At 45.0% G+C, this 144,179-nt stretch overlaps 2 protein-coding genes across 5 annotated transcripts; one reads left to right on the top strand and one right to left on the bottom strand.

Annotated features, from left to right (window-relative positions):
- Positions 1-23,756: 23,756 nt before the first annotated feature.
- Positions 23,757-95,491, bottom strand: MBOAT7 (membrane bound O-acyltransferase domain containing 7). 4 transcript variants are annotated; one of them, XM_056541935.1, is made up of 9 exons: positions 95,339-95,465; positions 83,494-83,527; positions 44,439-44,524; positions 43,228-43,357; positions 42,087-42,213; positions 37,344-37,500; positions 29,380-29,740; positions 29,111-29,293; positions 23,757-24,459 (listed from the first exon to the last, which is right to left on the bottom strand). In XM_056541935.1, the coding sequence occupies exons 3-9, from the start codon at positions 44,512-44,514 to the stop codon at positions 24,081-24,083; spliced, it is 1,413 nt and encodes a 470-aa protein (XP_056397910.1). In that variant the 5' UTR covers positions 44,515-44,524; positions 83,494-83,527; positions 95,339-95,465; the 3' UTR covers positions 23,757-24,080. The 4 variants fall into 4 exon arrangements, with proteins under 4 accessions (XP_056397910.1, XP_056397911.1, XP_056397909.1 ...); XM_056541936.1 differs by lacking the exon at positions 83,494-83,527 and having other exon boundaries at positions 95,339-95,491; XM_056541934.1 differs by lacking the exons at positions 83,494-83,527; positions 95,339-95,465 and adding an exon at positions 57,891-58,049.
- A 2,799-nt stretch (positions 95,492-98,290) lies between these two features.
- Positions 98,291-103,409, top strand: RPS9 (ribosomal protein S9). Its single transcript, XM_056541938.1, has 4 exons — positions 98,291-98,407; positions 98,489-98,611; positions 100,271-100,457; positions 103,156-103,409. The coding sequence occupies exons 1-4, from the start codon at positions 98,311-98,313 to the stop codon at positions 103,331-103,333; spliced, it is 585 nt and encodes a 194-aa protein (XP_056397913.1). The 5' UTR covers positions 98,291-98,310; the 3' UTR covers positions 103,334-103,409.
- Positions 103,410-144,179: the final 40,770 nt, after the last annotated feature.

Here is a 144,179-nt window from a genome sequence, read left to right as displayed (position 1 = left end):
GAAAGAAGGTCATGGCCTAAAGTTTGATTCTGGCCTAAAGTAAGCAATCTAAAATTGGTCTATGCTTAGACTTGACAGTGTATAAATACACCAAATTTATCAAACAACCTAAGCCACTGTGATAGATCTGGAGCAATTGTAGACTGTCTAATCAGTAAGATCGTTCTAAGAATTACAGGAAATCTGTCACCAGTGTCACCTGCACTAACCTGTTGGTACCGACAGGTAGTGCAGGTGACACTGATGACAACGGTACTTACCTTGTCCTGTTCCGTGGCGGGGATGTTCGGTAATCTCCTCCATTAGCTCCGCCCTGGGCACCCGGCTTGGGGCACGGGCGGAGCTTAGTGACATCACAGCTGCTGCTCCCTGCTGGGTCCCGCTGTGAGAGAACAGCAGCGGTGACATCACTGAGCTCCACCCATGCCCCAAGCCGGGTGCCCGGAGCGAAGCTAACGTAGGAGATTACCGAAAATCCCCGCCACAGAACGGGACAATGTAAGTACTGTTGTCATAAGTGTCACCTGTATCATCTGTCGGTACCAACAGGTTAGTGCAGGTGACACTGGTGACAGATTTCCTTTAAATATCATTAATAGGTTTCCCCACACTGTGTAGGCCAAGGCTCTGAGCACCTAGGTCCTTTACATGTTCCTCACAGTGATATCTGCTGGAAGCACTCTTCCCTCACGCATACCTTGTGTTAGGCTTAGTAAACAATGGTGCAGGCCAGGTACGTCTCTCCATGAATTGTCCATATGGCAGAGATACCTGAGGATCCTACAAGGTGTCTCAGCAATCAGATTCAGATGGCTTGTGAGCCCAATGAGCTGGGACCGAGTGTGGCTCACACCTTCCTCTTTACTACATCGTTGTATTAAACCTCTGTATATACATTTCACCTGTATTATACCCCCTGTAAAGATGGAAGAATGAGATAAAAGATAATCTATGTGCTGCATATGTTATCACAGTGTGGCTCTCCAGCTGCTGTAAAACTACAGTTCTGATTGGATGTAAGGCATAATGGGAGTTGTATTTTTGCAGCAGTTAGAGAGCCACAGGATGGAGAACATGTTGTTAATGGATGCATTCAGCTTTTCTTTAAGGGGTTATCCATCATAAGGTGATTTTAGTACATACTTGCTAGGCTATCTTTGTGTGAACTGGATATTTCCTGTTGGAGTTCGGTCTCTTAACCCTTTAAGGACCAGGGGCATACAGGTACGCCCTGATGTCCTGGTACTTAAGGACTAAGGGAATACCTGTACGCCTGTGGGAATTCCGGTCCCTGCCGCTTTCTGCTTCCGGCTGAAAACAGGCACTCTGTGCAAACTCCTGGGGGGTCCTGAGACCCATCAATTCAGATCGGTGATTTGCGGAGATTCCGGGTCAATCGGGTCCCCGGTGACCCAGAAAAAAAGGGTGATAGATGCCGTCCGAGACGTCACCTATCACCCTTTAGCAGGAGTGAGGTGGCGCTGGTGCCACCTCACGATCGCCACGATCAGGGCTCCTGCTGTGGGGGTGTCCCTAATGGCACCTGCTCCACCCCTATTCTGTAGGGCGAGAGCAGGTGTCGGGAGTTGGTACCTGTAGTGGGGGGCCACCGCAATGGGATCGGTGCCCCAGGAGCAGAGGCAGCAGAGGCAGCGGCGGCAGCCAGGAGGATCCTGGAGCAGCAACAGGAGGTAAGGCTGGCCTCCTGCTGTTGCTTAGCAACAACTCCCAGCATGCACAAAAGGGCATGCTGGTTGTTGTTACAACTACAACTCCCAGCATACCCTTTGGTAGTTTGTGCATGCTGGGGGTTGTAGTTATGCAACAGCTGGAGGCACATTTTTTCTATGAAAAAGTGTGCCCCCAGCAGTTACTTAACTATAATTCCCAGCATGCACGGATAGCCAAAGGGCATGCTGGTGTTAAGTGTGCCTCCAGCTGTTGCATAACTACAAGTCCCAGCATGCCCTTCGACAGTCAGTGCATGCTGAGAGTTGTAGTTTTGCAACAGCTGAAGGCACACCGGTTGCGAAACACAGAGTTTGTTACCTAACTCAGTGTTCCGCAACCAGTGTGCCTCTAGCTGTTGCAAACTACAACTCCCAGCACGCACTACAAGACCGTACATGCTGGAAGTTGTAGTTTTGCAACAGCTGGAGGCACACTGGTTGCGAAACAGAGTTAAGTAACAAACTGTCAACGTTTTGCAACTAGTGTGCCTGCATCTGTTGCATAACTACAACACCCCAGCATGCACGGACAGCCAAAGGGCATGCTGGGAGTTGTCGTTTTGCAGCTGGAGCTGGAGGGTACATTCACACGGGTGGGGGTTTCCCGCTACAAGTTTGAGAAGCAGCAAACTTTCTGCTGCAGCTCAAACTCCCAACGGGAAATTCGCTGTGAACCCCCGCCCATGTGAATGTACCCTAAAAACATTACACTACAGTACACCTACACAAAATAAAAAGTAGAACACTACATATACCCTTACACAGTTACACAGTTACCCCCTTCCCCCTCTATTGCAAAACTACAACTCCCAGTATTGCCAGACAGCCATTGACTGTCCAGGCATGCTGGGAGTTTTGCAACAGCTGGAGGCACCCTGTTTGGGAAACACTGCCGTAGGGTAATTTTGGTATCGGAGGCAAGTGTAATTCTTGCATCCGGGTACATCCCTATGCAAATCCCTAATTTAGGCCTCAAATTCGCATGGCGCTCTCTCACTTCGGAGCCCTGTTGTATTTCAAGGCAACAGTTTAGGGTCACATATGGGGTATTTCCGTACTCGGGAGAAATTGCCTAACAAATTTTGGGGGGCTTTTCTCCTTTTACCCCTTATGAAAAGGTAAAGTTGGGGTCTACTCCAGCATGTTATTGTCAAAAAAATTTCATTTTTTTTAATTGCCCTATACTTTTCATTTTCATAACAGGTAAAAGGGAAAAAAAGACCCCCAAAATTTCTAACGCAATTTCGTAAAATGCTCTACGGGCGCACAACAAGGCTTAGGAGTGAGAGCGCCATGTACATTTGAGGTGATTTGCACAGGGGTGGCTGATCGTTACAGCGGTTCTGACATAAATGCAAAAAAACCCCACCCACACGTGACCCCATTTTGGAAACCACTCCCCTCATGGAACATAACAAGGGGTATAGTGAGCCTTAACCCCCCACAGGTGATCGAAGAAGTTGGACATGAAAATGGTGGTGTTATCCCAAATTTTTCATTTTTACAAGGGGTAATTGGTAAAAAGCCCCCCAAAATTTGTAACACCCTTTCTGCTGAGTATATAAATACCCCATATGTGGATATAAAGTGCTCTGCGGGTGCACGACAGGGCTCAGAAGAGAAGGAGCACCATTGGGCTTTTGGAGAGAGAATTTGACTGGAATTGAAGGCCATGTGCGTTTTCAAAGCCCCCATGGTGCCAGAAGAGTGGACCCCCCCACATGTGACCCCATTTTGAAGATTACACACCTCAAGGAATTTAACAAGGGGTGCAGTGAGCATTTACACGCCACTGGTGTCTGATAGATTTTTTGAACAGTGGTCCATGAAAATGAAAAATAAAATTTTTCATTTGCGCAGCCCACTGTTCTAAAGATCTGTCAAAAGCAGGTGGGGTTTAAATGCTCACTGCACTTATTAAATTCTGTGAGGGGTGTAGTTTCCAAATTAGGGTCACATGTGGGGAGTCCATTGTTCTGGTAGCGCGGGCGCTTTGTAAACATACATGGCTCCTGACTTACATTTCAAACAAATTCTCTCGCCAAAAGCCCAATGGCGCTCCTTCTCTTCTGAGCATTGTAGTTCGCCCGTAGAGCACTTTGCATCCACATATGGGGTATTTCCATACTCAGAAGAAATGGGGTTCAAACTTTTGGGAGGATTTTTCTCCTAATACCCCTTGTGAAAATGAAAAATTTGTGGTGAAAAAAACAAAAAAAAAATTTTCATTTTCACGTCCAACTGACGAAGCCATCTGTTGCGAAAACACGTTTGGGGTAGGAGGTGAGAGGTGCTCCAGTAGTGCACTGGTCATGTATTGTACATTGTTTGCATGATGCCCTGAATATTTTCTTTACAGTGTGTGTTCCTGCATTCTATCACTTTGGTTAATACTGCTAGTACTGTCTGCTGTTAGAGATAGCATCATATGTCTCTTGTGATTTTCGCTCAGCATGATATTCGCCCATGCGATTTTTTAATCCATCCCTTTATATAGAGCATGGTTTATGCCCTTCCAGGCATTTTCTGTCTTGTGCTTCAATGGAGCCCTAATTTATCGGGATCTTCTACAGTGCCCTCATTCTCCTTTCTTCTACCTGAGTTTTTGTGGTACCCCTACATGATATTTGTTTTTTAAGTGTTTTTAACATTTGTTATATTTCAATAAAATTTTACCTTATCTATAATAACAGTGTTGTTAAATGGTCCTTTTATTGGTGTTAGTATCTTATACTGACCATATGATATTGGTTATTTGATAGCCACTATTTTTTTTGTAACAAAGCTTGAAATTTGGGGATTGATGAAGGGATTGACGAAAATTTACCACTATGTTAAAGTAGAATATGTCGTGAAAAAACTATCTCAGAACCAAATTCAAGTATAAGCATCACAGTTATTAATGCTTATGTGACAGCTGTGGCGTCGCTAGGGGGGGGCCAGAGGGGACCATGGCCCCCCCTAGATCAGGCCGTGCCCCCCCCTTGGGCCCCCCCAATTTAAAATAAATAGGGATGTCCCGATACATTAATGGCTCCGCCCCCAGCACAGGAGAGGAAGGGGGCTGAGAGCTGACAGGTCACACAGCAGAGCGGCCCTTCATGTGAGGTGAGTGATGTCCCGTGTCCTCCCTCTCTCCCCCCTGATCAGCAGTCTATCCCGGGGCTGGGTCATGTGTATAGTAGCAGTCAAGAGGGGTCACTTTCCCTCCTCCAGTGTCCACAGGTCACCAACAGGCCACATTATCACAACAATTTTTAGGAAAAATCGCGGCAAAAATTGCGCGATTTTACCGCGATTTTTCGTAAATCGCGGTAAAACCGCAATTTTTGCCGCGATTTTTCCATAAATTGTTCTGGTAATGTGACCTGTTGGAGACCTGTGGACACTGGAGGAGGGAAAGTGACCCCTCTGGAAGGACAACATGTGAACACATTAACCCCTCAAGGATACATTCACATGTACAGGATCTGCTGCATATTTTTGCTGCATATTTTGTGCAGCTGATTTTGCAACCCATTAGCTTCAATAGGTAGCAAAATCAGCAGCAACAAATATGCAGCAGATCCTGTACGTGTGAACGTACCCTAAGGGCTCATTCAGGGATGGATCCACAGTGTATTTTACGCTGCAGATCCCCCGACAATGGACCCTACAGTGCTGCCTCTATCTGTGCCTGCTCATAATGGCAATCCTCCGCTACGAGCAGACACGCTGTGATGTGTATACTCGTGCACATCATGGCCGCTCCTCCTGCTCTATGATCTAGGCCGAGAGCAGCCGAGTATAAACATCAAAGCGTGTCTGCTCGTAGCGGAGGATTGCCGTTATGATCAGCACAGATGGAGGCAGCACTGTAGGGTCCATTGTCGGTGGATCCGCAGTGTAAAATATGCTGAGGATCCGTCCGTGTAAATGAGCCCTAAGGACACAAGGCGTATGTGTACGCACAGTGCCTACTCCCACTGTGTTGTATGAATCATTAGCTAGAACCCTCAGCTAATGCCAGACATCACCAATCAGGCTGATGTCCGACATTAACACTTTAGATGCCGCTATCAAAGTTGATGGTAGTGTCCAAAAGTTTTAACGCCTTAAGGACCGAGCTTTTTTCCATTTTTGCACTTTTGTTTTTTCCTCCTCACCTTTTAAAAATCATAACATTTTGTAAATATGTTATTATCTTTATTAATTATCTTTTTTTATGTAACAACACTGAACAAATGACCCTCTGCTACAATGTAAAGTAGTGAGTGCTCAGCCTGTATAACAGTGTTTAATGTTGTGTCCCCTCAAAATAACTCAGCACAGCCATTAATGTCTAAACATTGGCAATAAAAATAAGTACACCCTTAAGTGGAAATGTCCAAATTGGGCCCAAAGTGTGGTTGTGTGGTCACCATTATTTTCCAGTACTGCCTTAAGGATCTTGGGTAAGGATTTCTGGAACCATGTCCTGTTGTCTGGTGAGACCAAAGTAAGCTTATTTGGTTCAGACGGTGTAAAAAGTATGTGGCTGCAACCAGGTGAAGATTACAAAGACAAATGTGCCTTGGTTACAGTCAAGCATGGTGGTGGGAATGTCATGGTCTGGGCCTGCATGAGTGCTGCAGCACTGGGGAGCCACAGTTTATTCAGGGAACTATGAATCCCAACATATACTGTGACATAAACATTAGCATTATCCCCCTCCATTCAGAGATTGGGCCGCAAACAATCCACCAAGATGATCACTGTCTTGCTAAAAAGCTGAGGGTAAAGGTTATAGACTGACCAAGCATATCTTCAGACCTAATGCCCATTGAGCATCTGGGGGGCAACCTCAAACAGAAGGTGGGGATGCTCAGTGATGTCATGGAAGAGTGGAAGAGGACTCTAGTGACAACCTCTGAAGCTATGGTGTTTCTGTTAAGCTGGCCAGGCCGGGCCTCCCACCCAGGGGTGGCTGCTGCCAGCGGCTGGTCACCTGCTGGGAATCTGTACCCTCGTCGCAGATGGGATCCTCCTAGGCCACTTGATTGTACTGTTGTACAATGTTGTACTTGTTTATATCTACCTTTTTGTTTTCCTCTGTTTGCAGGATGGATCCAGATTGGGAAGGCTTTCTGTTGAATATTGTTCTTCACGCTTTTCTTGTTTGTTGTCTGTGCTTTTCCTATCCCTTGCTCTCTTCTGTACACTTATACTTGCATGATGTCGATTTCCCCTTTCTCATTGCTGCCCTCTCTTTCATGACAGCCTACCAGTTTGCCAGGTGTAACTCTTCATCTGTTCCTTCACATGATAGGCGGTGTCTGGACCGGGGACCCACCTTATGACTCTGTGCCTTCCACATTCGCACAATAGGTTGGAGACTCCATTGAGTATATTGCTCGGTGTCTTGTTCTGTGGTTCTTATTGTGTTAAGTAAGGGCATCAACACAAAGGGCATCAACATGCCTGCGAAGTGGACACAAATTCTACATCACCTCCACAAACACATTGCATGTTTTCAGGAGACACATTTTAAGATGGTTGAAAAAAGAAGAGAAAGACTGGCAACCACAAAAGATGCACACCACCATATGTACAAATGAATATAAATATTACTTTATTAGAAAAACCACAAAGGGAGAGACCGTCTTAAAAACACTTAAAAACACAAAATTTCATATACAGAGAGAAGGGATGTAACCCTACCTCAACCCCCTAACCGACGCTGAATAGCGTATCGGTGGAAAACTGTCCACAAAATCAATGCAAATGAACCCAACCAAGTCCACAAAGAATAAATACAGCAATATGCATAGAAAATAGATATAATATAAGCAATGCCCTCACACAGAAAAATACCAAAAATGTGACACAAGGGAAATGTATGTATATATAATATATAAATAATAATCCTGGACAATAATTAATACAGTGCCACTATATACTTAACAATATAACACCAAAGTGCAGAAGGCACCAAAAAATATGTGTGTATGACAAGCCTATACTCCTAACCAAAAAATGAATGTGTAGTATTAAATAAAGAAAATAACTGAGGAAATATATACTCAAAGACTTGGACCCATAGAAAAAATATAAGGGTGCACAGACATAGGACAGTTTCCACCGCAAGATAGGGGGACAGCTTGCTCCACGCGTTCCGCCACCCACTACGGTGGCTTCCTCAGGAGTAATCACCTGCTCCCCCTCAATGCTTTTTATATCCAATCTCAATTAAATATCACCTATAATTATGCTTGAGTTAAATGTACATACCCCGCATGGTGTGTGTTTGTTCCTCCCCACATCGTGTACCGGTCTTCCGCCGGAAATGGGGCGGATCAAAGAGAGTGAGAGCTGCCGGAAGTGTGGCAGACCTCAGTCGTAATCACGTGTGCGCACAAAATAGCCTACTGCGCATGTGCAAGGAATAAAGCAAAGCGCATCAGGCGTGGCCGCATCATACCTAATGTCTGCGCCGGCGCAGTCAGTAGACTGCGCGGACGTAGACTACAAGAGAGAAAAAAAAGTTATCTCATTCGCAGCACCGAGCGTGTGTGCCAGGTCTCAGCACCACGCTTCAATGCTAGGTGCCCTGCTGGTCACGAGTTCAAGTCAGATGAGTGACATATAGGAGGACAACAGTCAGAGTACAGAAAAATAGCCGAACAGTAGCCCGTATATTTTAGGGAGAAAACAAACCCCCCACTCCACAGCACAAACAAAATATATTTACCAAATAATAATAGTAATACGAATAGAGGATGCATCCCCCAGGTGCGTCAATAAGTCGCACCTATAACATGAACCATATTCAATGATATTACCCAATTACTTATGTTGATATATAAGGTTCCTTTATGGGAATTAGCCCTCACGATCCAGGGGACTAGCATCCAACCCTAAACGGGTAGAATACAAGCCCCAAATAAAAAGATGATCCATAGACCAGGTAAGTATCAAAAGAGTCCCATGGTCCAAATAGGTCCCAATGGCGTCCCCTGTTCCAGGTGAGTGTCGATGGCTTGTCCCTCCAATTAAGGTCAAAGTCCAGCATATGCCATTGAATATGGTTCATGTTATAGGTGCGACTTATTGACGCACCTGGGGGATGCATCCTCTATTCGTATTACTATTATTATTTGGTAAATATATTTTGTTTGTGCTGTGGAGTGGGGGGTTTGTTTTCTCCCTAAAATATACGGGCTACTGTTCGGACTTTGTGGTTGGGTTCATTTGCATTGATTTTGTGGACAGTTTTCCACCGATACGCTATTCAGCGTCGGTTAGCGGGTTGAGGTAGGGTTACATCCCTTCTCTCTGTATATGAAATTTTGTGTTTTTAAGTGTTTTTAAGACGGTCTCTCCCTTTGTGGTTTTTCTAATAAAGTAATATTTATATTCATTTGTACATATGGTGGTGTGCATCTTTTGTGGTTGCCAGTCTTTTTCTTCTTTTTTCAATTGTGTTATGTTTGGGCAACCTCTTTGCACCCACGTTTATTATTTCAGCGGTGCCCATTGCTTTATTTAGTACATTTTAAGATGGGGCACGCCCTTGAGAACTGTTACTATCCCGTATGGTTCTGCGCCAACCATCCTGATTCCAGATATAAGGGGGTTGCTATTGCCATCCATAAAAGCCTGGTCCATCAGACTCTTGATGTGCTTCTTGATGCTCGGGCTAGATACATCATCCTTACCCTGTTGATGGGTTGTATCATCAATATTCCTGCCCCTAATCAAGGACAAGCTGAATTTATTGTTGGTCTTGTTAACCTAGCACTTCTGGTGGTTCAGGGGACTGTGGTCCTGTGCGGGGACCTGCATCTAACTCCGGACCCAATCCTGATCAATTCCACAGGTCGTTCCAGCCTCTCATATGCAGCCATTAAGCATGTGAAACATTCCCTTGCCCAGCTACAGCTTTGTGACACTTGGCGGTTGCAATATCCCTGTTTCAGAAATTATAGATTATAGATTTTGCCTTGATTACGTAATAGTCCAACATAGTGACCTCTCCTGGCTGTCCTCCTCCTCAATTGGAAACATCTTGTGGTCTGATCATGCCACGGTTTTCTGTTCCCTCCAACTTCCATTCTTGACGAAGTTTGCCTGGTCGTGGAGGCTGAACAAATCCTTACCCTTAGTCACAGTTTGTATGGCTGACTTGGTTTCCAATTTTGTGACTTACCATGCATTGGACTGCATTGCCTCCTTTCTTCAATGGGTGTCACTTAAGTGCATCCTCTGCGGGGTCCTCATTAAACATGGCTCCAGATTGAAATGGGAGAACGCCCAGGCCATAGTTGTGCTTTATCTAAAATCTCTTCGCTCGAACTGGCACACAAGTGCTCGCTCTCGCAACCAGTTCAACGTGATTTGCACTTAGCTAGGCTTGAGGTGAAGCGCCTCCTGGAGGCCTCTTGGGGTCGATGGCTCCAACTAGATCGAAGTAAATTTTACGAATATTGGAACAAAAGCAGTCCCATGCTTGCCAGAGCACTGTGAAGTAGACTGATTCAGACACACATTCCCAATAACCACTGAGGATATTTTGCCCACTTTTAACTCTTTTTTTCTCTGATTTATATAACCTCCCTAGTCCACCCTCGCCCTTTCCAACATTCCTTCCGATATGATAGAGATGCTGGATGCCCCCTCCTCTCTGGAGGAGTTGTCCCATGTAATTAAAGAGCTCCCTGGCGGGAAGAGTCCAGGCTCAGATGATTATACGGCTAAAGTTTATAAATCCATTTTGGACTCCTTGTCTCCCATTATGCTAAAGGCCTATAACTCAGTCTCTCCCACTAACCCTATACCATCTGTAACCACTTTAGCGCACATGGTGGTCATCACCAAACCAGGCAGGGACCAAAGTTCTTGTACTAGTTATCGGCCCATCTCTTTATTAAACATAGACCTTAAGATCTATTCAAGGAGCTGGCCACCAAAATGAATTAGATTCTCCTACTCTTGTCCATCCCGACCAGGTGGGGTTTGCTCCAGAGAGGGAAGCCAGGCATAATACCATCAAAACGTTGGTCCTTATGCATTATACTCGATCTCATAAGATACCCCTGATCCTTTCTCTCGATGCTGAAAAGGCCTTCGATAGGATCTCCAAGTCTTCCTTGGCATGGACCCTCCAACTTGTTGGTTTGGGCCCTACTTTCATTGCTAAAATCCTAGCACTCTATCAATCCCTGTATGCCCGCTTGAAGATTAATGAGTCCCTCTCGGACCATTTCCCTATCCACAATGAAACTAGGCAGGGCTGTCTCCCCCTGCTGTATGTCCTGGTGATGGAACATTTGCAGTACTGGCGTCAGTTTCAGAAATGTTTCGGAAGGTTTGTCTAATCCTTTGCCCACACCTGGCTCAATCACCTGGTCATGACTCGTCCTACGCTGTTAAGTGGAGTGGGTCTCCTGGATTGCCACATGTACTAACAGGCCTGTGTTCATGTCTTGTCGAGTCTTGGACCTGTTCCATAGCGCTAAATCCAGACTATGGGTCCACCTGGTGCAGGACATCAGAAGCCATCTCCAATCTCCCATGGACCTAGTGAGGGAGTCAGCCTCATTTACCGTACATGTCCCCTCCTTTCCATAATTGATCACCCAAAGTTCTCACTGGGGGCATCCTCGAATGGTAGCTTCTTTATCTCACCTCTATGCTTCTCTCATGTCTTCACTGGTGGTGTTCTTAGACCCCTGGATGCCCTGTTGAGCGTCTGCCCGTCATCCAAGCGCGCTCCTTTTGCATACCTCCAGCTACATCACTGCTATTCCACGCTTTCTAGCCATCTCAATTTACACTGCAGTTTAACACCATTTGAGCGTCTTTGCATGACCTCCTCGTGTGCTTGGCATTCCGTCTCCATCATATATGGCCTACTACTGTCCTCCCGTTCCTCCTGGGACTGGGGAGTGCGAGCTGGGTAACACCTTCTCCCCTGATCAATGTTTCTTCTTGACCCACAAGGCACTGATTTCCACAAAAGTTCAAGAGACGAGCTACAAAATTCTGTTGAGGTGGTATAGGGTGCCTGTTGCCCTTCACTGTTGGTATCCTTCTGTACCGAGCCTGTGTTGGAGATGTGGATTGACTGAGGGCACGATAACGCATGTCTGGTGGGGTTGCCCTAGACTCACTTCTTTTTGGCGCACAGTGCTGCAAGTTATTTTAGAAGTGATGGCACATTAAACACTGTTATTCAGGCTGTGTACCCACTACTTTGCATTGTAGTAGTGTGTAATTTCTTTAGTATTGTCACATAAAAAGATATAATAAAATATTTACAAAAATGTGAGGGGGGGGGGGACTTACTTATGTAAGATAAGTAAGATGTCTGATTATATGGTGCAGTGAATGGCATAGTCTACTAAGAAATCTCCTCCAGTATGTGTATAGCTTTCTATAGATGGATCTTAGCAGGAAATGAGAATTTACTAAGTACCAACAGTAGTGGGAGAGGAGGGCGCAAGCATTAGCCGTTTAGTTATATCCTTGCCTATAGAAAACCTGCTTACAAAAATAAATACAAGCAGATTACAAACAGCAGCTAGAATGGGTATATGTAGTTATAGACCAGGGTTTCTCAACCAGGGTGCCTTCAGCTTCTTCCTAGTGCCCTGGCCTGTTAAATCACCTTGCACCTAAGCCTATCACCATCCAAGGACTAATCTCTGTGGACGGCGATTAGCTGCTCCGCAGTGTTACATGCCGGGCCTCAAAACCATGAAGAAAACCAGGACAGGGGACCAATATCGGATTCATAGGGGGAGCGGCGGAAAGTTAAAGTTTATTTTTTAAATGGTGGCAGCCCAGGCATTTTTGGCCGGAGTACCCCGTTAAGTGTGGATTGGGACTTGCAGCTGTTATAAAGACAAAAATGTGGTTGTACTATACTCATATGAAAATGGTATGATGCCTAGTGTAGGTCTTAAAGGGAATGTGTCACCTAAATATTGTTTTTCCAGATAAGTGACAGAAACTAAGACATGTTTTTTTCTAATATGTTTCTATTTTTTGATTGAAATTTTTTTATTTAATTTTTTGTGCATTATTAAAAGGGAGCCATCTTGCCTGAACTGTTTTAACAGCATTTAGTGATGTGCTTTACAGCAGGACCCATGGAGCTCAAACAACTACAGTATAAACAGGATCTGTCCAATTCAGATGAATTGCAGATATTACTGGGCATTCTCTGTGACCTTTTGAGAGATCATTCTACAGGGATGGTCTCTGAGCTGATCTCTGAGCAACAGCTATTGTGTCCATTTATTTACTGGTGTCACCTTTCACTGTACTCCTTGTCTGTACTGAGAACAAAGGCATTACTATAAGATGATCTGTACAGAACACGAAGTCTCAGTTTAGGCCGAGTGGGCGGAATAAAAAATTGCAAGATTTTAGGATTAAAATGGAAAATTAGAAAAAAAATTAAAATCACCAAAAATTCTAAATATGGTTAACATGAAAACCTGATTTAAACAACAGGTCATTTTCTTATGACACATTCCTATTAAGAGTATGTAGGATGCATGGCCCTTTTCTAGATACTCAGAGACACCTACTATTTTAAATCACATTTGGGAAGGAATGTTTCAGATCATATATTAACATACAAAAGAAAAAAAAAAAGGAGAAAATGGATGGGTTTCACTCCTACCTATATCTTAGTGCAGGGGCATTCAAGTTTTTTCTGCAGATGTCTACTTCATCAAATGTATGTGTGCTTGGGAAGCAATCATTTGAAAAAACATACAAATAATAATCTTACCCCCTATACAGGACATATATAAGTGATTACAGTGCAGTTAATCTTCCATATAGTAATAATGCCCCCATATCATTAGAGTACCCACATATAGTAACAATGCCCATGTACCCCTGCACTAATAATGCTCCATTGTGGCTAAATAGAAAAATAAACAACGTAAATAAATTAGTAGACATAGGATAAAAACAGCATTAGGGTACGTTTACACGAGCGTATTTTCGCAGCGCATTTTGCTGCGGATTCGCTGGTGAAGGCCCGCTCTATGCTGTCTTTACATGAGCCTGCTCGTTGCGGCAATACCCGCTATACACTGCGATGCGCGAGTCGCAGTATACTCGCACATCGCGGGAGCTCTCTGCCTAGCTCAGAGCAGGGAGAGTGGCCGCTATGTGCGAGTACGCCGCGCACGTCGCTGCAGTGTGTCTGCTCGTCGCGGCGTATTGCCACTACAAGCAGGCATATGTAAAGCCAGCATAGAGCGGGCCTTCACCAGCGGATCCGCAGCGTAAAATACGCTGTAAATTCGCTCGTGTGAACCTACCCTTAGGATTCAGACCTCAAGGTATAGGGTGAACTGAGAATGTAAGTAAGACAGGAGATGTAGCTGGTTGTACAAAATGAATTATGCTTTAGATAAAATATGACTGGCTATTATCTGAGCAGGGCCCTTGCTACAGATATAGTACATACACTATATAATAAAATGTGGTAAAATTAAATATGGTAAAATATAGTTGTATAAAATTATGATATGATACATAAACGGATAATGCCACCTAGTTTTGTGCCAATTTAAATGTCCAGTGTAATGCGCATATTTATGTTTTCAAAGTCTTGTTAAATCCGTAAGTTGGAATACACAGTGTGAATCAAGTTGTGAGCGTTGCAGGTATGACACAAGTATTATTCACCCGGCCTAATAGAAGGATATTACCTGCGAGTCAGATAAATACCGCGATGTGAAGGGGATATAGCTGGGACTTGCCGTCTGCATGGAAGGTTGCGGTGAGATGCCGACTCCCTTAGCTGTCGGATGGCACCTACTGAGCTGGACGCACGTCCATGCCATCTGACAGCTAAGGGAGTTGGCATCTCACCTCACCCTTCCATGAAGACAGCAAGTCCCAGCAATGTCATCTTCACATCGCAGTATTCATCTGACTGACAGGTAATATCCTTCTACTAGGCCGGGTGAATAATACCCGTGCCATACCTGCAACGCTCACAACTTGATTCACACTGTGTATTCCAACTTATGGATTTAACAAGACTTCGAAACCCTATATATGCGCATTACACTGGACATTTAAATTGGCACAAAACTAGGTGGCATTATCTGCGTATGTATCATATCATAATTTTATACAAGTATATTTTACCATATTTGATTTTACCACATTATATAGTGTATGTACGATATCTGTAGCAAGGGCCCTGCTCAGATAATAGGCAGTCATATTTTATCTAAATAAAGCATAATTCATTTTGTACAACCAGCTACATCTCCTGTCTTACTTACATTCCCAGTTCACCCTTATACCTTGAGGTCTGAATCCGAATACTGTTTTTATCCTTTGATTTTTGGCACTACGGGTATAGTGCAACTCAGTACCTCGGTATAAGGCATACCATCAATTATAGCATGCAGCCACCCGAACTCTCCGCTTTTTCTTATATTAGTAAACGTATTTACCTAGTCCTGGTTCTTATGGTGAACAAAGTCTCCTTTCTGGTCTGCAGCGTGTAGGACAGGACAGGATCCTGGGAAGGCCTTATGATGTCATATGATCGCACCAGTCAGTGTGGGAATTGTGTCCTGGTGGCTCCTAGGCTGCAGGCATGAATCTTATGAGATAATAGGGGAGCAAGCAGCTATCAGCTCCCACTCACTCTTCACTCTGGCCAGAGGAGATTCCTATTGGGCTTTACTACAGCAAGATGTGGTAGGTGGCGTACAGCCTGATGTGTTGTTGATGGGCAAATCGACTTGAATGGGCCAAATGTTGTCGAATTGAGACTATGTTGGGTCCATTTCTCTAGCCTGTGCACTGTCTGTGGTTGACATCTTTGAGGCCCAGGGAAATATGTTTGGGAAATAGATGGAATAAAGTCACATTTAGACTACATAAGGCCCATTCAAGTTTATGGGTTTCTCAACAACACAGTGTGTACGCTGGTATCCCTTTTTGAAATGTTGCCGAAGGTCGAGCCGAAGCCCCTAAACATGATGTGAATGGGTAATAAACAAAGCAAAAGGACAAACAGGCGTCCTGCACTCACCGCATAAGATCTGGCTATTCAGCTCCCATCTCGGGCTGCTTCTCTGGCAGGGACTTCAAAGACCATGTGCAGCGCCGGAGAAGCAGCCCGAGATGGGAGCTGAATAGCCAGATCTTATGTGGTGAGTGCAGGACGCCTGTTCGTCCTTTTGCTTTGTTTATTACTGATTGCTACATTACATTGTACTAGCACCGCCACCGCTGGATTTATCTGGTTGTCCGACCAGGTTTGGCTGTAGTCCATCTCACAGAGCTGCTTATTTAAAGATGTACTCCGGTGAAAACCTTTTTTCTTTTAAATCATCTGGTGGCAGAAAGTTAAACATATTTGTAAATTACTTCTATTAAAAAATCTTAATCCTTCCAGTACTTATTAGCTGCTGAATGCTACAGAGGAAATTCCTTTCTTTTTGGAACACTGATGACATCACGAGCACAGTGCTCTCTGCTGACATCTCTGTCCATTTTAGCAACCATGCATAGCAGATGTATGCTAAGGGCAGCATGGCTGCCTTGCAGTGCTGGGGACTTGGGTTCAAATCTCACTAAGGACAACAATAAATAAAGCATTATTATTATTATAATACCGTCAGCAGAGAGAACTGTGCTCGTGAGGTCATCAGAGAGCATTCCAAAGAAAAGAATTTCCTCTGTAGTATTCAGCAGCTAATAAGTACAGGAAGGATTAAGATTTTTTAATAGAAGTAATTTACAAATATGTTTAACTTTCTCCCACAAGATGATTTAAAAGAAAAAAGGTTTTTACCGGAGTACCCCTTTAAGGTACGGGTGCCACTTCATGCTCTTATATATTTGATGATGTAAATGGGGCTCATGAAGGGACTGAAACAATGTAAAATAGAAACCCTCTTTATTATAATAAGATAATAGCCTCTCCATGAATGATGACAGCCATTGTATAATGGTAGAATGCAGAAGAAACCACTCAACCAGCAAGTTATAAAGACAAAAAGGGAGGAAAACACGACTTCTTTCTTCTCCTCAGCAGAACTAATAAAATAAAGTACATACATATAATGGCACTTACAGCTCACAACACTGTATGGTCCTATACTACAGACAACAATTACCATGATACTGAAGGAAAAAAGAATACAAGTAATTCTACCAATAAAAAACTAAAAAGAATACTAAAAAGATTGTAAACACAGACTGTGTTACAGTGCACAAGTAAAAACCTTTTTGCTCAGGTTGTCCCAATATTTTACTTACCAATGTTCCATTTAGGATCTTCCAGGACATTTAATGATGACTCCAATTATACAGTACAGTGTACAATACAAGCAGAAACTACTGGTGTATTTAAAGGCGGAAATGGAAATGTTTCAGAAATGCAGGTGATTTATACAAGAATTTAACAGGGGTTTTATACATGTATTTTACAGGTTTTTTTTCATTTGCAAGCGTTTTTACGTTCAAGTGCATTTGAAGCACATTTCACAAGTATTGGGAGCATGAGACTATGGAACTCTTTGCCAAAGGAAGTGGTCAAGGTGAATGCAAAGAGTGTACAGGGGCCTGGAGAGTAATAACATTACAGGTTATGGATACTAGATCTACAGACAGAACTTTGATCTAGGGATTTATTCAGATTTTTTCTATGTCATAAGGCAACTGGCAGCAGCCTCATAAGTTTTTTTTTTTTTTTGCCTTCTTCTGGATCAACACAGTAGGGTTATAGGTTGAACTTGAATGACTTTTTTCAAACTTATGAACTATGTAACCTAATGCAATGCTTCATTTGATCCATGCCATCATACAGGCATTAAAGGGGTACTCCGCCGCTCAGCGCTTGGAACAAAATGTTCCACACCTTAGAGCCGACGCCAGGAGATCATGACGTCATAGCCCTGCCCCCCTTCCATGACGTCACGCCCCGCCCCCTCAATGCAAGTCTACGGGAGGGGGTGTGACGGCTGTCACACCCCCTCCCATAGACTTGCATTGAGGGGGTGGGGCATGATGTCAGGAGGGGGCAGGGCTATGACGTCACAAGCTCCCGGCGCCGGCCTTAAACTTTCGGAACAGTTTGTTCCAAACGTTCAGCAGCGAAGTACCCCTTTAAGGGGTACTCCGTTGCTGTATTTGGAACTGTTCCGAACGATGGAGCCGGCACTAGCAGCTCGTGATGTCACAGCTTCGCCCCCTCAATGCAAGTCTATGGGAGGGGGCGTGACGGCTGTCACGCCCCCTCCCATAGACTTGCATTGAGTGGGCGGGGCGTGACTTTATGAGGGGGTGGGACTATGACGTCATGAGCTCCCGGCGCCGGCTCCAGCGTTCGGAACAGTTTGTTCCAAACGCTGAGCAGCAGAGTACCCCTTTAAGGGACCTGAAGATTTTGTGGGTTGACAGACAGGACTAGATATCCCCTAGAAAACTGGTCCACATTTATTTTGCCTCATACGCCAGAATTTTGGTTCCAGATGTGCCAAAAAATGATGCTTTAACTACCCAGCACATTTATTATAAAGTCTGTACCAGAAAGAATAGTAAAATACACCACACTCTTTTTCATTTTCACATACCAAAAGGGGCATGGCTAAGGATTTTCTGTTTACAAAGCCGACTACACACTGTTTGGCGCATTATAAGCCAAGATGGAATTGGTGTAAAAACGATGAGACTTTTTTGGTGCATAAATTACATGCACTAAAAATTGTAGCTCCCGTGCATAAAGCACCAAAAATCAGCCAATCTGTACTTTCATGTTTTTTGCACCATGCTTTTAAGCAATTCATTATTTTATTTGTAAAAGAAGGGTGATTTGGAATTTTATTAGGAAGGCTTTATAAACTGACTGAAGATCTGAGGCATGGGGGTAAGAGGAAGCCCTCCGGCTGCTGTTTTAACCCATTGAACACAGTCTCATGTATGTGTGCTGGCCTGCAATGGCACATGTGGGGGAAGTAGGTATACAGTGATCCCTCAACATACAATAGTTTCAACATACGATGTTTTTTTCTGGACCATTGGAACTTGAAACCAGACTCAACATACAATGTACAGACAGTCCAGATCTGTGAAACGTGTAAATGACTGGAAGAACTGACCAATCAGAATGGGCATTTTACTGGTAAATCACCTGTAGTACTGAAGTACAAGCACTGACTGATGTCTGGTAGCGCCCCCTACAGTACAGGGAGGAACTACAAATTCTGTACTACTCCTTACCTGTGCCAGGGTTAGCTGCTCCTTTTGGACACAAGGTAAGGGTGGCTCAATTTGGGACACTGTGTATACTGTATAGGACCCTGAAGAAGCTCCTGTCCTCTACATAAACCATTGTTTCCCAACCAGGGTGCCTCCAGCTGTTGCAAAACTACAACTCCCAGCATGCTGGGAGTTGTAGTTTTGCAAAAGCTGGAGGCACCCTGGTTGGGAAACACTGACAGACAGTGATTTACAGCTCCCAGCAGATCTTTCTTACTTTTATATGTAAGGATTTGCTTTATCTATATTAGTTATATACTTATTTTTCTTTAATCCTCACTTTTTTCCCTATTTTTGATGACATTTTGGTGGCTTCAGAACCAATTACCAGGTTTCCATAGAGTTATGGTCTCAACATACAATGGTTTCAACATACAACATAGTGTAACTTGAGGGACCACTGTATTAGATGTCATAATGGCCAATCCATTTCCTCTGCTGGGAGATAAGGTACTTTCAATGATGTCTAGCATTTTTTTTTGTCTCAGAGAAGCACACTATATAATATATATATATATATATATATATATATATATATATATATATATATATATATATATATAGCAATATTAGGAAGATTTTTGGGTTCATATTGCAGATATTTACAAATATATAGCATGTGTAAAATGAGCCAAACTTATAAATGGACATGTACAAGAATAGTAAATCCATAGTCTAAAACTATGCTAGAGTAAATCCAGACAGTTTTAATAAATATCCCGCATAAGACTATGTTCCCACATTTCAATGGGATTTTGCTGTGCACGTTTCCAGTGTGGAAATTCAAATTCTGATGTTCGCAGAAAGAATGGACATGTCCATTCTTTCTGTGGACTCTGCAAGGAATGCGTTGCCGTCTATGAGATGGCGCATTCCCAAGTTGTCTGTAGAACGTCCGCACAAAGCTTTTCTGTGCGGACATTCTAACAAGTGAACATAGCCTTATAAGAGTACGGGGAAATCCTGCAGAATTCTGAAGGAAACTCTGCTGAAAATTCTGCATGGATTCAGCAAATGCCAAAAGAATATGGAATTCTGCACATATGAATGCAGACTGAATTAATTCTGCCGTGTGACTATAGCCTTATTCTTCTAACTGTACCTCTGTAGATGTTGCATCCCCCTGTGTGTGGCCAACATCTGATCTATTTAATACAATAGTGGCCACTAGAGATGAGCGAACTTACAGTAAATTCGATTCGTCACGAACTTCTCGGCTCGGCAGTTGATGACTTTTCCTGCATAAATGAGTTCAGCTTTCCGGTGCTCCGGTGGGCTGGAAAAGGTGGATACAGTCCTAGGAGACTCTTTCCTAGGACTGTATCCACCTTTTCCAGCCCACCGGAGCACCTGAAAGCTGAACTCATTTATACAGCATAAGTAATCAACTGCCGAGCCGAGAAGTTCGTGACGAATCAAATTTATTGTAAGTTCGCTCATCTCTAGTTGCCACACTTGAAACAAAAACATTTTGGAACTTGGGAAATGGAGACAGTTGCAGAAAAAGATTTAGGTAATTGCATCCAAGTTAGCATTACTGTATATACTCGAGTATAAGCCGAGGCCCCTATTTTCACCCCAAAAACCCAGGAAAAGTTATTGACTCGACCTTAAGCCTAGGGTGGGACTAGGCCCCCCATGTCATCACCCCCCCCCCCCGTCATCATCCAGACCCCCGTCATCATCCAGACCCCCGTCATTAACACCCCCATCATCATCCACCCCTCTTCATCATGACCGCCTGTCAATCCCTTCATCAGTGGTCTTCAACCTGAGGACCTCCAGATGTTGCAAAACTACAACTACACAGCATGCCTGGACAGCCATCGACTCTCCGGGCATGCTGGGAGTTTTAGTTTTGAAACATCTGGAGGTCCGCAGGTTGAAGACCACTGTGGCCTTCGTCATCATCCAGACCCCCTTTAGTTTTCTACTCACCTCCCCTCGGTGGGAAGGAAGGGTGAGCTGGTCCGGGCCATCTATGCTGCAGGGACCATCCGGTTGGGAGGGTTAGTCGTTCCGGGCTGTACATTTTCACCGGGAGGCCCTCTTCTCCACTCCGGGCCGGCCCTGGACTAGTGACGTTGCCTTGACGACGACGCACAGGGACGTCCATGCGCAGGGACTTCTGCTGCGCACGACGTCCCTGTGCGTCGTCGTCAAGGCAATGTCACAAGGCCGGGGCCAGCCTGGAGCGGAGAAGAGGGCCTCCCGGTGAAAATGGACAGCCCGAAACGACTAACCCTCCCAACCGGACGGTCCCTGCAGCATAGATGGCCCGGACCAGCTCACCCTTCCTTCCCACCGAGGGGAGGTAAGTAGAAAACTAAAGGGGAGTCTGGATGATGATGAAGGCCGCAGTAGTCTTCAACCTGCGGACCTCCAGATGTTACAAAACTACAACTCCCAGCATGCCCGAACAGCCGATGGCTGTCCGGGCATTCTGTGAGTTGTGGTTTTGCAACATCTGGAGGTCCACAGGTTTGAAGACCATTGAGAAGGGATTGACAGGCTGAAAGTTCACTCGAGTATAAGCCGAGGGGGGCGTTTTCAGCACCAAAAATTGTGCTGAAAAACTCGGCTTATACTCGAGTATATTCGGTATTTTGATTTGTGTAGGTGCTGGCAGGATCTCCCAGTGATTGGCATATGTTTCAGCAGCCATACCCCTAAAGCAGGTAATCCAAAGTGAAAAATGATTTGGCTTGAACACTTGTGTGGAGCCCTTTAAGAAGCCTTGTGCAGCTTTGCTATGTGCATTAATATATATCGATTACAGATCTGTGCCCAAAGCCAGACTACAGAAGACATGGTGAATAGTTGCATGAATGTTTCACAGCTGGTACAGCATGCAGACTGGACTATTTTCTCCAGTGTCAACATTAGGGATCCTAAGAAGAAATGGTTGGAACCTAAATACTAATTACAAACTTAGTGTAACTCTTAAATGGGAATGTCAAAGAAACAAAATGGTTTTAAGATCAACTGGTGACAAAAGTATAAAAATTAGCAAATTACATCTATTTAAAAAATCTCAAGATTTCCAGCTTATCAGCTGTGGTATGAGCTGGAGGAAGTTGTGTAGTCTTTCCTGACAGACACAGTCCTCTCTACTGCCACCTTTGTCCATGTCAGGGACTGTCCAGAGCAGGAGACGTTTTCTATGGGGATTTGCTCCTACTCTGCTGACATCTCTGTCTGTGTCAGAAACTGTGCAGAGAGCACTGTGTGTGACAGCAAAGAACTATACAACTTCCTCTGGAGCATACAAAGTAGGAGTAAAAATGGGCGTTATTTTGAGAGCGCTACTGTCAGATGGCGATAGTCAAAGTCAAGAAACGGTATGAGCCAGCACTTATGCAGGACTAACTTTTATTGAAAAAAGAAGTCAAGAAGTAAAAACAGGACAACGCGTTTCGGCGCTCGCTGGCGCCTTCCTCAGGTCCACAATCATAAATTTGTGTCGTCCTAGCCGGAGTTCCTGCGGGCGAGCCCGCCCGCAGGAACTCCAGCTAGGACTACACAGATTTATGATTGTGGACCTGAGGAAGGCGCCAGCGAGCGCCGAAACGCGTTGTCCTGTTTTTACTTCTTGACTTCTTTTTTCAATAAAAGTTAGTCCTGCATAAGTGCTGGCTCATACCGTTTCTTGACTTTGACTATCGCCATCTGACAGTAGCGCTCTCAAAATAACCCCCATTTTTACTCCTCCCACTTTGCATTCTTGTCCGTCCCCCTCGGGAAGACGGAATAATAAGGGGTGAGAGCAGCAGACTGTCGCCATTCCTTCTAACCACCATTGTGTACAATCGACTCAAGGTCAGTACGCCACCTTGGGTGTTGGTGGCGGGTATTTTCATTTTCACTTTTCCAAAAAATACCACACAGGGAGCACCCCGTTGTTTTTTTCTCCTCCTTTCCACTCTGGAGCATACCTCAGCTGATAAATACTGGAAGGATTAAAATTTTTAAATTGAAGATCTGAATAACTTTGTCACCAGTTGATAAAAAAAAAAAAAAAGAAAACAAACAAACATTCTCTAGAGTAACCCTTCAAGGCCCTGGTGACATGGCTTCTGGATTTTAACCGTCAAGACAGACCCCACTGACATACAGTGGGATCCAATAAGAATTCTGGCAATTTGACAGCAAGAATTACATAGTAACCAAGGTTTTCCACACTGATGGTCACAGAAATTGTCTGACCCTATATTCACAAAAATGTTCTCTTATAAAATACAATTATTTATGAAAAAAAAATGAACACATTTTGAGTAAATGGCAATTTACAAAAACAAAGAAGGTGACAAAAAGTAATTGCTACCTGTGACACAACACACTCTATCACAACTTATGTGACTGAAACTTAAAGGGGTATTCCAGGAAAAAAACTTTTTAATATATATCAACTGGCTCCAGAAAGTTAAACAGATTTGTAAATTACTTCTATTAAAAAATCTTAATCCTTTCAGTACTTATGAGCTTCTGAAGTTAAGGTTGTTCTTTTTCGTCTAAGTCCTCTCTGATGACACCTGTCTCGGGAACCGCCCAGTTTAGAAGAGGTTTACTATGGGGATTTGCTTCTAAACTGGGCGTATCCCGAGACAGGTGTCATCAGAGAGGATTTAGACAGAAAAGAACAACCTTAACTTCAGAAGCTCATAAGTACTGAAAGGATTAAGATTTTTTAATAGAAGTAATTTACAAATCTGTTTAACTTTCTGGAGACAGTTAATATATATATATATATATATATATATATATATAAAAAAAAAGTTTTTTTCCTGGAATACCCCTTTAAAGCAGTAAATAAATCATAGATGTGAAGTGTAAGAACTATTCTGAGGTCCTTTAAGGAAGCACAGAGGTCCGGGGATGACTAGGACGCTCACATAATACTGAGAGACCAGAACCCCCAGTCCAGTTATATATAGAAAATAAAAAGTCTTTCACAGTCTGGTAACTGTAGCATAGAATTTGTTCCGTTAGAACATCCAGTTTAGCACAAGCACAGATATTCTATGGCTTGCAGAGACATCCAGGCACAAGACAAACTGGACAAGGATTTGTACTGACTCATTTTTCCTTTTTAATCTCTTCCTTTCCTTCTTTGCTGTTCCTTGGAGCCCGAGGAGCAGTCATGGCCAGCACCTTGCCAAGAATCAAAAAGAAAACAGCCACCACATGGATGGCAAAATAAATGGAGCGCCAGTAGTGGACGGTGTCGGAGAAGGTGAGAAGGACGAAACCCATGCACATGTAGTCATAGGCCCTCATTTTGAGGAACCAGTGCACCCAGTCGAACACTAGCTTGCCAGAATCAGACAGGCGACGTCTCAGGCCCACGTCCATGGAGACCTCTGATGCCAGACACAAGGGTATGGTTAGGAAACTCAAGTAATACCCAGGATGAATTCCGTGCCAGTAAGCGCTGATTAACATGGTCCAGGCACTCCTGTCAAAGGAAGTAATGATAACATATAAGACAGTGGTCTTCAACCTGCAGACCTCCAGATGTTGCAAAACTACAACTCCCAGCATGCGCCGGGCATGCTGGGAGTTGTAGTTTTGCAACATCTGGAGGTCCGCAGGTTGAAGACCACTGATAAGACATAGGAATAAAGTACTTTTCAGTAGTTAAAGGGGTTATCCAGGAAAAAACTTTTTTATATATATATATATATATATATATATATATATATATATATATATATCAACTGTCTCCAGAAAGTTAAACAGATTTGTAAATTACTTCTATTAAAAAATCTTAATCCTTTCAGTACTTATGAGCTTCCGAAGTAAAGGTTGTTCTTTTCTGTCTAAGTGCTCTCTGATGACACCTGTCTCGGGAACCGCCCAGAGTAGAAGTAGAGGTTTGCTATGGGGATTTGCTTCTAAACTGGGCGTTTCCCGAGACACGTGTCATCAGAGAGCACTTAGACAGAAAAGAACAACTCAACTTCAGCAGCTCTCAAGTACTGAAAGGATTAAGATTTTTTTTAATAGAAGTCATTTACAAATCTGTTTAACTTTCTGGAGCCAGCCAGCCGGGCAGCTTTCACTTTCGGTTTAGACGTCTAAAGGGTTAATAGCGCATGGCAGCGATCGCGGTCAGCGATCAGCCCCGGGTCCCGGCATCAGATACATGCCGGGACTGACCCGATATGACGCGGGGTCACCGCGTGATCCCGCGTTATATATCGCGGGAGCCGGCCAAGAACGTAAATATACGTCCTTGGTCGTTAAGGGGTTAAAGACTGTTACCGCTAACAATACTTATCTCCTATCCACAGGATAGAAGAAGAGTGTCTGATCAGTGAAGGTCTGACTGCTGGGACCACACGGTCACAAGGAGAGACGTCCTTGTTCGGATGTGCTCTCTGCCGCTTCATTTAGCTCAATAGCAGTGTAGAAGAAAAAGTATTACAGCAGCACACTGCTAGCGCTAAGACATGTGTAATGTAACACTTTTTACATTGCAATACTGCTATAGAGAAAAATTTGAAGTGATCAGCTTCTCATTTGGCCAAATAGTGTGTACCATCCCACCATGATAAGGTGACCTCATTTGGGACGGACCCTACACTACAGATGTGCCTCTCTTGGGCTAGCACTAAGACTACAGTTTCTAGGCATGTAAGATCCAGCTATTCCCTACGTAAAAACACCTAGTGGAATGGGTGGAGTTTATAGCGGTATTGCAATGTAAAAAGTGCTTATATTACACATATAACGCTAGTAGTGTGCTGCTGTAATTCTTTTGTTTGTACTTGTAGTTCAGCTGCAGCAGCTTACACCTGTGTACTTGTTCTCTAAAATAGTTGTGTAGGATGTGCTGACCAATTTTTGCTTTTTATTTTCCATACAAACAGTGTGCCTCCAGCTGTTGCAAAACTACAACTCCCAGCATGCCTTTGGCTGCCTGGGCATGCTGAGAATTGTAGTTTTGCAACATCTAGAGAAGTGGTCTTCAACCTGTGGACCTCCAAATGTTGCAAAACTACAACTCCCAGCATACCCGGACAGCCAACGTTGTAGTTTTGCAACATCTGGAGGTCCGCAGGTTGAACCACTTCTCTAGATGTTGCAAAATTACAATTCTCAGCATGATCTAGAGGCACACTGTTCAGAAAACACAGCTCTATAGGTCAGATAAAGATCGCCAAGTACAGGGCTCTTGTGGCTTGACGATAAGTGCTGTTGGTGGCAAAGCCTTTAACCCCTTAAGGACCGTTTTTGCACTTTCGTTTTTATTTTAGCTCCTTGCCTTTAAAAAATCATAACTCTCAATTTTGCACCTCAAAATCCATATGATTGCTTATTTTTTGTGCCACCAATTCTACTTTGTAATGACTTCAGTCATTTTGCCCAAAAATCTACGGTGAAATGGAAAAAAAAATAATTGTGCGACAAAATTGAAAAAAAAAACCCCTCTGTTTTGTAACTTTTGGGGGCTTCCGTTTCTACGTAGTACATTTTTCGGTAAAAATGACACCTTATCTTTATTCTGTAGGTCCATATGATTAAAATGATACCCTACTTATATAGGTTTGATTTTGTCGTACTTCTGGAAAAAATCCTAACTTCATGCAGGAAAATGTATACGTTTAAAATTGTCATTTCTGACCCATATAACTTTTTCCACGTATGGGGCGGTATGAGGGCTCATTTTTTGCGCCGTGATCTGAAGTTTTTAATGGTACAATTTTTGCATTGATAGGACTTATTGATCGAATTTTTTGGCGCGCACGCCATTGACCGTGCGGTATAATTAACGATATATTTTTATAATTCGGACATTTCCGCATGCGGCAATACCACATATGTTTATTTTTATTTACACTGTTTTTTTTATGGGAAAAGGGGGGTGATTCAAACTTTTATTAGGGAAGGGGTTAAATGATCTTTATTCACTTCTTTTTTTTCACTTTTGTTTTGCAGTGTTATAGCTCCCATAGGGACCTATAACACTGCACACACTGATCTTTTACATTGATCACTGGTTTCTCATAGGAAACCAGTGATCGATGATTCTGCCGCTTGACTGCTCATGTCTGGATCTCAGGCACTGAGCAGTCATTCGGCGATCGGACAGCGAGGAGGCAGGTAGGGGCCCTCCCGTTGTCCTGTAAGCTGTTTGGGATGCCGTGATTTCGCCGTGGCTATCCCGAACAGCCCACTGAGCTAACCAGCAGTTTTTACTTTCACTTTCAAAGCTGAGCCACGCGGCTAAAGGGTTAATAGCGCGCGGCACCGCGTTCAGTGCAGCGCGCTATTAGCGGCGGGTCTCGGCTTCACTATGACGCTGGGCCCGCCGTGATATGATGCGGGGTCACCGTGGGACCCCGCGTTATATCACAGGAGCAGGACCAAGGACGTACTCATACGTAATATCCATTGGTTAAAAAATATGTATATTTTTGTCCCTGCAGATATTGTCTGTGTGTCTTTGTGAGGAGTCAAAATACAGGAAGTGAGGGTGGACAAGCAGGGCTCTGTACACCGAGGACAAGCAGGGCTCTGTACACCGAGGACAAGCAGGGCTCTGTACACCGAGGACAAGCAGGGCTCCTCATAGTGACACACAGGCAATAGCTGCAGGGACAGCATTTTTCACCCAAAAAAAAAAAAAAATCACCCATTTTTTTTTATGAATGTATATTACAAATATACATATAATGGTATTATCTACATCATATAAAAAGTTTTTGTTAACAACAGGTACACTTTAAGTGTATATGCATTTATTAGACAGACCTTAAAAAAGCTAAACAACAAAAAATGATACTCCATTGACTTGCTTGCTCTATGCCCTTTCTACAAAACTAGACTAGACAAACAACGAAAAGCTAAATGGAAGTCCTTAAGCTATCTACTTTTGGCTCATTGGAACATGCAGGCTTCAAATACCAGAATATACAATTGTAAGTTAATAAATCCCTTTATTATCACCTGTATATTCTGCACTAATAAAATGTGGTCTAAATGTTATCGAAGAAGCCACAATTATAGAGAAACACAATCTAAACTAACAAACTAACACCACACAAACCGTTGTACTGTTAATGACTTAAGGAACACAGTAAAGGGGCTCTCTAGAATTATAAAAGACTGGGTGCTTACCTGCACAAACAGTAATACCCATCATACGGTAGCTTCAACTTAAAGGGTATCTCTCATCAAAAAAACGTTTGATACATTATAGATTAATGAATGCAGAATAACTTTACAATTGCATGTTATTAAAAATTATGCTTCTTTCTATTTAATTTTCCACTTTGAAGAAATGACCACTAGGGGTCTCCCTACCAGTCCTGGCAGCAAGCATTTCAGACTCATGCTGGAGTCCTAAACACTACGAGCTGCCAGTCTGCTTTGTTCACAAAGGAGAACACTCAGAGCTGCCAGCCTGCTTTGTTCACAGCCTGTTTGGCTGTGAACAAAGCAGGCTGGCAGCTCTGAGTGTTTAGGACTCCAGCATGAGTCAGAAATGCTTGCTGACAGGACTGATCGGGAAAAATACAATAGAAAGAAGCATATTTTTCATTAACATGCTATTGGAAAGTTATTCAACATTCAATAATCTAAAATATATCAAAAGTTTATTTGATGAGAGGTACCCTTTAAACAAACTTACAGTGGCCTATTATGTACGTTGAATACATCATTAAGCGGCTATGCTTCCAGCATGTGGCAATTTTGGTAAAATAGTGGCACTGGTTGGCTGTTATCTTTCAGATGAAACATGCACCCAGATTGGTTAGATATACCTGCCAACATACTGTTGGCAGGTATATCTAACCAATCTGGGTGCATGTTTCATCTGAAAGATAACAGCCAACCAGTGCCACTATTTTACCAAAATGTGAACACATTTGTTCAATAAATCTATAAACCTGAATAGCTGCCGCCAACTGCAGTACATTGAATGTATTACAGTACAACTGTACCACTAAGGGCTAAAGTGGAAAAAAAAAAAAAAGAGAGTGCCTTCTTATCATTAAGCATACATACCTGAACAATTTACTGTAATGTAGAAGCAGACCCCAAAGAGAAGTCAGCCTACTAAAGGTGAAAGCAGGACATTCCACACTACAATAACTTACCCAAACACAAAGGACTTAACAGGAGAATTCTTGTATATGTACTGTGCCAGCCACCACTGCACGCTCATGTTCCAGCAGCGCATGCCATCTTTCACCTTCACACAGAAATCTGCTCCATAGCAGTCAATGTTCTTGATGGTCTCATAGTCATATTCAATGTTCACCTTTGACCCATCAGTATCTCTACAAGAACAAATATATAGTTGTATATTCAATAACCCACATTTAGAGGTATACAAAGATTCCTATGAATACAATAGGAAGCTTACCTCTCTAAAAGGGCATACTCCACAGTTGGTCCCCCACCAGAGCGAGATTTGGCTGCAAGAGGATAGGCACCAAAGGCAGCAGAGATACAACCACACTCTGCAAATATCCAGGCCACATAAAAGCGCATGCGGAACACGAAGAAGATGGGGACCATGTAGAAGAGGCGATACAGGAAGGAACACTCATAGAACTCTTCTTTCTTCACATATTCCAGTGGAAAGTAGTGGGAAACAATGAGAAACAGAACACCAAAAACAGGGGCCGGCTTCAACCGAGTCAACATGGGCTTCCAGCTTGGAATATCTGGAGAACCGATTTGATGCACCCAGTCGTGGTACGTTTTAAATCGGTAAAAAGGGCCTAGAAACAACACATAACACTGCAACTCACAATGTAAACATCAAAGGGCTTCTCTAGTATCTAATAACTTCAAAAGGCCCCATAGTTGCTTAGTGGTTAAAACTACTGCTTTGCAGCACTCGGGTCCTGGCTTTGAATTTGACCAAGGGCACCAATTATTTGGAGTCTGTGGGGATGAACTTATCATTCCCCGCACCACTGCAGAAAGGCAAAATGGAGCAAAATGCTCCATTCTGCCACTCTGCGCTGACACAGGGAATGATAAATCCCACCCCCCCCCTCCGTATACCTATTGGGTACCTCTTACACACCTCCAATAAATCACACTGATTGGTCATTTTGCTGAACAAAAAATCCACTTTAATATGCTTAATTCAGAGATATTCTCAATAATTCAAGCTACAGTCATAGAGTTTTAAAGGAGTACTCCGGCACACACTTTTTTCCTTTTAGCCCGTCCGGGCTGCAAAATAAAAGAAAACACACTTTCTCTTACCTGCCAACGAGCCCCCGGAGCTCCGGTACACTCCGGTACAGGTGTTCGGTCCCCGGGCTGTATTCTTCTTACTTCCTGTTAGCCCGCCACGTCACACGGAGCTTCAGCCTATCACCGGCCGAGGCGGGACATCGCTGCGGCCGGTGATAGGCTGAAGCTCCGTGTGACGTGCCGGGCTAACAGGAAGTAAGAAGAATACAGCCCGGGGACCGAACACCTGTACCGGAGCTCCGGGGGAGCGTATGCAGGTAAGGAATAGTGTGTTTTCTTTTATTTTGCAGCCCGGACCGGATAAAAGGAAAAAAGTGCGCGCCGGAGTACTACATTAAGGATGGTTTAACATGTATTTTTCTAAAATTATATTTGCTGTAGGTCATAAAAGAGTTATAAAGCACGTTACAAGCCGCATGTTCCTGCTCTAGGCACTTCACCTGGAAGCTACTTTGTTTTACCATGGAGAGCAGTGGTCACACAGGATTTCCCCTGCAGTTAAAATGTAGTGTTATATGACAGCCAGTCAAGTGATCAGCCATCCATGTAATGCAAGGGAGGTTAATATCCAGTAGTACTGAAGCTCCTAAAGCAGCTTTGTTCTAGTGCTCTGACATCCATATTGTAGGTATCAACCACTTATACAATATACACAGTCACTGTACAAATAAATGAATCAATAAATCAAAGAACAAAGCTTTTCTACTGTAGCATTTAACAGGATATAAAGAAAAAAGAGTAATACTGTACTGACACTATGTGACAGGGTGTGGAATTGCTGTAACTACATCTCATCTTTTCACTACATCTTTAACCCCTTAACAACAAAGGACGTAAACGTACATCCTGGTGCGGCGGTACTTTGCGCACCAGGACGTACATTTATGTCCTGTACATGATCGCGAGCATCGGAGCGATGATCGGGTCATAAGCGGCAGCCAGGGACCCGCCGGTAATGGCAGACGTCCACGATTAACCCCTCAGATGCCGTGTTCAATACAGATCACTGCATCTGCGGCAGCGCGGCTACATTTTATGCTGATCTGATCCCCCGCGGCACGGCTGTGGGGATCAGATCAGCTAACATGGCGGTCCCCTCATCTGCCTCCGTCACCTTCCCGATTTCTTCTGCTCTGGTCTGATATCGAGCAGACCAGAGCAGAAGATCGCCGATAATACTAATCAGTGATATGCCCTATGCATAGCACTGAACAGTATTAGCAATCAAATGATTGTTATAAATAGTCCCCTATGGGGACATAAAAAGTGTAATAAAAAGAAGTACTCCGTCTCTCCCCCTTTCCCATATGTCAACCCCCTCCTTTTCCCCATTTGGAAGGTTTGTTTGTCTTAAATGCTTATTGTTTGCATTACAGCGGTCCCTCAAGTTACAATATTAATTGGTTCCAGGACGACCATTGTATGTTGAAACCATCATATGTTGAGACCAGAACTCTATGGAAACCTGCTAATTGGTTCTGAAGCCACCAAAATGTCATCCAAAAATAGGAAAAAATTTGAATTCAACAAAAATAAGTGGATAACTAATAGAGATAAAGCAAATCCTTACATATAAAAAGTAAGAAAGATCTGCTGGGAGCTGTAAATCACTGTCTATTTCAGTGTTTCCCAACCAGAGTGCCTCCAGATGTTGCAAAACTACAACTCCCAGCATGCTGGGAGTTGTAGTTTTGCAACAGCTGGAGTCACCCTCTTTGGGAAACACTGTACAGTACACGCAATGTCCTAAAAATAGTAAAATGGAGCCACCCTCACCTGATGCCCAAAGGAGCAACTAACCCTGGCACAGGTAAAGAGTACAGAACATGTAATACCTCCCTGTACTGTAGGGGGTGCTACCAGACACCGTTCAGTGCATGCACTTTATGCACAGGGGTTTTACCAGTAAATGTCCATTCTGATTGGTTCCTCCAGCCATTGACACGTTTCGCAGATTCTATAGCATTGTATGTGGAGTCTGGTTTCAAGTTACAATGGTCCAGTAAAGACCATTGTATGTTGAAACTATTGTATGTTGAGGCCATTGTAAGTTGAGGGATCACTGTATTTCACTCTCGAGTTATGGCAGTTGCGACTGCCTCTGTTTGATTTTTTGTTTGCTATGAAAAACATATTTGAGAAAAATAAAAAGTAGTAAAAAATGTGAAAAATCCCCTCCACCTATAAAAATGTAAATTGTCCCTTTTTCCCATTTTACCCCCAAAAAGTGTAAAAAAAATAATTTAAACATATTTGGTATTGCCACGTGCGTAAATTTCTGAACTATTAAAAAAATAATACGGTTCCCATACGGTGAACATGCTTTTTTGTCGTATTTTATTTTTAAAAAAAAATTATTTAAAAAATTGATAAAGTTTTATATACACAAATGTGGTATCAAAAAGTACAGTTCATGGCGCAAAAAATTAGCCCTCATACCGCCGCTGATACGAAAAAATGAAAAAAAAAAGTTATAGGTCGTCAAAATAGAGGGATTTTAAACGTATTAATTTGGTTGAAAAGTTTTTGATTTTTTTTTAAGCGAAACAATAAAAGAAAAGTGTGTAATCATGGGTATCATTTTAATCGTATTGACCCCCAGAATAAAGAACACATGTCATTTTTACCGTAAATTGTACGGCGTGAAAACTAAACCTTTCAAAATTTGCTAAATTGCGGTTTTCTTTTTAATTTCTCCACGCAAATAGTATTTTTTTGGTTGCGCCATACATTTTATGGTAAAATGAGTGATGTCATTACAAAGGACAACTGGTCACGCAAAAAAACAAGCCCTCATACTAGTCTATTAGTCTATTCCCCTCATTAGGTGAGGAGGAAAACACGAAAATGAAAAAAATAAAATTGGCCTGGTCCTTAACTTGTTGGGGATGAAGGGCGTATGCATACACCCTTGCGTCCTGGTACTTAGGACGAAGGGCGTATCCATATGCCCGTGGGAATTTCGGTCCCCACCGCGTGCCGGGCGGGGACCGGTTCGGGGTGACTGCTGATGTCAATCAGCAGGCACCCCGTGCAAATGCCCAGGGAGGCCATTCACACGGCGATTCGCGCCGATTCCGCGTCATACAGGTATATGGTGACCCGATATATAAGGGGGGGTCGCGGTTGTCCATGACACCTACGATCCCCCTGAAGGGATAGAAGTGAGGTGGCAGGGGTGCCACCCCTCCTATCCCTGCTATTGGTGGTCTAGACGCGACCACCAATAGCAGATCGGGGGCGGGGGGGGTTAACTTTCGTTTTCCCCGTCCTGCCCACCCACAATAGGGCGGGGCAGAACGGGGAACCGAAGGGGACCGAGCGCCGAAGGTCCCCTTACCCCTCCGGAGGCTGCGGGCGACGGTGATGGGCGGGCGGTGACGTTGTGCGGCAGAAGAGGACGGCTCCCTGGATCCTACGGAAGCCGGCAAGTTGCCTAACAACATCTGGAGGGCTACAGTCTGAGACCATTATACAGTGGTCTCTAACCTGTAGCCCTCCAGATGTTGCAAAACTACAACTCCCAACATGCCCAGACAGCTGTTTAGGCATGCTGGAATATGTAGTTTTGCAAAAGCTGGAGGGCTGCAGTTTGAGACCACTATACAGTGGTTTCTAACTGTATCCCTCCAGATCCTGCAAAACTACAACTCCTAGCATGCCCAAACAGCTCTTTGCTGTCTGGGCATGCTGGGATTTGTAGTTTTGCAACATCTGGAGGGTTACAGTTTGGAGATCACTGTGAAGTGGTCTATAATCTGTAGCCCTCCAGATGTTGCAAAACTGAAAATCCCAGCATGCCCAAACAGCTGTCTCGGCATGCTGGGAGTTGTAGTTGCGTACCTCCAGCTGTTGCATAACTACATCTCCCAGCATGCCCTTCGGCGATCAGTACATGCTGGGAGTTGTAGTTTTGCAACAGCTGGAGGCACACTGGTTGGAAAATACTGAGTTCGGTAACAGAACCTAACTGAAGGTTTTTCAAACAGTGTGCCTCCTGCTGTTGCAAAAGTACAACTCCCAGCATACACTGTCTGTCAATACATGCTGGGAGTTGTAGTTTTGAAACAGCTGGAGGTTTGCCACCCCCCCCCATGTGAACGTACAGGGTACATTCACACAGGCAGGTTTACAGTAAGTTTCCTGCTTCAAGTTTGGGCTGCAGCAAATTTTTCGCCGCAGCGCAAACTCCTAGCGGGAAACTCACCTTAACACGCTAGTGCGAATGTACCCTAAAAACACTACACTACACTAACACAAAATAAAGTGTAAAACACTACATATACACCCCCTTACACTGTCCCCCCCCCAATAAAAATGAAAAACGTATCGTACGACAGTGTTTCCAAAACAGAGCCTCCAGCTGTTGCAAAACAACAACTCCCAGCATTTCTGGACAGCCACTGACTGTCCAGGCATGTTGGGAGTTTAGCAACAGCTGGAGGCACCCTGTTTGGGAATCACTAGCGTAGAATACCCCTATGTCAACCCCTATGCAATCCCTATGTAGTTCTCAAATGCGCATGGCGCTCTCTCATATCGGAGCCCTGTCGTATTTCAAGGAAACAGTTTTAGGGCCACATATGGGGTATCTCCGTACTCGGGAGAAATTGCACTACAAATTTTGGGGGGCTTTTTCTCCTTTTACCCCTTATGAAAAGGAAAAGTTGGGGGCTACACCAGCCTGTTAGTGTAAAAAAAAAAAAATGTTTACACTAACATGCTGGTGTTGCCCCATACTTTTTATTTTCACAAACAGTAAAAGGAAAAAAATACGGAAATACCCCATATGTGGGCGTAAAATGCTCTGCGGGTGCACAACAAGGCTCAGGAGTGAGAGCGCACCATGTACATTTGAGGCCTAAATTAGTGATTTGCACAGGGGTGGCTGATTTTACAGCGGTTCTGACATAAACGCAAAAACATAAATACCCACATGTGACCCCATTTTGGAAACTACACCCCTCATGGAACGTGACAAGGGGTATAGTGAGCCTTAACACCCCACAGGTGTTTGACGAATTTTCATTAAATTTGGATGGGAAAATGAAAAAAAGTGAGAGAAGGAGCGCCATTGGGATTTTGAAGAGAAAATTTGTCCGGAATTGAAGGCCACGTGTGTTTACAAAGCCCCCATAGTGCCAGAACAATGGACCCCCCCACATGTGACCCCATTTTGGAAACTACACCCCTCGTGTAATGTATTAAGGGGTGCAGTGAGCATTTACGCCCCACAGGTGTCTGACCGATTTTTGGAACAGTGGTCCGTGAAAATGAAAAATTTTATTTTTCATTTGCACAGTCCACTGTTCCAAAGATCTGTCAAACACCAGTGGGGTGTAAATGCTCACTGCACCCTTTATTACATTCTGTGAGGGGAGTAGTTTGCAAAATGGGGTCACATGTGGGGGTCCACTGTTCTGGCACCACGGAAGGCTTTGTAAACGCACATGGCCCCTGACTACCATTCCAAACGAATTCTCTTTCCAAAAGCTCAATGCCGCTCCTTCTCTTCTGAGCATTGTAGTTCACCCGCAGAGCATTTTACGTCCTAACATGGGGTATTTCCATACTCAGAAGAGATGGGGTTACAAATTATGGGGGGCATTTTCTCCCATTACCGTTTGTAAAAATGGTAAATTTGGGGGGAAAAATGCCCTTTAGTGAAAAAAGAAATATTTTTTTCATTTATACATCCGATTTTAACGAAAAGTCGTCAAACACCTGTGGGGTGTTAAGGCTCACTGGACCCCTTGTTACGTGCCTTGAGGGGTGTAGTTTCCAAAATGGTATGCCATGTGGGGTTTTCTGCTGTTATGGCACCATAGGGGCTTTCTAAATGTGACATGCCCCCAAAAAAACTTTTCAGCAAAATTCACTCTTCAAAATCCCATTGTTGCTCCTTCCCTTCTGAGCCCTCTACGGCGCCCGCCGAACACTTGACATACACATATGAGGTATTTCCTTACTCGAGAGAAATTGGGTTACAAATTTTGGGGGGCTTTTTCTCCTATTACCACTGGGTCTACAAGAACATGCGAGTGTAAAAAATGAAGATTTAGAATTTTCTTCTTCACTTTGCTGCTATTCCTGTGAAACACCTAAAGGGTTAACAAACTTACTGAATGTCATTTTGGATACTTTGAGGGGTGCAGTTTTTATAATTGGGTCATTTGTGGGGTATTTTTAATTTGAAGGCCCTTCAAATCCACTTCAAAACGGAACTAGTCCCTGAAAAATTCCGATTTAGAAAATTTTTTGAAAAATTGGAAAATTGCTGCTGAACTTTGAAGCCCTCTGATGTCTTCCAAAAGTAAAAACATGTCAACTTTATGATGCAAATATAAAGTAGACATATTGTATATGTGAATCAAAATATAATTTATTTGGAATGTCTATTTTCCTTACAAGCAGAGAGCTTCAAAGTTAGAAAATGCTAAATTTTCAAATTTTTCATCAAATTTTTACATTTTTCACCAAGAAATGATGCAAGTATAGACGAAAATTTAGCACTACCATAAAGTAGAATATGTCACGAAAAAAACAATCTCGGAATCAAATTTATAAGTAAAAGCATCCCAGAGTTATTAATGCTTAAAGTGACAGTGTCAGATTTGCAAAAAAATGCTCCCGTCCTTAGGGTCATAATGGGCTCTGTCCCCAAGGGGTTAAAGGGGTATTCCAGGAAAATATATATATATATTTTTTTAATATCAACTTGCTCCAGAAAATTTAACATATTTGTAAATTACTTCTACTAAAAAATCTTAATCCTTTCAATAATTATCAGCTGAAGTTGAGTTGTTGTTTTCTGTCTGGCAACAGTGCTCTCTGCTGACATCTCTGCTTGTCTGGGGAACTGCACAGAGTAAAAGAGGTTTGCTATGGGGATTTGCTTCTAAACTGGGCGGATCCCGAGACAAGTGTCATCAGAGAGCACTTAGACAGAAAAGAACAACTCAACTTCTTCAGCTCATAAGTACTGAAAGGATTAAGATTTTTTTTATAGAAGTAATTTACAAATCTGTTTAACTTTCTGGAGCCAGTTGATATCCAGGAAAAAACTTTTTTTTTTATATAACTCCTTTAAGTCAAAATGGGTTAAGACACACTTACCGGTCATCAGCCCTATGTAGCAATAACTGTACAAGAACAGCTCGATCAGACTTGGGATCTTGGGAATCATATTCATGGACGACTGACTGGAAAATGATGCCACTTCTTGTTTCTTGACTCTGCTAAATTCTTGCACCTCATTTGCAAAGCTTACAAGCTGGAATATAAGCAAATAACATTTGAATATTGACAACAACAAAAACGTAAATTGAAAGCATGGTTACTTTTGTCACAGGTCACCACTTATACACCAAAAAAGGAAGGATCTTCAGCAGGAGGAGGCCCCGAGCATGGGCTGAATACTTCCGGCTATAAGAAGAGTGTCTAGCGTGTCCGAGGAGGTGCACCTTGGGTGATATATATGTTTTTGTACTATATTTTCTTGCTATGAAAATGGAACTGTGGATTTGAAAATTATTCATTAAAGCATATTAAGAAAACAAAGTTTATGGTGTGTTGCGTTAACATTTTTTGGTCTATATGCTGATTCAGTGAGAAAAGAGTCCTCACATATAAAACGCTAAACACAAACCCAGGTGTGAATAGGTGGAATAACTTTATTTTATTGTCTCACCTCTTATACACACCAGGTAATACATGAAAGTGGTGGCATGTGAGTTATTAGAAAACATGCACCCGCAAGCATAAAAAATACAAGCATTTACTAAAACAGGAGCGCCCACAGGTCCTCTTGCAGGAATGACACAGGGCTGTCAATACTATAAACCCATTATTTTCTAGACAAATCCTGAAAACATATGCTAAAGTGTAAAAGCCCTAATACATGGGCCCATTATCAGGGAAATAAGCGTTCCCAATGTGGTAGGGGGCTTTACATTGAATGCTTTCCTATGCAGGGGGTCTCTTGTATGAGCAGTAATGAAGAAAGGTGTCACTGGCAATGTTCCTGCACAGATATTAGTAGTGACTGAATGCTGTAATCTCACGTTACCGTGTCTGATAGAGGAGACTTTGACCTGGCTCTTATCCAGGAGTAGTTAAATGTTGTTCCGTATCCTCTTTCATTCTGGACTCACAATAGACACTGATAATGTGAACGTAGGAAATGTTCTGTGATCATTTCAGACATCATGTTTCTGCAAGTGATAATATTCACTCCTCTAAAGACCTTGGAGATGCTTTATTCTACAAATCAGTATGAAAGAAATATAAAAGAGGTAGCAAAAAAAAAAAAAAAATGGTCCATCTAGTTAGCCATTATATCTGTCCTAAGATAAAGAAGGAAAAGGACATTTTCTTGTTGCCTTTTTAAAGGGGTACTCCACTGCTCCAGCGTTTGGAACATTTTGTTCCGGCCGCTGGGTGCGGCGGTCGTGATGTCACGGCCACGCCCCCTCAATGCAAGTCTATGGGAGGGGGCGTGGCGACTGCCACGCCCCCTCCCATAGACTTGCATTGAGGGAGCGTGGCGTGACATCCCGAGGGGCGTGGGTGTGACGTTAGGACCCCCGCAGCCCGCACCAAGGGTTTGGGAATAAAATATTCCGAACGCTGGGGCAGTGGAGTAGCCCTCTGGACGTCACGGCCACACCCCCTCAATGCAAGCCACGCCCGCTCCCATCGACTTGCATTGAGGGAGCGTGGCGTGACATCCCGAGGGGCGTGGGTGTGACGTTAGGACCCCCGCAGCCCGCACCCAGGGTTTGGGAATAAAATATTCCGAACTCTGGGGCAGTGGAGTACCCCAGTGGACGTCACGGCCACAACCCCTCAATGCAAGTCTATGGGAGGGGGCGTGACGACTGCCACGCCCCCTCCCATATACTTGCATTGAGGGAGCGTGGCGTGACATCCCGAGGGGCGTGGGTGTGACGTTAGGACCCCCGCAGCCCGCACCCAGGGTTTGGGAATAAAATATTCCGAACTCTGGGGCAGTGGAGTACCCCAGTGGACGTCACGGCCACAACCCCTCAATGCAAGTCTATGGGAGGGGGCGTGACGACTGCCACGCCCCCTCCCATATACTTGCATTGAGGGAGCGTGGCGTGACATCCCGAGGGGCGTGGGTGTGACGTTAGGACCCCCGCAGCCCGCACCCAGGGTTTGGGAATAAAATATTCTGAACGCTGGGGCAGTGGAGTACCCCTTTAAGATTTCCACAGAAATAGGTTCTGCAATGTGGCTGACAGGATATTACAACAGTCTGTCTATAGTAACACAATAGACACATTGGGGGAGATATATTAAAACCTGTCCAGAGGAAAAGTTGCTGAGTTGCCCATAGCAACCAATCAGATCCCTTATTTCATTTTTGAAAAGGCCTGTGAAAAATGAAAGAAGCGATCTGATTGGTTGCTATATGCAACTCAGCAACTTTTCCTCTGGACAGGTTTTGATAAATCTCCCCCATTGGCCCTCATTTACTAAAGGTATTAGGTACCGGTAGTAAAACCACGGTTTTAGGTCCGGTTGTAAAAGCGCATACGGCGCAAAAATGAGCCGACCGGACCGAACGTTTCACTCCGGCCGGCTCATTGAAATGAATTACATACGGGAGCGCATAGAAAGGCATACGGGAGCGCGAGGTTTTAGCTCCCCCCTGCTGTATGCGCTCCCGTATGGAAGAAAACATGATGTGAACCCAGCCTAACTCCCCATTTGGCTAAGAAAACCCAAAAAATGGGCGTGGTCGCTGGGGAAAGGGGCGTGTCCCCGACATTTTCACAAAAACCCAACATATTTACTAAGGTTTCCACAGAAAATGTGGTGGATTTGAGGTGAGGAAAACCCGACAGATCAGAGCATGTGTAAAAAAAGCAAAATGTAGGGAAAGTGGAAAATGTAGGGAAACCTATTTTACCGAGGCAGTCAGCCATTTTTGGATCGGTGCAGGGCAGGTTTTGGCGTTTGAAAGCAGGAGTATTCCAGCAGCTAAATACAGTCAGCATTGATCATTTCCAGTCACTAGTGTTTTTTTCTGGATACACCCTAGCAAGCGACAGAGATACAGAGCTGTAAAAGTAGATATCGGGGGCTCTGGCAAAAAGTGTGCAATTCTACGTGCAGCGCCACCACAGGGAAAATAAAACACTACACACAGTGCCTAATATAACCAACCATTCTCAGATTACAATCATGTGGCAGTCATATTGTCCCTTGTGTGGTGGTATTATTAGTAATGTTGGTATTAATATACTGCGTTTTGTTTGTTTGATAAGGTTGCGTTCACACGTGCGTTTTTTTTGCTGCAGATTTTGCTGCCCATTGACTTTAATGGGTAGATAAATCTGCTGAAGCAAATCTGCAGCAGAAAATACGCACGTGTGAACGCACCCTAATACTGGCTCTTAATATATTGGTATTTGGTAACTGTATGACTCTTATATACAAGTAAAGAAGCATGCATTCCACTTTGCTGATCTGATCCGAGGGTGATCAGATCAGCCCTCGGAGCAGCTGCATTGCTGCAGATGCAGTGATCAATATTGATCATGGCATCTGAGGGGTTAATGGAGGACATCAGCGCGATCGCTGATGTCTGCCATTACCATCAGGTGCTTGGCTGCTGATAGCAGCTGGGACCCTAGGTCTATGATGCAAGCGCAGCTCCTGCACTTGCTTCATACTTATACAGTGATCCCTCAACTTACAATGGCCTCAACATACAATAGTTTCAACATACAATGGTCTTTTCTGGACCATTGTAACTTGAAACCAGACTCAACATACAATGCTATGAACAGTCCAGATCTGCGAAACGTGTCAATGTATGGAAGAACTGACCAATTAGAATGGACATTTACACCTGTACTACTGAAGTGCATGCACTGACTGTCTGGTAGCGCCTCCCTATAATACAGGGAGGTACTACATGTTCTGTATTACTCTTTACCTGTGCCAGGGTTAGCTGCTCCTTTGGACACAGGTAAGGGCGGCTACATTTCACGTGTACTGTACAGGACCCTGAAGAAGCTCCTGTCCTCTATATAGACCAGTCTTTCGCAACCAGGGTGCCTCCAGCTGTTGCAAAACTACAACTCCCAGCATGCCTGGACAGCCTTTGGCTGTCCAGGCATGCTGGACTTGTGGTTTTTCACCAGCTGGAGGCACCCTAAATGGGAAACACAGACATAGACAGTTATTTACAGCTTCCAGCAGCTCTTTCTTACTTTTATATGTAAGGATTTGCTATATCTGTATTAGTTTTCTACTTATTTCTATTTAATCCTCACTTTTTCTTATCTTTGGATGACATTTTGGCGGCTTCAGAACCAATTACCAGGTTTCCATAGAGTTATAGTCTCAACATACAATGGTTTCAACATACAATGGCCGTCCTGGAACCAATTACCGTAATATTGTAAATTGAGGGACCACTGTACACCTTGCGTCCTCTAGGGGTTAAAATATAATTTTCAGTAACCATTTCTTACATTCTTCTTGTCACTATAGGGTAGTATTTCTCAACTAGGGTGCCTCCAGCTGTTGCAAAACTACAACTGCCAGCATGCTGGGATTTATAGTTTTGCAACAGCTGGAGGCACCCCAGTTGGAAAGTGTGTTTTACATGGTATAAAAAGACCTTTGTATAAGGATAAAAGGATCTTTTCATACAGTGATGTTACCCTGTAAGACATCTATTACAAACCTCAGTTATCTCTACTACATTTTTCATATACTGTAGGTCCTTTGGGTGCTCAGCTGGTTTCTCGGTGATAGCTATGACAACTTATCTCTATTGGTGCACAGTGTGAGAGGCAAAGATCAATGATGTGGACTCACCTTCAAGGTTAAAAGTAGCTGCACAGCATTAGTGAAAGGGGTGGGTGCTGGAAGGTCAAAATAGGTCACTGTTCTAAAGAATAGCAGGTAGGTAAAGGTCCAGCCCAGAGCAAGGAAGTGACAGGATCTGAGAAGAGAGACACAGACGACACAAACAAAAGTCTTCATCGTTTATTACAATAAATCAATGTAGGTTAAACATCCACTTTTCTCTAGATAACAATTTACATTTATAAAGATGCTATAGCCAAAAGTGATATATCTTATGTAAAGACCTAAGTGCTCTTGGTGTATGGAATTACACTTCATCTACTCTCTGGAAAAACAAAAAAAGTCTCCATAGATGAAAAAAAACAAAAAAAAAACATGCAGGGGTTTAAAGAGGTTAGGGTACATTCACACCGACAATTTCCACCTGGACAAATTCCAGTGCAGAGAGTGCAGCGGGTTCCGCCATTGCTATGATAATCCGCTGTCCCACATTGATAGTAATGAAAGCTGCACCGAATTAAAGGGGTACTATGATGAAAACCTTTTTTTTTTTTTTTTTTTTTTAAATCAACTGGTGCCAGAAAGTTAAAAAGATTTGTAAATTACTTCTATTAAAAAATCTTAATCCTTCCTGTACTTATTAGCTGCTGAATACTACAGTGGAAATTGTTTTCCGTTTGAAGCACAGAGCTCTCTGCTGACATCATGAGCACAGTGCTCTCTGCTGACATCTCTGTCCATTTTAGGAACTGTCCAGAACAGCATATGTTTGCTATGGGGATTTCCTTTTACTCTGGACAGTTCCTAAAATGGACAGAGATGTCAGCAGAGAGCACTGTGCTCATGATGTCAGCAGAGAGCTCTGTGTTTCAAAAAGAAAAGAATTTCCGCTGTAGGATTCAGCAGCTCATAAGCACAGGAAGGATTAAGATTTTTTTAATAGAAGTAATTTACAAATCTGTTTAACTTTCTGGCACCAGTTGATTTAAATAAAAAAAAATAAAAAAGTTTTTCATCGGAGTACCCCTTTAATTCGGTGCAGCTTTCATTACTATCAATAAATACTGTTTTTCACTGGAATACCCCTTTAAGTCCCTTACTTACTGTGTTTCATAACAATGTACACAAAATCTAATCACAGCATTGGTACCTGGGTGAAAGTTTAGTGATGAGCCATGTCCCAAGGATGGTAATAACGGAATGCAGGATGTGGATGTTGCAAGTCCCCAGCGTAAGCAGCAATCCCACTGCTGCTCCACCCCATTGCTTTACATGTGGACCTAAAAAAACAAAACAAAAAAAGTATAAGTCAACACATTGTTATAGGAAACTACCTAATCTCTGCTACTCCTGATAAAAATTAATTCGGCTTCCTCTTCTTTGTGTCATTGGTACATGGGTACATTGGTGTATTTTTTATTACATTCATCCAGATGCTTTATTTTTTCACTATAGGGCAGTGTTTCCCAACCAGGGCGCTTCCAGCTGTTGCAAAACTACAACTCCCAGTATGCCTGGACAGCCAACGGCTGTCCGGGCATGCTGGGAGTTGTAGTTTTGCAACAGCTGGAGGCACCCCGGTTTGAAAACACTGCTATAGGGATTATACAAGAAGACAAGGCTCCTCAGGATTAAAAAACAAGTTATTGCTTGGAGGGAAAATTCAAGAGATTCTTTCCCCCATCCTAAAAACACTTAAAGATGAGCATGATTGTTATTATTAAAGGGGTTAGCCAGGAAAAAACACATATATATATCTCAACTGGCTCCAGAAAGTTAAACAGATTTGTAAATTACTTCTATAAAAAATCTTAATCCTTTCAGTACTTATGAGCTGCTGAAGTTGAGTTGCACTTTACTGTCTAAGTGCTCTCTGATGACACCTGCCTCGGGAACTGTCCATAGTAGAAACAAATCCCTATAGCAAACCTCTCCTACTCCATGCAGTTCCCGAGACAGACAGATGTGTCAGCAGAGGAGCACTGTTATCAGACAGAAAAGAACAACTCAACTTCAGCAGCTGATAATTATTGGAAGGATTAAGATTTTTTTTTTAAATAAAAGTAATTTACAAATCTGTTTAACCTTCTGGAGCCAGTTGATATATTAAAAAATAAAAAAATAAAAAGTTTTTACTGGATAACCCCTTTAAGCCATATTTTTTTCAATTTAAGGAATTATATTTCATCCTTCAATATTTTATATTTCAGGAAATGTAACTCCGAAATACAAAGCTCACACCTTGAGAAACATTAGCAAAGCAAATGTTCACATTATTTGTTCCCTTTTCACAATGTAATGAATCCCAAGCCCTATTAGGTGTAGATGCTCGTGTTACCAGAGAACTACACATGAACTTACTCGCATGCTTGAAGAGAAATCCTATTATTACAGAAAGAAGTAGCACAGCAAGGTAGGTGATCTCATCGGGGGACATGGTAACCCTCCTGCAAAGAAAATACAGAGAGGTCAAGAATGTAGCAGTAGACACATGACGCCATATGAGGGAAATTAATACGAAATAACCTCGGGGCGCTGTACAGGCAGTTGCATAGGCTGAACGTAATGTGGTTGATAAAAATGGGGATACTTTATTTAATTTTTTAAATATGGTGAAGGAGGAGGGTGTAATAAAAAAGAGATGATACTTTCTCGTAACCGCAGCAGCTGCAAAGCTGACAGTCCAGGTCCTCGCTCATCACCAATTCTTACTCATTCCTGATGACGCGTCAACCCCAAAAAGGTACTGCCGCAAGGTGACCCATCATAGTCAGTGAGTAGAAAGTGGTGGTAAGGAGGCCGAGACCTGGAGAGTCAGAACAGCAGCTGAGGGGATCAGACGAGGTGAGAAGGACTTATTTTTTCATTTGGCACCAACCCTAGCAACAAAAAAATTTTAATCTCTGAACAACCCCATACAGACACATCCATATATAATGTATATACATATTTTACTATAAGAGCAGTCAGTGCCCCGCCTAGTGTAAACTCTGCCTTCAGATAGTGCCCAGTCTAGTGTAAACTCTGCCTTCAGATAGTGCCCAGCCTAGTGTAAACTCTGCCTTCAGATAGTGCCCAGCCTAGTGTAAACTCTGCCTTCAGATAGTGCCCAGTCTAGTGTAAACTCTGCCTTCAGATAGTGCCCTGCCTAGTGTAAACTCTGCCTTCAGATAGTGCCCAGTCTAGTGTAAACTCTGCCTTCAGATAGTGCCCCGCCTAGTGTAAACCCTGCCTTCAGATAGTGCCCAGTCTAGTGTAAATACTTACTTTAATCAGTGCCCAGTCTAGTGTAAATACTTACTTCAGTCAGTGCCCAGTCTAATGTAAAATGTTTTCTCCAGTCAGCGCCCAGTCTAGTATAAACACCGCCTTCAGTCAGCGCCCAGTCTAGTATAAACACCGCCTTCAGTCAGCGCCCAGTCTAGTATAAACACCGCCTTCAGTCAGCGCCCAGTCTAGTATAAACACCGCCTTCAGTCAGCGCCCAGTCTAGTATAAACACCGCCTTCCTTCAGTGCCCAGTCTAGTATAAACACCGCCTTCCTTCAGTGCCCAGTCTAGTATAAACACCGCCTTCAGTCAGCGCCCAGTCTAGTATAAACACCGCCTTCCTTCAGTGCCCAGTCTAGTATAAACACCGCCTTCAGTCAGTGCCCAGTCTAGTATAAACACCGCCTTCAGTCAGTGCCCAGTCTAGTATAAACACCTCCTTCAGTCAGTGCCCAGTCTAGTATAAACACTGCCTTCAGTCAGCGCCCAGTCTAGTATAAACACCGCCTTCCTTCAGTGCCCAGTCTAGTATAAACACCATCTTCAGTCAGTGCCCAGTCTAGTATAAACACCGCCTTCAGTCAGTGCCCAGTCTAGTATAAACACCATCTTCAGTCAGTGCCCAGTCTAGTATAAACACTGCCTTCCTTCAGTGCCCAGTCTAGTATAAACACCGCCTTCCTTCAGTGCCCAGTCTAGTATAAACACCGCCTTCCTTCAGTGCCCAGTCTAGTATAAACACCGCCTTCAGTCAGTGCCCAGTCTAGTATAAACACCGCCTTCAGTCAGTGCCCAGTCTAGTATAAACACCGCCTTCAGTCAGTGCCCAGTCTGGTATAAACACCGCCTTCAGTCAGTGCCCAGTCTAGTATAAACACCGCCTTCAGTCAGTGCCCAGTCTGGTATAAACACCGCCTTCAGTCAGTGCCCAGTCTAGTATAAACACCGCCTTCCTTCAGTGCCCAGTCTAGTATAAACACCACCTCCAGTCAGTGCCCAGTCTACTATAAACACCGCCTTCAGTCAGTGCCCAGTCTGGTATAAACACCGCCTTCAGTCAGTGCCCAGTCTAGTATAAACACCGCCTTCCTTCAGTGCCCAGTCTAGTATAAACACCGCCTTCAGTCAGTGCCCAGTCTAGTATAAACACCACCTCCAGTCAGTGCCCAGTCTAGTATAAACACCGCCTTCCTTCAGTGCCCAGTCTAGTATAAACACCGCCTTCAGTCAGTGCCCAGTCTAGTATAAACACCACCTCCAGTCAGTGCCCAGTCTAGTATAAACACCGCCTTCCTTCAGTGCCCAGTCTAGTATAAACACCGCCTTCAGTCAGTGCCCAGTCTAGTATAAACACCGCCTTCAGTCAGTGCCCAGTCTAGTATAAACACCGCCTTCCTTCAGTGCCCAGTCTAGTATAAACACCACCTTCAGTCAGTGCCCAGTCTAGTATAAACACCGCCTTCCTTCAGTGCCCAGTCTAGTATAAACACCACCTTCAGTCAGTGCCCAGTCTAGTATAAACACCGCCTTCCTTCAGTGCCCAGTCTAGTATAAACACCACCTTCAGTCAGTGCCCAGTCTAGTATAAACACCGCCTTCCTTCAGTGCCCAGTCTAGTATAAACACCGCCTTCAGTCAGTGCCCAGTCTAGTATAAACACCGCCTTCCTTCAGTGCCCAGTCTAGTGTAAACACCGCCTTCCTTCAGTGCCCAGTCTAGTATAAACACCGCCTTCCTTCAGTGCCCAGTCTGGTATAAACACCGCCTTCAGTCAGTGCCCAGTCTAGTATAAACACCGCCTTCAGTCAGTGCCCAGTCTAGTATAAACACCGCCTTCCTTCAGTGCCCAGTCTGGTATAAACACCGCCTTCCTTCAGTGCCCAGTCTGGTATAAACACCGCCTTCCTTCAGTGCCCAGTCTAGTATAAACACCGCCTTCCTTCAGTGCCCAGTCTAGTATAAACACCGCCTTCCTTCAGTGCCCAGTCTAGTATAAACACCACCTTCAGTCAGTGCCCAGTCTAGTATAAACACCGCCTTCCTTCAGTGCCCAGTCTAGTATAAACACCGCCTTCAGTCAGTGCCCAGTCTAGTATAAACACCGCCTTCAGTCAGTGCCCAGTCTGGTATAAACACCGCCTTCCTTCAGTGCCCAGTCTAGTATAAACACCGCCTTCAGTCAGTGCCCAGTCTAGTATAAACACCTCCTTCAGTCAGTGCCCAGTCTAGTATAAACACCGCCTTCAGTCAGTGCCCAGTCTAGTATAAACACCTCCTTCAGTCAGTGCCCAGTCTAGTATAAACACCGCCTTCCTTCAGTGCCCAGTCTAGTATAAACACCGCCTTCAGTCAGTGCCCAGTCTAGTATAAACACCGCCTTCAGTCAGTGCCCAGTCTGGTATAAACACCGCCTTCCTTCAGTGCCCAGTCTAGTGTAAACACCGCCTTCCTTCAGTGCCCAGTCTAGTATAAACACCGCCTTCCTTCAGTGCCCAGTCTAGTATAAACACCGCCTTCCTTCAGTGCCCAGTCTAGTATAAACACCACCTTCAGTCAGTGCCCAGTCTAGTATAAACACCGCCTTCCTTCAGTGCCCAGTCTAGTATAAACACCGCCTTCAGTCAGTGCCCAGTCTAGTATAAACACCGCCTTCAGTCAGTGCCCAGTCTGGTATAAACACCGCCTTCCTTCAGTGCCCAGTCTAGTATAAACACCGCCTTCAGTCAGTGCCCAGTCTAGTATAAACACCTCCTTCAGTCAGTGCCCAGTCTAGTATAAACACCGCCTTCAGTCAGTGCCCAGTCTAGTATAAACACCTCCTTCAGTCAGTGCCCAGTCTAGTATAAACACCGCCTTCCTTCAGTGCCCAGTCTAGTATAAACACCGCCTTCAGTCAGTGCCCAGTCTAGTATAAACACCGCCTTCAGTCAGTGCCCAGTCTGGTATAAACACCGCCTTCCTTCAGTGCCCAGTCTAGTGTAAACACCGCCTTCCTTCAGTGCCCAGTCTAGTATAAACACCGCCTTCCTTCAGTGCCCAGCCTATTCTAAACGCTGCCGCCTTATCATCAGGCATCACACTACATTCAACGTCTCAGTAGCGCAGAATATAATGTGCAGTTAGTCTTAATAACAATACCTAAAAGAGATAAAAAAAAAACACTCAATGAACACACTCAGTTGTCTCCATTGCTCTTGTTCGTTGTAAGGGAACAAAACAATGAACACCTCAACAGAACCAAATATAAGCCAATGGGAACTACTGCAGGCCTCAGGAGTCCATGTCGGATCCAGCACTGGGCTGTGGCTTTTATTTATGACAGAAACCACAAGTCTTAGCAGATGCATTTATATTGACAGGCTGCCTGATATACCAGTTGGTATGGTAACCTAAATGCAAATTTCCACCAATACTAATATTATAGCAGCTGAAAATCAGAATATTCATCTCTAGATACTTGTAAAATTTCAACAGACAAATGGGATACAAACACAATGGGGCTTTAATACACAGGGTTAATATCGGTCAAACAGGCTCGGTTATTGATTAATTACATCGTTTTAGATAAAAAATAAATAAATAATGAAAGTGATGGGCAGCACCGACGATTCAGCGATTGTTTATGCCGCGCTGCCTGTATGATGGCTGAGCCATTCAAAGGCTCTTTAAATCTATGAGATCGCAGCCTGTTTAAAGGGACAGGTTGGTCATTATTCTATAATCATCATGATCTCCAAACTGTGGCCCTCCAGATGTTGCAAAACTAAAACTTCCAGCATGTCCGGACAGGCTGGGAGTTGTAGATTTGCAACATCTGGAGGGCCACAGTTTGAGGATCACTGCTCTATATCGGGTATAGAGGCCTCCCTGGTGGAAAATGTGTGGGAAGAGGGAAGGTGTCACCTGACTGGTTGCTAAGGCAACTTTTTTCAACTTTCGCTAGTTTTGATACATTTTCCCCATCTTTTCAATAATGCGCCAGTTCAACAGAAATAAACTAGGGTAGGTTGATTAAAGGGGAACTCCACACCAATACACTGGCCCAGATATATCAATCTACCTGAAACAAAAACTGGATTTGCCCACAGCGACCAATCACAGCTCAGCTTTCCTATCTTAACAAGCTCTGGTAAAATAAAAGATGAGCTGTGATTGGTCGCTATGAGCAAATCCAGTTTTGGTTTCAGGTTGATCGATAAATCTGGCCCACTGAGTTATAAACCTTACTTTTGGGCCCTGCACCGGGTATGACTACTAATCCACTAAGCATGGAACATTGTATCAACTTTTCCTGGACTATTCCATTAAGGCCTCATTCACATAGCGGAATTTCTGAGCGGAACCTGGCAGAAAAATTCTGCTCGGAAATTCGGTTGCAGCAGACTCCCATTGTTTTTAATAGATCTCTGCTGCACCAGGCACACGGCAGATATTTTCGCTGCTGGAATTCCAACTCCGGACTACGCAGAAAGACATGCCACTTCTTTCTGTGGAATCTGTTCGGAAATGCATTGCCTCCGATGGCGATGCCGCATTTCTGAGAAGTCCAAGCGTTGGCTCATTGTTCTGGCACCTGCGGCATGTCTGTTCAGAAATTTTCCGAGCAAACATTCTGCCTTGTGAACATATCCTTACAAGTTTAAAGGGGAATTCCAGCCTTAGACATCTTATCCCCTATCCAAAGGATGTCTGATTGCAAGGGTGCCGTCGCAGGGACCACTGGGATCTCCATGCAGCCACCGGCCTTCTGTGTTGGGAGCTGCTCCCGAGACTTGACGTCACGGCTACGCCCCCTCCATCCAGGTCTATGGGAGGGGGTGTGACTGCCATCACGCCCCCTCTTATAAACATGAATGGAAGGGGCGTGGCTGTGATGTCAAGTCTTGGGAGCAGCTCCCGGCACAGAAGGCCTGTGGCTGCATGGAGATCGCGGTCCCAGCGGCAGGACCCCCCGCGATGAGACATCTTATCCCCTATCCTTTAGGTAGGGGATAAGATGTCTAAGGCCGGAATATCCATATAAGCCCAGGCCTGATACTCCTGTGGCACTCAAAGCAGATGGTATCTCCACCTGAAGTCCTTTGGTGCTAGGAGTGTGTGGACATGCACCGTCACCACTGACAGCAATGCAGTTTGCGTGGAATTCCACCGATAGGAAGTACATGTTACAGCTGGTCTGGAATTCTCCAAAATTCTGAGGTGAAAACAATGTAAAGCTGTTGCACCGGAATTTCCGAGCAGAATTTCTGAACAAAATTTTGCTTATAAGTTCTGTAGGGTGAATTTACAGACTGTACTTTTCTCAGCAGACTTGGAGACTAGACACGAACATCCTTGCAGAGTCACTTGTGGACAGGAGGGATGTTTTTAAATTGTTTGATGAACTACAAGATTTAACCTCTTCAGGACACAGGGCGTATGGATACGCCCTGCATTCCGAGTCCTTAAGGACACAGGGCGTATCCATACGCCCGTGGGAAATCCGATCCCCACCGCTAGCCGGTTGGGGACCGGAGCCGGATGCCTGCTGAAATCATTCAGCAGGCACCCCGGCACATCGCCCAGGGTGGTCCTGAGACCCCCCCATGTCATCGATCGGAGAAAATCGCATGTCAATTCAGACATGCGATTTTCTCCAATTCGGGCTGATTGGGTCTCTGGTGACCCGATCACCTGGAAAATAGGGCTGATCGGAGTTGTCAGCAACAGCACCGATCAGCCTAAGGGATAGGAGTGAGGTCGCAGAGCTGCGATCTCCTCCTATCCCCTGCCATTAGTCAGAACGGAGTTCTGACCAATGGCAGCCCAGGACAGGGGGTTGCCATGGCAACCCCCCGTTCTGCCCGCCCCTGGATGTCGAGGGAATCTGGGAAGAAGATGGAGGCCGTACCTGCAGGAGAAGATGCCTGGGGACCCGGGATCTTCACTGGAGCCTGCTGGATACTTGCTCAGGTAGGGAATCGACGGTGGGGGGGGGGATTGAAAGTTAAAGTAAAAACGATCTTACTGTGGCAACCACTAGGAAGGCCAAACTGCAACTCCCAGCATGCCGGGAGCATGCTGGGAGTTGTAGTTTTGCAACATCTGGAGGGTCACAGTTTGGAGACCACTGTTACAGTGGTGCCCAAATGGTAGCCCTCCAGATGTTGCTAAACTACAACTCTCAGCATGCCTTGACTGCCCAGGCATGCTGGGAGTTGTAGTTCTGTAACATCTGTCCCTTCAGATTTAGCAATCTTCATGACATTTTTGAAAATTGCTGCTCTACTTTGAAGCCCTCTAATTTTTTCAAAAAGCAAAAATATGTCCATTTTATGATGCCAACATAAAGTGGACATATTGTATTTGTGAAGAAAAATTTAATTTATTGTGAATATCCATTTTCCTTACAAGTAGAGAGCTTCAAAATTAGAAAAATGCTAAATTTTCATGACATTTTGGGATTTTTCACCAAAAAAGGATGCAAGTAACGCCGAAAATTTACCACCGAAATAAAGTAGAATATGTCACGAAAAAACAATCTCAGAATCAGAATATTCGGTAAAAGCGTTTTCGCGTTATTAATTCGTAAAGTGACGGTGGTCAGAATTGCGAAAAAGGGCTCAGTCCTTAAGGTGAAAAAGGGCTGCGTCCTTAAGGGGTTAAGTAGAATTGCCCACTCAGACATTCATAACATTTATGCAGGAAATGCCATAAATTCCTGACTGATGTGGATTCCAACTCCACAACCTGCACCTATGTGGAGAACAGGAGCATCCAGGTGGATAAAGATTGGAGAACTGGCGGAGTGCCTGTACATCTCTCTATACTGTTACAAAGAAGGTTATGGAAACACTGGGCAAGTAGTGAGCGGAAAGAGCCGAGCACAGGAACGCCTTCTCACCAGTAATTTTTTCATCCGGTTTGATCCTGCTAAATAGGTGTCCACTAGAGATGAGCGAAGTTACAGTGATTCGATTCGTCACAAACTTCTCGGCTCGGAAGTTGCTGACTTTAGCCTGCATTAATTAGTTCAGCTTTCAGGTGCTCCGGTGGGCTGGAGACTCTCTCTTAGGACTGTATCCACCTTTTCCAGCCCACCGGAGCACCCGAAAGCTGAACTAATTTACGCATGCTAAAGTCAGCAACTGCCGAGCCGAGAAGTTCGGGACGAATCGAATCACTGTAACTTCACTCATCTCTAGTGGACACCAGATGGACCCAACTAAAGTCAATGGGGAAGATTTATGAAAACCTGTCCAGAGGAAAAGTTGCCCATAGCGACCAATCAGCTTGCTTGTTTCATTTTTAACAAGGCCTCTGCAAAATGGAAGAAGCAATCTGATTGGTTGCTATGGGCAACTTTTCCTCTGGACAATATTTTGATAAATCTCCCCCAATGTCATTTATAGGGATCCCCCAGTGTACGGTGTAAAACAGACTCTGAATTCTGAGACCCTAAATGAAGCTTCTAACACAGATGTGAACGAGGCCTTAGGCCAGTATTTTCCAACCTTTTTCGGCTCAGGAAACCCCTTGAAAAAAATTAAAAAAAATTTAATTTTTTTCGCGGGGAACCCCTACGAGCAAAAATAAAAAATAAAAGACAATAGCCGCAATGCGAAGCACAAAATCTGTGGTGGGTATCAGCGTGGTTTCTCTTCTCCATCTGGTCCACGGTGTCATGACGATTTATTCCAGCCACAAACAACCTATTAGGCTCCGCACTTTTCCAGCATCAGCATCCAGGTTCTCTTTTTAGAAGTGAGGAGGAATAAAGGGGAGTATAGGTGTAAAGGGATAACAGAAGGGAGCAGAAAGGTGTACATGGGTGACAGAGGGGTGTAGAGGAGTGTACATGGGTGATAGAGGGGTATAGAGGAGTGTACATGGGTGACAGGTGTGTAGAGGAGTGTACATGGGTGACAGGTGTGTAGAGGAGTGTGCATGGGTGTACATGGGTGACAGAGGGGTGTAGAGGAGTGTGCATGGGTGACAGAGGGGTATAGAGGAGTGTACATGGGTGACAGGTGTGTAGAGGAGTGTACATGGGTGACAGGTGTGTAGAGGAGTGTGCATGGGTGACAGAGGGGTGTAGAGGAGTGTACATGGGTGACAGGTGTGTAGAGGAGTGTGCATGGGTGACAGAGGGGTATAGAGGAGTGTACATGGGTGACAGGTGTGTAGAGGAGTGTGCATGGGTGACAGAGGGGTATAGAGGAGTGTACATGGGTGACAGGTGTGTAGAGGAGTGTGCATGGGTGACAGAGGGGTGTAGAAGAGCGTACATGGGAGACAGAGGGGTGTACATGGGAGACAGAGGGGTGTAGAGGAGTGTACATGGGTGACAGAGGGGTGTAGAGGAGTGTACATGGTGGACAGAGGGGTGTAGAGGAGTGTACATGGGGGACAGAGGGGTGTAGAGGAGTGTACATGGGGGACAGAGGGGTGTAGAGGAGTGTACATGGGGGACAGAGGGGTGTAGAGGAGTGTACATGGGTGACAGAGGGGTGTAGAGGAGTGTACATGGGGGACAGAGGGGTGTAGAGGAGTGTACATGGGGGACAGAGGGGTGTAGAGGGCTGTACATGGGTGACAGAGGGGTGTAGAGGAGTGTACATGGGTGACACGGGGTGTAGAGGAGTGTACATGGGTGACAGGGGGGTGTAGAGGAGTGTACATGGGTGACAGGGGGGTGTAGAGGAGTGTACATGGGTGACAGAGGGGTATAAAGGAGTGGGCATGGGTAACACAGGGGTGTAGAGGAGTGTACATGGGTGACAGGGGGGTGTACAGGAATTAAAAGGTGGTAACAGAGGGGTGGACAGGGGTGACAAAGGGACAGTGGGGGTTGGACATTGGTTATAGGGGGGTAAACTGGGGGGTGGTCAGAGGGGTGGTTAACATGGGTGATGGGCGGACAAGGTGGACATGGATGACAGGAAAGTGGACAAGGGTGAAAGCGGAGCTGATCCGTCCTCCTGGGGGGGCCAGGAAGAATCGGTGGGCCGGGTAGAATCAGGCGGGCCAGGTAGAAACGGGGGGCGGGAAAAATTAATGCACTACCCCCATTGCATTCCTCCCCTTCCCGCCGTGATTCACTGGTGCGTAGGATGGGGCGGGAGATTTAAAAATAAAAAATAAAAATAAAATTGCCTGTTGGAGCAAAGGTTCCGGTTGGGAATCACTGCCTTAGGCGAAGTTTCCAATTTTTTTCTGGCGTTTTTTTGTCCCAAAAAAAAAAATACACTATAGTCTTAACATGCTGTGATTTTAGAAACTGGCATTAAGCCCAAAACCGCAAAAAAAAAAGCCAAAGATGAGGGAAACAAATGCCAAGTGGGTTGGCGTTTTATAAATCCCAATTGACTTTAAGCTAACATCGGACTGCAGCATTTTTTCACAAAAAAATAAAAAAAATACACTCCACTGTGGAGCACTTGTGGCATTTTTGCAAAAAAACTAAAACAAAAAAAACTACAAGTCAACAGCGGAATTCAATGTCCTGTTGCTCTTATAAAGGGGTACTCCGGTGAAAAGATTTTTTCTATAAAAATGCCCAAGGATATAGGCTGAGGCCAGTGTCATGTAAGGAGCCTGGGTCCCGCCTTCTTCCTGCTGCCCGGGCTCCTTACATGACACTGGGCTCAGCCTATCACCGGCCGTGGCGGAACATCGCTGCGGCTGACAATCCGTGCACACAGAAGAAGGCTGAAGACCGGACCAGATGACCGAAAAACTATAGCGACGGAAAGGGGGGACGGGGGAAGGGGAGTTAATGTTTGTTTTGTTTTGCAGCCCGGGCACAATAGGATGAAGAAAATTTTCACTATACTACTCCTTTAAAACAAACAAAAAACTATACTTACTTCCTGCGCTTTCCTGCTGCTTCCGTTATCCCTAATCCCATTCTTTACTTCCTGGTGTAGGGGGTCAATAGGTCAGAGTGTCTCTCAGCCAATCACTGGTCACAGCAGTGTCCTGCCTCAGCCAGTGATTGGCTGAGCAGCATTCTGACCTATTAACCCCCGACACCAGGAAGTGGAGCAGGCCGGAGACCAGGAGCAGCAATATTGGAGGCAAGTATAGTTTTTGTTGTTGTCTTTTAAGTTAAAGGTGAACTATAATGCAGCAAAACTTATCCCTATAAGTTTTAGATCAATGGTGGTCTGACTGCTATGACCCCCTTCAATCCCCTACATGGGATTCCGGCTCTCCCCGGGAACAGGGCATGTTTACGAAGAGCTGGAAATACAGCTTGGACATCTTTATAGATTAAAAATGATTCTCCGGAGTACCCCTTTAAGCATATACTTATATATTACAAATACATCTTGTGACGACATTTAGATAAGTACATTACAGTGATCCCCCGACATACGATCATTTCAACACACAATGCTTTAGCAGCTGTTTAACCCCTTAAGGACCAGGTTTTTTTTCTGTTTTTGCACTTTCATTTAAAAAAAAATCATAACTCTTTCAATTTTGCACCTAAAAATCCACATGATGGCTTATTTTTTGCGCCACCAATTCTACTTTGCAATGACATCAGTCATTTTACCCAAAAATTCACCGCCGCGGTCCCGAATAGCCCACTGAGCTAGCCGGGGGTAGTTTAGTTTCACTTTAGACATTGTTAAAGGCCGGGCCCAACCCGCTATGACGCGGGGCCACGCTGTTATAGAAAGGTAGCGGACTCAGGGCGTACAGGTACGCCCTTGGTCCTTAACAGGTTAATGTGCCATGTGTGCTGCGGTGAGTGTCACTCACCTGTCTCAGATGTTCCGGACCGTCCTCCATGCTCTGCTGCATGGCCGTCGCTCTCAGTCGCCACACACGCCGTCCCATCATCCAATAGGAGCCGCGTGTGCGGCGACGTCATGACGGCTATGGAGAGCGACGATCCAGGGCAGCGGTGACGGTCCAAAGCAGCGGGGACTCCTCAGGGACGTGATGACGGCGATGGAGAGCGACGATCCAGGGCAGTGGTGACAATCCAAAGTGGCGGGGACACCTCAGGGACGTCATGGCGGTGATGGAGAGCGACGATCCAGGGCAGCGGTGACGATCCAAAGTGGCGGGGACACCTCAGGGACGTCATGGCGGTGATGGAGAGCGATGATCCAGGGCAGTGGTGACGATCCAAAGTGGTGGGGATACCTCAGGGACGTCATGGCGGTGATTGAGAGCGATGATCCAGGGCAGCGGTGACGGCCCAAAGCGGCGGGGACACCCCAGGGACGTGATGGCAGCGATGGAAAGCGATGATCCAGGGCAGCGGTGACAGCCCAAAGCGGCGGCGACACCCCAGGGACGTGATGGCGGCGATGGAGAGCGACGATCCAGGGCAGTGGTGACGGTCCAAAGCGACGGGGACTCCCCAGGGACGTGATGACGGCGATGGAGAGCGACGATCCAGGGCAGCGGTGACGATCCAAAGTGGTGGGGACACCTCAGGGACGTCATGGCGGTGATGGAGAGCGACGATCCAGGGCAGCGGTGACGATCCAAAGTGGCGGGGACACCTCAGGGACGTCATGGCGGTGATGGAGAGCGATGATCCAGGGCAGTGGTGACGATCCAAAGTGGCGGGGACACCCCAGGGACGTGATGGCAGCGATGGAGAACGAAGATCCAGGGCAGCAGTGACGGTCCAAAGCGGCGGGGACACCCCAGGGAGGTGATGACGGCGATGGAGAGCGATGATCCAGGGCCGCGGTGACGGCCCAAAGTGGCGGGGACACCCCAGGGACGTCATGGCGGTGATGGAGAGCGAAGATCCAGGGCAACGGTGACGGTTCAAAGCGGCGGGGACACCCCAGAGACGTGATGACGGCGATGGAGAGCGACGATCCAGGGCAGCGGTGACAGTCCAAAGCGGTGGGGACACCCCAGGGACGTGATGGAGAGCGACGATTCAGGGCAGCGGTGACGGTACAAAGTGGCGGGGACACCCCAGGGACATGATGGCGGCGATGGAGAGCGATGATCCAGGGCAGCGGTGACGGTCTGGAGCGGCGGGGACACACGAGTATAACTTTCTATATTACCATTGCACGGATCCCTCAACATACGATGGAATCAAGTAATGATGGTTCATTTGGAACAAATTACCATTGTATGTTGAGGGATCACTGTACAAGTGACAATGATAAATACCCCCCTAGTGTGAACAGGGCTTTATAGTCTAAAGTAGTGCAAAAGTCTCCAACCTGTGGAACTCTGTTGAAAAACTACAACTCCCAGCATGCCAGGACAGCCGTAGGCTGTCCTGGCATGCTGGAAGTTGTAGTTTTGCAACAGATGAAAGTCACAGGTTGAATACCACTGGCTAAAGGGAAATGTTTAACTAGTTATATGATAAATTATTCAAATATTCTGATGAGGGGGGAGGGTCTGTATCTAGTATTGCTTATCCACTCCCCAATAGCCAGCAGCAGAGCCCAGCACAACTAGCTGTGACATGGCTTCGCCTGTGTGACATACCATAAATGTAACAAATGTGTGTAGTGCAGCCCCGTGATTGTATATTACGACAGACCCGAGCTCCCCCGCACTCACCTTCTAATGGTTGATCCTTAGAAAGCACAACAGCTGAAGGCTCGAATTGTTTAAAGAGCAACCATTCATTACACAGGTGAGGGAATAGGGAAATGGAATCCTGTCATGGTCGCCGCCACCCCCCTCAGTTCATGGGATGAGCCGCTTCCTTGTGACCTCATCAACCCCACCTCGCCTCCTCAGCGCCGATTGGAAGATGCCTGGCGTCGCTGCAAGGTGATTGGCCGGCTGTCCATCACTCAAGTTGTAAGGGGCGGGGGGGAATGGGCTGTGCGCAACGCATGCTGCATGTATTAACTATTTCAGGACCGCACTTTAATGCACGTTAGTAACTAATGTGGGAAGTGCAACGTACATGTGGCTGGGGCTGTGCTGTCCCCTGACAGCCACTAGTGAACGGTGTGACAGTAAAGGGGAGTCAGAGAGGCCCATGTGGATGCTTATTAGTTTTTGGCACTTTTTTGTTACAAAACCACAGGGAAGTTACTTATGCTCTTTAAAGGGTACTCCAATGGAATTTTTTTTTTTTTTTTTTTAAATCAACTGGTGTCAGAAAGTTACACAGATTTGTTAATTACTTCTATTTAAAAATCTTAATCCTTCCAGTACTTATCAGCTGCTGTATACTACAGAAGAAGTTGTTTTTCTTTCTGGAATTCTTTTCTGTCTGACCACAGTGCTCTCTGCTGACACCTCTGTCCATGTCAGGAACTGTCCAGAGTACAATCAAATCTCCATAGCAAACCTATCCTGCTCTGGACAGAGGTGTCAGCAGAGAGAACTGTGGTCAGACTGAAAAGAACTCCAGAAAGAAATACAAATTCCTGTGGAGTGTACAGCAGCTGTTAAGCACTGGAAGGATTAAGATTTTTAAATAGGAGTAATTTGCAAATCTGTCTAACTTTGTGGCACCAGTTGATTTAAAAAAAAAAATGTGTTTTCCACTGGAGTACCCCTTTAAAGACAAGGCCATTTTTGTTTTTGTAATATAATTTTTCCACCCTCACCTTTTAAGAGCAAGAGCTCGTGTTTTCTTTGCTGCACCAATTGCACTTGCTATTGTAACCCTTCACATTTTCATAAAATAAACTGCAAAACCAGTGATGTGAAATTAAAAAAAAAAAGTGAAAAACCACATGACATTTGAATCTTATTCTTCAGGTCGGTACAATTCCATTTATACTCAGTTTGTATAGTTCTTTGGGTTATGCTTTACTAGTTTTAAGGAGAACTCCACAGGATAGGGAATAAGCAGCTGATCGCGAGGATCCAACTGCTGGGATCCCATGCAATCTTTGGGATGAGACCCTGGCGCTCTCAGTGAGGAGCGTGTGTTATCTACCGGTAGACGGCACACGCTCCATTCATTTCTATGGGAGTCTGAGTGCTGTACTCCGGTCTTTTCGGCGCTCCCATAGAAATGAATGGAGCGCGTGCCGTCTGCAGCATGCGCTCTTCATTGAGCACCGGGGCCCGTCTCTGAGATCGCAGGGGTCCCAGAGGTCGGACCCCCCACGATCAGTTGCTCATCCCCTATCCTGTGGATAGGGGGATAAGTTAGTTTTTTGCTGGAGAGGACGCAGGGCATACAAGTACACTCTTCACGAGCTATAGGGTTTTGAATAAGCTCAAAAGCTGGTAAGAAGTGGCTACTATAAGCAGCCAGGACTCACCGCGATTGCCGGACATCTGCAATAACCCTAAATCAGTGTTTTCCAATCCGTTTGCCACCAGCTGTTGTAAAACTACAACTCTCAGCATGCCTGGACAGCCAAAGGCCCTATGTAAATATCTATAGACTTCTGGGATTGTTGGGTTGCGGCCACCTGCAAGTCACAACATAAGCTGCAATACAGTACGATTCAAGCAGTTGTACAAATCAACTATTTTTAGCTGTATAACCAGTGTCAAAGCCTAAGTCACCATGTGGCTCCAGAACTAAAGGGAAATTGACAACAACGTCACCTGTGCTAACCTGCCTAATCACAAGGGTGTCTGCAATTGCGTTCACTAACCCCTAGTCCCTAATCAATGCCCCCTTATAAATATTTATACCCCCAGCATGTAGCCGATTGGAGCCGAGATCCCGCACTAGCACTGTCAGATGTCCAAGTCAGGCCCCTTTCACACTGCTGTTGCTCCCCGTCAAGAGCGGCCATCAAAGTCTCTCTTTTTTTTTTTTTGCTGACTTTATCGGCCGTTCTCATGACGGGGAGCAACGGGCAACAATGGGTCCAGGTGGCTCCCATTTACTATTATGGGGGCCGCCGTTATGAATTGCGGGTGAAAAAGACGGCACAAGCCGTAATTTTTCTTCCGTTATTCTGCCCGGCTCTCCCGACGGCCGTCACACTGCCGTGTACTAACAGCAGGGTGAAAGAAGCCTAAGTTGCTCTACTTCTAAGGCTGATGCACTAAAGCTACACAAGGACTTGTGGCTGTGTGACATAGGATCACACTAGTGAATGTGGTTGTGTTGTGACCCATAAGCAATACTCGGGGGCGTAGGGTGCCTGAGGGGGCGCAAAGGACCTTCTGCCACATAAGAGGAATCCAGTACAGTGATCCCTCAACTTACAATGGCCTCAACATACAATAGTTTCAACATACAATGGTCTTTTCTGGACCATTGTAAGTTGAAACCAGACTCAACATACAATGTACAGTCCAGATCTGCGAAACATGTCAATGGCCGGAAGAACTGACCAATCAGGATGGGCAATTTACTGGTAAAACACCTGCATTACTGAAGCGTATGCACTGACTGGTGTCTGGTAGCGCCCCCTACAGTACAGGGAGGTATTACAAGTTCTGTACACTTTACCTGTACCAGGGTTAGCTGCTCCTTTGGACACCAGTGAGGGTGACTCCATGTTACTTTTTTAGGACATTGCGTGTACTGTACAGGACCCGGAAGAAGCTCCTGTCCTCTACATAGACCAGTGTTTCCCAAGCAGGGTGCCCCCAGCTGTTGCAAAACTACAACTCCCAGCATGCCCGGACAGCCTATGGCGGTCCTGGCATGCTGGGAGGTGTAGTTTTGCAACAGCGGGAGGCTCCCTGCTTGAAAAACACTGAAATAGACAGTGATTTACAGCTCCCAGCAGATCTTTTATATGTAAGGATTTGCTTTATCTATATTAATTATCTTCTTATTTTTCTTTAATCCTCACTTTTTCCTATTTTTGGATGACATTTTGGGGCTTTAGAACCAATTACCAAGTTTCCATAGAGTTCTGGTCTCAACATACAATTGTTTCAACATACAATGGTCGTCCCAGAACCAATTAATATTGTAACTTGAGGGACCACTGTATTAGAAATGCACATGGTAAGGGGCTCTGTTACAAGTCATGCATCGGGACATGAGAACTTTAAAGGTGTATTCCAGGCCAAAACTTTTTTTTTTTTTATACTGGCTCCGGAAAGTTAAACAGATTTGTAAAATACTTGTATTAAAAAATCTTAATCCTTCCAATAGTTATTAGCTTCTGAAGTTGAGTAGTTTTCTGTCTAACTGCTCTCTGATGACTCACGTCCCGGGACGTGACATCATCATTGAGCAGTTAGACAGAAAACTTCAGAAGCAAATAACTATTGGAAGGATTAAGATTTTTTTATAGAAGTAATTTACAAATCTGTTTAACTTTCCGGAGCCAGTTGATATATAAAAAAAAGTTTTTGCCTGGATAACCCCTTTAAGTTATACCTTTGCCTTTACCCATAGCATTCTATGGAAATCATATACAGAAAACCCCCTTCGTCTAAATCACAGGAAATTGCTTGTAAAATTATACTTACAGAATTATAAACTAATGACTATAAATGTTATTTGCTGACAATATCTCCAATCAAACATTACAAAGGCAGAAAAAAAGGAAATCATTGATCCCATAAATTTTTAATATTGCTGCGGACTAGATTTCCTGACTGTGCATTTCTAAATTTGGCATCATGCAGATGTTAGGGCAGAATCGGAGATGACAGTACTCCTACCTGAGTATAGATTAAAGGGGTTATCCAGGAAAAAAAAACTTTTTTTTATATAGCAACTGGCTCCAGAAAGTTAAACAGATTTGTAAATTACCGTATTTATCGGGGTATACCACGCACCGGCCTATAACACGCACCCTCATTTTACCAAGGATATTTGGGTAAAAAAAGTTTTTTACTCAAATATCCATGGTAAAATGAGGGTGCGTGTGCGCGCATGTATACCCCGATACACCCCCAGGAAAGGCAGGGGGGGAGAGGCCGTCGCTGCCGGCTTCTCTCCCCCTGCCTTTCCTGGGGTCTAGAGCGCTGCTGCCGGCCCTTCTCTCCCCCTGGCTATCGGCGCCGCTGCCCGTTCTGTCCCCCTGACTATCGGTGCCGGCGCCCCATTGCCGGCGCCGACAGCCAGGGGGAGAGAAGGGGCAGCGGCACCCATTGCCGGCGCCGCTGCCCCGTTGCCTCCCCCCATCCCCGGTTGCATAATTACCTGTTGCCGGGGTCGGGTCCGCGCTGCTTCAAGCCTCCGGTGTGCATCCCCTAGGTCGCTGCTATGCAAGGCGCACTGACGTCATGCGCCGCGCCGTGCAGCGCATAGCAACGACGCAGGGGACGCACACCGGAGGCCTGAAGCAGCGCGGACCCGACCCCGGCAACAGGTAAATATGCTACCGGGGATGGGGGAGGCAACGGGGCAGCAGCGCCGGCAATGGGTGCCGCTGCCCCTTCTCTCCCCCTGGCTGTCGGCGCCGCTTCTCTCCCTCTGGCTATCGGCGCCGCCAATGGGGCGTCGGCACCGATAGTCAGGGGGACAGAACGGGCAGCGGCACCGATAGACAGGGGGAGAGAAGGGCCGGCAGCAGGGCTCTAGACCCCAGGAAAGGCAGGGGAAGAGAAGCGGGCAGCGACTGCCTCTCTCCCCCTGCCTTTCCTGGGGGTCTATCGGCGTATAACACGCACATAGACTTTAGGCTAAAAAATTTTGCCTAAAAAGTGCGTGTTATACGCCGATAAATACGGTACTTCTATTAAAAAATCTTAATCCTTTCAGTACTTATGAGCTTCTGAAGTTTAGGTTGTTCTAAGTAATCTCTGATGACTCGTGTCTCGGGAACCACCCAGTTTAGAAGAGGTTTGCTATGGGAATTTGCTTCTAAACTGGTCGTTTCCCGAGACACGTGTCATCAGAGATTATTTAGACAGAAAAGAACAACCTTAACTTCAGAAGCTCATAAGTACTGAAAGTATTAAGATTATTTAATAGAAGTAATTTACAAATCTGTTTAACTTTCTGGAACCAGTTGATATATATAAAAAAGTTTTTTCCTGGAATACCCCTTTAAAAGAGTAACAGTAAAAGTAACAAACACCGGCCTGAAGATACAGTGATCCCTCAACTTACAATGGCCTCAACATACAATAGTTTCAACATACAATGGTCTTTTCTGGACCATTGTAAGTTGAAACCAGACTCAACATACAATGTACAGACAGTCCAGATCTGTGAAATGTGTCAATGGCTGAAAGAACTGACCAATCAGAATAGACATTCACTGGTAAAACACCTGTACTACTGAAGCGTATGCACTGACTGATGTCTGGTAGCGCCCCCTACAGTACAGGGAGGTATTACATGTTCTGTACACTTTACCTGTACCAGGGTTACCTGCTCCTTGGACACCAGGTTAGGGCGACTCCATGTTACTTTTTTAGGACACTGTGTACTGTACAGAACCCCGAAGAAGCTCCTGTCCTCTACATAGGCCAGTGTTTCCCAAGCAGGGTGCCCACAGTTGTTGCAAAACTACAACTCCCAGCATGCCCGGACAGCCTTTGGCTGTCCGGGCATGCTGGGAGTTGTAGTTTTGCAACAACTGGAGGCACCCTGCTTAGGAAACACTGACATAGACAGTGATTACAGCTCCCAGCAGATCTTTCTTACTATTATATGTAAGGATTTGCTTTATCTATATTAGTTATCTACTTATTTTTCTTTAATTCTCACTGTTTCCTATTTTTGGATGACATTTTGGTGCCTTTAGAACCAATTACCAGGTTTCCATAGAGTTCTGGTCTCATCATACGATGGTTTCAACATACAATGGCCGTCCTGGAACCGATTAATATTGTAACTTGAGGGACCACTGTATAGCATGACTAAACAATATTTTGGAAATTAATTTCACTAACAATTTTCATCATTTTATTTTAAATTATAGAATATTATGTAATAAAATATTTTATTGATAGATATAAATATTTGTTTCCATATCCGTATAAAACAATATCTTCCTCAGTGGACTCTTCACCAAAAATCCACAATGAACTTCGGCGCAGTGCTGGCAAATGACTTCAGATCTGCCGCAAGGAACAAGCCGACCATATAAGAATAGCTGCCAGTATGACAACTCCACATATTCCTTATGAACCTGGGGCAGTATGAAACACACAAGATCCCTGATTTACTATTGGAAACCGACATGTTTTATCGGGTTGTGTGCCAGAATGTGCGCCAGAATTGAAAAAAAAAAATCGCCGTTTCACTGAGAAAACCAGAAAAGGGGTGTGTCCTAAAAAGGAGGCGTGTCTCCCACATTTTCACAAAAAAACAACATATTTACTAAGGTTTCCACAGAAAATGTGGTGAATTTGAGCTGAAGAAAACTCTACAGATCAGAGCATGTGTGAAAAAATAAATAAAAATAAAATAAAAATAAGAAAAACATGTGGAAAAGTGCAAAATGTAGGTAAACCTTAATAAAAACAGTGGAAAAAAATTGTAGGGAATTAAAACCCACAAAGAAAACTACACAACACTCTTAGTAAATCAGGGCCAAGAAGTGTGATACTGACACGGTCGGGCGTTTCTGAGAAATCATTGTTTTAGAATTCAGCTGGGAGAGGGATAAAGGGTCATTGGGGCAGTCCCTAGAGGCTGCTCTCCGCCATGACAGCTTTGGGTGATGCATCTCTCCCTATGTGTGAATATAAAGAGACAATTCACTCAAGGCCAGAAGGGGCTGGGAGCAGCTGCGGAGGTGTCTCCGTTACTATTTGTACCGCTTCTAGTGGCTTTATAAAACTATGATTTCTTAAAGGAAAACTGTCAGCTTTCTCCCCCACACTAACCAGCAGTACTGGCTGGTAGTGTGGGGGATGCTGATCAGTTTGATGCTTACCGGACCCGGATCCGCCGCGCCATTCGGCCCTAATCATCTATTTTCGGGATATGCTAATGAGGTGCTAACTGACACCGGCTGGGCTAATTGGCACTCTTATGTCAGTGCCACCGGCCGCAGCGCCGCCCAGCTCATCAATATTCCTCCCTCCGCCTCTCCCTCTTCTCCCCGCTCTGTAATGAATATTGAGGGGAGGAATATTGATGAGCTGGGCGGTGCTGCAGCCGGCGGTACTGACGTCGGAGTGCCAGTTAGCGCGGCCGGTGCCAGTTATAACCTCATTAGCATTTCCCGAAAATAAAACATTAGGGCCGCACGGCGTGGCGGATCCGGGCACGGTAAGCATCAAACTGATCAGCATCCCCTGCACTACCAGCCAGTACCACTGGTTAGTGCGGGGGGAGAAAGTTGACAGTTTTCCTTTAAAAACACCAGAGCTTTTCAGAAACAATTATAGTGTGTCAGGATCATGCTCCCTTTGTCTGTTCCACGTTACTCCTGGTATGGGCAACAGGAAACAGATCACAGATTTCCTCTAAGAATACCTGCTAATACCTGCCTTACTGCCTCCTCCTCTTTTCTTCCCCCTGTCGTGCTCCTCCTTTGATCACTTTCCTTTAGCTACCTGTCGCTTTTACCCTCCCCTTCTGCTCACCATTCCCTCTTCTCTTTTGTTCTTCCTTTCCCTTTCTACTTCTGTTCCCATCATTTCTCTTCTTTCCCTTGCCCCATGACATCCTTAACCCCTTAAGGACTCAGGGTTTTTCCGTTTTTGCACTTTCGTTTTTTCCTCCTTACCTTTTAAAAATCATAACCCTTTCAATTTTCCACCTAAAAATCCATATTATGGCTTATTTTTTGCGTCGCCAATTCTACTTTGCAGTGACATTAGTCATTTTACCCAAAAATGCACGGCAAAGCGGAAAAAAAAATCATTGTGCGACAAAATCGGAAAAAAACACCATTTTGTAACTTTTGGGGGCTTCCGTTTCTACGCAGTGCATATTTCGGTAAAAATTACAACTTATCATTATTCTGTAGGTCCATACGGTTAAAATGATACCCTACTTATATAGGTTTGATTTTGTCGCACTTCTGGAAAAAATCATAACTACATGCAGGAAAATTTATACGTTTAAAAATGTCATCTTCTGACCCCTATAACTTTTTTATTTTTCCACGTACAGGGCGGTATGAGGACTCATCTGATCTGAAGTTTTTATCGGTATTTTTTTTGTTTTGATCGGACTTTTTGATCACTTTTTATTCATTTTTTTAATGGTATAAAAAGTGACCAAAATACGTTTTTTTGGACTTTGGAATTTTTTTGCGCGTACGCCATTGACCGTGCGGTTTAATTAATGATATATTTTTATAGTTCGGACATTTACGCACGCGGCGATACCACATATGTTTATTTTTTTTTTTTTTACACAGTTTTATTTTTTTTTATGGGAAAAGGGGGGTGATTCAAACTTTTATTAGGGAAGGGGTTAAATTACCTTTATTAACACTTTTTTTTAACATTTTTTTTGCAGTGTTATAGGTCCCATAGGGACCTATAACACTGCACACACTGATCTCCTATGCTGATCACTGGCGTGTATTAACACGCCTGTGATCAGCATTATCGGCGCTTGACTGCTCCTGCCTGGATCTCAGGCACGGAGCAGTCATTCGTCGATCGGACACCGAGGAGGCAGGTAAGAGCCCTCCCGGTGTCCGATTAGCTGTTCGGGACGGCGCGATTTCACCGTGGCGGTCCCGAACAGCCCGACTGAGCAGCCGGGATACTTTCAGTTTCACTTTAGAAGCGGCGGTCAGCTTTGACCGCCGCTTCTAAAGGGTTAATACCGCACATCGCCGCGATCGGCGATGTGTGGTATTAGCCGCGGGTCCCGGCTGTTGATGAGCGCCGGGACCGAAGTGATATGATGCAGGATCGTGGCGCGATCCCGCTTCATATCGCGGGAGCCGGCGCAGGACGTAAATATACGTCCTGCGTCGTTAAGGGGTTAAAGGGGTACTCCGGTGAAAAACTTTTTTTTTTTTTTTTTAAATCAACTGGTGCCAGAAAGTTAAACAGATTTGTAAATTGCTTCTATTAAAAAAAATCTTAATCCTTCCTGTACTTATTAGCTGCTGAATACTACAGTGGAAATTCTTTTCCGTTTGAAACACAGAGCTGTCTGCTGACATCATGAGCACAGTGCTCTCTGCTGACATCTCTGTCCATTTTAGGAACTGCCCAGAGTAAAAGGAAATCCCCATAGCAAACATATGATGTTCTGGACAGATCCTAAAATGGCTCTGTGTTTCAAAAAGAAAAGAATTTTCGCTGTAGTATTCAGCAGCTATTAAGTACAGGAAGGATTAAGATTTTTTAATAGAAGTAATTTACAAATCTGTTTAACTTTCTGGCTCCAGTTGATAAAAAAAAAAAAAAGGTTTTCACCGGAGTACCCCTTTAATCCACTCGACATCTTTCAACGTGAATGGTCTGGGCACTTCTAAATAAACAACTCTGCTAAACAAACTTTGGGCCGCCGTACTCAAGTACGGTCATAATTTCGGTCAGGAAATTGTTGCCTTCTGTCATTTTATCCATCAAGCGGAATTCAAGCGGAATTCGAGCAGAATTTCCACTCACAAATGAAGAAGAATGAAGGAGGAGGCTATTTAAGTCCCTATTTACATGGCAGAATTTCCACTCATCCGCCCCAAATCCGCTTCCGCTTTTGAGGATTTTGTGTTGAATTGGTGCGGAATTGGTGTGGAATCCAAGAGGAAATTCTGCAGAAATGTGAATGGGAGTCTGGACTCTTATAGAAGTGTATTGGGCTTTCATTTGAGGAGGAATTCCTCAAGCGTAATTCCGCTTGAGGAAAGTCTGTCGTGTTAATAGGGCCTAATTCTACTTTTCTGAATTCCGCTTAAATTGCTCTTGAATTGCACTTGAATTCCGTGTGAAAACGATGTCGGGCGGAATTATTATTATTTTTTTTGCCATTGACTTCTATGGGATTCTGCTTGTGGATTCCGCTTGAAGAATGAACATGTTCTTTCTTCAAGCGGAAAGGAATTCAGCGTCGGAATTCCGCAAGCAGAATTTCCGCAGTGTGAACAGGACAGCGGAAAATAACATTAAAGTCAATGGGCAGAGGAGATGTGCATTAATTTGGAGCAGAAAATTCAAGAGGAATTACTCGAGTAAATTCCTCTTGAATTACTCAGTGTGAACGCACCCTTTAGTTATCCAGAATAAGCTGACTTTAGTTCTTTCCTGCCAGGCACTAATGGACATGCTTAGGAAGGATCAGTGCCTGTCTTAGGGTCTAAATGACTGGGTTGTGAATTCACCATAACAATTCTGCTTTCTTTTTATTAAAGGCTATTTCCTGTTGGAGTTCCTTCCCTCCAACTACAAATCCCAGGGTCCCTTGTTTGTGTGCTGTGTTTGAAACTGCAATTCCCTGCAGTCCTGTGGAAAATGATCTCCCTCCAACCCAGTAATCGCTCCACCCATTGAAGCACAGACAGACTCCCTTTAAACACCTGATTAGTGATGTAATGTCTCGGGCCACACTGCAACCTGGGAAAAGCTGAGACAACACTCATTTTGAATTCTGCTAAAAATAACCAACCGCGCAAAGATCACATAAGAATTGCGAGACCAGGAATCAAACACAGACACAGAGACTATATTATGAACTACACTAACTTTACAGCCCCTGTAGCACAGTCAAATAAAAAACTAAAATTGTACCGATAAATACAACAGATCACAGCGCTAAATATGAGCCCCCATACATCCCTGTATACAAAAAAAAAAAGTTATAGGGGTCAGAGGAGGACAATTTAAACATACTAATTTTAGAAGTAAAATAAAATAAAACCTGTATAATTTGGGTATTGTTGTAATCCTATGGACCTACACTGTGTAGAAAAAGCTACAAAATGGCGTTTGTTTTTTTAATTTTGCCCCACAAGTAATTTATATATTTTTTTTGGGTATTGTTGTAGATTTTGTAGTGAAATGAACAATGTCACTACAAAGCAAAATTGGTGGTGCAGAAACCTTATATGGGTCTGTAGGTGGAAAATTTTAAGTGTTATGATTTTTAGAAGGGGAGGAAGAAAAAACAAAAGTTCTGTTGTTAGGTATCTCTTCACACTGTGTTTTCTCTTGTATCTGTTTTCTGTGTTTCTATATCTAGATATCCCTGTTACCGCTCCATGAGGACATTCCTGTGTCTACTGGAGGTTTTTGGAGGGATTGCGATTATTTCTACCATGTTTCCCCGAAAATAAACCCTACCCTGAAAGTAAGCCCTAGCAGGATTATGGGGTAGGGCTGCAATATAAGCCCTACCCCGAAAATAAGACCTAGTCCAGGGGTAATCAGCTGGCGGACCACCAGTAATGCCCGCAGACCCCACATGGCCACCACAGTAATGCCCGCAGACTCCACACACCTCCCCCCCGGCCACCACAGTAATGCCCGCAGACCCGACACCACACCCGGCCACCACAGTGCGGTAATGCCCGCAGATTCCACATCCCCCCGGCCACCCCAGTAATGCCCGCAGACCCAACAGCCCCCCTCGGCCACCCCCCGCCTCCTTTGGCTGGTCCCGCGGCACCCGTGGCAAGTTAGCTTACTGGCATGGGGGGCATGCTGGGAGTTGTAGTTTTGCAACAGCTGGAGGACATTGGTTGGGAAACACTGCTGTAGGGTACGGTAGGAGTGTGGAGGACGACAGGGGAAGGGGAAGATGGGGGGCTGAAGGAGTATGGGGGGCTGCAGGAGTGTGGAGGATGCCCCCTATCCTCCACACTCCTGCAGCCCCCATCCTCCACACTCCTGCAGCCCCCCATCCTCCACACTCCTGCAGCCCCCCATCCTTCACACTCCTGCAGCCCCCCATCCTTCACACTCCTGCAGCCCCCCATCCTTCACACTAGTGCAGCCCCCCATCCTTCACACTAGTGCAGCCCCCCATCTTTCACACTCCTGCAGCCTCCCATCCTTCACACTGCTGCAGCCTCCCATCCTTCACACTGCTGCAGCCTCCCATCCTTCACACTCCTGCAGCCCCCCATCCTTCACACTCCTGCAGCCCCCCCATCCTCCACACTCCTGCAGCCCCCCATCCTCCACACTCCTGCAGCCTCCCATCCTCCACACTGCTGCAGCCCCCCATCCTCCACACTGCTACAGCCCCCCATCCTCCACACTCCTGCAGCCCCCCATCCTTCACACTCCTGCAGCCCCCCACCCTCCACACTCCTGCAGCCTCCCATCCTCCACACATCTGCAGCCCCCCATACCGTAAATAAATAAGCCCTACCCTGAAAATAAATAAGTCCTAGTGTGTTTTTTGTGACTAAAATTAATATAAGACCCGGTCTTATTTTAACACGGTATTCAGCAAGAGATCACATTTACCTCTTGAGTGGGGGACTCAGAGGGTATTGTTATTCCTGTGTCTACCGGAGATTTTCTAGGGGATTATGCTATATTCCTGTTTGTTCCTGAAGTCTGTTTAGATTCATCTGATTTCCTGTCTTGTGTTCAGTGTGAACCGTGTTCTATAATTATACCCTGTTGTCAGGGGCGGACACAGACAACAGAGGGCCCCTGTGCAAAGAATGTGCCTGGGCCCCCCCCCCCCCCCCCCAAAAAAAAAGTAATATGCCATAAAATTGCACTGCAACTCACATTAATCTGCATTAGATAGGCAGCAGTTCCCCCACATTAGGTAGCATAGATTCCCCACATTAGGTAGCATATATTCCCCACATTAGGTAGCATTGCATAGTTTCCCCACATTAGGTAACGTAGCATAATTTCCCCACATTAGGTAGCGTAGCATATATTCCCCACATTAGGTAGCGCAGCATATATTCCCCACATTAGGTAGCGTAGCATAGATTCCCTACATTAGGTAGCGTAGCCCCACATTAGGTAGCGTAGCATAGCATATATTCCCCACATTAGGTAGCATGGCATAGATTCCCCACATTAGGTAGCGTAGCATATATTCCCCACATTAGGTAGTGTAGCAAAGATTCCCCACATTAGGTAGCATAGCATATATTCCCCACATTAGGTAGCATAGATTCCCCACATTAGGTAGCATAGCATATATTCCCCACATTAGGTAGCATAGATTCCCCACATTAGGTAGCATAGCATATATTCCCCACATTAGGTAGCATAGATTCCCCACATTAGGTAGCATAGCATATATTCCCCACATTAGGTAGCATAGATTCTCCACATTAGGTAGCATAGCATATATTCCCCACATTAGGTAGCATAGATTCCCCACATAAGGTAGCGTAGCATAACCCCAACAAACAAACACACACACACACACTCTCACTCACCCACACACTCTTACCTGGCCTGCACTACTTACATTTGCCCATGGGGACTTCCTGGCAGAGGTGCGCGCTATAAGTGACATCATCGCACGCTCTGCGCTGGACGTCAGCGTCCAGGTGCTTGCGATGACGTCACTCACTGCACGCACCTCAGCCAGGAAGTCCCCATGGGCAGATGTAAGTAGCAGTTTAGTGACTGGGCAAGACTGGTTTCCCTGTCATATGTGCACTGGCAGGGCTGCCATCAGAAATTTCGGGGCCCCTTACACAACTCAAGGCCTGAGACCCCCACCGATCACCTCGGTTGAAGTGGTTCTCCAGCTGTTGGAAAGCTAAAACTCCCATCATGTCTGGAGAGCCTCAGGCAATGGGAGTTGTAGTTTTGTAACAGCTGAAGAGACACAGATTGGACACAGTTTTACCCATCATCACTGCAGAACTTACAAGTGACTACAGCTCTGATGGGACAGTCATAAGAACACACAATGATGTCAGTGACCTGAGTGACGTCTTCTTTTCTTCTTCATCTCGTCCAGAGACCAGGTCTTCCCCCAGCTCCATCTTCTCTGCAGAGTCTGACATGCAGACATCATTGGCTCCTCACTGTCAGCAGATCCTCATCCTCTGCATGAAGACAATAATCATTATAACCTTGCCAGAAAGTGTAACCTAAATAAAATACTGCCCCACACTGTACCCTGAATATAATACTGCTATACACTGTACCCACTAAATATAATCCTGCCACACACTGTACCCTGAATATAATCCTGACACACACTGTACCATGAATAGCATACTGCCATACACTGTACCCACTAAATATAATACTGCTATTCACTGTACCCACTAAATATAATACTGCCCCACACAGTACCCTAAATAAAATACTGTCACACACTGTACCCTAAATAAAATACTGCCCCACACTGTACCCTAAATATAATATTGCCAGACACTGTAACCTGAATACAATACTGCTGTACACTGTACCCACTAAATATAATACTGCTATACACTGTATCCACTAAATATAATCCTGCTACACACTGTAACCTGAATATAATACTGCCACACACTGTACTCCGAATATAATACTGCCACACATTGTACCCACTAAATATAATACTGCCACACACTGTACCCTGAATATAATACTGCTATACACTGTACCCTGAATATAATAATACTATACACTGTACCCTGAATATAATACTGCTACACACTGTGCCCACTAAATATAATCCTGCCACACACCGTACCCTGAATATAATAATGCTATACACTGTAACCTGAGTATAATACTGCTATACACTGTACCCACTAAATATAATCCTGCCACACACTGTACCCTGAATATAATACTGCTATACACTGTACCCACTAAATATAATCCTGCCACACACTATACCCACTAAATATAATACCTCTTATCCTCTGTATCCTCATCATTCCTCATCACCCCCATAACCCCTGCCAAACCTCTCCTCAACACTAATATAACCACCACCGCACCTCTCCTCATCATTACTATAACCCCCCCACACCTCTCCTCATCACTACTATAACCCCCCCCAGGCACCTCTCATCACTACTATAACCCCCCCCCCCACACCTCTCCTCATCACTACTATAACCCCCGCACCTCTCCTCATCACTACTATAACCCCCCCACACACCTCTCCTCATCACTACTATAACCCCCGCACCTCTCCTCATCACTATTATAACCCCCGCACCTCTCCTCATCACTATTATAATGCTCCCTGCATATCCCACCACCCCCATAACAACCCCCTGCACCTCTCTTCACCCCCATAACACCCTCCTGCACCTCTTATCACCCCCATAACCCCCCCTGCACCTCTCATCACCCCATAACACCCCCCCCCCTCATCACCCCCATAACACCCCCTGCATCTCTCATCACTCCCATAACACCCCCTGCATCTCTCATCACCCCCATAACCCCCCTGCATCTCTCATCACCCCCATAACCCCCCTGCACCTCTCATCACCCCCATAACCTCCCAATGCACCTTTCATCCCCCCCATAACACCCCCTGCACCTCTCATCCCCCCCCATAACACCCCCCTGCACCTCTCATTACCCCCATAACACCCCCTGCACCTCTCATTACCCCCATAACCCCCTGCACCTCTCATCACCCCCATAACCTCCCCATGCACCTTTCATCCCCCCATAACACCCCCTGCACCTCTCATCCCCCCATAACACCCCCTGCACCTCTCATTACCCCCATAACACCCCCCCCTCTCATCACCCCCATAACCCCCCCCCTCTCATCACCCCTATAACACCCCAAGCACCAGTTCCCCTGCACCTCTCATCACCATTGTAGTCTGCAAACAACATAGCCCCCATCCAACCCCCCCCCCCCCCCCCCCACACACACACACCCCGTTCACTTACTCTGCCGGGGTTCGGTGCAGCTGCTGCTCCTGTCAGAGTGTCACTGCACGGGGAGGATCCGTCGGGAGGCTGCTGGACTGGAGATCGCGCCGGGACAGGTCAGGTGACTGGAGTAGACGTGCGTGCCTGCGCGGGGCACGTCGACTCCCATCAGCCCCTGGCCTGTCCGGCCCTGCCGTACTTCTTAAGGGGCCCGCGCCCTAGAAAGAGCGGGCCTCATAGTCCTGCGGGCCCCCCAGACTATGAGGCCCGGTCATAGTTCTGACGGGTACCCAGCCAGGAGTCAGTGAGTGACAGTCGCAGTCACTCACTGACTAGCCGGAAAAAAAAAGTACAGGGACGTCCGGGCCTCCCTGAAGCTCCGGGCCCCATACAAGTGTATGGGTTTACCCCCTGATGGCGGCCCTGTGCACTGGGTCCGATGGTAGGACCGGCCCAGCGTGTGAGGGCGGGCCCCCTCCCCCGCTGGGCCCCTGTGCAGCTGAACCGGCTGCACAGGCGATATGTCCGCCCCTGCCTGTTGTATCTGGGCAGTTGTAACTAGGCATCCCTGTTACCGCTCCATGGGGACATTCCTGTGTCTACTGAAGGTTTTCTGAGGGATTGCGACTATTCCTGTTTAGCAATAGATTCCATTTACCTTTCCATGGGGGCTCTAGGGAATTGAGAATTTATACAAGATGGGGGAGATTTATCAAAGGATTTAGACTGGTTTTTCCTGTCTAAATTTGTCGCACAGAAAGTCGCAGTCTAAATATGTGTGACTTTTCTGCGACTTTTGCTGTAGAGGATTTTTAGAACATGATGCATGCAAGTCTATTTTAGATGGAAATGCATTGGAAAATGCATTGGTGCTGAATTTATCAAGTGCGACTTTTGTGCGACAAGTCGCATCTGCCCAAAATACGCTGAAATGTCAGACCATGTTGGAGCAGGTCTAAATGCAGTTTAAGCTGTAGACCCTGAAGTCTGTGCACAGAATTTATCAAGGGCTGTGAGACCTTTGATAAATTAGGAGCACAACTGTCACGATGCCGGCTGGCAGGAGGTGGATCCTCTGTGCCAGAGAGGGATTGGCGTGGACCGTGCTAGTGGACCGGTTCTAAGTCACTACTGGTTTTCACCAGAGCCCGCCGCAAAGCGGGATGGTCTTGCTGCGGCGGTAGTGACCAGGTCGTATCCACTAGCAACGGCTCAACCTCTCTGGCTGCTGAAGATAGGCGCGGTACAAGGGAGTAGACAGAAGCAAGGTCGGACGTAGCAGAAGATCGGGGCAGGCAGCAAGGATTGTAGTCAGGGGCAACGGCAGAAGGTCTGGAACACAGGCTAGGAACACACAAGGGAACGCTTTCACTGGCACAATGGCAACAAGATCCGGCGAGGGAGTGAAGGGGAAGTGAGGTATAAATAGGGAGTGCACAGGTGAACACACTAATTGGAACCACTGCGCCAATCAGCGGCGCAGTGGCCCTTTAAATCGCAGAGACCCGGCGCGCGCGCGCCCTAGGGAGCGGGGCCGCGCGCGCCGGGACAGGACAGACGGAGAGCGAGTCAGGTACGGGAGCCGGGATGCGCATCGCGAGCGGGCGCCACCCGCATCGCGAATCGCATCCCGGCTGGAGACGGTATCGCAGCGCACCGGGTCAGTGGAGCTGCCCGGAGCGCTGCGGTAGCGAGAGTGAAGCGAGCGCTCCGGGGAGGAGCGGGGACCCGGAGCGCTCGGCGTAACAGTACCCCCCCCCCCCTTGGGTCTCCCCCTCTTCTTTGAGCCTGAGAACCTGAGGAGCAGACTTTTGTCTAGGATATTGTCCTCAGGTTCCCAGGATCTCTCTTCAGGACCACAACCCTCCCAATCGACCAGAAAGAACCTTTTTCCTCTGACCGTCTTGGAGGCCAGTATCTCTTTCACTGAGAAGACGTCAGAAGAACCGGAGACAGGAGTGGGAGAAACTAACTTGGGAGAGAAACGGTTGATGATGAGTGGTTTAAGAAGAGAAACATGAAAGGCATTAGGAATACGAAGAGAAGGAGGAAGAAGAAGTTTGTAAGAGACAGGATTAATTTGGCACAAGACTTTGAAAGGACCAAGATAGCGTGGTCCCAGTTTGTAACTGGGGACACGAAAGCGGACATATTTAGCGGAGAGCCATACCTTGTCTCCGGGAGCAAAAATGGGGGGAGCTCTTCTTTTCTTATCGGCAAACCTTTTCATGCGGGATGAAGCCTGTAAAAGAGAATTTTGGGTCTCTTTCCATATGGTGGAAAGATCACGAGTCACTTCATCTACAGTGGGCAAACCAGAGGGCAAGGGAGTAGGGAGGGGGGGAAGAGGGTGACGGCCGTACACCACGAAAAATGGGGATTTGGAGGAAGATTCAGAGACTCTGAAGTTATACGAGAATTCGGCCCATGGTAGAAGATCTGCCCAGTCATCCTGGCGGGAGGAAACAAAATGGCGTAAATAATCACCCAGGACCTGGTTAATTCTTTCCACTTGCCCATTGGATTGAGGGTGATATGCAGAGGAAAAGTTTAATTTAATCTTGAGTTGTTTACAGAGAGCCCTCCAGAATTTAGACACGAATTGGACGCCTCTATCCGAGACGATCTGCGTGGGCAAGCCGTGAAGACGAAAAATGTGTACAAAAAATTGTTTTGCCAACTGAGGCGCTGAAGGAAGACCAGGAAGAGGAATGAAATGTGCCATCTTGGAGAATCGATCAACGACCACCCAAACAACAGTGTTGCCACGGGATGGAGGTAAGTCTGTAATAAAGTCCATACCAATCAGAGACCAAGGCTGTTCGGGGACAGGCAGAGGATGAAGAAGGCCAGCGGGCTTCTGGCGAGGAGTCTTATCCCGGGCACAGACAGTGCAGGCTCGCACAAAATCCACAACATCCGTCTCCAGAGTCGGCCACCAATAGAAACGAGAGATGAGATGAACGGATTTCTTGATACCCGCATGACCTGCGAGATGGGAGGAGTGACCCCATTTGAGGATTCCGAGGCGTTGGCGTGGAGAAACGAAGGTCTTCCCTGGAGGAGTTTGCCTGATGGAGGCTGGAGAAGTGGAGATCAGGCAGTCAGGGGGAATGATGTGTTGCGGAGAGAGCTCTACTTCCGAGGCATCCGAGGAACGAGAGAGAGCATCGGCCCTAATGTTCTTATCGGCAGGCCGAAAGTGAATTTCAAAATTAAATCGGGCAAAGAACAGAGACCACCTGGCCTGGCGAGGATTCAGCCGTTGGGCAGACTGGAGATAGGAGAGGTTCTTGTGATCGGTGTAAATAATAACGGGAAATCTTGATCCCTCCAACAGATGCCTCCATTCCTCAAGTGCTAATTTAATGGCTAGAAGCTCTCGGTCCCCGATGGAGTAGTTCCTCTCAGCCGGAGAGAAGGTCCTAGAAAAAAAACCACAAGTAACAGCATGCCCGGAAGAATTTTTTTGTAGAAGGACCGCTCCAGCTCCTACAGAGGAGGCATCAACCTCCAATAGGAAGGGTTTAGATGGGTCAGGTCTGGAGAGCACGGGAGCCGAAGAAAAGGCAGACTTGAGCTGTTTAAAGGCGTCTTCCGCTTGAGGAGGCCATGACGTAGGATTGGCATTCTTTTTGGTTAAAGCCACAATAGGAGCCACAATGGTGGAAAAACGTGGAATAAATTGTCTGTAATAATTGGCGAACCCCAAAAAACGTTGGATAGCACGGAGTCCGGAGGGGCGTGGCCAATCTAAGACGGCAGAGAGTTTATCTGGATCCATTTGTAGTCCCTGGCCAGAGACCAAGTATCCTAGGAAAGGAAGAGATTGACATTCAAACAGACATTTCTCCATCTTGGCATAAAGTTGATTGTCACGAAGTCTCTGAAGAACCATGCGGACATGCTGGCGGTGTTCTTCTAAGTTGGCAGAAAAAATCAGGATATCGTCCAGATATACAACAACACAGGAATATAAGAGATCACGAAAAATTTCATTAACAAAGTCTTGGAAGACGGCAGGGGCGTTGCACAGGCCAAAGGGCATGACCAGATACTCAAAGTGTCCATCTCTAGTGTTAAATGCCGTTTTCCATTCATCCCCCTCTCTGATGCGGATGAGATTATAGGCACCTCTTAAGTCCAGTTTGGTAAAGATGTGGGCACCTTGGAGGCGATCAAAGAGTTCAGAGATGAGAGGTAGGGGGTAGCGGTTTTTTACAGTGATTTTATTAAGACCGCGGTAGTCAATGCAAGGACGTAGGGAGCCATCTTTTTTGGACACAAAGAAAAATCCGGCTCCGGCAGGAGAGGAGGATTTGCGGATAAAGCCCTTCTTTAAATTTTCCTGGATATACTCAGACATAGCAAGAGTCTCTGGGACAGAGAGAGGATAAATTCTGCCCCGGGGTGGAGTAGTGCCCGGGAGGAGGTCAATAGGACAGTCATAAGGCCTGTGAGGAGGTAAAGTCTCAGCTTGTTTTTTGCAAAAAACATCCGCAAAGTCCATATAGGCCTTGGGGAGACCGGTTACAGGAGGGGCCACAGAGTCACGTCAAGGAGTACTGGGTACCGGTTTAAGGCAGTCCTTGGAACAAGAGGAACCCCAACTCTTGATCTCCCCAGTGGACCAATCCAGGGTTGGGGAGTGGTGTTGAAGCCAGGGTAGTCCAAGGAGAATTTCGGAAGTGCAATTGGGGAGGACCAAAAACTCAATTTTTTCGTGGTGAGGTCCAATGCACATTAGGAGGGGTTCCGTGCGGTAACGCACGGCACAGTCCAATCTTTCATTGTTAACGCAATTGATGTAGAGAGGTCTGGCGAGACTGGTCACTGGGATGTTGAACCTGTTGATGAGAGAGGCCAAAATAAAGTTTCCTGCAGATCCAGAGTCCAAGAAGGCCTTAGTGGAGAAGGAGAAGGTAGAGGCAGATATCCGCACAGGCACAGTAAGACGTGGAGAAGCGGAGTTGACTTCAAGGACTGTTTCACCTTTGTGCGGAGTCAGCGTACGTCTTTCCAGGCGGGGAGGACGGATAGGACAATCCTTCAGGAAGTGTTCGGTACTGGCACAGTACAGGCAGAGATTCTCCATGCGGCGTCGTGTCCTCTCTTGAGGTGTCAGGCGGGACCGGTCAACTTGCATAGCCTCCACGGCGGGAGGGCCAGGAACGGATTGCAGAGGACCAGAGGAGAGAGGAGCCGGGGAGAAAAAACGCCTCGTGCGAACAAAGTCCATATCCTGGCGGAGCTCCTGACGCCTTTCGGAAAAACGCATGTCAATGCGAGTGGCAAGATGAATGAGTTCATGTAGATTAGCAGGGATTTCTCGTGCGGCCAGAACATCTTTAATGTTGCTGGATAGGCCTTTTTTAAAGGTCGCGCAGAGGGCCTCATTATTCCAGGATAGTTCTGAAGCAAGAGTACGGAATTGTACGGCGTACTCGCCAACGGAAGAATTACCCTGGACCAGGTTCAACAGGGCAGTCTCAGCAGAAGAGGCTCGGGCAGGTTCCTCAAAGACACTACGAAATTCCGAGAAGAAGGAGTGTACAGAGGCAGTGACAGGGTCATTGCGGTCCCAGAGCGGTGTGGCCCATGACAGAGCTTTTCCAGACAGAAGGCTGACTACGAAAGCCACCTTAGACCTTTCAGTAGGAAACTGGTCCGACATCATCTCCAAGTGCAGGGAACATTGTGAAAGAAAGCCACGGCAAAACTTAGAGTCCCCATCAAATTTATCCGGCAAGGATAGTCGTAGGCCTGAGGCGGCCACTCGCTGCGGAGGAGGTGCAGGAGCTGGCGGAGGAGATGATTGCTGAAGCTGTGGTAGTAGCTGCTGTAGCATCACGGTCAGTTGAGACAGCTCGTGGCCTTGTTGCGCTATCTGTTGTGAGTGCTGGGCGACCACCGTAGTGAGGTCAGCGACATCTGGCAGAGGTACTTCAGCGGGATCCATGGCCGGATCTACTGTCACGATGCCGGCTGGCAGGAGGTGGATCCTCTGTGCCAGAGAGGGATTGGCGTGGACCGTGCTAGTGGACCGGTTCTAAGTCACTACTGGTTTTCACCAGAGCCCGCCGCAAAGCGGGATGGTCTTGCTGCGGCGGTAGTGACCAGGTCGTATCCACTAGCAACGGCTCAACCTCTCTGGCTGCTGAAGATAGGCGCGGTACAAGGGAGTAGACAGAAGCAAGGTCGGACGTAGCAGAAGGTCGGGGCAGGCAGCAAGGATCGTAGTCAGGGGCAACGGCAGAAGGTCTGGAACACAGGCTAGGAACACACAAGGGAACGCTTTCACTGGCACAATGGCAACAAGATCCGGCGAGGGAGTGAAGGGGAAGTGAGGTATAAATAGGGAGTGCACAGGTGAACACACTAATTGGAACCACTGCGCCAATCAGCGGCGCAGTGGCCCTTTAAATCACAGAGACCCGGCGCGCGCGCGCCCTAGGGAGCGGGGCCGCGCGCGCCGGGACAGGACAGACGGAGAGCGAGTCAGGTACGGGAGCCGGGATGCGCATCGCGAGCGGGCGCCACCCGCATCGCGAATCGCATCCCGGCTGGAGACGGTATCGCAGCGCACCGGGTCAGTGGAGCTGCCCGGAGCGCTGCGGTAGCGAGAGTGAAGCGAGCGCTCCGGGGAGGAGCGGGGACCCGGAGCGCTCGGCGTAACAACAACAGACAGGAGACTACCACATACGCTGGTCTATAAGCATACCCAGAATAGACTAGATTAGTAAATGTCCCCCGATATCTCTATGCTCCATTCTGGACTATGGGAGATTGTGTTTTAGTGTCAAGACATTCCTGTGCCCACTGTTTTTTTGGGGGGTAATTGTATATTCCTGTTTGTTTCCGGAGTCTAAGTTGACTCATCCATTTCCTTGTCTGGTGTTTTGAACTCTATTTGTTTATTAGTTCTTGATTTCAGATCTTTGGAGTGTTTGTACATGCACTGATCATAGAGTACATGATCACTTAGCTAGCAGATCACATAAGTACTAACACAACTCCTAATGTACGCTGGCTACTACTAGTAACATCAGTCTGCCACCTCCTGCTGTCCGTTGGCTAATGCCAGTAACACCAGTCCGATACCTCCTGTTGTCTGCTGGCTGATGCTAATAACACCACTCCGCCAACTCCTGCTGTATGCTGGCTAATGACAGTCCGCCAATTCTGTAGCTACTCCAAAGAAGGGATAATTTTTTGAACGGAAATCCATGCCATCTTCTTCGCTTAACAGACTAAAAAGCTCTTGCCACTCCCAAAAAGGGATAATTTTTGGAACGTCTGGAAAAAACCTGTGTCTTCCAAAACCTGCGTCTTCCAAAACCTGTGTGTGCATTTTAACACTGGCAAGCATCTAATGTCAACCAGGGATACTTTATGCTGCTTGATTTTAGTGTAAATAAGCCTAAAAAAATTGCCATAACTGAGCCTTAAAACCACTTTAAAACTACTTGAATACATTCCTAGCAGTGTTAGACAGGGCCTTAGAGCTGTTAGGCAGTGTAAGAAACATGTTTGGGGCCTATGTAATTGCCGGTTTATGTCAAACTGAGCCAAATCAAACTGACAACTTTTCTAAAGTTCTCTCTTCTCTAGTCCTTAAGGGGTTAAAAGGAAAGTAGCTACATAGGTCTTTGCTTTTATGAATTTATACCATGTTTCTTCTCTAGCAACAATTCATCATGCTTTCCAAACCTTAAAGGGGTACTCCGGCCCTAAGACACGCCCCCTACCATAGACTTGCATTGAGGGGCGGGGTGTGACATTCCACGGGGCAGAGTCATGACGTCATGATACTCCGGCCCTGTGGTCATGAGGCTTCAGTCCCGGAGCCTCCAGAAATCGAGAATGGAAAAAACAAAAACATTGCCCAAACACACTAACCGCACCATCTACAGGGTTAACTCAACTCCTGACAGTAGCAGCAAAATATGTCCGTCACTAAGCGTTATCTACCATCTACCGTCATGATGTACATAGATATATCTATCTCATAGATCAGGAAGTGGTTAATCTGCAGATGTCGTGTTATAGAGTAGGAGAAGTTGAGCAGATTGATATAGTTTTTGAAACGTTGTCATTTATTCATGGAATCCTCCGCTCATTCTTTGCTAAGTATTCAAGTGGATGATCCTACTCAACAAACTGACAGTTCTCTCTCTATATACACATTGATGCACAGATAGCTGTCAATCACTGAGTAGGACTGCCCACTTGACTACTAAGTCCAGAATAAAAAGAGATTTACATGATTAAATGACAAGTTATACTAGAACTTTCCCAACAAAACTAGCTGTCCATCTGCTCAGCTTCTCCTGCTCTATAACATGATGCCTGCAGAATGGACTGCATTTTAATGTGATGGTTTGTGGTGAGGGTGTGATGAGGGCAGATGTTATTACCCCAGGGGGAGATGGCATTAACCCCTTGTATTCGTGACACCAGGGCATGGTTTAACCCCTACACCACCCGAAGGTACACTGCTGGATACTGGGCTAGGCATGGGGAAATAATAACTCCAATGCCAAGTTGCAGAACAACAGCTGTTTTACTGAGTTAGACATGTGTAACAGTCTTAACAGCTTAGCCAGACTCAAGGTGGTGACCAGTGACTTCAGAGACCTCAGGGCTCCCTGGGACTTGTAGTGGACTTGGACAATTTGATGCAGAGCCACGCTGACTTGACACAGATTAATCTTCACTGACTTCACTGGGACTGACTAGACGGACTTCACTCCATTTGTAGCTTACCAGGTTTTGACGTTCACCTGTGGGGTAGTGGACTTTTGGATGCGTGGCTGCGTGGTAGGCTTCAGGCCTCCTCAGGACACCAGACATTCTCTTGGGACTTGACCTCACTGAACTCAGCAAAGACTTGGACTAAGAGAAGAGAGTGAACTAGCTCCTCCCAGGGTTTATATGGGGGGAGACTCTGGAGGGGTCCCATAGGTCACCCTGTAGGTCACATGGTCACTGGTACCTTCCTTGGTTACAACACATGACAATAGTATTTAAAGGTACATAACACTATATATAAATTACATTAATTATCATAGGCATTTAACAATATTGACGGAACATAGATACAGGAGGGCCCAGGGGTCACTGAATAAAGTCCGCCTGACAGGGCAGCAAGGGTACAGGGGTGCAACTCATGTACTGGGCCACCACAAACTCCCCCTCTTAACAACAGCCATCCTGGGGCCTGGTGATAGCAACAAACAGTTCCTGGGGCATGTCACAAATGTCCTTCACAGGGCTGGTGAACAAATAAACTGGGGAAGAGTCCATGTGGCACTTATCTTAATGTCCTTACATGCTCCATTGTGAGGGTATTGAAGACTGGGATAAAGAAGATGAAAACATGTGGAACTTTTTTGGACTCGTAACTGCTTGCTGGAGAATAAGGATGAATTCGGATCGGGCTGCAGAAGGCTTTCTACCCGAATGCCTTTGCCAATGGGGTCCTTCAGCGCTCCCCATAACATTATACAAGTAAATACACATTTTCTGACAACATATGACAATATTACCTATATATATATATATATATATATATATATATATATATATATATATATACAGTAGCTCTGTCAATGTACGTGTTACTTACACCTCCAGGAGAACTCTCTGGCCACAAGAGCACCCTGTACACAGGTGAACAGGAAACAATAGTCATTTGATGATAGATGTAGAATGAATATATAGACTGGTTAGCTACGGTCCTGACTAATTATATGACATTTGACTATTTAGATACATGTATGCTATGTACATCACTAACTAGGTGGCACTGACTGTGATTAATAGTGTTGCTCGCGAATATTCGCAATCCGAATTTTATTCACGAATATTGCATATTCGCGAATTCGCAAATATTCGCGAATATAGCGCTATATATTCGGAATTACGAATATTCGTTATTTTTATTTATTTATTTATTTATTTTTTTCACAGTACACATCACAGTGATCACCCCTCTCTGCTTCCAGCTTGTGTGGTGTAAGAAGGCTGTCATACTACTGTCATTTGCATATGCTAATTTCCGCATATGCGAATTTCCGTTTATGCTAATTTTGGTATATGCTAATTTGTGCATATGAAAATTTTCGCATATGCGAAAATAAAACAAGAATATTACGAATATGCGAATATTCGCGAATATATGACGAATATTCGCCCATATATTCGCGAATATTCGTGAATTCGAATATGGCCTATGCCGCTCAACACTAGTGATTAACACAAATTTTATGGATTGATCTTCCAAGGAAATTGTATATTGCACTGAAGATATGAAAGGTTAAAATACTAATTTTATTTCATCTGTTTAAAATGAAGTAGATAAACACACAAAAATAGACAAACTAAACGGCCGCCATCTCTACTCAGATATTGGTAGAAAGTGCTTATAAACAGGTGCCATGTCTCAGCCTAAGATAATTCTATGCCAATCTTGTAAAGTGCGGAGAGATTCAGTCATTTATAAGTTTTTCACATTGGTAACAGTAAGAAACTTCAAATCCACAGGTCAAAATTGCACAATTCCAGATAGTATTGCAACATATGATTTGCACCAAACGATTGCACAGTCCCAAAATAGATTATTGTACTTCAAATTATATCACTTCATATGAATTGAACATTTCATAGTGTCCTTCACATTGAGCAGCAAAAAAAAAAAAAAAAACATATGAATATATCCACAAGTGATTGCTCAGCCCCGAAGTGTATATTATAGCAGATATTTCTTACTCAGGTATTGCACGATCCGAAGGAGAGTTATTGCACATCCGATTGTGTGATCAGTGCAACAAAATGTCAGTGCAAGAGGAAGTATAGTACAGTGGTCCCTCAACATACGATGGTAATTCGTTCCAAACGAGCCATCGTTTGTCGAATCCATCGTATGTTGAGGGATTCGTGCAATGTAAAGTATGGGAAGCTGTACTCACCTGTCCCCGCCACTCGAGATGGTGTCCCCGCCGCTCCCGATGGTGACCCCGGCCTCCGCTGGGCTCTCTGCTGTCTTCTCCGGTCCTCTTCTGTCTTCCGCAAGGCCTTACTATTGGATTACGTGCGCAGCAGCGTATTGACGTCATCGGAGAGGGCCGAGAAGACACCGGAAGACAAGCGCTGGACCCGGAGGGCACCCCGGAGCATCGTGGAGGGGTAAGTAATACTTACCGCACCACACGGGGGAACATTAAGCTGCTATCCGGCAGCAGCTTAAGCATTTGGCGCTGCCGGATAGCACTTAATGCGATGGCCCCAACATAAGAAAGCATTGTATGTCGATTTCATCATATGTCGGGGCCATCTTAGGTCGGGGGGTCACTGTATATAATATATAGCTATTAGTCACTATAATGGGTGGCTTGTGCAAATATACAATAACATGTGTGCAAGCGTAGCAGCAGTAAAACCTGTGGTCCACGGCGTATCTTCTGGCTGAGATTAGTTTAGGAGGTGGCTAGAGATTGCGATTCAACGCTTTTCACTGTCCGATCATCAGGAATCGCTGACAGTCTGATAATATCATTGGAGCCTCGCTCAGTGGCCCTCATTTACTAAAGGAGAACCGACGTTTTTTCTCGGTTATTGCGCCCAAAATTTTGGCGCACAACCTACATTTTCCAAAACACTCGGAGAGTTTAATTTAACCTACAAAATGGGCGTGGTTTACACAAAAATGGGCGTTAATCCGACAAAATGGAAAAATCACTCGGAGTAATTGTAAAATCACTCTGAAAAAAGTGTGATTTCTCAACTCTGAAAAACAGACAGCCCAGGGGTCGAGTGAAAATGGAAAAATGGAGTGTTTTTGAGGAAGGGACAGCTGACCATTGTGGTTCATGATTAAATTACTTGTTTTATACTTTAAAGGCATTTTTAACCCCTCAACGCTTTTATGATTAAATTATGTAATAGATTTTTTAAATTTATATATATATATATATATATATATATATATATATATATATATATATATATATTTTTTTTTTAATATGTATATTTTTTTTAAAAACTTTTGGGTTGTTAACCCATTAACAATCATGAATGTAAAGTTACATCCTTGTGCAGAGTAACTTTACTTTATTTATTTCGTTTAATTTTTATTTTTCCAGTGCAACACTTTTTATTCCCGTGCGACAGAATTTAATATCGTGCGACATAAAAAAAAAAAACGACACATGCGACAGATAAGTAAATCACAAGGAAAAAAAAGACGAGTACACTGAAAAAAAAAATCTAACAGACACTCCAGTCTTTGTAAATGAGGGCCAGTGTGTATAAGCATGCATGGCTTCTGATGGCGGCCGTGCACTGGTTTAAAATCACTGTGTGTTATTGATACACCCCCTCGTGTTCAAAACAGCCCGCCCCCACCGCTATCCCATCGCTGGATGGCCAATCAGTGTGCGCATAGGGTCGACTATGTGTAGGGGAGGGGCGTTGGGGGAAATGATAATTATGCGCTGCAAGCCTCGCTTGCAGTTTCGCTATCGGGCATCGTATGCGGGTTAGTGTCAAGCCTCGTTTTCATTCATGATCTTCGCTTGTTACGTTGCTTAGTTACTAGACGGAATGATCAGATGTACTGCCTGGTTTGCGCATGTGCATGTAAGATGGATGCAAATAACAGGAGAGATGTTAGTAAATCTAATTCTATCCTGCCCCTGTACGTTGCGAACCAGAAAATGGATAAACAATTTTGTGTACTGATAATCACTAATTGTGTAATAAAGTACTATATAGAGTGAAAAATAGAGGGCACATGCTTTTATATCCTGTAGGTGGGTTAGGTGGCTTACAGGGTGAATGGGGTACTAATAAATTATACATCACTAACTATCTGTACATGAAATTACATTAAAAGTAATCAGGCTATACTGACTAAACATTAATATATTATAGACTGGATAACTTTTATACAAGAACATTGTTACTCCCTGTATCTTGCAGGTAACTGTCCCTGTGTGGACCTATGGGATCTGTGCAACACCACCTCTGGGGAGCTAGGAACTGATGGAACTTCTGGAACTTCAGCAGGCTCTTCTTCGGCAAATACTGAAGCTGGAATTTGCTCAGAAGTTGTTGGAATCGGAACCGCTGGCACTTGTATTGGAGAGGTTGGAGACATTGCTGGCTTTCCTGGAGACAGGTGTATAAACTGTAGCCAACGGTGATAGAGCAGGGACTGGCATATTAACTAACGTTGGTTGGATTAGTCCCGGAGTTGGAGGCAAACAGAAGAATGCTGGCTGACTTGGAGAGAACATAGGGAAATCCATGGATGGGTGGATCCCTTCGCCAGGATCCCTTCGCCATACTCCTTCACAGGTGTCACGATTCGGCTCACAGGTAGTGGATCCTCTGTGTCAGCGAGGGATTGGCGTGGACCGTGCTAGTGGACCGGTTCTAAGAGGCTACTGGTGTTCACCAGAGCCCGCCGCAAAGCGGGATGGTCTTGCTGCGGCAGTAGCAACCAGGTCGTATCCACTAGCAACGGCTCAACCTCGCTGACTGCTGAGAAGGCGTGGGACAGAAGGACTAGGCAGAGGCAAGGTCAGACGTAGCAGAAGGTCGGGGCAGGCGGCAAGGTTCGTAGTCAAGATGGATAGCAGAAGTTCAGGTAACACAGGCTTTGGACACACTAAACGCTTTCACTGGCACAAGGCAACAAGATCCGGCAAGGGAGTGCAGGGGCAGTGAGCAGATATAGTCTGGGAGCAGGTGGAAGCCAATTAAGCTAATTGGGCCAGGCACCAATCATTGGTGCACTGGCCCTTTAAGTCTCAGAGAGCTGGCGCGCGCGCGCCCTAGAGAGCGGAGCCGCGCGCGCCAGCACATGACAGCAGGAGACCGGGACGGGTAAGTGACCTGGGATGCAATTCGCGAGCGGGCGCGTCCCGCTGTGCGAATCGCATCCCCGACGGCCATGACAGTGCAGCGCTCCCGGTCAGCGGGACCGACCAGGGCGCTGCAGGGAGAGAGACGCCGTGAGCGCTCCGGGGAGGAGCGGGGACCCGGAGCGCTAGGCGTAACAACAGGTCTGACATCTGGAGGAGACAGTGGTGGGAGTACTGGAAAATCTTCTTTAAGACAGATCTTGATACGATTTAGGTGGACGACTTGTGGCTCATACTCAGGCTTCTGGACTTTGTATACATCGAACTCGGGATAGAGTATAGCTGTCACCATGTAGGGTTCTGTCTCCCAGATGGAGTCCAATTTGTTGGTTCTTGGGAACTTCCGTAGCCAAACTTTGTCGCCCACCTGGAGTGGTTTGGCTGAGGCATGGCAGTTGTAATCATCTTGTTGCCTTTGTCGGGCCTCACCCATTTTCTTATTGACAATCTTTTTGGCCTCTTGAATTCTCCTCTGATGGTCAGAGACCCACTGGAGGGACGCTTGTGGAGAATCGTTGATTGGAGCCTATAACCCGAACGTCCGGTCTTTAGGAAGTTGCTCGTATTGTCCCATTATCAAATAGAAGGGGGTGTACCCAGTGGAGCAGTGTACTGTGTTGTTGTAATATGCATTACAGCATATTGATAAAGACTTGGTTGATGCGCTCACAGAGCCCATTCCCCTGAGGGTGATAGGCGGTGGTTCTGAGTTTCTTGCAGTTGTGGAATTTACATAGTTCTTGGAAGGGTTGAGCCTCAAAGGCCGTTCCACAGTCAGTTAGGACAGACTCGGGGCGATAGGCGGTGGGTTGCACCCATTTAGAGTAGAACATCTGGGCCATTGTTTTGGCTGTGAGATCTTTGACAGGTACCATGACAACCCACTTGGAGTAATGATCCACCATGGTGAGAGCATAGGTATACCCGGACTGGGTAGGAGACAACTTCACATGGTCTAGCGCGACCAACTGATTGGGTCTGTCACTCTGGATGGAGTGGAGGGGTGCTCTGGTGTCTTTGCGCACATTCTTGGTGACATTACAGACAGACCATTCACTGGACCATTTCACAATGTCGCTCCGCATTCCATTCCAATAGAATCTTCGCCTGACAGTATCGGTCTTGTGGACTCCAAAGTGTCCTGACTGGTCATGATATGCGTTGAGGACCATCTCTTCAGAGAACCAGAATCTGATGAAGTCGATCACCAGATACCGGATCCAAAGAATTTCTGTACAACAGTCCTTTGTGCACAAACAGTCTCTTCCTCTGTCGCCACAGACATTTTAACTTGTAGCCACACTGGGTTTAGCGTAGACTGGTTGGTACCTTTTTCGCCAGAAGGTAGTCCAACAGATCCCCCATAACTCTACTTTCATCTTGGAGAGTCTTCCAGGTATACATACAGGTCTTCTTTACCTTTTCTGACCTGGGTTCACCATCCATGTCAGCGGTCACAACATAAAATGGGGGCACCGCCAAGTCTTCCCACTCGTTTTCCACAGGTGGTTCTTCGCTGGGGTCATCCTGAGACAGTACATCGCATTGACGTTTCACTTGCCACTTCTGTACTTGATGGTGAAACTGTAATTAGCTAATTGTGAAGCCCATTGTTGTTCAATAGCCCCCAACTTGGCAGTGTTCAGGCGGGTTATTATCCGATCGTCGCTGGAGACTGCTGGATCCAGGCTCAGGTAGGGAAACTATGGTGGGGGGGGGGGGGGAATGAAAGTGAAAGTTAAGTGATCTTTACTGTGGCAACCACTAGGAAGGCCAAACTGTAACTCCCAGCATGCCCAGACTGGGCATGCTGGGAGTTGTAGTTTTGGAACATCTGGAGGGTCACAGTGGTGCCCAAACGGTAGCCCTCCAGATGTTGCCAAACTACAACTGTCAGCATGCCTAGACTGCCCAGGAATGCTGGGAGTTGTAGTTCTGTAACATCTGTCCCTTCAGATTTTGCAATTTTCATGAAATTTTTTAAAATTGCTGCTCTACTTTGAAGCCCTCAAATTTTTTCAAAAAGCAAAAATATGTCCATTTTATGATGCCAACATAAAGTGGACATATTGTATTTGTGAATAAAAATAAAATGTATTTGGAATATCCATTTTTCTTACAAGAAGAGAGCTTCAAAGTTGCTAAATTTTCAAAATTTTCATGACATTTTGGGATTTTTCACCAAAAAAGGATGCAAGTAACGCCGAAAAATTACCACCAAAATAAAGTAGAATATGTCACAAAAAAACAATCTCAGAATCAGAATATTCGGTAAAAGCGTTTTCAAGTTATTAATTCGTAAAGCGACGGTGGTCAGAATTGCGAAAAATTGCTCAGTCCTTAAAGGGGTACTCCGCCCCTAGACATCTTATCCCCTATCCAAAGGATAGGGGATAAGATGTCAGATCGCCGCAGTCCCGCTGCTGGGGACCCCCGGGATTGCCGCTGCGGCAGCCCGCTGTCATTACTGCACTGAGCGAGTTCGCTCTGCATGTAATGACTGGCAGTACAGGGGCCGTAGCATCGTTACGTCACGGCTCCGCCCCTCATGATGTCACGGTCCGCCCCCCTCAATACGAGTCTATGGGAGGAGGCGTGGCGGTCGTCACGCCACTGCCATAGACTTGTATTAAGGGGGCGGGCCATGATGTCACCAGGGGCGGAGCCATGACGTCACGCTGCTCCGTCCCCTGTATCGCCCGTCATTACGGACAGAGCGAACTCGCTCTGTGCAGTAATGACAGAGGGGTGCCGCAGCGGCAATCCTGGGGGTCCCCAGCAGCGGGACCGCGGCGATCTGACATCTTATCCCCTATCCTTTGGATAGAGGATAAGATGTCTAGGGGCGGAGTACCCCTTTAAGGTGAAAAAGGGCTGCGTCCTTAAGGGGTTAAAGATACATAACACTATATACACTTTACATTAATTATCATAGGCATTTAACACTATTGACGGAACATATGAACAGGGGGCCCAGGGGTCACTGAATAGAGTCAGCCTGACAGGGCAGCAAGGGTACAGGGGTGCAACTTCTGTACTGGGCCACCACAGGTTCCTTTCAGCAAAAAAAAAAATAAAAATTAGGGAAAACAATCTGTATTATGCAATAGTATTCAATCTATATTTACATTTAAGTAAACAATCTATATTTAAAGGAGTACTCTAGTGCAGAGTATTCCTGCTCCATCCTGCCCGGGCTGCAAAATAAATGAAAATGAACCATCTCTCCCCTTCCTGGGTTTATACTTCCGGGTGTAACGAAGCGTCACATGGCGCTCAGCCTATCGCCGGCCGCCGCGATGATGTTCTGCCTCGGCCGGCGATAGGTTGTGCGCCATGTGACGCTTCGTTACACACGGAAGTATGAAGGAGATGGACCGGAGGACCGATCAGCTGTAGTGGCGCTCCGTGGGAACCCAGGAAGGTGAGTGATGGTTCATTTTCATTTATTTTGCAGCCCAGGCAGGACGGAGCAGGAATATTCTGCACTAGAGTACTCCTTTAAGTAAACAATTTATACTGAGACTATGCCTCGGGACACTTATATTGTGCTTTTACAAACATGTTTCTGGCAAATACTGACATATATACTGTGATGGGCAGAAGCAAGAGCCATTCATTTCAATGGTCCAGAGTCATCTGGTTACTCGTGCAACTTTCTGCTAGTACAGGCTATTTTACAGCGACTAGCCAAGAACAGGAGACTGACGTATACTTTAGCGTATAGTAGGTGGTGCTCTGGTAATTTGTCATCAGTTCCCAAGCTCTCCCATCTTCCTATTAGAGTCTCCACAACTGTGCTGAGCCTCTGCAGAGTGGAGCACCATTTTGCAGCAGAAGGTGGTGGGGCTAATAGGAAGATGCTGGTGAGACGTCACCGTGCACGAGGAATTATGGAATGCCCCTATATACCAAGAACATTATTTGCATGGACCAAAGAACTGTGAAATGGAGGCATGAAGCGGGGACCGGTAAGTATCATTGTCATCAGTGTCACCCGCACTACAAGACTCCTGTACTCCGAGCTGTTTAGGGTCAGTCCGGCTTTTTTTTATTGAGCTAAACGGACTCTGAACGGGTCGGAGTACAACTGACACTGCTGGGTCGCACAAATCCTATTGACTTGAATGGAATCCATTGGGTGTCCAGTATTGCACAGGAGTTGAGCGGAGAAAAAAATACTGACCAATAGAGCTCCCTCCAACTGGAGCACTATGGCCATGTGAATGGATAATACTAATGACAGATTCTCTTTATTGAATCTTTATTGAATCTGAATAGCGTGTACTAGCAGAAAGATGCCTGGAGTCACTAGGTGACTCTATTTGGACAGTTGAAATGAATGGCACTCAGTGCGTATACATGGCATCCTGGCTTGATGATGACAGATACCTGTGATAAAAACCATAAATGCAGTGTGAACCTAGTCCAGTGTTTCCCAACCAGGGTGCCTCCAGCTGTTGCAAACCTACAACTGCCACCATGCTCAGACAGTCAAAGGCTGTCTAGGCATACTGGGAGTAGTAGTTTTGCAACAGCTGAAGGCACCCTGTTTTGAAACACTAACCTACCCTGAAAGGGGTATTCTCTTTATGGAACGTTATCCCCTATCCACACTGCACTTGTGATTCCATCAGATGTATCCGTCAGCATCACGACAAAAAGAGAAGAACATCAGGTGCGATGCATTTCACCATTCAGTCGATATGCGCTATTTTCAGCAGAGTCAAAAGCACTATCTAATCTGCTGAAAATAGGGCACGTTGCCTAAACGTTGACTCTGTTCGGCCATTGAAAGGAATGGCGTCCACTGTTCTCTGTTATCATATACGTTGGTATCCTGTTTTTGGCGACGGATACAGCTGATCGAATCACTAATGCAGTGTGAACCTAGCCCAAAGTAGTGGATCAGTGGTCTGACCACTGGGACTGCAACCGTTTCCTGAAAACGGATGGGGATTCCAAACCATCCCATGATGGTACGAACACTCTATGTTTCTTTCCCAGTTAATTGTATCCATCAGCATCTGTCCGAAAACGGGACGCCAACGTATACTGTTAAAGGAAAACTCCCGTTTATAAAACGTATTCCCTATACTAAAGATAGGGGATAAGTGTCGCGGAGGGTTCATATGGACTACAGACATACAATAAATCACCAACGCATTTCGGAGCATATTTTTCAGCCTTGAAAAAAAATGTTTCGAATTGCATTGATGTTTTATTGTATTTCTGTAGTCCATGTGGACATTTTTATGGATTTTTGAATAAAAATGTATCATTTTAAACTTCTCAGAGAGTGCTGGATTTGTCTCCTGATGGGAGTAACACTTTTCTTTGATTAATTGCCACAGAGCGGCTGTGTGTTCTGTGTCTCAACAGTTGGACCCCCTCGATCTGACACTTATTCCCTATCCTAAGATTTTAATAAACAGGAGTTCTTTAACGGGACCAGGGACCCTATTAACTTCTATGGCCAAAAGGAGTCACCCAGTGACTCCAGTTAGGCCATAGGCACTATTTCAAAAGTGCAATAGCCCCCATCATAAGTCCATTTAAAATAGCGGATATGTTCCGAACAGAAGGGGAGATCAAACCTGTCCAGAGGAAAAGATCCACAGTTGGCCATAGCAACCAATCAGATTGCTTCTTTCATTTTGCAGAAGCCTTGTTAAAAATGAAAGAAGCGATCTGATTGGTTGCTATGGGCAACTGGGCAACTTTTCCTCTGGACAGGTTTTGATAAATCTCCCCCAGAGTCACTAGGGGTGACACCATTTGGCCATAGAAGTGAATGGGTTCCCCTGCTCCTGTTATCAATATACATCGGCATCTCGTTTTCGGCAGGATGCTGACACATAAGTGTGGTGAGTAACTGTGTGGAAAAGCCTTGTGGGGTGTAGGTTAGTTGGGGTGTTGCTGTTCTAGATACTGAAAGGGCACTGTTAACCCTTGTCACTCGTGACACCAGGGTGAGGGTTAAAACTCTGTATTGATGCTGGGCCTATCGCCACCCTTCCCAAGAGCGATAGGTGAGTGTGAAATAAATAGATTGTACACAGCAGTGCTGAACTTAAAACTTGCGGAATCTTTACTGAAGATTTTCTGTATTTGCAATAACGGTAACAGTCCAGATAACAGAGTCTATATAGACAGCACAGCAGTGATTGACAGATGCTTAGGACCGGAAAGTTCTCTTTAGCTTTAGAGGATTGTATTTGCATCGATCCGCCGGATTTAGGGGTTTGATTAGGTCCGGAGATCTTGCTGAGGTAGCAGGGAATTGTATGAACTATCTGTCTCTAGCGCAGGCTTAGACCGCAAGGCTTATGTCTAGTAATTTGTCTTGTAAGCTGCGGAGGTCCTACCTCATCCAGAGTCAGCAACCCAAGTGAGCGATCAAGATGGCGCAGCTCCCTTATATGGGCAGGGGCTGGCCGGTTTGGATTGGTCCATAACAACTGTCACTCACCGTTACATTGCATTGTGGGTGATCACATGTCATGAGAACCACCAAAGGTCCTTCAGCAAACCATAGAGTTCCGAACTAAGTCACATGACAAGTCACAGGTCCTGCGACGCGAACAAGGTAGGAATCTTTAATAGACATATTTATTTACATAAATATTAAATAACTATGGGGTGACGAGGGGCTAGCTAAAGTAGAGGACCCCCACTGTTCCTAGGGACTCTGTCATTGGGGACCTCACCACAAGGTAACGTATGAAATACGGTACCGGGACATCACATAAGATTAAAGGGGGACTACCGTGGAAAACGTTTTTTTTTATTTTATTCAACTGGGGCCAGATTTGTAAATTACTTCTATTAAAAAATCTTAATCTTTCCAGTACTTTTTAGGGTCTGTATACTACAGGGGAAATTGTTTTCTTTTTGGAACACAGAGCTCTCTGCTGACATCATGACCACAGTGCTCTCTGCTGACATCTCTGTCCATTTTAGGAACTGTCCAGAGCAGCATATGTTTGCTATGGCGATTTTCTCCAACTCTGGACAGTTCCTAAAATGGACAGAGATGTCAGCAGAGAGCACTGTGCTTGTGATGTCAGCAGAGAGCGCTGTGTTCCTAAAAGAAAACAATTTCCTCTGTAGTGTTCAGCAGCTAATAAGTACTGGAAGGATTACGATTTTTTAATAGAAGTAATTTACAAATCTGTTTAACTTTCTGGCACCAGTTGATAAAAAAAAAAAAAAATTAAGTTTTCCACAGGAATACCCCTTTAACGGGGGCAGTGTGTGCATACCCTCATTTAAAGAACACTTGTCTTCTCTAATTATGCCTCTTACTGTGGCTAGAGCTGTGTTTCCCAATCAGGGTGCCTATAGCTGATGTAAAACTACAACTCCCAGCATGCCCGGACAGCCTTTGGCTGTCCGGGCATGCTGGGAGTTGTAGTTTTGCAACAGCTGGCGGCATCCTGGTTAGGAAACACTGGGCTAGAGGATAACCTTTAATAAGAAAAATGCCCCTTTATAATCTCCACACTGACCACACAAGGGGTAAGTAATACTCGTAATACTCACCTGTGTACAGTAGAACTTTTTTTTTTCTACTCTATTCAATCTAACCAAGAAAATGGCGGACGCCCCCCACTGCCTAGCGACGGAAGTACAAAACCAGAACTAACACAGCGGGATGACGGGTAAAAGGGGCGTGGTTTATGCCTCACTATATAATTGTGAGCGGCTGACAGTACCCTCCTTTTCCTCGCGGCGGCCCGGTAAGTGAGCATGGCCTCTGGGAGGGAGTTCGCGCCTTGTTCTCTGATGCGGCCCGACCGCGGTTACTTTCGTCCACGATCACTTATACTGGACATATTTATCCCCCTCACTGCTCCTGGCCCTGTTCAGTGTTAGTCTTCTCGGAGCCGCCCGCATGTTTTTCCTACTGATCCGCCATCTTGGAGCTAGTCTCCTGTATGTGTCGTAGATCACGGCCGAACCCCCTACATTACTAGAGAGAATATTTCAGGCGCGTTATGATGTGATCTCCTCCGCCTTCAGTGATCGGGGAGGAGGCTTATAGGACAATACTTGGGGTTGGTCTGTGGAGACACGTGCAGTGCTCGGTTTAGTGTAACATTTCCATGCTGTAGAGGGCTGCATTCACACCACGTTTTTGCAATACAGTTACCATATCAGGTTTTTCATGAAAAACTGATTCCTGAAAACCGGACTAAGGGTGCATCCACACCACGTTTTGCAATACAGTTCCCATAATCGTTTTCAATGTGAAAACCGTACGGAACCGTATTGAAAACCGTATGCATTCACTCTTTATTGAAAACCGTATGCCAAAAGATGCATCAGGTTGTCTCCGTTTAACATCCTGTACGGTTTTGTCAGTCCCCCCACCACTGTTTTTGGTCTGGGGGAAAAACTGTATTAAACTGTATACAGTGGTTCCTCAACATACGATGGTTATTTGTTCCAAATGAGCCATCGTTTGCCGAATCATTGTATGTTGAATCATTCGTGCAATGTAAAGTATAGGAAGCTGTACTCACCTGTCCCCGCCACTCTGGACCACGTCCCTCCTCTTCCGATGGTGACCCTGGGGCTCTCCTGGCCTTCGCCGGTCCTCTGCTGTCTTCTCCGGTCTTCCGCAGCGGGGTAATCGTAGCGACGTCATTATGCAGCTGCGTACGCCGTTCCTATTGGATGACGGGACGGCGTGCGCAGCAGCGTATTGACGTCACCGGACAGGGCCGAGGAGACACCGGAGGACCAGCGCTGGACCCGAAGGGCACTCTGGAGCATTGTGGAGGGGTAAGTAATACTCACCGCACCACACGGGGAACATTAAGCTGCTATCTGGCAGCAGCTTAAGCATTTTGCGCTGCCGGATAGCACTTAATGTGATGGCCCCGACATTAAAAAAGCATCGTATGTCGATGCTGACAGCATCGTATGTCCTCTGAGAGGCCATCGTATGTCTATTTGATCATATGTCGGAGGTTACTGTACACTTTTTTAAATATGGGAGTCAATGGAAACCGTACAGAACTGTGTGTGCTTACGGTTCCATCCGGTTTTCACCATACGTTTTTGCACAGTTTTTTTTTTTTCTTGGAATTTCAATCAAACAAGTGAGACTTTATTCAAAATGGAGTGAAAAGTTAAAAACTTGTTTTCCTTAACCGGATGCAACCGGACATTTTTCAAACTGTATATGGTTTTTAACTGTGTACGGGTTGAAATTTGTACACACGTTTTGATAGTTTAGTCAGGTTTTGAGGAATCGGTTTTTCATCAAAAACCTGATACAGGAACTGTACTGCGAAAATGTGGGGTGAATGCACCCTAAACTGTATCAAAACGTGTACAAATTTCAACCCGTATACGGTTTAAGAAATGATGTCCAGTTGCATCGTTTTTTTTCTAAGAAAGTGTACGGTTTTAACTTTTCACTTTATGAATAAAGTTTCACTTGTTTGATTGAAATTCCAAGAAAAAAACTGTACAAAGTCAAAGAAAACAGATGGAACCGTACGCATATACAGTTCCCATTGACTCCCATGTTAAAAAGTGTACGGTTTGTTTTTCACCTGGACCAAAAACCGTGGTAGACTACGGTTTTGGGTACGGGAAAAAACTGACAAAACCGTACAGTATCCATAACAGACACAACCTGATGCATCTTTTGGCTTACGGTTTTCAATGGAGAGTCAATGCATACGGTTTTCTATACGGTTCCATACGGTTTTCACATAGAAAAGATATGCGGGAACTGTATTGCAAAAAATGGGGTGTGAATGCACCTGAACAGTGTTTCCCAACCAGGGTGCCTCCAGCTGTTGCAAAACTACAACTCCCACAGTGCCCAGAAACACTGCTGTAGAATAAGCGCATGTGGAGTATTGATATGGGCTGTATAAATTGTGCCACCCGCTCTTACAAAAACTACAACTCCCAGCATGCCCTGATTAGCTTTCTTTGCAGGCTTGCTTAAAGGGGCATGCCACAGTGCTCTCTGCTGACACTTCTGTCCATGTCAGGAACTGTCCAGAGCAGTATAAGTTTGCAATGGGGATTTTTTCCTGCTCCAGACAGTTCCTGATACGAGCATCAGGTGTCAGCAGAGAGCACTGTGGACAAGACAAAAATTCAAGAATTTCCTCTGTAGCATACAGCTGCTAATAAGTACTGGAAGGGTAAAGATTTTAATAGAAGTCACTTAGGCACATTGGCATTAAAATACAGCTCTAGAGCTGTGGTCTCCAAACTAAGTCTTCTAGGTGTTGCAAAACAGCCTTTCTGTAAGTGTGTGCTGGTAGTTGTGCAAGAGCTTGAGACACACAGATAAACACAACTCCAGAGCAGTGGCCTCCAAACTCTCGCTGATTATCTCCATGTGTATTGAGGCACTAAATCCTCACCCTTTAAGGTGATTTGGAAGGCTTGGGCGTCTGTAACCTGCATGCTACATTAAACATGAGCTGCTCAGTGTTGTATGACATGTATATGATTTGTCTTTGACAGGCAAATAGCGCAAAATGCCCGTTGCCAGAAGCTGGGTGTGTCGAAAGACCTATGTCACCCCGCGACGTCCGTTTGAGAAGTCGCGGTTGGACCAGGAGTTAAAACTCATTGGTAAGTAATGTGGAGCACCCGTTCTTTAGGAAAGCTGTCAGTCAGGCCATTGTGGTGATGTGCTGTATCTTCTTCCTTTAGGTGAATATGGTCTTCGTAACAAGCGTGAGGTCTGGAGGGTTAAGTTCACTTTGGCCAAGATCCGCAAAGCTGCCAGAGAACTGCTGACCCTGGATGAGAAAGATCCCAAGCGTTTGTTTGAAGGTAAGTCTGAAATGTAGAAGTGTGAATTGTGTTAAAAGGAAACTATCCCTACAGCAGACTTAAAGGGGTACTCCACCCGAAGTTTTTATTCTATTTTTACCTCTTAAGGACTATGGGTGTACCTGTACGCCCAGAGTCCGCTCCCTTTCTAGAACGCGGGGACACAGCGTCATTGCGGCTCGGGCCCGGCCTCTAACAATGGCCGGGACCCGTGGCTAATAGCGCACAGTACTGATTGTGGTGCCACGCGCTATTAACCCTTTAGACACGGCGTTCAAAGTTGATTGCCGTGTCTAATGTGAAAGTAAACATCCCGGCTAGCTCAGTCGGCTGTTCAGGATCGCTGTTGAGAAATTGTGGCGTCCCGAACAGCTGGAACACACAAGGAGGGCCCCTACCTTCCTCCTGTCTGATCACTGAATGACTGCTCAGTGCCTGAGATCCAGGCATCAGCAGTCAAGCGGCAGAATCATTGATCAATGTAATCCTATGGGATAACAATGATTAATGTAGAAGATCAGTGTGGGGAGCTAGAACATTGCAAAAGTGAATTAAATTCATTTAACCCCTTCCCTAAGAAGTTTGAATACCCCCCGACCTTTTCCCATTTAAAAAGAGTAAATAAAAATAAACATGTGGTATCGCCACATGCATAAATGTCTGAATTATAAAAATGTATAGTTAATTAAACCGCAAAAAATTCCAAAGTCCAAAATAGCATATTTTTGGTCACTTTTTTTAATCATGAAACGCAGAAAAAGAAATAAGTTATAGGGGTCAGAAGATGACTATTTTAAACGTATAAGTTTTCCTGCATGTAGCTATGATTTTTTCCAGAAGTAATACAAAATCAAATTTATAAGTAGGGTATCATTTTGATTGTATGGACCTACAGAATAAAGACTAGGTGTCATTTTTACTGAAAATGTACTGCGCAGAAGCCCCAAAAGTTACAAAATGGCGTTTTTTTTCTTCAATTTTGTTGCACAACTCTTTTTTTTTTTCAGTTTAGCTGTAGATTTTTGGGTAAAATGACTGTAATTACAAAGTAGAATTGGTTATGCCAAAAAATAAGCCATATGGATTTTTAGGTGCAGGGAAAAAACAAAAGTGCAAAAAAATGAAAAGACCCTTTAAGGGGTTAAATCAACTGTTGCCAGAAAGTTAGATTTGTAAATTACTTCTATTAAACTATCTTAATCCTTCCAGTACTTATCAGCTTCTGTATACTACAGAGGTTCATTTCTTTTTGAATTTCCATTCTGTCTGACCACAGTGCTCTCTGCTGACACCTGTGGATTTGCTATGGGGACTTGCTCAAAAGAAATGAACTTTCGCTGTAGTATACAGCAGCTAAGTACTGGAAACCTTTTTTTTTTTTTCCAGAGGAGTGCTTTAACATGTTTAGCACCTTGTCACCATCAAAAGTGAGATGCTCATGATCACTGAATTACCTGATTTTAGGATGTGCCCACACACTAAGGAGTCTATAAATGCTTCAGCAATGCCTTTTTGTAGTACTAGTAATAGACTAACCTGGGTAGAACTTGGTTAAAGAGGGGGGGGGGGGGTTATTCAGTCAGGTGGTTTTGGACTGCATGAGACTAGCTTGTTCTGCACCAATATCTGGATTTTATTTTTATATTTTTTCCCCTCTAGGTAATGCCCTGCTTAGGCGTCTGGTGCGTATTGGTGTATTGGATGAGGGAAAGATGAAGCTCGATTACATTCTGGGCTTAAAAATCGAAGATTTCTTGGAAAGACGTCTTCAAACCCAAGTGTTCAAGTTGGGTTTGGCCAAATCCATCCATCATGCCCGTGTGCTGATCAGACAGAGGCACATCCGGTAAGTCAGATGTCTGCATGCAGATCCATCCTATCCACGTGGTGATTTTTCAGTTTTGGAAGGGTTGCAGTGTCTTTTGTACTTGCAGCAAAGTGTCATGCTTTATCTTGTTCTCGTGCTGTACAGTGTTCCCTCAACTTACAATGGCCTCAATATACAATAGTTTCAAGATACAATGGTCTTGGCCATTGTAAGTTGAAACCAAACACAACATACAATGTTACGGACAGTTCAGATCTGTGAAACAGGTCAATGAACTGACCAATCAGAATGGGCATTCACTGGTAAAACTCCTGTATTACTGAAGTGTATGCACTGACTGGTGTCTGGTAGCGCCTACTACAGTACAGAGGTATTACATGTTCTGTACACTTTACCTATACCAGGGTTACCTGCTCCTTTGGACACCAGGTGAGGGCGGCTCCATGTTACTTTTTTAGGACACTGTACTGTACAGGACCCCGAAGAAGCTCCTTTCCTCTACATAGACCAGTGTTTCCCAAACAGGGTGCCCCCAGCTGTTACAAAACTACAACTCCCAGCATGCCTGGACAGCCTTTGGCTGTCCGGGCATGCTGAGAGTTGTAGTTTTGCAACAGCTGGAGGCTCCCTGCTTGGAAAACACTGACATAGACAGTGATTTACAGCTCCCAACAGATCTTTCTTACTTTTATATGTAAGGATTTGCTTTATATTATCTCTTTTCTTTAATCCTCCCTTTTTTCTATTTTTGGATAAAATTTTGTGCCTTTATAACCAATTACCAGGTTCCCATAGTCATTGTCTCAACATACAATGGTCGTCCTGGAACCGATTAATATTGTAACTTGAGGGACCACTGTATAAGATACTGTCAAGTCACTTTTTATATATTTTTTTCCCCCCACAGCAGTTTTGTTCAATGATTGGAGGTTTATAGAACATGTTTGTTCCCAGCTTTGCGATGACTGCAGTAAATTGTCTGCCAGTAGTGTTCAGTCTGTTATATAAAGTATATGCTTTTGGTCTTGTCTAGCACATGAAACAGTCTGTGAAATGGAGACTAGACTCTCGGCAAGGTCACTTTGGCTCTAGCCATACACCTTGTGATCGGCTAGCACTTACCGGTGGCGTCAACTGGTTCCAACACACTGGCCATGAAGCAATCATTTCGGCAAGGTCACTTTGGCTCCGGCCATATACCTTGTGAAGGGTCTTTTTTTTGAACATGTGTGCCCTGAGTTAATGCTGGCGTTGGTCATTCCTTATAGTACAGGTAATCCTACAATAAAGTGGTGTTTGGGGGCCTTAGAGTCCTCATTTTTTATAAAAGGCATTCGGATCAAGAATTGAATAAACACCCCATATATGCAAATGATCCCATGCACAGTAAATACAGCATAATATGGCATTGACATAGCTGTATTTGTGATTCATTTTGCATAAATATGAAAAATGAATAGATCCCACTGGTAGAGCTAGTAAACCCTAAGGCTGGGGATACACTTTCTTGCAACTGTTAGGTTGTAGCTGAGTGTTTTCCAACCAGGGTGCCTCCAGCTGTTGCAAAAGTACAACTCCCACTTGTCCGGGCATACTGGGAGTTGTAGTTTTGCAACAGCTGCAGGCACTCTGGTTGGGGAAACGCTGTTGTAGCTACTTGTGTTGCAGGGTCTCCATTCACTTAAAGGGGTACTCCCGTGGAAACTTATTTTTTTATCAACTGGTGCCAGAAAGTTAAAGGAGTCCTCTAAGCTAAAACTTTTAACCCCCGCTGTAAAACTATACATAATAAACTTTCACTTACCTGCCGTTGTTCCGATTATCTGCGGTCCCGGTCTCTTCCACTTCCTGCGGGTCGGTGACTTCACTCTGTGCTCAGCCTATCAGCGGCCGCAGCAATGTCCCGTCACGGCCGCTGATAGGCTGAGCGCAGAGTGAAGTCACCGACCCGCCGGAAGAGAAGCTGACGGGGACCGGAGCACGGGCGGAAATATCGAAACAACGGGGGATCGTAAGCAGGTAAGTGAGAATTTATCTGTAATTTTACAGCCCGGGCACAGTGGGGATAAGATTTCAGTTGGTGAACTCCTTTAAAAAGATTTGTAAATTACTTCTATTAAAAAATCTTAATCCTCCAGGACTTTTTAGGGGCAGTATACTACAGAGAAATACAAAAAAGAAATGCATTTCCTGTGATGTCCTGACCAGTGCTCTCTGCTGACCTCTGCTGTTCATTTTAGGAACTGTCCAGATCAGGAGAAAATCCCCATAGCAAACATATGCTGCTCTGGACAGTTCCTAAAACGGACAGCAGAGAGCACTGGTCAGGACATCACAGGAAATGAATTTTTTTTTTTTTTTTCTCTTTAGTATACAGCCCCTAAAAGGTACTGGAAGGATTAAGATTTTTAATAGAAGTGATTTACAAATCTGTTTAACTTTCTGGCACCAGTTGATTTAAAAAATATTTTCCACGGGAGTACCCCTTTAACGTTGATTTTTGGCTTTGACCCTCGCTGTGTCCAAAATTTGTGTAGCCCCAGCCTAAATCTGACACATTCTTGCTGAATGTAGAATAGATGTACATAGTAACTTGTCGCATTCACTGGCTCAATTACTGCACAGCAAACATGGATTAGATTGCCTATGATATACATCCATTACACCTACAGGCACCATAAGTGGATGATATAAATAACTGGGGTCTCTCTTTCAGTGTCCGCAAGCAAGTGGTTAACATCCCATCATTCATTGTGCGCTTGGATTCCCAAAAGCACATTGACTTCTCCCTGCGGTCACCATATGGTGGTGGACGTCCTGGCCGTGTCAAGAGAAAGAATGCCAAGAAGGGACAAGCTGGTGCCGGAGGTGGAGATGATGAGGAGGAAGATTAAACTGTAAATGAGGCTTCTCAATAACATCTGGGAAGTGGAATGAAGACTTGTAAAAATAAACTATTGTTTAACATTACTTGGTGCTTTATTTTATTTTCATCCCATATCCAAAGGATCGGGCAGTGGTCTCTAAACTTAGGGCCTCCAGATGTTGCAAAAGTACAACTCCCAGCATGCACTGTCCAGGCATGCTGTGAGTTCTAAATGTGCAACAGCTGGAGGACCATAGGGATAGGGGATAACAAGCTGATCGGTGGGAGTCTGACTGCTGTGATCATCCAAAATTAGAAAAACTAAGGAAAATTGTGTTGCAGCCAGTGCTCTATTTTCTGGTGTCCTGAACATTGGTGAAGTTTTCTTAGGATGTGCAGAGGAAAATTTGACTAGTTTGTCCATAGCAACCAATCAGCAAATTTTTATAAAAGAAACGTTCCAACTTTTTCCTCTCCAAGTTTTGATTCCCCCCCAATGTGCCCTCTGGGGTACCAGCAGTCATACACACTGAGCTTATCCACTACTTTAATATTTATTAAAGGGGTTCTCCCTTGTTAATACAGTTTTTTTGTTTGTGTGTTGTGTATAAGTGTTTTTTTTTTTTGTTTTTTTTTTGTGTGTTGTGATTATGTATATATATTTTCTTACCCTTTGTGAACATCCGGAAGCTGGCCCCTTTTTCTTCCAGTGGCTTGCAGTGCACCTCGGCCTCCGCCATGTTGTGTTTGGTAAGTGGGATGTCGGGGGTGGGGGGGTTCTTGCTTCTGTCCTTCCCATCTTCTGACGTCCGAGGCGAATCTTTTCTTCCTGTTTCTTCCGTGGCTCAGCAACGAATCTGCGACCTCTTCCGGCGCATGCAGTTTGTTTTTTTACCAATAAAGTTTTTGTCTAATTGACATTGTCTGCACATGCGCGAGTAAGCAAGTGCTACGCTAACAGCGTAGCATACGTTAGGTCTATGCTAATAGCGTAGCTTCGTGCAAGCGCAGACAGTTTGTCAATTAGACAAAACTTTATTGGTAAAAAAAAACTACCTGCGCATGCGCCGGAAGAGGTTGCAGATTCGTCGCTGAGCCACAGAAGAAACGGGGAGAAAAGATTTGCCTCGGACGTCAGAAGATAGGAAGCACAGAAGCAAGAACACACCCCCCCGCCATCCCACTTACCGAACACAACATGGCGGAGGCTGAGGTGCACTGGAAGAAAAGGGGCCAGCTTCTGGATCTTCACAAAAGGTAAGAAAATACATATATACATAATCACAACACACATAAATAAACATACTTATACACACATAACACAAACAGAATTAAAAAAACTGTGTAAACAAGGGAGAACCCCTTTAAAGAGAAACTGACATGCAGGGTTGGTAGACATTGGATTCCTGAATGTGTCATGTTGGAGGACTGAACCCAACCTGATTACTGAAACATGGTTACACCAACAATATTGGCAAAAGGTATGAATAGTAAAAGAGATGAGCAAACTTACAGTAATTTGATTTGTCACAAATAGAGATGAGCGAACTTACAGTAAACTCGATTCGTCACAAACTTCTTGGCTCAGCAGTGGATCACTTGTCTTGCATAAATTAGTTCAGCTTTCAGGTGCTCCGGTGGGCTGGAAAAGGTGGATACAGTCCTAGGAGAATTTCCAGAGCACCTGAAAGCTGAACTCCTTTATGCAAAAGTCATCCACTGCTGAGCTGAAGTTTGTGACGAATCGAATTTACTGTAAGTTCGCTCATCTCTAGTCACAAACTTCTTGGCTCGGCAGTTGATGACTTTATCCTGCATAAATGAGTTCAGCTTTCTGGTGGGCTGGAGACTCTCTCCTAGGACTGTATCCACCTTTTCCAGCCCATCGGAGCACCTGAAAGCTGAACTAATTTATGCAGGATAAAGTCAGGAACCGCCGAGACGTTTGTGACGAATCAAATCACTAACTTCACTCATCTCTAGCAATTATTTCTGTTTGGTGTCTGACTTGTGTAACCCCTCACAGATCCTGAGGGGGATGCAGCACCAGTGTAGAACTACTTTGCCTTTATGTTCTGGCTGTGTTGCAGAATGCAGCATGGCCCAATTAAAATGGGATCCTGATAGGTTTCTGCAGCCCAGTTTTGAGGCAGTGACAGTTCATCATTCTAACCATGAATTACGTTAGAATGCCCGTGTCCACTCTATCATGGGCTATTGTGTGCAGTTACTTCCACTGGCCACTAGTCTCTTTGCGAACTGTCTAAAAAGGAAGGGTTTTTATTTTTTTGGCTGCATGTTCTGGTGTAAATTGTCAGAATGAGGAAGTGTCCTTTCAGCAGTGTTTACCAGTGTGCCTCCAGCAGTTGCAAAACAGCTGTCCGAAGCATTGTTGCAACTTCCTTCTGCAAAATGAGCTGGACCTAATCTGTAGACTGCTTTGAGCTCTTGTCGGTACATGCCAGGGTGCTAGTTGCCTAGAGAGAAATCGGGAAGCTTGGGGTATTGGAAAATGATTATCAAACTAGCTTAACCAGTGACCTAACGTTGTCAATATTTGACGTTTTAATTCTCTTAACCCCTTAAGGATGCAGTGTTTATCCATTTTTTTTTTCCTAATCGCCTAAAAATCACTTTCAATTTTGCACCTAAAAATCCATATGATCACTCTTAGCTAGGCCCAATGGCTGGTTCCCAGTCGATGCAGCCAAAATGAGGACATTTTGGGGCCTCGTGCTGCATATGGGCCTGGTCAAGAAACAAAGTGTCCGGCAATATTGGAGTGGGGACGTCCTCTACCAGACCCCGCTCTACAGTATGGCCATGACCTGTCCCCGGTTCGAGGCCATTTGGAAGTGTTTGCATTATGCTGATAATGCGGCATGTCCCCCCCGAACTGATCCCGCGTATGACCGCCTGTATAAAATCAGGCCGGTCATCAATCACTTCGGGGACAAATTTTGGGAGGCCTATGTCCCTGGAAGGGAGGTCACTATTGAGGAGTCAGCTTTAAGTAGACTCAGCTTTAAGTAGAGACTCAGCTTCCGGCAATACATCCCTACCAAGCGGGCGCGGTATGGCGTGAAGATGTATGAACTTTGCGAGAGTACCTCAGGGTACACTTGCAAGTTTATGGTGTATTAGGGACCAGATTCCTGCATTGAACCCCCAGATTGTCACAAAGGATAGGGGATAAGATGACTGACCGCGGGAGTCCTGCCGCTGGGGACCCCGTGATCTTGCACGCGGCACCCCGTTTGTAATCAGTCCCCAGAGCATGTTCGCTCCGGGTCTGATTACGGGCGACCACAGGGCGGGCGGCGTGTGACGTCACGCTCAGCCCCTCAATGCAAGCCTATCACGCCCCCTCCCGTAGGCTTGCATTGAGGTTCGGAGCGTGATGTCACACGCTGCCCGCCCTGTGGTCGCCGGTAATCAGACCCGGAGCGAACACGCTCCTGGGACTGATTACAAACGGGGTGGCGCGTGCAAGATCTCGGGGAAACCCAACGGCGGGATTCCCGCGGTCAGGCATCTTATCCCCTATGCTTTGTATAGGGGATAAGATGTCTAAGCACCGGAGAACCCCTTTAAGGTAAAAAATTAGCTGCGTCCTTAAGAGGTTAAAATTGCTCAATCTAAAAGTCCAAAGAACCAGCTCAACCCAATTATGCCAGCTGCAGAAGGGACCAGCTTGTATGAAGTTTAACTCATTAAGTGTGCTTGTATGTTTTGTGATCAGGATGCATTAACCCCTTGCTGCATATGGACGTTTATAAACGTCCATAAACGGCTCCTGAGGTATGACATGCGCTCAGCAGGTGAGCACGCATCATACCTCAGGACCCGTGGCTAATGCCGGACATCGCTGATCGGGCTGATTTCCGGCATTGATTGCCGCATCTAAAGAGTTAAAGTTGATTGCGTATTTAAATTGACAGTAAAAGCTTCCCGGCATCCTTTGGATAGGGGATAAGATGTCTGAGCACCGGAGTACCCCTTTAAAGTGAAAGTGGTCAGATTTGCAAAAAATGCTCTGGTCCTTAAGGTGAAAATGGGCTTGGTCCTTAAGGGGTTAAGAAAAAATGGCACAGAGGAGAGAGCTGAACAGGGCAGATGGGACTATCCCTTTAGGGAGAATTGCATTTTCACAATATAATTTGAAAGTTTTTGACTTGTTGCAGAAATGGGGATAGATTCATGCATGAACTTTTTTCAGGGCATGAATATATTTGAGTTTTTTGGTGCATGTTTTGCTAATGCTAACATCTAGAGATGAGCGAACTTACAGTAAATTCGATTCGTCACGAACTTCTCGGCTCGGCAGTTGAAGACTTATCCTGCATAAATGAGTTCAGCTTTCAGGTGCTCCCGTGGGCTGGAAAAGGTGGATACAGTCCTAGGAGACTCTTTCCTAGGAATGTATCTACCTTTTCCAGCCCACCGGAGCCCCTGAAAGCTGAACTAATTTATGCAGGATAAGTCATCAACTGCCGAGCCAAGAAGTTTGTGACGAATCAAATTTACTGTAAGTTCCCTCATCTCTACTAACATCAAAAAAACCTTGCATTGCCTGTTGAACAACCTAAAATTTTTAAACATCTGCCACTTTTTAGGACATGCAGGTCAAATTTATGCAGATCTCAAAGTGGGGCAGGTGCACAGCCAAATTAGCAAAATTGAAAAACGTTCACAGAAATTCACTGCTGTGAATTTTAAACAAACAGATTCCTTGTTTCCGATTAGGGGAACCAGCGTTTTAATGATCTGAATTGTGAAAAAGATTAAATCATTCCGTTTTCACCATCCACCTTTTACACTTTATTTATTCCCCACAGTGACTATATGGTCACATCTTTCTTATTGCATCACAGTAGTTATTTTCAGCAAAAATAATGTCAGATATTTTGAAGTATGTAGAATTCTACGCAAGAATTCTGCCGGAAATTCTGGTGAAATGTACTGGCCATTGATTTCAATGGGATTCTGCAGTCTAATTACGTGCTGAAATCCCATGGGGCTTTGCTGAACGGAATTTATGCGGAATTGTCCTCCATGTGAACATGGCCTAGCTGTAGAAGTTTCCTACTGAATTTTTGGATAATTTGTCACCTGTTTTATGCTGCCCAAACTACAGGCAGCATGAAACAAGAGCAGTGAATAGTGTCTGACTACTATCATTTACTCTGAAATGCCTCTCTGCCCACACAAACATAGGGAGAGATGTATCACTGCAGGTGGAGAGCAGCTCTGGGAATACCGTGTATACCCGAGTATAAGTAGAGTTTTTCAGCACGATTTTTCGTGCTGAAAATGCCCCCCTCGGCTTATACTCGAGTGAACTCTCCGCCTGTCAATCCCTTTCAGTGATCTTCAACCTGCGGACCTCCAGATGTTGCAAAACTACAACTCCCAGCAGCAGGACAGGTGAGCTGGTCCGGGCCATCTATGCTGCAGGGACCGTCCGGTGGGGAGGGTTAGTCGTTCCGTGCTGTCCATCTTCACCAGGAGGCCGTCTTCTCCGCTCCGGGCCCAACCCCGGACTAGTGACGTTGCCTTGATGACGATGCACAGGGACGTCCCTGCGCATGAATGTCCCTGTGCGTCGTAATCAAGGCAACGTCACTAGTCCGGGGTCGTGCCTGGAGCGGAGAAGAGGGCCGGCCCGGAATGACCAACCCTCCCCACCGGACGGTCCCTGCAGCATATATGGCCCGGACCAGCTCACCCTTACTTCCCACGGAGGGGAGGTGAGTAGAAAACTAAAGGGGGGGGGGGGGGGTCTGGATGATGACAAAGGTCCGGCAGTGGTCTTCAACCTGCGGACCTCCATATGTTTCAAAACTACAACTCCCAGCATGCCGATGGCTGTCCGGGCATGCTGGGAGTTGTAGTTTTGAAACATCTGGAGGTCTGCAGGTTGAAGACCACTGATTGAAGGGATTGACAGGCGGTGATGATGACAGGGTGATGATGATAGGGGTCTGGATGATGACGGTGGTCTGGATGATGTATTTCCCACCTTAGGCTTATAGTTGAGTCAATAACTTTTCCTGGGTTTTTGGGGTGAAATTAGGGGCCCCGGCTTATATTCGGGTTGGCTTATACTGGAGTATATACGGTATTTCCCCCTGTAGTCTTTCAAAGAATTTATTTTATACATGAGATCTGTGAATTGAATTCCTTTTTCTTCTTTTCGGGTGTAACCTGTAGGTGTCACTGCTGCCTTTTCTTCCATGAAAGCTTCATCTAAGGCCCAGTTGGCGGAGTATTCATGCAGTTCTATATGACAAGTATGACTTTATCATCCTTGAGCACTGCGCTTGCACAGACAGTAGGACAAACAGGTTACATGACATACTTTTTAAACAGAACAATCTTTTAAGTCTTGTAACTTTTAAGTTGTTCTACGTTGTTACAGCTTGTCAGATGTGTGTTATAGAGCGTGACACTTAAAGGGGTTATCCACCATAAGGTGATTTTAGGAGTATGTACCTGCCAGAACTGGGTATTTCCTGTTGAATTTCGTTCTCTAAATGACACATCCCATAGTTCGATACATTTTAAGTATGAGGTCACTTTCCTCCCTCCCACACATCAGCCACCCCACACATTAAAACACACATGTGATCCCTTCAGTGCAATACACCAGTGTTTCTTAATCAGGGTGCCTACAGCTGTTGCTAAATGAACTTTCTCCAACCCAGCGGTCCCTCCACCCATTGAAGCAGGACAGACTCCCTCTGATCACCTGACTGGTGATGTAAGGTCTCGATGCACTGCAACCTGGGAAATCCTGAGACCTGAGTACATTTTTATGCTGTTAAAAATAAATATTGGGGCGATAATCACATAAGAATTGTGAGAAAACCGTCACACACAGGTACAGACACTATATTAGGAACTACACTAACTTTACAGCCCCTGTAGCATAGTCAAGTAAAGCAAACTGTTCCAAAAGCTGGAGCTGGCGCCGGGAGCTCGTTACATCATAGCCACGCCCCCTCATGACATCATGTCCCCTCCCCCTCTATGCAAGTCTATGGGAGGGGGCGTGACAGTTGTCATGCCCTTCCCATAAACTTGCATTGAGGGGGCGGGGCGTGACATCATGAGGGGCGGGGCTTTGACATCACAAGCTCCCGGCGCCCACTCCAGCTTACGAAACTGTTTGTTCCAAACGCTGAGCAGCTGAGTACCCCTTTAAGTATGGCTTCAAGTAACAATAGCCAGTAAAGACCACTGGGGGGATATTCAAATAATTTAGAGCCACTTTGCTTTAGCTGTGCCACATTTGCTGCACCTGACTCTGCGCCCTGTTAGCTAATTTTTTAAAAGGGGGCGTGGTTAGGGTTTTTGTGCCATTAGCACACTATTTTGAAATGTTTAGCATCATTTTCTGGCAAACAAAGTGTTGCAGCTAATACCAACTATACCTAGTATTAAATGATATGCTATTCGCCCCAAATTTTCAAAAGACCAAACACACTTCTGAAAATGAAGCGCAGTTAACACTCTTTGAGGCGCAAAATAAAGAGTCCTAATAACTTAAGCCCTAATAGCCCTAAGTCTTTGAATATCCCCCCCCCCAATTGTATGTTGAAACAAGTGAAACTTGAGGCCATTGTAAGTCGAGGGATCACTGTACTTCTTTAGGGTCAGTTCACATGTCCTTATCTTTGCTGCAGCAGATTTTGCTGTCAATGGGCAGCAAACCTTGCTGCTGCAAATCTGTAGCAAAAATAAGGACATGTCAACTGACTCTTAAAGTGTAGTATTGTAGATATGTAATTACCAGTCCTCTAAAGTACTAAAAGTAATGAAAAATAGAGAAAAAGATGATGATGTAAGTATAAATGTTTAATATATGTAATCTGCCTTCACCTCAGCAGGGCCCTTGCATAAGGTGAACGGCAATTTGATAACACTTTGTAAAATTGTGTCGTTAAAATAATATATAGAAAATATAAAAGGATATATATATAAAAAATATGCTAGTTGCACTTAATCCGTTGGTGATATAGTTCGGATATGTAAGACTTGTAATTGTCCGTAGGTGATATAGGTGCACTTATAACATTTAGATTATTTGCAGAAATAATTGCAAAAACAGTTCTTTGACTTGTATGAATAAGTCTTAGTATTGGAAGAGCGCTGTATTGGTTATCGGTGCACAGCACCACTCACCACCCGCAGGATACACTTGTGTTCGGGGCTAGTGTGGCTGTCACGGCTTGGTCCTGCGCTGTCAGCGGCCGCGTCCTGAGTTGTAGTGGGTGCCCGTCTGTGTTGGGGGTGAGTGGCACTCCGGCAGTCTGTGGGTCCCAAACTGGCACGGCAGGCGTCCGGTCTTTAGTAGTTATGTCCGGGGCTCACGCAGAGAAGCCGGGGCTGTGGATGGTGGATGCAGCTGGATCGGAGAAGGCGTTCCTCGTGTCTGACCTAGGCGCTATGCGCGCGCGTGTTGCGGTGGTCTCCAAACGAGGGGCATCCAGCAGTTTGGATGCCCCTCGTTTGGAGACCACCGCAACACGCGCGCGCATAGCGCCTAGGTCAGACACGAGGAACGCCTTCTCCGATCCAGCTGCATCCACCATCCACAGCCCCGGCTTCTCTGCGTGAGCCCCGGACATAACTACTAAAGGCCGGACGCCTGCCGTGCCAGTTTGGGACCCACAGACTGCCGGAGTGCCACTCACCCCCAACACAGACGGGCACCCACTACAACTCAGGACGCGGCCGCTGACAGCGCAGGACCAAGCCGTGACAGCCACACTAGCCCCGAACACAAGTGTATCCTGCGGGTGGTGAGTGGTGCTGTGCACCGATAACCAATACAGCGCTCTTCCAATACTAAGACTTATTCATACAAGTCAAAGAACTGTTTTTGCAATTATTTCTGCAAATAATCTAAATGTTATAAGTGCACCTATATCACCTACGGGCAATTACAAGTCTTACATATCCGAACTATATCACCAACGGATTAAGTGCAACTAGCATATTTTTTATATATATATCCTTTTATATTTTCTATATATTATTTTAACGACACAATTTTACAAAGTGTTATCAAATTGCCGTTCACCTTATGCAAGGGCCCTGCTGAGGTGAAGGCAGATTACATATATTAAACATTTATACTTACATCATCATCTTTTTCTCTATTTTTCATTACTTTTAGTACTTTAGAGGACTGGTAATTACATATCTACAATACTACATAGCTTTAGGCCTTTTAGGGTGAAGGCAACACCGTTAACCTCGAGTACTATATCTCATATCATAGGTGAGCTACACAATTTTCTTACTTTTATGACTCTTAAAGTGTACCTGTCACACTCCACCCCCTGGCATGCAGTGATCCAAAGAAGCTGGATGGGGAACACTGCAAGTCGAGGAGTAATGCGTGCTACCACGTGCTTCTCCCCGCTTGTTCTGCTGATTGATAAGGGTCGCAGCATTAAGACCATACCATTTGGGACCCACACCAATCTCTATAACACTGTCCCAGACCCCTTCCTTCCTGGATGCAATGGGCAGAGATAGCCATTGTTTCATAACTCCCATAGAAGGGAATAAAGGTTATAGACACAGTGTAGCACAGCAATCTATACTATTTCTGTAACTTGGAAGTTAAAAATAAAATGTTGCAACTTGTGGTGCTGCACTGTTTCTATAACACTAATTTTCTTTTGTTGGAGTTACGAAAATGACTTTTGACAACCCACTTAGCTGCTTCTGCAATCCTGACCACCCTTGCCTGACACATTCTGACATGTATTCCTATCTCGGCTATGATTGTCTGAGATGAGCATATTTTAAGAATGAGGAGAGAGACAAAAAACAGGGTTCCTACCAAACACCATTCTCTAGTGCGAGAGGTGTAGTACTGTAATGTTTTTTTTTTTTTATAATAGTTTTTGAATAGGGTGATTTCTATGAAACACCTCAAACAGAATCCTGGTGAACAGCTTTTTCTTTAGCACAACCCTTATAGGCTCTCATGGGGTCATTTGTTAACGGCTAACTAGAAGGGTGGGATTACAGTAATGACCTTATTTTACTGTTCTGGTTTGTTGTTAGCCAGGTCATGGTAGTACTTTGTACTTTGTAATAGTATATTACGAAATTAGTGCCAGCAACCTGTCCCAAAGATGAAAAATGAAATGGTGCCTCCCAGTTGAATATGTTTAATAAGGACTGCATGTTTTGCTTTTGTGGTAGCTTTAATCCTCTTTTCCAAGATGGTTTGCTTTCAGTAAGTTTAAAAATTACTAAATGTGGACAATCTCTGGTGTCGGCACAGGTAGAACATTTCTAGAGAAACCTGAGCAACTAGAAATCTTCGGGTCTATGTTGGTTGTCCAATTCTTGCTTCTGTGACAGGAATGTGTGCCAAGAACTGGCTTTCTCATGTCTCAATAGCTGGTTCATAAACATAGTCCAAATAATCTGTTTATACTGTGTTACTAAGCCCTTTGTCAATTTCCTCATTTTTTTCCACAAAAACCTTTTTCAGGAAACAGACATGGTGAGCGGTTAAGACAGTCATCTCTTCCCAGCAATAAAGTTGCTTCATCCTGTATGGCACATTGCATGTATTGAAGAACACAATCCCTGGATACCACTTGTAGTGCCATGTATGCAAATCAATATAATTGGAAAAAAAATCTATTTAAATCAATGACAAGATATAATAAAAAAAATTGCATTAAACATTCAACGTTCAAGTGACTTCTTTTATCTACAAGAAGGTGAACTAGCACTTGCAAAGTCACCTGAATAGTCTGTAGGAAGGTCAAAATCCAGTCCTTCTATCTGGATACTAGATTTATAGGGACAAAACATTGAACCAAGGATTTATTCTGATTGCCGTATTTGGAAAAGGGAAGGATTTTATTCCCTTTGGTATGGGGCAATCGGCATCAGCCTCATAAGGATTTTTTGCCTTCTTCTGGATCAACACAGTAGGGACAAAATAGGGGTATAGGTTGAACAAAGAGGACATCATAACCTATAAAAAGATGATGACCCATGAAAGGCCATCTTGCTGCGTTAGAGAGTGGGTTGCAAAACTATAGCATACCATATAACACCATGAAAATGGCGCTAGTGTGTTATTATATAACTATTACACCCAGGGATTCTCTTATATGATCAGAAATATAATTTCTTGCTCACATCAGGTAGAATATGTTCTAGAGTTTACATGGTTCAGATTTTTCAAGAGACAGATTTAAAATCTGCATTGGAAAAAAATTTCACTTCTGCAATGGGGGTTGGGCATCATATAGCATGGAAGCAGCTTAGGCAGCGTAGATTCCATTGGGCTAACTTGTATACAGATTGTATGACATGGAATCCGAACAGATTTGTGTCAAATAAGTCATCTGAGACTGCAAATTGAGTTGGTATAGAAAGTAAATTGTAAAAACGTTGTACTATACAAAGACTACTATTTACACGTTGATATTAGAATACCTATTTAGGATATTACAAATTAAATCACTAGAGATGAACAGCATTACCAAAACTTCATTTCGGGTCTGATTCAGTCAAATAAGTTGTAGGATTTAATACAGACCAAATACAATTGATCCAACTCAAAAGTGCCCCTATTGCCCTAAACATTTGTAAATTACACCCTGAGGTCTTTATCCCCATATGGTTAGGGTTCCTAACCTATAACCCCTTTTTTTTTTATATTGCTAAAGTGGCAACCAATGCTTTAAGTGATTCCCACCGCTCAAGGATTTCTACTAAACTCGTAGAAATAAGGTGCATGAATATCATACAACACCTATAAAAAATGCACCAGATACTGAAATATAGGCCAAAAATAGAAATAATCTTTATTTAGACAAATACCAGGTTAAAAAGATATTTAAAAAAATACATAGAACACATAGAATAGCACCAGTAACATACAGGATATAGGTAGGGAGGCAGCACAATACATAAGATAATCAAGTACATATATAAAGTAGACACTTAACTAAAATAGAAATAACATTAGATGCAGTGCACATATATAGTACAGAAATAAAGTGCAAGCGGTAATCCAAGTAAAAGAACAGTACACAACATCAAGGAAACAATAGCCTATGGGTGCCAAACCATACCTACAGTATACCAAACCCCAATGACCGTTTTGCGGTAAAACTTGCTTCCTCAGGGGGCATGATGCCCCCTGAGGAAGCGAGTTTTACCGCAAAACGGTTGTTGGGGTTCGGTATAGGTATGGTTTGGCACCCATAGCCTATTGTTTTCTTGATCTTATGTATTGTGCTGCCTCCCTACCTATATCCTGTATGTAACTGGTGCTATTCTATGTGTTCTATGTATTTTTTTAAAATATCTTTTTAACCTGTTATTTGTCTAAATAAAGATTATTTCTATTTTTGGCCTATATTTCAGTATCTGGTGCATTTTTTGTAGGTGTTGTTTAAGTGATTCCCCCAAAATAAAGTTCAGAATTTGCAGCAATTTCTATTTGTTCAGAATCAGTCTACTTATCTCTATACATATATATTTTGCTACCTGTGGCCCTCAAGATGTAATTTTTTTTTACAACAGCTAGTGACCACTACAGACCCCTGTAGTATATCAGGAGTTGTCAAGAACATAATCATTTTACTTTCTCCGTAGAATTTTTCTGTAAATACTTCATATGCTCAGGAAATGAATGATTAACCTGAGAAAACTCTTCCCGTTTTATACATGAACTCAACCTTTAGCTGAATGGCTCTTTTTTTTCCATGTTTTATATTATTCCACAATTATAGCATTCAGCTTTCTAAACACAAGTTAATTGATGGCCCCAGAGGAATTATTCCCAGAAAATGTGCAATGTTTGGGAGTGATCTTATAATTAAAAACGTGGAGTAAAAAGTTGGCCTCTGCTTCGCTCTTTGTACAGACTTTTATATAATTGCATATTATTTGCAGCAGCAAATGAGCTGCTGGAATTTGTGAGTATTAGTGAGTTTGTAACTTTAGGGTTTCCTGTGCATTTATTGTATATCTACTAGAGCCAAAGGAAATAACCCCTTTGAAGCCTTCCTGCCCAACTCTGCCACTTGCAAATAAGACAGATGTTGTATCAGTGAAGGCCGGGCCCTTTTTCCCACCCCCTTCAACATCAAGTACAAAAGGTTTGGCAATAATTCAAGAGTTCCCAGCAGTTGTCTGACTTCCCAGCAGGTCAGTTCAGGACTTAACCCCCTGTGAGCCAGCACTGCCTAACACTACTTCATACGTAACATATTTCTTTCAAAGTGCCTCTTTTTCTATGGGTAATATGAGAGGCGCTCCCCAGTCCAGCCTACACCATCTCTTGCAATTCACCACCAATGCCGGGCATGTGCAGAACTCCCCCTCCTCCTTGATCCCTGTATCTCATGGTAAAGCACATTGGTGTTCACTTCTCACAGTAAATATGGTTGTAAAGAATATTAATACATGCTGTCCATCAGAGTTGTAAACCCTTTATTTACTTGCCAAGTTTTGTGGCTTTGTAAAAGTGCATGAACGGTGTGTCTAAATAACTAAAAATAAGGGCGTAAAACTGGCATAAGAAACCCTTCTCTCCTTCACTGTTTATCTGGAACTACATCACCAGCGTAAACTTACTGTTGAACTGCTAGTTTCACAACACGTAGAGTGCAACAGATCATCTACCTCCACTAGAAAAATAACTTGTATACATAGTCCAGTTTTCGTAAACCACCTATAGAGGTCTGCGAAAAGCACATGATCAAGGTTACCAAACTCCTCTTTACTTCAGCAGATAGAATTATATACCCATTGACCATAAACACCTGCCTTATAGCTGTGTATGTCCCCCCTCATGCTGTAAATGTCACTTAACAGAATATGATGTGTGCTCGTCTACTGGAGTCAGCCTGATGGAGAACTGTTGCCCAAAACATTGCTTATAGCAATAATTATATGTACTGTGACTTCTGTTTTGGGAAATGAAAACATTTTTTTTTTAACACTGCTCGCAAAATTAATAGTATACCTGGTTATCCAAGAATAGAAAATCAGCTGATTTTTCAAAATAGAAACGGAACCACACCTGTCCTCAGGTTGTGTGTAATATCACAGAGACCCTGCTCACAGTAGAAAGAAAATGGAAAAGGCATGGACTCCTTACTTAATTTCTCTGTTTGGAGGCCAGGCAGCTCCGTACTTGACAGCATAACACCCTCCTTTACTGCTATACAGCTTGGACACAGAGTAAAATAAATATGTGAGGATATACACCTGCTTTGTGTTTTGGACCCACTCCTATTGTGGAACACATTCACATGCAGATATTAAGAACAGAACCATCAAACTGGCCATATGGGTCCTAAAATGCGTATCATGCCCAAGAATCATAAGATTCGTACTAGCTAGACTATTATCGTGTATCCTTGTAAATGCAATCTACAGATGACCAGTGTCTGGTATGGTGTGTGGTCATATTCTGACTTAAGAACTTGGCAACCGTATGTGTATTTAAAATTAGAAAGAGATCCCGGTGCCTCCTGTTTCCTTTTACTTAGTAGGCTGATTTCACTGTCTACACTTGTCGCATTAGTTATACTTTAAAGGGTACCACTATACATTGGGGTATGTTCACACACTGTTTTTTTTGGGCAGAAAATAGCCATATTACACCTCAAATTACAACTATTTTCCCATTAAATTACATTGTAGTTAAAGGGAAAACACTGCAGAGTCTACATGTCATTTTTATATATGGCTGTGTTTTCCTTAAGTCCTACCAGCAGTTCAAGTGGGGTGTTCTGCCTCTGTGGAGCTTGTAGGACAGATGGAATTTTTCAATGAAATAAGTAAAAAAAAATTAACAATTAAGCTCCCCTCAACTCTATAAAGGGGATACCTCCCTAACACCAGGTGTGTAGAAACCAGTCATCTGCCTTACATGAAGCAAGAATTTCTAGAGGCTTTGGTTTAGGAGTATCTTTCCAAGGCGGCTCTGGAAGAAGGTCCCATTGGTCAGCAAGGTTGAGGGATATATTCTACAGTCTTCCTCGTACAGGAGACTGGAGGATGATCATCCACCTTCGCTATTTGAATAGTATTCCTAAAAAGAAAACAATTTCGGTATGGAGACCATTCAGTCCATCATAAATATTCTAGAACCAGGAGATTTTATGGTGACACTGGAGAATGGATGCTTACCTCCATATCCCTGTTCATCCCGCTCACAGGAGATATGTAAGGTTTGCTGTCCACCTCCAAGGAATCCTAGTACACCTTCAGTTTGCGGTTCTTCCCTTTGATATATTCTCTGCCCCATACACTTTTACCAAGGTTGTGGTGGCTTCAGGGCCTCAAAATTGGGAGACTGGCTCATAAGACTGGGTCTGTTTTTTCTCTAAAGTCTAGGCTCCTAAATAAACAGGCAAAAGTTGGGTCTTTAACCCTCAACCTCAAAAGGTTCCTAGGGTTCATCCTGGATTCCGCCCAGATGTCCCTTCATCTTTCTTCAGAGATAGGAGACTGAGTGATAAAAGCGGTAAGATTTCTCTCCAGTCCACATGAAGTTATCTTTCAGACATTGATGAAGATTTTGGGGTTGATGTCAGCAACAGTGGATTCGGTTCCTTGGGCCCTCTGGCATCTATGTCCTCTACAATCAGAGGTCCTAGGAATATTGCAGAAATTCTATTGCGCAAATTGCTTCATTAAACTCTATTTAGTGTGGTGCAGGCTCCAGGGCATCTAACATGGCGGATCCAGATGACAGTACATGGGGCAAGGAACTCTGGGAAGATGCAGCCTATCACCAGCCAGTCACCCCTGTGATGTCACAGCCCTATTTAATCGGCAACCATATTGCAGTCAGTCATTTCATTTATTACACTGCAAAGAGATAGGACGGACAGCCTGTGTGTGTGTGTTACACAGAAAAACTTTTTCCAGCAGCGTTTCACCTCCTAGTCACATCAGCATTCTGGTGGACAGAGAGCAGTGCTTTTTTCCACTGAAAAGGATTTTTACTGCAGCCATTAACCTCCCAGTCACTTTCTACAGCATTCTATTACAGAGAGGGGCAGAGAGCTGTGTGTTGCCTCATACATTAGCAGAGGAGGCAGGAATACTTTTTCAGCGCAATTCTGTGTCTTTGTTCAACAACAAATCATCTGCTGGTTATACCGGTATAATACCCAGCAGTCCATTCCTAATAGTCTTTGACAAAGTGCAATTTTGGGTTTAGTACACAGCTTGTGTGTGCTCCAGCACTGTTGTGTACTGCTGGTGTTGTGCAAAAATATGTTTTTTTTAAGCACACTGTAGCGCATTTTTCTGCCCTCATAAGTGCATACCACATACCTATGTCTAAGTACTGTACTATTTTGTACCTGTTAATGTCAAGGCCTAGATACTGTGAAAGGACAGCCAAAAGTACACACCGGCTGGTGTTGTACTCAAATACTTTTTTAAGCGTACTGTAGCGCATTTTTATGCCCTCATAAGTGCATACCACATACGTACATCTAAGTAGTGTACTATTTTGTACCTGTTAATCTGTCAAGGGCCTAGATACTGTGAAAGGACAGCCAAAAGTAATCACTGGCTGGTGTTTTACTCCAATACGTTTTTTCAAGCATACTGTAGCGCATTTTTCTGCCCTCATAAGTGCATACCATATACGTACATCTAAGTAGTGTACTATTTTGTACCTGTTAATCTGTCAAGGGCCTGGACACTGGGAAAGGACAGTCAAAAGTATGCACCTGCTGCTGTTCTAGACAAATACTGTTTTAAGCATGTAGTGAAGCGTATTGTACTCCCCTCATATATGCACTAAGTATATCAAGCAGAGAAGTGCCAGGACGTGCACAGAGGAGTGGCAGAGGCCTAAATTCATCAGGCCCAGGCAGAGGTCGCAGCAGACTAGGGGTGAGTGGCAGAAGGAGTCGCAGCCGCAGCGAGAGGCCTGAGCTCCTGTTACCAGCTAGCGGTCGTGTCTCGACCAGCAACCCATCTGCCGTCATCGATTGGTTAACACTGTCATCCACTTCATCACAAGTGACATCTGATACCCCCAGTCAACCGTCGGTGGGTTCCTCAGACACAAACCTCAGTTGGCATGGCCCGGGAGAATTTCCTGTCCTCCCTTTGCTTCTGTTGTATGCTGTTCCCTCCCCTACAGAAGTATCTTATGCTGTGGGTTCAGCTCCACTATTCAGTGAGGACGATCTAATAGAGGACAGTCAGCAGCTACTGCCCAGCCAAGAAGTGGAGGAGACATCCGCCGCTTCCTCCTCCAGGCGGGCAAGTATTGATGAGTACAATGACGTGGGAGGTGGTGTTGCCAGCGTTCATGGTCCTGAAGCAGAAACTGTTGAGGAACCTGAGGAGGACATCAGTGACGTGTTGATGATGATGAAGCCGATCGCAATTGGGTGCCGGATGCAGAAGGGGCTTCATCATCATCAGGAGAAGAGGGTTGCAGGTTGCCCGTGAGGTGGCCAGCAAGGTGGTAGCATGGTTGGCAGTCAGCATGGTGGCAGAAGTGGAAATTCTGGAGCCAAACGTGCCCCGGGGAGACCACCTGCTTCGCGGCAGCCTACCTTCCCGGGAGGAAGTGGAACAGGGTTTCCTGGAGATGGCGGCAGTAGCAGTCAATTAGTGCGGACTGTTGATGGGAAAATCAGCTACTCGGCGGTGTGGCAGTTTTTCATCAAGCATCCGGAGGAGGTTAACATAGCCACATGCAGAATATGTCGGCAGAAGGTGCAGCGTGGCCAGGGTCCCAATGTTGGCACCACGGCCCTACGTCAACATATGCTTCGCCATCATAAAGCAGCCTGGGAGAACCGTGGCTCTGATGTGGTGGTCAGCCTGCTGCATCACCCAGTGGAACGCCGCTCCCTCTTTCAGCCAGCCAAGGCTCCACCACCTCAGCCGAAGGGAGCTGTGTGTCATACCCTCCTTCTGTCACTCCATGGTCATGTCCAAGAGACAACAATATGCGCCCACTCATCCAACAGCACAGATGCTGAATGTGCTCCTGTCTAAGTTGCTGGTGCTGCAGTCTCTCCCTTTTCAAGTTGTGGACTCTGCACCTTCAGAGAAATGATGGCTTGTGCTGAGCCGAGGTGGAGAGTGCCAAGCCGTCATTTCTTTGCAAAGAAGGCAGTACCAGCCCTGCACAATTTTGCGGAAGAGAAGGTGGACCGGCCCTTGAGCCTGTTGGTGTGTACCAAAGTGCACGGCAGCGCCGACATCTGGAACTGTAACCATGGTCAGGGACAATACATGTCCTTTACGGCTCACTGGGTGAATGTGGTTCCTGCACAGCCGCAACACCAACTTAGACAGGTCACGCTGCTTCCTCCTCCACGCTCTCAGGCTGTTGGTCCTGTGACAGTGTGCGACTCCGCCTCCTCATCCTCCACCGTGTCCTCAGCCTCCACTGCCCAGTCAAGTCACAGTGCCCTTTCAGCATACCATGTGTGCAGGGCACGGCGGTGTCACGCTGTTTTTCACATGGTTTGCCTTGGCTAATGGAGTCACACAGGAGAAGAACTGCTAAAAGTCATTCGCAAAGAAATCGGAGCATGGCTTACTCCACGAAAATTGAAAATGGGAACCATGGTGACTGACAATGGGAAGAACATCTTGGGAAGGCTAAGCCATGCGTCCGGCATGGCACATGTGTTCAATCTGGTTGTCAAGTGGTTCCTGAAGTGTTCCCCCCATTTGCAAGACATCCTAACAATGGGAAGGAAAATTTGCATGCACTTCAGCACTCGTACACCGCAAAGCACACCCTCCTTGAGCTGCAGCGTCAAAACGGTATCCCCCAACATAGTCTGATTTGCGACGTTGCCACACATTGGAATTCCACCCTCCATATGTTGGACCGACTATATGAACAGAGAAAAGCCATCACCAATTTCGTGATGATCCAAGCAGATAGGGGTACTCCCCTGTGTAACTTCAATGTCAACCAGTGGCAGCTCATACGTGACACCTGCCATTTGCTCAGGCCCTTTGAGGAAGCCACATTATTAGCAAGTTGACAGGATTACGGGATGAACGTCATTCCACTGCTTCATTTCTTACAACACGTGTTGGAAACGATGGCTGATCAGGGCAATGGAGACGTGGCGCCTACATCTCACGGCCACATGAGCCCTGTTGGAGGGGCACAGTGGAGCACAGTTAAGGTTTCGCCAAATGGGCAATTTTTCTAGTTATCTGACAGGAGAGGAGGAGCAGGAGCAGCCAGAGGAGCTAGAGGGTTATGAGGAAGGCAAGACAGAGGACCCAGACACATCGTGGCAGTATGCAGTGGAGATGAAGGCAGGGAGTCCCTCCAAGTCACTTGCACAAATGGCATGATGAATGCTTACTTGCTTGCATAGTGACAGCCGAATTGTCACCATTTGGCAGCGGGATGCCTTCTGGCTCTCCACCTTATTGGAGCCTTGCTACGGGCACAAAATGGGGGTCTTTTTTACACCCATTGAGAGAGAGGAAAAACTGACATACTACAGAGACATTCTACGTAGTCAATTGGCCGATGCCTATCAGCACCATCGTCTATCCTCTCACAGGTCTGACTCGGGGGGCCCTCTGCGCTCACGTTCCACTGCAATGGCTGCTGGGGAGGGGTGGGGTGGAGGGAGCAGTACTCAGCAGCAGCCTGAGTCTACAGTTGCTGATGAGTACCTTTCTTCACCCGCATAGTAAAGCAACCTCATCAACAGCAGGTAGACCTGGAGCAGGACCTGAACCAGCAGGTGGTGGCATACCTTGACATGCATACCTTGAAACAGCTGGAGGTTTGCCCCCCCCATGTGAATGTACAGGGTACATTCACACAGGCAGGTTTACAGTAAGTTTTCTGCTTCAATTTTGGGCTGCGGCAAATTTTTCACCGCAGCGCAAACTCCTAGCGCGAAACTCACCGTAAACGCCCGCCAGTGCGAATGTACCCTAAAAACACTACACTAATGTGGTTGGCCTCTGAGGTAGGGGTAGTGTAGTCAGGGTTTTGCTTTAGTATATCAGGGGTTAAGGTTAACCCTATAGTTTGTGACGCCAGGCTGAGGGCTAGGATGCTGAGGTAATCCTCCGGCCTATCGCCGCCCTTCCCAGTAACGATAGGTGCATGCAAATAATAACTGAAGGTCCACAAGGTAGCTGAACTTGAACTTGGATAAACTTTACTCAAAGGCTTGCGGTACATCCAATGAACAGTAACAGTCTCCTCAATACAGTCTCTATACACTTCAGTGACTGACAGTTGTTGCGGACCTTGACTTTTGCTATAAGTCTCTAAATTTAGGGCTAATTGCGAAGATCCGTCCGGATTTAGGGGATAGATACTGTCCGGTAATCTTTCAGAGTGCTTAGGGATTGATACACTCACGGTTTCGTAAGGTCAGCCGTCGCCGCACGGCTCAGGCCTAACTCACTGATGACAGCAGCGCAGATCCTTCTCTCACAAAAGCCCAGGAACAAGAGAGTGAGCAATGGCCACCGCTCCCTTATATGGGCAGGGGCAGGGGCAGGGCCGTTTCTATTGGTCCGAATATCTGTCACTCACCGTTACAAGGAATGATGGGTGCAATACGTCAATACGTCATAGGGACCTCCAAAGGTCCTTAAGCAAAAACCATAGAGTTTACCTGATCACGTGACCTGCAGGTCCTGCTACGCTCCGTACAGGTAATTAACCAATTATATACATTTGTACAATTATATTTATATAAATCCTGAATAAACTGCTAGATCTACTGATTCCTAGATGAGAGGTGACAAGGGGCGGACTAGATAAGAAGGACCCCGACGTCCTAGGGACTCTGGCTATGGGGAGCTATATACAGGTACCGTATAGGATGCGGTACCGGGACACCACACTAACACATACTAAAGGGTAAAACACTAAAAAGGAAAAACGTATCGTACGGCAGTGTTTCCAAAACAGAGCCTCCAGCTGTTGCAAAACAACAACTCCCAGCATTTCCGGACAGCCACTGACTGTCCAGGAATGCTGGGAGTTTAGCAACAGCTGGAGGCACCCTGTTTGGGAATCACTGGCGTAGAATACCCCTATGTCCACCCCTATGCAATCCCTAATTTAGTCCTCAAATGCGCATGGCGCTCTCTCACTTCGGAGCCCTGTCGTATTTCAAGGAAACAGTTTAGGGCCACATATGGGGTATTTCCGTACTTGGGAGAAATTTCACTTAAAATTTTGGGGGGCTCTTTTCCTTTTACCCCTTATGAAAAGGAAAAGTTGGGGGCTACACCAGCCTGTTAGTGTAAAAAAATTACATTTTTTACACTAACATGCTGGTGTTGCCCCATACATTTTATTTTCACAAGCGGTAAAAGCAAAAAAATAAAAAATTTGTAACGCAATTTCTCCTGAGTACGGAAATACCCCATATGTGGGCGTAAAATGCTCTGCGGGCGCACAAAAAGGCTCAGGAGTGAGAGTGCACCATGTACATTTGAGGCCTAAATTGGTGATTTGCACAGGGGTGGCTGATTTTACAGCGGTTCTGACATAAACGCAAAAAAATACCCACATGTGACCCCATTTTGGAAACTACACCCCTCACAGAACGTAAAAAGGGGTATAGTGAGCCTTAACACCCCACAGGTGTTTGACGAATTTTCATAAAATTTGGACGTGAAAATGAAAAAAAAAAATTTTTCACTAAAATGCTGGTGTTACCCTAAATTTTTCATTTTCACAAGGGAAAATAGGAATAAAGCCCCCCAAAGTTTGTAACCCCATTTCTTCTGAGTAAGAAAATACCCCATATGGGGATGTAATGTGCTCTGTGGGTGAACTATAATGCTCAGAAGAGAAGGAGCGCCATTGGGATTTTGAAGAGAAAATTTGTACGGAATTGAAGGCCACGTTTGTTTACAAAGCCCCCATAGCGACAGAACAATGGATCCCCCCACATGTGACCCCATTTTGGAAACTACACCCCTCACAGAATGTAATAAGGGATACAATGAGCATTTACGCCCCACAGGTGTCTCAGACACCTGCGGGGCATAAATGCTCATTGTACCCCTTATTACATTCTGGGAGGGGTGTAGTTTCCAAAATGGGGTCACGTGGGGGGGGGGTCCACTGTTCTGGCACCACGGGGGGCTTTCTAAACGCACATGGCCCCCGACTTCCATTCCAAACAAATTCTCTTTCAAAAAGCTCAATGGCGCTCCTCTTCTGAGCATTGTAGTTTGCCAGCAGAGCACTTGACGTCCACACATGGGGTATTTCCATACTCAGAAGAAATGGGGTTACAAATTTTGGGGGTCATTTTCTCCTATTACCCCTTGTAAAAATGTAAAATTTTGGAAAAAACTGCATTTTAGTGCAACATTTTTTTTCATTTACACATCTGACTTTCACAAAAAGTCGTCAAACACTTGTGAGGTGTTAAGGCTCACTGTACCCCTTGTTACGTTCCCTGAGGGGTGTGGTTTCCAAAATAGTATGCCATGTGTTTTTTTTTTTTTGCTGTTCTGGCACCATAGGGGATTCCTAAATGCGACATGCCCCCCAAAAACCATGTCAGCAAAATTTGCTTTCCAAAAGCCAAATGTGACTCCTCTTCTAAGCATTGTAGTTCGCCCACAGAGCATTTTACGTCCTAACATGGGGTATTTATATACTCAGAAGAGATGGGGTTACAAATTTTGGGGGGCATTTTCTCCCATTATCCTTTGTAAAAATTATAAATTTGGAGAAAAAACTGCACTTTAGTGAAAAATTTTTTTTTTCAGTTACACATCCGACTTTAACGAAAAGTCGCCAAACACCTGTGGGGTGTTAAGGCTCACTGGACCCATTGTTACTTGCCTTGAGGGGTGTAGTTTCCAAAATGGTATGCCATGTGGGGTTTTCTGCTGTTCTGGCACCATATGGGCTTCCTAAATGTGACATGCCCCCAAAAACCATTTCAGCAAAATTCACTCTCCAAAATCCCATTGTCGCTCCTTCCCTTCTGAGCCCTCTTCTGCGCCCGCCGAACACTTGACATACACATATGAGGTATTTCCTTACTTGAGAGAAATTGAGTTACAAATTTTGGGGGGGCTTTTTCTTCTATTACCCCTTGTAAAAATTCAAAAACTGGGTCTACAAGAACAGTGTAAAAAAATGAAGATTTTGAATTTTCTCCTTCACTTTGCTGCTATTCCTGTGAAACACTTAAAGGATTAACAAACTTTCTGAATGTCATTTTGAATACTTTGAGGGGTGCAGTTTTTATAATGGGGTCATTTGTGTGGTATTTTTTAATAAGAAAGCCCTTCAAGTCCACTTCAAAACTGAACTGGTCCCTGAAAAATTACGATTTTGAAAAATTTGTGAAAAATTGGAAAATTGCTGCTAAACTTTGAAGCCCTCTGATGTCTTCCAAAAGTAAAAACATGTCAATTTTATGATGAGAATATAAAGTAGACATATTGTATATGTGAATCAAAATATAATTTATTTGGAATGTCTGTTTTCCTTACAAGCAGAGAGCTTCAAAGTTAGAAAAATGCAACATTTTTTATTATTTCATCAAATTTTGGAATTTTTCACCAAGAAATTATTCAAGTATCGGCGAAAATTTACTACTAACATAAAGTAGAATATGTCACGAAAAAACAGTCTGGGAATCAGAATGAAAGGTAAAAGCATCCAAGAGTTATTCATTCTTAAAGTGACAGTGGTCAGATGTGCAAAAAATGGCCGGGTCCTTAAGGTATAAATGGGCTGGGTCCTTAAGGGGTTAAAGGGGTACTCCGGTCGAAAACATTTTTTTTTTTTAATCAACTGGTGCCAGAAAGTTAAACATATTTGTAAATTACGTCTACTAAAAAAATCTTAATCCATCCAGTACTTATTAGCTTCTGAATACTATAGAGGAAATTCTTTTATTTTTGGAACACAGTGCTCTCTGCTGACATCACGAGCACAGTGCTCTCTTCTGACATCTCTGTCCATTTTAGGAACTGTTCTTACAATGGACAGAGATGTCAGCAGAGAGCACAGTGCTCGTGATGTCAGCTGAGAGCTCTGTGTTCCAAAAAGAAAATAATTTCCTCTCTAGTATTCAGCAAGTACTGAATTTTTTATTCAAAATCAAAGTTTATTAACAGGGAGGCAGCATACATCGCAGTATTATAGCAAAGCAACAGCCTCAGCTCACTAGCGCTTCAGATATACATCAGAGGTGTACAAGAAAAGAGTAATTTGGAAGCACATTCTGGAAAGCAACCGTACGGTAATAATAAACAATACTACTAAGCGGCTATCAGCAGTGTGTAAGCTCAAGGACGAGTATGCTACTTAGGCAGTAACACGAGTATGCCCCATAGGCAGTAACACATTATCTTAGTAAAGTCTATGGATCTGAGAGAGAGCCAGGGGTAGAAAAACAAAAACAACCTAGTGGGAGAAAAAACAAACAAAAAAAAAAAAACTGCTAGGTCCCAAAAATAGAGCTGCATGGTAGAAAACACCACAGCAGTACACAAAATCACTAACCTGAGTCCAAGCGGGCCACACGCCCGCCCCGAAAGGTCGCACAGCGTCGCAGAAGCGTCCAAGGGCATTGCACGAGGAGAGGTCCAATTTCTAACAGGAGCGTGTGAAGCTAGGCGTCCCTATATTGTGGTGTCTCTAAAAAGGTCAACCAGGGGCTCCAGACCGCTATGTACCTGTCAGTCGCCCCTCGGGAGTCGGCCATCAGCTCCTCCATGCGACAGATAAAGAGTACCTCCTTGAACCAGTCAGTTACAGTCGGGGGGGGGGGGAGGAAACCTCCTCGGGACCACCGCCCTAGCGGCTATTAAGAGGAAATTAGCTAGTTTCTTAGCCGGCGTTCGCTGGGAGGACGGAAGGATCGACAGTAGAAGTACTTTTGGGTCATTAAGGTAAGTCACCCTAGTGATTGTGCGAATGTGCGAGACCACTGCTTCCCAGTAGGGGCCCAAGGAAGAGCATGCCCACCATATATGGGACATAGTGCCCGGTCCCTCCCCACACCTCCAACAGCATGCCGACACCCCTGGGAACATTTTAGGTAGAACTGATGGTGTCCTGTACCACCTAGAGACAATTTTGTAATTCGTCTCTTGCGCCCGACATGAGACATGGAATGACAGAGTGTGAATGCCGTGGACCAGTCCGAGCTTGCAAAAGAGGTGCCCAGTTCCTCCTCCCATGCGCCCACAAATCGTGGCAATCCCTGGGCTGCCGCCTCCAACAGGAGTCCATACACACGTGAAACCGCTTTAGGTACAGGGGAGGAGGAAGCGCACAGCTCCTCAAACGGGAGAAGTGGTCTGGCCAGGTTGAGGGAGCGCCCCTCAGTGTCCACAAAGGGCCTCAGTTGCAGGTTCTGCATATGTCGGATCGGTGACCTGTTGTGTTCCGGAACCAGGTCTGCGTAGGGGCGTAATAGAGTCCCGTCCATGAATGTCCTGAGGGGGAGAGTCGGGGGGGTCCGTCAAGCCCAGGAATGAAGTGGCCGTTAATCCCGGTGGGAAGCATGGGTTTCCCAGAACGGGTGTGAGTGGGCCGTCAGGGGTCATTAGACCCGAGGAGTGTAAATGACGCCACAGTGTGAGGAAGAGTTCTTTAGACACCCAGGGTAATGAGCTAGACATCGCCTGGGGGACTGCATGTGGCGACAGCCACGGTACAGCCTGAATCAGTGGCCCTGCAATAAGCAGTTCAACAGACGCCCATCGCTTGGCGGAGTGGCCATGAAGGAGGTCCATAAAACGGGTCAGGGTAGCTGCGAGATAATAGGCTTTACAATCTGGGACCGCCAGACCAACCGAGTGTTTCCTTCGGGAGAGAGTCGCCCTAGAAATCCTCGACGGCCGCCCCGCCCAAATGAATCGGGTGAACAATCTGTCCAGTTTCTTGAAGTAGGTGGATGGCAAATCCACGGGGACAGCCTGAAATAAATACAACAACCGTGGGAGCACATTCATCTTTAGAATGTTTATCCTCCCCACCCAGGAGAACGTACCCTTTGTCCATTTGTGTAAGTTCTTCTCCAGAGTGGCCAGCAGTGGCAGGAAATTAATGGAAAAGGCATCAGGGAGTTGGCTTGGAACCTGTATCCCCAAGTACTTAATTGATTTCGGCGCCCACTGGAAGGGGTGCTCCCTCTGCAAGAGGAGCCCCTCCGACCGCAGCAAAGAAACATTAAGCGCCACACTCTTAGTCATGTTTATCTTATGGTTGCTAAAGTGTGAAAACAGTTGGAGTACACGAGAGGTCACAGGCAGGGAGGTAAGGGGGGAGGAAATATACAATAAGAGATCATCCGCACAAGTGCTCCTCGTCCCCTCTGGAATATCCCTTAATATTGGGGTCACTTCTGAGCGCTATCAAGAGGTGCTCCATGCAGAGCGTGTATAGTTGTGGGGAGAGCGGGCAGCCCTGGCGCGTGCCATTGCGGATCTTAATCGGCGAGGAGAGGGACCCGTTACCCCTCACCCTGGCCTGCGGGTCTTTGTAGAGCGCACCCACCCTACCCAACATAGAGGGGCCCAAACCTATCTGCTCCAGGGAGCCCTCCAGGAACCGCCAGCCCACCCGATTAAACGCCTTCTCGGCGTCTAACGAGAGTAACATCAAGGGAGCTCGACCCGACTTGGCGCCATGTATAACCGAAAATGCACGGACCGTGTTGTCCCTGGCCTCCCTTGTTCTCATGAAGCCTGACTGATCAGGGTGGACTAGAACGGCCACCAGGCGGTCGGCCAATAACCTGGCAAACAGTTTGATGTCAACGTTTAGTAGGGAAATGGGCCGGTAGCTGGCACAGAGATTGGGGTCCCTACCTTCCTTGGGGATGACTGTGATGGTTGCTGAGAGAGAGGCCGATGGGAATCCTACTTCGTGGGAGATGCTGTTGTAAGCCGGGCAGAGCACAGGGAGCAGCTCAGCCTTCAGTGATTTGAAAAATTTGGCTCGTGTAGCCGTCCGGCTCTTTCCAGCGGGAAGGTCAGTTATCACACTGGAAAGTTCCTCTTCAGTAAACGGGGCTTCTAGGAAGTCGATGTCTGCGACTGCAGGTATTCTGAGAGGGAAATCTGCGGGAGAGGGGCTGGTGGACAAGAGGCAGGAGCAGGGAGATTATAGAGGTCGGTGTAATACCTCTCAAACACCATCAGGATATCAGAGGTAAGGTGTGATTTCTCTCCCCCAGGCGTTGTTACGGATGGGATGTACAAAGCCGCATGACGATCTCTCAAGGCCCGGGCCAAGAGTCTACTTGGCTTGTTCCCCCATTCATAAAAGGCCCTAGAGCATTTTTGCTGGAAAAGTTTCTATTTGTCATTAATCAGGCCACATATCTCATGTCGAACCTTCACGAGTTCCCTCAGGGTAGCATCAGATTGCGACTGTTTATGTTGCACCTCCAGTATGGTAAGCCGACCCATTAGTGTTTGAAATTTGGCCGCCTTCTCTTTAAGGCGTGAGCCATGACTAATCAGTATCCCCCTCAGTACACACTTAAGGGCCTCCCATCATTGGATCGGCTTAGAGGTCTGGTCGGTATCGTGCACAGACCGGAAGTCGGCTATGGCCTTCCTCAAGTCTGCCATACAAGGTACATCCAAGAGGAGGGACTCGTTTAGCTTCCACGAGAACTGTGGGGAGTTAAGGGAGGGACCTCAATAGTGCAATGTATGGGGGCATGATCGAAGAGGAAGAGGTTTCCTCTCTGGGACGAAGACAAGTAAGGCAAGTGGTGATGGGATAGAAAAATGTAGTCCAGTCTCGAGTATGAGTCGTGAGGGCTGGAGTAGTGAGTGTAATCTCTACCCTCCGGATGCTGGAGGCGCCACACGTCGCACAACTGTAAGGCATGTAGTTGACGACGCAACTGGCTCAGTTGGCGATAGGAGACCGCCTTACGCCGTGTAGTCGCATCCAGCACCGGTTGGAGGGCGAGCTTAAAATCACCAGTAAGAAGCAGCAAACCCTGTGTGAAGGTCGTCAGTTCGTCGAGAGCCTGGAGGAGAAAAGACACCTGCGCAGTATTGGGAGCATAGAGTGTGATCACAGTCACCTCCGTGTCCAGTATCCGTCCCCTTATGATCAGGTACCTAGCCACAGTGTCAGTCTTAACCTCTTGCACAGTGAGGGGGAGCGATCTGTGTATGCAAATAGAGACCCCCTTGGAGGGATTAAGATTTTTTAATAGAAGTAATTTACAAATCTGTTTTACTTTCTGGCACCAGTTGATTTAAAAAAAAAAAGGTTTTTCACCGGAGTACCCCTTTAAATCAGAAGAGCCGGAAACTGGCGTGGGGACAAGATTCTTTTGTGAAAACTGGTTTATGACAAGAAACTTGGATTATATGTCCTATCTGGAGAATAGACCTGATGATGCTGAATCTGCTGTCCTGTTATTTATTTATTTGTGAAAAAATGATATTGTAGTTATCGGAGCATGATATATTTAAAAAACATAATTTTTTTTGTTTTTACTTTCCTGTATTATTTATATTCTCTATGTTTATTTATTTAAAAGTACATTTTTGCTTTATTCACTCTGTTTGGGACATACGGTATGTATTTTTGTTTTGGGATATGCAGATGTAGATATATTATCTTATGTATTCACATTTTTTATTTATTTTTATATTTATTGATTTATGTAATATAGACTTTTACATTTTTTTTCACATGTTAGTGTACACCTTTTTTCACCATTAATGTTTGGGATTTATTCTAAACTAATTTTTCTTTGAATTACGTAGACACATTATCGTATGAACTACAGTACATCCATTTATTTATTCATTTATTTATTTATTTATTTATTTATTTGGTATATTTAGTTGGTATATTTTTCACAAATTTTTTCATTACACATTATCTACACATTAACATCTCACATTTTTTGTAATTTTGGTACACACATAAACATATAATTTTTTTTATTTCACATGATTTGTTAGTTTTTTCACTTATGAATTTTAGTTGCTCTGTTTTTATTGCACATATGCATGTGTCATAATATGATAGATGTTTGTGTCCATGCCTTCTGTTTGTCATTATATTTGCTATATCACATTCATATTTTTTAGTTGCACCATGTCACTTTTTTCACTATATCATTCCACATTCAGACCCCCATTTATTTCCAATGCACAACACTATTTGTGATATGTAATCATTTAGCATCTATTATTATGGTCAGCGTGTATTAACATATAGTAACATAGTTCATGAGGTTTAAAAAAAGACCAGAGTCCATCAAGTTCAACCTATATCCCTAATGAGTCCCTACTGAGTTGATCCAGAGGAATGCAAAAAAAAAAAAAACCCTCATACTAGAGGTAAAAATTCCTTCCCGACTCCAAATATGGCATCAGAATAAATCCCTGGATCAACATTCTGTCCCTATAAATCTAGTATACATAACCTGTAATGTTATTACTCTCCAAGAATGCATCCAGACCCGTTTTGAACTCTTTTACAGAGTTCACCATGGCCACCTCCTCAGGCAGAGAGTTCCACAGTCTCACTGCTCTTTCAGTAAAGAACCCCCGTCTGTGTTGGTGTAGAAACCTTCTTTCCTCTAAACGTAGAGGATGCCCTTTGTTATAGATACAGTCCTGGGTATAAATAGATCATGGGAGAGATCTCTGTACTGTCCCCCTGATATATTTATACAAAGTTATTAGGTCTCCCCTAAGCCTTCTTTTTTCTAAACTAAATAACCCTAATACTGATAATCTTTCTGGGTACTGTAGTCCTCCCATTCCCCGTATTACTCTGGTTGCCCGTCTTTGAACCCTCTCCAGCTCCACTATATCTTTCTTGTACACTGGTGCCCAGTACTGTACACAGTATTCCATATGTGGTCTGACTAGTGATTTGTACAGCGGTAGACTTATTTCCTTGTCGTGGGCATCTATGCCCCTATTGATGCACCCCATGATTTTATTAGCCTTGGCAGCAGCTGCCTGACACTAGTCACTACAGCTAAATATTATTATGTTCAACATGTATTTCAAATGAGGTTCGGCATCTATGGGCATGTTTCCCTTACCTAATATGGCACGATGTGAGCCATGCGCTTGGGCTCCCCGCTGCTCTGGTCTGCGTCCCCCCTCCCCGGGTGACTTCACTATGTGCGGCAGATCTCGCGGGGGGATGACGTAGTTCCGGAGTGGCAGTGGTGCTGGGCATCACACGCCAAGCACCGTGTTAGTTGGCGCCATCGTTATTTGTTTCTGATTGGTATGTATTAGGATGCCACATAAATAGCTCCTGTTGTCCCTCCTCATCACTCCTGGATGAAGCAAGGTGAAACGTGTGAGGTGGGGGAACACCGGAGTAGGTCACGATACACAGCTGGGTCTGTATTTCTGATTGTTTCCATGCATACCTAGGTTGTAGGATGTTCAATATGGGCTGCTGAGAATAACAATTGACATATGTATGTTGGTATATTTCTTGCTATTATTTGCACATATGCACTTTATCCTATTTACTTGAATGCATTAAGGGTTATATTTTGGGATCCTTGTGTGCTCTTGCTTTACCTTGTCACATGTAATATATTCTACTCAGTGTTCCCCCACTGTTTGATTTTAATCATGCCTGAGTGTTATATGTTTTTTATGGGGGTCAATGTTGTTATTATGAATTTTCTATTAAAGATTACATTAATTTGGATACATGTTGTTGTGATATATTTTTTTATAGATATAAGGCTAGAATTTTTTGTGGGTCAGTTTATGACAAGGGACTTGAGGAGAGAAACATGAAATTAATTAGGAATACGTAAAGTAGCAGGCAGACAAATGGAGTTTGTAAGAAACAGGATACATTTTTTGCTAAACTTGGAAGGGACCAGGATAGCCAGGACCAAGCTTGTAGCAAGGTATCTTGAACTGAATATATTTGGAGGAAAGCCGAACCTTTTCACCAGGAGAGGAGGATGGAGGAGATCTTCTACTCCTATCAGCTTGTGCTTTCATGCGTGAGGAAGCATGAGACAGAGACTGATGAGTTTGTTGTCAAATGGAAGTGAAGTACCGCACAAGCTCATCAACAGCTGGCACACCAGAAGTGAAAGAAGAGAACGGAGATGAAGACCATAAACAACAAAAAAGGGAGAAGACCTTGTAGACTCGGAATCCTTATGATTATATGAGAATTCAGCCCAAGGGAGAAGGTCAACCCAATCGTCCAGGTGAGCTGAAACAGAATGCCGAAGATAAGTCTCCAGAATTTGATTAACCCTCTCCACCTAACCGTTGTACTGAGGGGGGGGGGGTAGGCAGAGATTGATGTCCAGTTTGATGTCAAGACGGGTACAAAGACCTCGCCAGAATTTAGAAACAAACCGAACTCCGCGATCCAAAACGACATGCTGTGGAAGACCATGCAGATGAAAGATAAGAAGCAAGAAATACTTCACCAGCTGTGGTGCAGATGGGAGGCCAAGAAGAGGGAAGAAATGTGCCATTTTGGAAAACCAAATGACTGTGATAACGGGAAGGCGGCAGATCGGTGATAAAATCCATATAGATGTGGGACCAGGGAGCATCTGGAATGGGCAAAGGCTGCAAGAGTCCAGCTGGTTTCTGCCAAGGAGTTTTGTCATGGGCACAAGTATCAAAGGAACGGACAAAATCAGAAACGTCTCGTTCTAGATGCGGCCACCAGTAGTGCCGAGAAATTAGAAGTAAAGTCTTGCGTATACCAGGATGACCTGCCAATAGAAAGGAATGACCCCACTTCATTACCTTGCATCTCAATCTGGCGGGCACAAAGGATTTTCCAGGAGGAACTTGCTGAGTATCATCAGGAGTGACAGAAATCATGTGTTCAGGAGGAATAATATGACTTGGCATGGAGTCCAAACCTATGACGTCAGAGGAAAGAGCATCAGCTCTGATGTTCTTGTTAGCTGGATGGAAGTGAATGTAGAAATTGAATCTAGAAAAGAATAAAGACCACCTTGCCTGACGAGGATTCAATTGCTGAGCAGACTGAAGGTACAGAAGATTCTTATGATCAGTGTAGATGCTGACCGGATGAGAAGACCCTTCCAATAAATGTCGCCATTCCTTCAAGGCAAGCTTAATAGCAAGAAGTTCTCAGTCTCCAAAGGAGTAGTTCCTTTCAGCAGGTGAGAAAGTCTTGGAAAAGAAACCTCAAGTTACAGTCTTTCCCTTGGCATTTCTCTGGGTAAGAACGGCACCAGCTCCAACAGAAGAGGCATCAACCTCCAAAGCAAAAGGCTTCTCCGGATCGGGTCTTGAAAGCACGGGCGCAGAGGAAAATGCAGACTTTAAATGGGAGAAGGCCTGTTCGGCCTCAGGAGGCCATGTGTTGGGATTAGAGCCCTTTTTTGTGAGAGCCACATTCGGAGCAACCAAGGAAGAGAAATGTGGGATAAATTGAAGATAATAGTTTGCAAATCCCAGAAAGCGTTGAATAGCCCATAGGCCAGAAGGACGAGGCCAATAAAATACCGCAGACAGTTATCTGGATCCATCTGCAGGCCTTGATGAGAAACAGCCGAGAAATGGGAGACTAGACTTCTCGAATAGGCATTTCTCCAGTTTGGCATAGAGATGATTCTTCCGAAGGCATTGACGAACCTGACAAACATGAGTACGATGCTCCTCTAAGTTGATAGAGAAGATTAAGATGTCATCTAGGTACACAACAACACAGGTGTAGAGAAGGTCCCAGAAGATGTCATTGACAAATTATTGGAAAACGGCAGGAGCATTGCAGAGACCAAAAGGCATCACGAGATACTCAAAATGTCCATCATGAGTATTGAAGGCCGTTTTCTATTCATCTCCCTCGCGGAGATGAATAAGGTTATATGCACTCCGTAGGTCCAACTTGGAGAAGACCTTGGCTCCTTGGAGATGGTCAAAAAGTTTGGAGATAAGAGGAAGTGGATCCTCGGGGGGATCCATCCTTCTTCCCCACAAAGAAGAATCCTACTCCGGCAGGAGAAGAGGACTTACGGATAAAACCATTTTGGAGGTTCTCCTGGATATACTTGGCTTGGGTCTCAGGAACCGATAACGGGTAAATTCTTCCATGAGGAGGAGTGGTACCCGGCAGTAAATCAATGGGGCAATCGTAAGGATGATGTGGAGGTAGAGACTCGGCCTGCTTCATGCAGACTACGTCCGAAAAATCTTGGTAAGGGAGAGGTAGACCAGGTAAAGGAGGAGGACGAGCAACAACTTTAGGCTGGACTGGCCTAAGACAAAGATTTTGACAGTGCTGTCCCCTGCAAATAATTTCTCCAGTTCTCCAATCAAGTTACAGAGAATGGCGTTGAAGCCAATGTAGACCAAGAAGATGCTCAGAGGTACAGTGAGGAAGCACATAGAACTCTATCTTTTCTTTATGCAAAACTCCCACTTGCATGATGAGTGGCTCAGTACGAAAAAGCACTTTACAGTCCAGATTTTGTCCATTAACAGAAGAGATGAACAAAGGCTTGGCAAGCCGAGTAACAGGAAGATGATATTTATGGACCAAAGAGGCATCAATGAAATCACTTGCGGAACCAGAGTCCAAAAATGCAGTAGCGCTGAAAGAAAACTTGACAGAAGCGTAGACTTTTACAGGGATTGTCAAGCGAGGAGAGGTAGTATCAACACCTAGCGATGACTCTACCACATGTCCTAGGTGCAAGCGTTTCCTGTATACTGTGGACGAACTGAACAGTCTTTGATGAAGTGTTCCAGGCTAGCACAATACAAGCACAAATTCTCACTGCGTCGTCGTGACTTGTTGCGTAAAACGAGAACGATCTACTTGCATAGCCTCTTCTCAAGAGGCGCAGGGAACTGTAGAGGTGGATATTGCAACACGGGTGCCAGGCGCGGATATCGGGCAGGTTCCCTCTGTACGCGCAGTTCTTCCTGCCTCTCAGCAAAACGCACATCAATACTTGTGGCCAAGTGAATAAGTTCAGTCAAAGAAAACGGAGGGCATCTTTAATCCTTCTTGACAGTCCTTTTTTGAATGTAGCACACAAGGCTTCATCATTCCATGCTAGTTCTGAGGCTAGTGTGTGGAATTGAACCGTGTAGTCACCAACGGAAGAATTTCCTTGACAGAGGTTCAGCAAAGCCGTCTCAGCTGAAGAGGCACGTGCAGGTTCCTCAAAAACACTGCGGAATTCTGCCAGAAAAGCCATCAAGTTGGAAGATACCAGGTCATTGCAGTCCCAAAGGGGTGTAGCCCAGGCCAGGGCTTTTCCGGACAGTAGGCTAATGACAAAGGCCACCTTAGCACGTTCCGTAGGAAACTTCATACATGAGCTCCAAATACATGGAGCGCTGTGTAACGAAGCCTCTGCATATCTTGGAATCACCATCGTACTTAGAGGGTAAAGGTAGACATAGCTGGGAGCCTGAGGACACTGCAGGGATTGGTGGAGAGAGTGGTGCTGGTTGTAGGTGCTGCTGCTGTTGTTGCTGCATGGCCAATAGCTGTTGCATCATAGCAGATAGCTGAGTGAGTTACTGCGCCGGTCGGGCCAGCTGCTGTTACTGACATACTACAATGGAGGGAAGATCCACAACTTCAGGCAGGGGTACCTCAGCGGGAGTAAGATCCATGACCGGATCTTACTTTCACACTCACGGTCCAGTAGACAGGAACACTGGAGGTAGTAGATCTGCTGGACCTGTGTGGCAGATTATGCGGGCCATACCAGGGCGCGGAGTCTAAGGTTTTCAACAGAGCTTGCAGGGATGGACTTGCTGTGGCAGGCGGCACCCAGGTGGGCTACCCCTGGCACGACACAACCACACAGTCAGCTGAGGAGATTCGAGGTACAGATGGAAAACAGCAACTCGTAGTCAGGAACCAAGCAGGAGGTCAGTAACAAGGCAAGGTAAAACACAGTAACCCTTTCTCAATGGCACAAGGCAACAAAGATCCAGCAGATCTGGATGTTAAAGCTCCGGCACGCGAGCGCCCTAGAGACGGGGACACGCGTGCCGGAGCTGAGAGGAAGAAGAAGAGGCAGCAGGGGACCAAGAGAGTGACGGGCTGGGATTCACATGAAGGCGTGTCCTGCGATGCGAACCCCAGCCCTGCCGGCAGCAGGGTAGAGCAGGGAAATGCGCTCATGGCCAGCACTGGCGGCCAGAGCGCAAACTCTAACAAATAATACTTTTTCTGGTTTCGACGTACATTTTATGGTAAATGGAAAGGTATTACAAAGTACAATTGATCACACAAAAAATAAGCCCTTAAATGGGTCTGTAGGGGAAAAAATAAAAAAATCAGGCTCTTAGAAGAGGAGGAGGAGGTAAAAGCCAAAATGAAAAATAAAATTTTCCTGTGTGCTCATCATGACCAAAATGGGTTGACTCCTCAAGGGGTTAAAGTAAACTATTAAAAATAAGTAAATTTACAAACCACAGTTAGATATTTTTCTGCGGATCTGCGGCACTTCCACAACAAAATCCTTAACACAGATCTGTTGCAGATTTTGCCTTCTGCAGTGAAGTCAGTAGGGAAAATCCTTAATGATAATCCTTAGGGTACATCCACAGCGTATTTGATGCCTTGGATGCGCTGCCGACACAGAGTTACGGCAGAGCAAGCTCCCCGCTGCTGCTGCCATTGGCAAATCCCCCGCCATGAAGCTGATGCTAATTGCTCCGCAACAAAGGAAAAATTCCTTCCAGACTTTAAAGGGGTACTCTGCTGGAAAAGATCTTATCCCCTATCCAAAGGATAGGGGATAAGATGTCTGATCGAGGGCGTCCCGCCACTGGGGAACCCCATGATCTCTGGGCCGGCATGCTTGGAGCTTCCGTGTTGGTGACGTCATGCCACGCCCCCTCTATTCATGTCTATGGGAGGGGGCGTGACGGCTAGTACATAGCCTTCACACCTCCTCCCATAGACATGAATGGAGGGGGTGTGGCGGCTGTAGTCACCAGCCATCCGGCACGGAGTTCACTATGTGCACTGGATGACTGGAGTGCCGCAGTGGAGATTGCATGGGTCCCCAGCGGCGGGACCCCTGCTGTTGGACATCTTATCCCCTATCCCTTGGATAGGGGATAAGATGTTTTCTGGCGGAGTACCCCTTTAATATAGCATTTAAAAAAATCCCTGGATCAACGTTATCTACATAAATCTAGTATCCATTACATGAAACATTATATTTTTCCAGAAAATCATCCAGGGCCCCCCATGAACTTGTTTATTAGGTCAATAATAATAATAATAATTATTATTATTATTATTTTTGTATAGAGTGCACAAAGATTGCACAGTGCTGTACACTCAAATTGATAAGCCATCACAACATTGTGAGAATTCCATAGTTCCACTGCTCTTACAGTAAATGATCCCTGTTTGTGTTGGTGAAACCTTTTTTCCTCTAGACGTAGAGGATGCCCCCTTGTCATGATTACCAGCCTAGGTATAAAAAATCACTAGAAAGATCTCTGTACTGTCCATTCATATATTAGTACACTGTGATCAGATCGCACCTAAGACATCTTTTCTCCAAACCTAAGATCCCCAAGCTTGATAATCTGTCTTGTGGTCTCAATAATGTTTTATACAAAAGCAGAACTAAGTTCTTGTCATGAGCCTTTATGCCTCTCTTGATACATCTCATGACTTTATTATTATCCTTGGCAGCCGCTGCCTGACTAATCAGATTAGTTCATAAGTTACATAGTTCATTAGGTTAGAAAAAGACAAGAGTTCATCAAGTTCAACCCTATTGTGTCACTACTGTGTTGATTTAGAAAAAGGCAAAAACCCTTTAAGGGGTACTCCACTGGCCAGCGTGGAACTAAATATTCCAAACGCTGTTTTCACGCTGCGGGGGTCAGCCACGCCCCTGATTATGTCATGGCCATGCCCCCTGAATGCAAGTCTATGGGAGGGGGCGTGGCAGCCATTACGCCCCATCCCATGGACTTGCATTGAGGGGGCGTGGCCGACCCCCACAGTGCGAACACATTTAGTTCCACGCTGGGCAGTGGAGTACCCTTTTAAAACACTGATGCCAATTGCCCCATTCCCCAATAAATTTGTCAATCAGAATAAAGTCCTGGATCAACCTTCAACATTCTGTCCCTATGAATTTAGTCTCCATAACTAGTAATGTTATTTATCTCCAGAAATGCACCCAGGCCCCTTTTGATCTCTTTTGTTGCACTCACCATGACCACTTGCTTTGGCAGAGAGTTCCATAGTCTCATTGCTCTTACGGTAAAGAACCCCTGTCTGTGCTCGTGTAGGAACCTTCTTTCCTCTAAACATAGAGAATGTCCCCTTGTAATAGATACAGTCCTGAGTAAAAAAAACAGGGCATTGGAGAGATCTCTGTACTGCCCTGTGTATTTATACACAGTTATTAGGTGGCCCCTAAAGCAGTCTTTTTTTCTAAACGAAATAACCCAAAATCTAGTAATCTTACTGTAGTTCTTCCATTCCATGTATTATTCTGGTCTTTGAACCCTCTACAGCTTAACTATATCTTTCTTGTATACTGGTGCCAAGTACTGTACACAGTATTCCATGTGTGGTCTGTCTAGTTATATTTGCAGTGGTAGAATTATTTCCCTGTTGTATATATATATATATATATATATATATATATATATACAGCAACAGGAGAATACAGCAGCACACTGCTAGCACAAAGATATAGATAAAACATGAGTATATAGATACAACATGAAAAGCTATACAGCTATGGTGCAAGAAATGGAAATATAAAATTATGAAGTTATGAAATAGTGAAGTACTTAGCTTGCAAGTTGGCGGCCAAATAGCTTGGACCATCCCACCACGGTAAGGTGACCTAATTTGGGACGGACCCTACACTATGAATATGCCTCTGTGTGAACAGTTCAGCAGCCATTGCAGGATCTGAAACATCCAAGACACCTTATATACACCTGATATAGGTGGGTGGGGTGCAAGAGCCAACATGGAGGTAGCCACTCCCCCGTATGTGTAATACAACCAAAGGAAAAGTCAGCCAGCGCTATTGATTCCAAACTATTATATGGACCTGGCTTACAGGTGCAAGCTGCTGGGCTAAATACACAGCAACAGGAGAATACAGCAGCACACTGCTGGCACAAAGATATAGATAAAACATGAGTATATAGATACAACATGAAAACCTATACAGCTATGGTGCAAGAAATGGAAATATAAAATTATGAAGTCATGAAATAGTGAGGTACCTCTATCCTCCATGTTTGCTCTTGCACCCCACCCAGCTCTATCAGGTGTATATAAGGTGTCTTGGATGTTTCAGATCCTGCAATGCCTGCTGAACTGTTCACACAGAGGCATATTCATATTGTAGGGTCCGTCCCAAATGAGGTCACCTTACCGTGGTGGGACGGTCCAAGCTATTTGGCTGCCAAATTGCAAGCTAAGTACCTCACTATTTCATAACTGCCCGGCTACCCAAGATTTTTTATTCCATCTATAACCATGCAAGTTGAGCACCGTTCATAGGAGGGAGCCATTAGTCTTCCTGCTGTTTTTAGTGGCGCCAGAGAGCATACCCTTCTTCCTGCCACCTCCTAAATTGTTACTTTCCCTGGTGTCTTGATGGGGGAGGGGAGAGGGCCCATCGTGACCGTTGTGTCTGTGCGGAGACCCTCCGCTATAGCTGTACGAAGCTGGGCCCAGAGCTGGATGTCATTCCTCCTCTGGGCAGCCACTGTGGCCCTTTAAGAGAATGGCACAATGGCTTCCTGGGAGAAGAGCTGTGGTCACGCCCCACTGTGACATGGACCTCACGTCTGAGCACGCACATAGAGGAGCTCACTGTGCCGCCAACTACCTGTCCCGACTCGCTGCTCTGCTGGATTTTGGCTGATGATGAGTGATGCCTGGATGAGATTACAACCCTGCCTAGTTCCTTCGGTTAAAAAAAAGCCTTCAGAAACATTTTCTTCAATACATTCTCTGGCTAACACCATATTCATCTCCCAATCCATTATTGCTATAATTTCCCACAGGTACTCCCACTCCACCCTGTCAGTAGCCTTAACTGTATCTAAAGACAGAATGGAGTGGGAACCCCCTTGCTCTGTTAACTGTATATCTGATAACAACCGCAGCATGAAATAAATCCACTCTGATCTTCATTTATCATATCCGGCATTACTATTGTCAGTCTGTCTGCTCACATTTTGTGCAAATAATTTCAGGGTTGACCAATGAAAAAGGCCTATATTACTATCAGGAGGGGATCTTTTACCGGCTTAGGTATTACTATGATATTTTCCTCCAACATTGACTTGAGTAATTTCCCCGACTGTATAGCATATTTTAAAACTTTAACCCCTTAACGACCACGGACAAATATTTACGTCCGTGGACGGCTCCTGTTATGTGCAGTGTGCTCAGGAACCATGGCTAATCAGCAACCAGGACCCACGGCTAATACCGGACATCGCCGATCAGGCGGATGTCCCGTATTAACCCTTTAGACGCTGACATCAAACTTAATCGCGGCATCTAAACTGGGAGAAAATACTGCCAGTTAGTTCAGCGGAGCTGTTCGGGACCGCCGCGGTGAAATCATGGCATCCTGAACAGCTTAGAGGACAGCTGGAGGCACCTTACATTGCTCCTCGCAGTCCGATCATTGCTCCATTGTGCCAAGCCTGAGATCCAGGCTGGAGCTATCGAGCACAGATTACACTGATCAATGCTATGCTATGGCATAGCTTTGTTCAGTGTATGCAATCAAAGGATTGCATGTAATAGTCCCCTATGGTGGCTAAAAAAAAGTGTTAAAAAAGTAAAAAAGTGAATAAATGTGATTTAACCCCTTCGTGAATAAATGTTTGAATCACCCCGGTTTTCCCAATTAAAAAAAGATTTTATATGTAAATAAAAATAAACATATGTGGTATCGCCGCGTGCGTAAATGTCCGAACTATAAACTATAATGTTAATTAAACTGAACGGTCAATGGCGTATACGTAAAAAAAAAATTCCAAAGTCCAAAATTGCGTAATTTTGGACACTTTGTATAACCTAAAAAAAATTATAAAAAGCAATCAAAAAGTCCCATCAAAACAATCATGGTACTGATAAAAACTTCTGATCATGGCGCAAAAAATTGGCCCTCATACCGCCCCATATACGGAAAAATAAAAACGTTATAGGGGTCAGAAGATGACAATTTTAAACATAATAATTTTGGTGCATGTAGTTATAATTTCTTTTAAGTAGTAAAATAAAAATAAAAAACTATATAAATCGAGCATCATTGTAACTGTATGGACCTACAGAATAAATGTATGGTGTAATATTTACCTTAAAGTGCACTGTGTAGAATCGGAAGCTTCCAATTTTGCCCCACAAAATTTTTTTTTCTGGTTTCACCATAAATTTTTGGGTGAAATGATTGATCTCATTGCAAAGTACAATTGGGCGTGCAACAAAAGAAGCCCTCATATCAGTCTTTAGGTGCAAAAATTAAAACGTTCTGATTTTTCGAAGGTGAGGTGAAAAATACGAAAAAACGAAACCAAAAAAAAACGAAAAACCTGTGGTCCTTAAGGGGTTAAACAGCGAGGGAATAGGGGTGTTATTGCATTGTCTATATGTTTTAAAAGGAAATCTGTCTATTTCGGTTAATGTATTATCTTTAAACAAGTTTAATGCTGAATTAAATTCTAATTCTTCTACCGATTAATTTGAAATATGTCTTTGTGCCTTAGATATACTTGAAAATTTTATTTTCTTTATGTAATCTACCAACTCCTGTTGTGGTTGACTTATATTTGATTTATATAATTTTTCAAAAATTTGCACAAATTCCTTTAACTCC

This window comes from Hyla sarda, chromosome 10 (genome assembly GCF_029499605.1).
Source record: "Hyla sarda isolate aHylSar1 chromosome 10, aHylSar1.hap1, whole genome shotgun sequence".
NCBI classification, from domain to species: domain Eukaryota; kingdom Metazoa; phylum Chordata; class Amphibia; order Anura; family Hylidae; genus Hyla; species Hyla sarda.
This window is presented reverse-complemented; position numbering and strand designations above follow the sequence as displayed.

Coding starts and splice junctions, on each gene's coding strand:
- MBOAT7 (XM_056541936.1), bottom strand. CDS start 44,514: ATGTCCCCCGATGAGATCACCTACCTTGCTGTGCTACTTCTTTCTGTA. Junction 29,741..37,343: donor CTACATAGGGCTGATGACCG/GTAAGTGTGTCT, acceptor TGTTGTTTCTAG/GCCCTTTTTACCGATTTAAA. Junction 29,294..29,379: donor GAGTATGCCCTTTTAGAGAG/GTAAGCTTCCTA, acceptor TTGTTCTTGTAG/AGATACTGATGGGTCAAAGG.
- RPS9 (XM_056541938.1), top strand. CDS start 98,311: ATGCCCGTTGCCAGAAGCTGGGTGTGTCGAAAGACCTATGTCACCCCG. Junction 98,408..98,488: donor CCAGGAGTTAAAACTCATTG/GTAAGTAATGTG, acceptor TTCTTCCTTTAG/GTGAATATGGTCTTCGTAAC. Junction 98,612..100,270: donor TCCCAAGCGTTTGTTTGAAG/GTAAGTCTGAAA, acceptor TTTCCCCTCTAG/GTAATGCCCTGCTTAGGCGT.